Source organism: Trachurus japonicus, chromosome 9, assembly GCF_045865225.1.
Source record: "Trachurus japonicus isolate A0001 chromosome 9, Traja_1.0".
NCBI lineage: Eukaryota > Metazoa > Chordata > Actinopteri > Carangiformes > Carangidae > Trachurus > Trachurus japonicus.
The window spans coordinates 20,213,016-20,357,194 of NC_140915.1; the positions used below are offsets into that span (position 1 = coordinate 20,213,016).

A 144,179-nucleotide genomic window follows, 5' to 3' on the forward strand; every position below is an offset into this window, starting at 1 on the left:
TTCAAAGTCAGAGCCATGAACTCAGCATTTCTGATCCATTAAGAAGTCGAAATTTCTCCTCGGCCTCCTACTTGGATGTGTTCACATGACCAGACTTTAATCTGAGGAGAACCCTAGATCGCAATCATTTTCATAACAGGGTGTTTTGAAGGCACAAATGCCTTTACCTAATATTTGGGGGATTATCTAACTTTTCCACGTTTCTCTGTCCTTGTGGGGACATGTGGCACTTAAAAGATTCAAATGTACACACACACACACACAGAGAGAGAGAGAGAGAGGGAACAAACAAACAACTTTTTCTAATCTTTTTCTCTCGCTCCCATAGAGTAAATGCGTTAATCATCAAAATTTCTCCTCGGCCTCCTGCAGTACTTATACATCTTCCATCTCTCCCTCTCTCTGCCAGTGGTGGTCATGTGTTAGGGACCCACAGAAAGAAACACATGGTAACAATACCAACAGGCCCATCAATGTATTTTCTGTGACACCACCAACATTCCTGTTATACTAATCCGCCCATGGAGATAGTGTTTGAAGAGGAGGGGGAGAAAGGTCAAACTAAAAAACAGAAAGGAGTAGGGGTTGATAATTAGCATCAACTGTAACTAGCTGTTAGCAGCTGCAGCAACACTAGAATCATCACTCCTAACTACTACTTAGGAAGTGAGAAGGGGCCGCAGAGGGAACTTACTCTTTTTGTTTTGTTTTATTTATTTATTTATTTTTAGTGGTGTAGGATTCACATGCAACAAACAATCAATAGTTATTTTAAAACTAAAACTTCTGGAGGAACGATGAGGGTGCTGTGTGTTTGAGGGCTCCTCAGTGGCAAAAACCCTGTAATTAAAACCTGAATGTCTGATTTTGAGTCATTGTCACAAACTCTTTCAAATTGTTTCATTCCAGTGTAAAACTGCACAACAAATGAATTCAAAGCTCATCATGAGAGGCTGTTTATGATGCAAATGATTTGGTTGGAAAGTCGCTGATTGGCACAAAGGCCCCTCAGGCAATGGCATCCATTTGAGAGGAGGGTGAGAGACTGCTCTATCTGATAGATCTCTCTCTCTCTTTCTCTATGCTAAAACATCTCAGTGGAGGCCCGGCCTGCTTGGCCTCTCTGTCAGCAAATGTCACTACTAATTATGACAGGCTCCTTGTTCCCTAACAAGTCGGCGTTGGCGCTGTTAGGGTCTGTTTGACTGGGTCCTAGAGATGAATTGGGCTCCAACGACCCCTGTGCTCCTAGGGGGTGCTGTATGAAGGTAATTGCTCCAATATCCTGAGCTGCGGGGATATATAGTGCTGACAAGTTGGTATTAGTCAAACATGGCGGTTCAGAGGGCAGCACTGTGTTCTGCTGGCCTGCTGGCCAGCAGGTGTGGGAGTCTGGTGTGTGGATGTGTAACATTATCACACGGATAATCAGGTTGTGTAATGTGAGCCTCACTCTCCCTCTGGGGGGCATCATGAGCAAAATTCTCTAACTGTAATATTGGAAATATTTTTTGAAAATGCAAAAAACATTTATAGTCTATAAAGGTTCACTTTTCTCAGATAAAAGCATTCTTCTCAATTACCTCTTATGTCAAGTCATGCAAACATGTTTTGTTTTATTTGCCCAGATTTTGAGAAATCCCTCTCCGAGATACAGTGAACAGAATGCTGTTGTTTACAATGATGAAACAATGCGCTTGTTGCTCTGGATAATCCACAGATTTAACTGCAGGATATGTCAAAACCTGGGCACATAAAATCTAAACTACGGTTCAGTAATCAAATGTTTTTGTGTAGTTTGGATGAACCCTTTTTTATCCTTTACACTTTGCACAGATTTTTTCTGTGGATGCACGAGTTGACTAACTCAGTTTTGCTGCCATGAATCTTGAGGAGAACAAATACGTATGTTCCACTTGTGCTAATCATTGTAATTAAAGTGTCACACTGTAGTAATATAGGGCCTACGCTATGATTAAATCAAAATGCCAGCGACATTTTCCTGATCCATTTGGTCTGGAGATGCTGATCCACTGGGAATTTCACTTTAGTGTTCTGTACGTCATCGTGATTGATGTTACATTTGGGGAAACGGGAGTGACCTCACATTTCCCTGGATCATATCAGTGGACAGGCCTCTGAGTGATGACATCATATTTCATATAAAAACTGAGGGGGTAATTGATGACATCACAACACAGGTGTGATGGGCGTCCCTCCCAAACCGGAAATTCATAAGTCAAAGTGAGAGACCAGAACTGTGTGGGCGTGTGTATACAGTATGCAAGCTGGACAAAGTCATATTATGCTCATAATACTAAATCTTCATTATTCCAAACAGTACGCCAACACTTGTTTTTCAGATTTGATTACACAAAACATTTTCCTTGAAGAAAAAAAAACACCCTGAAGGTTTTCTACCCCGTAATTTCCGGAGGCTGTATTTTCACATCTCTGTGCCTATGATTACACATGTGAGGACGTCAGCCCCGCTACCTCTACACGTGTTCAGATGCGCACAAACATTAAAACATGAATCTGTGCAGCATGTCATCATAATGGGCTTGCGTGTGTGCATATTGCTTGTATGTGTTTCATGTTTCACGTTGCGCGCAAATGCATGCAAACACGACTGACAGGAAATCAGATGCGAGCTCACCCTGAGCTCTTACGTGTCTTTCGTTCACTCCATTAAAGAAAAGACAAATTAAGAACATGAGAAGGAAATGGTCTATCTTGGTGACTGAGTGATATCTGGAGAGGGGATTACTGTGGCGTCAGGGGGCTATGAGACATTCTGACATTCATACAGACAGTCATGAATGTATGATTGACAAAATGGGGCCACGATTCACTAACAAATACACACAAAATGATGTTATTCTGTTGTTCTGTATTTGTAATAACACCTCTGGAAAGAAAACACACTGTATATGAAAATGGATGGCCTGTAGCTGGAAACAATCTTACATATGCAACGTGCATAACAAATACCGTCATAAATACCGCAGGGCAAATCTCTTTGTCAATAGCCCGTCAGTGATACTCTCTGTGGCAAATGTATTTCTCATTATCAGGTATTCCTGTTGGGAGAAAATTATCTTAATTTGATCAGCGTCATAAGCCCTCTTGCAAGCTTGGATCTCAGCTTATCCTTTTATGTGCGGAATTACAAATGACCCGATTAGAAAACTTTCCATAATGGCAGTGAGAATTAGCAGGCTAAGCATACACTAATGCTATTGTACCCTCATCAATGATGTATAGCTGAGCTCTTCAATGGTGGGCTCCTCCGCAGAGCAACACCCGCCAGAGAATGAGGGAGACAGAGGGGAAGACAGAAGCAGAGAAAGTACAGTTTGAAAAGAGAATCAACTGGTATTAATAAGAGATTAATGTTCTTTGGCTTGGACTGACACGCAGCACTATTATTCTGCTCCTTTGCTTTGAACAAGTCTGGCTATTAGCTTTGTCCTGGGCCTATGAATCTATATTTTCTTTCGACAGAAGAGTCATAAAGGGACAGTGGAACATCAATTTCTTCCTGGGACTTCAAAGAAAGACGTGAGGCCCCATAGAGCCGAATGGCTGCAGCGTTGCACACTGTAGCCAGGCATATCAAAGGCTTTTTTTTTTTTACATTCATAGCTATAATGAAAGAGCACAGAGAGTACAAAAGAGGACTTGATAGTTGCCCACCCTCTCCCCTCCCAGCTTTTTTTGGTCATGATTGTATGTAAGTATTACTCAGAGTTGAGGATAGCCTCTCCAAATTGCGGCCCTTATTGCAGAAGCCAGCTGAAGCACCATTCACATTAGGGAAGGGACAATGTGCTCATAATATCTATATCAGCGGTGTCCTGTCTTAATTCACTTTTATTACATCCATTCATAATGCTCTCATAATGATGAGATGGATCCCAGCCAAGGGATTTTCACAGTGTCACCTTTATTATCGCATACTGTGATTTGTCATTTGCTCCTCTACAGGTCCCTGTAATGAGGATAAGTTAGACTTCTCTGAATTAGATCTAAGGATAAAATGCTACAATACTTTGTATTCTTGATCATTAACCCTCTATTTGCCCACTGGAAGTAATACACTTCAGGATAATAAATGAGTTTGGTCTAAAAACGGCAACAAGAAAAAGCAGCTCAATACAGTTGCAGCTAATATAACCCTTGGAATTTAAACACACACACACACAGAAAGGAATGCACACAAGCACACAGAGGCAGTGTGTATGCTTCATGCATGTGGACACACACAGAGTTATATACTTTGTTTGAAAGTGAAGCTAGGAACACACACAGCTGGAGCTGATGTCATTAGTGTGCAGTGTGATAAAGTATCGCACAACATAATGCATCAAACATAGACATAGAGAAACAAACTGCTTTATTGCAGGCCAAATAAACATTTATAGTACTGGGGCAGCAGGCTTTTTGTGGTCTTCGCCTGTGACTGTGAGCATGTCTTCCTTCATTTAACTGTGGACAGAATGGGAGGGGAGGAAAAAAAACAGACAGCATTATTGTAACGCTGTTGAAAAACTGGGTGCAGGTCAGACATAAAACAGCTGTTTTCACACCAGTGTTGGCTGATAATGTCCAGCTGAAGCATGAAGAATGTTCTTATTAATTCTTTATCAGATGATGGTATGTCCCAAACCCCTGGAGACACAAGCCTGTGTGGATATTCTCATTCATCCAAGAAAGTAAAACTGCTCTGTGGAATATTTACTTTGTGATAAAAGATAAGACTAGCAAAAACTGTCTGAATCACATATGAGATTGATTCTAAATACAGTATGTACTGCATGCACATACAGTAGAGGCGCCTACATGCATTACACTTGTGCACTTTTGCTCTTTATACTTCCGTGGACCTCTAATGGAATTTTTCTTAGTGAAGGGAAAGATCATCTGTACAATAATTTGGGGGAATTGAGAGAGAATTCATCACAGAGATAGTTAGACATTTTCGAGGGGGAAATTCACTTATTCACTTTCTTGATGAGAATTAGATTAGATTAGGAGATCGATACCACTCTGATGCCTGAACAGTAAATATGCCAGGAGATGCTCGTCTTAGCTTAGCACAAAAACTAGAGACAGTGGAAAAGCATCTAACTCAGTTCGTCCAAAGAAGTGCCAACTGTCTGACTTTGACACCAGACTTTGAAGTTTGCATCCTGCTTCTTATCAGCATTTTAAATATTTTTTTTTCAGTAATAGCCACAGTCTTTCCCACACTTTACCCAAATGGGCCTTTAAACCTAGTCGTTCCCTAACTTTATCCAAGCTGAAGCTCCTTGGATGTGTTTACATGACCCAACTTTAACCTGAGGAGAGCCCTAGATCGCAATCATTTTCATAACAGGGTGTTTTGAAGGCACAAATGCCTTTACCTAATATTTAGGGGATTATCTAACTTTTCCAAGATTCTCTGTCCTTGTGGGGACATGTGGCACTTACAAGATTCAAATGTACACAGTACACACACGACAAAACAAACAAACAACTTTTTCTCATCTTTTTCTCTTGCATCCATGCAAACACAGGCACTATCACCACTGTCAGTTCTCTCTTTCCCTCCGTGAATAGAGGGACCTTGGCTGTCCCTATTGAAAACCTGATTCCTCATTGAATAGGAAGCCCTTGTCCTTACATCGCTCTGTCTACTGCACTGATGGTGTACTAATGGCAACATCAGTCCCCATCTGGTGTCCATCATTTGGATTCAGGGCAGGTCCCGTCCCAGCAGATACATCCGATTAGTCCCTCTCATCGATTTGTGCTGGCTCGTCATGACTTAGTCAACCCAAGGTGTCTCTTCTATGACATGCTGTCTCCCTGTGATTTAGTTTGCCAATGCTCTAAGTGCATTGAGTGTGACAATAAAATCTTTAATCTAATATGCATCCTAAAGAGGGAGGCGGTGGAGAATGAAGAGGGAGCAAGGCGGAGAAGAGAGGTAATGTTCTCAATGAGCTCAGATGTAATGAGAAAGGTTTACGTCAAGTTTATGAAGATACAGGATACAGATATTAAAGTTTTGAACACAGCACTTGTTTTTAATCCTGACAGATATATATGGCACTTAATCCATAAGGTGTGGTGTTAAATGATTTGTCATGCAGTCTTCTCAGTTATCAAATGAATATACACAAGTGCGTTGCTTATTTTTAACTCCTGGTGGAAGCGGTTCCCTTGTGCATAAAGCCGAATTGTGATCATTATCTTCTGAAATAGCCATGAAAATTCTTTGCCTGTGCTCCAAAGAGGTGAAATTCCATTTTCTCCTCATATGTAACCCAGCCTAATCTGCATTTGCAGTTTGGAGCATGTGATATGATAGGATGTGTGAATGGGGTTATGGGGCACAACACATGCACAGTGCTATCGGTAATTCTAACTGACAAGGATCCTGGGATTGTGAGAGAGCATCATATTTATGGATGTGTGAGCTGTATATCAATGAGATTTGGAGCTACACTGCCTGAATAGATCATTACACTGGTCTCCTGTACATTGCTTGATGTACTGTATCCTACCACTGCTCTGTATCTCTGTAAGCAGACATAACATTAGTGGATTGCAATGCATAGTAATGCACTGCAAGAGGTATACTACATAGAAATTTGATAATGAGGATGATTTTAAGGGTGCCTTGAGAACGGATTTAATGTTTCCTTTTTATGGTTTATGGTATTAAAAGCAAGCCATAATACCTGTAAGGTGCCACTTTGTCCATGGTTTAGTTTTATATCTTTTTTGATGTAAGGGCATCTCATCACTGATTAATGAAAGTCACATCTAATGGATGCAATAGATCCCAACTGAGAAAAGGTGATTACATTGTGCAGATAGTTTTAATGAACGCTTTGCCAAACAGTGTGACATGTTCTTTTTGTGTTTCTTTTTTTTTTTTGCAGCTGTCACACACCTCTAATTGACAGATATTTTCAAGAGAACTCGTTCAAAGGATCCTTTTCGTTTTTCATGTCCGTAATTGCCTGTTGGCATGCCTGACCTGCCATGTTGACACCAGACATACCGAGCTGTATTCTCACATCTTTTTAATGAGTCTGTGTTATGATGCAGTCTCTAATTGTCCCATTGGCAAAAGAACAATAACATTAAAAAAAGGAGAATGAACCACCAAGTCGGCCCTTCCATCTAACCCTGCTGTGACCCTGACTGTGTGGTTGTACAGAGCAGTGTGTATGTATGTGAGTGAGAGGAGGAAAATCTCAGGGCTTGGAGCCAGACACTTGTCATTTTTGGCCAAAATGAGTTCTATATATATCAAATTGAAGCCCTTGATGAAACCACTTACCCTTCATCAAAGAGGCATTACCAGAATCATGACACAAAATTGAATTGGACCATAAATCCTCAAAGTTAAATAGTTTTTTAGAGGAAAATAAAAAGGCTCTGCAGTAATGTGAATGTAAACAATTTATGAGGGAGAATAACAAAAGGAGCTGCAATGTTCAATCCCTCTCCAACACCACATCACCTGATCACTTAGAGTGTGTGAAACATTGTTTTATTTCTCACTAATAAATCAAAAAGCAGAATAAACCCAGCTTGAAAAGTTCAAGCCATCTTTGCACGGCTCTGCTGGAACATGTGGATGAAGGTGAAGGAGAAAATAGTCCTGCATGAGAAGTAATCAACGCAGCCCACTATGATAGTGACAGCAGGTTAAGGAGGGGATGGAGGGGGAGAGCTCTGTCCCTATGCCAGAGAAAATGAAAGCAGTTGGGGGTATACGCTGTGCGCACTAGTCAGTCAAATATGCTCCTTATAAAGTGTGAGAGTGTGTATGAGGAAGAAGAGAGGGGGAGAGAGAGAGAGAGAGAGAGATGGGACACAGCAGGAGAGGAATGCAGTCATGGCTGTAAAGTGGGTGTGAAAACAGCCATGTTCACTGACCTTAAGCCTGACCTCCCCACCCATCCTCCCCTGGTAGTTGATAGTGTCCTCTCTGAGTGTGGGTGTGTGTGTGTGTGTGTGTGTGTGTGTGCATGTCTGTCTCTTTCTGTGTGTGTGCATGAAAAAATATATATATATTTAAGAAAATATGTGATAAAAATTGCTTGAGTTTGTATGATGGTATGGTGATGATGGTGTATGTGTGCAGTTGCAGCATTTCTCTCGCTCAGTGTGTGTGTGTGTGTGCGCGTGTGCGATGATGATAGCTGTAAGTGAATGACCCTGAGTTTATACAAGTCCAAGGGAAGAGGTCAAGAGGATTATCTTAAAATATTAGCTGCCCTCTCACCCTTTGCTCCCTCCTTTCTTCTCTCTCTCCTTTTCCTCCTGTATCCTTGAAGCAAATAGCACCTGTTGCACACACACACACACACACACACACACACGCCAACACATAAACAGTAGGCGTTTAGAACTAATTGCATTTGATTTTCTCGACTTTGCATAAATTGATTGAGTGAAAGTTTTTCCTGCCTGATATTACTATTCTTATTCATTTTCTATTGTTTATATAACCTATTACTTAGTGGCTGACAGACACATCATGAGAAAAAAGATGAAGTATATATTTGAACAATCCTCACTTACCATTTTAAAATAATCAACTTTTAGGTTTTAATTACCATTGGCCTATATATTAATTTTACTGCTTGTACAATATTCATTTTGCATAATAACTTTAAATTGATTTTTTATTTTTTTATTTTCACATTACCTGATGCCACTTCTCTCCTGTCTTTTATTTTATTCAATGTAACTATACATTTTTCCATTTGTGGTTTTGCTACATGACATCTGAATAGAAACTTAAATAGCTTAATAAGTTCACATCCCCTTTGAAAAACAATTTGTCATATTTAATCCATCACTTTTAACACACACAGGCGCGCGCACTAAAAAAAAAGCGCATGTGGGTTTTTCAACCAGTCCTAAATCTGGAGAAATAGACCCACTTTTGCCACAGGGCCAGGTCTCCATAAATCCAGTCCAGACGCCCTGTACATTGGATCCCAATGAATTCATGTTACAGTTATTTTGGTTAGTGATTTCCCACCTGAATTTTGGCCTGCTGCTCATTTTCTAAAGTGTCATAAATCCTCCTTGTGAGCACTTGTCTGACTTAAGGCGACGACAGACGCGGTTCCTCTGGCGCGCTCGGACTTGGATTTGTCCTGGGCTGAGTCAGCTATCCCGCCTGTTTGCCACTGCGGGGCGTCTGGGCGCTGGAGCGGCGCCTTGAACCCCCTTCACTGGGCTCCCCGCGACTGACTGGCCCGTTACACCTCCCGAGGAGCCTGCGTGGCCACCATCTCTCCACATTACGCTGTCGCAGAGGCTGAGAGGCATCACATACCTTCTGCTTCTCTTTCCCCTAAACCTGTGGGATAGATGTGACCTTTCTGGAGGATTCCCAATATGATTTTTTTTATTACTAATACTGGAAATTAAAAAAAAAAAAAAATCAATCAACTCATTAACAATTGGAAAAAAGCCCAATATATATTTTTTTAATCATAAATAAATACTATTTGAAATTAATTATCATATACGTCCAGTCTGTATTACCTAAATACAGGCCTCTTTCTTGTTATTAGAAGAAGAAAAAAAGCAGTGGAATTGAGTCGAACTGGATTGAGACAGAGAGAAACCCGAGCCCACGGTCTTCTTTGGTCCGCTGCGTCCGTTTGCATGTAATTAAATAGCGCCGTGCGCAGTTATCGGACGGATCTGACAGTAGAGTATCTAAAAGCGGTCCCTGTCCTGTGCACCTCTCCCCCCGTCCCCTTCCAGCTCTACCTCTCGGTAATTGAATTAGCTGGGTTTTAGGCGGAGGAGGGGCTTAGCTTTGTTCGAGAGACGCCCATTCAAATAATTTCAAACCAATGGGACTATCCCCCGCTCCTCCGTAACCAAACCCACTCTCTCAGTCGGCGTCTGGAGCTGCCTGCCTTTGCCCTCACCTTCCTGCGTGTCCCGGCGTTTTAAACCCAAAACACAAGAATAGAGGCAGACTACACGGCACGCACATGGAAGAACGCGTGGTTTTTTTCATGCCCGCACGTCGCACGATGGCTTATATATGAGGAGGACACTTTGGGATGTGGACATAAACAAGCGTCTCCACGGAGAGAGAAGCGCATGAGAAAACACAACGCTGTCCGTAGTCCCTCCGACACCGAGAAGGACTCCTCCCCACCTCGGCCGTGACACCTCCCGGTAAATCGCTGAGAAAGGATAACAGGCTGTTCTCTTTTCTTTCTTTTTTTTTTACGCTGGAGACGAAACGCCGGGTCTAACCGTGCCATTCAAATGCCAGTGAGTGACTGTATGGCTTTAAAAAGTTGCCTGGAGAACATGGACATCTGACGTGCGCCACACGGCGTCATTGGACACACCGAGCCTCTCTCTCTCTCTCTCTCTTTTCCCCATCACACCGGACTGAATAACCTCCTGCGCTTTGGGTTTGCAGTAAAGAAGAAGTGTTGAGCAGTTGTCATTTGTCCTGACACTGACACACGGGCTACATCCAGTAGCTCCCTGCAGAAGGGGAACATTACCACACCACAGACGACACTGCCTGTTGTGCTGCGCATTTGTGTGTGCGTGTGCTGATCTCACTGTTTGCGCGTTAGAGGGAGAGATATTTTGTCAGCGCACCACGGATTTGTCAGTGCTGACATCCCACATGAAATAAAGCGTATGATTCAACTGGACCCTCGCCCTGCATCGGGAGAAAACACACTGACGCGCTGGTTTTTGTAACTTTACGTTACCGTCAGCCTGAACAAGTGTCATCTCAAGTGCCCCCCCCCCCCAAAATCCACAATTGAATGGTCACAATTTTGCCTTCTCTGTGCTGTGCGCATTTGTATTTGTATAGCATTCACAAACTGCGCCAGAAACGCACGGCCACAGGTGAATGAGACTCGTCACCTGTCCCGGTTGAAGCGCTCGCTACAACTCGACTGACTGACCCCACACACTTCAAGAGGAATAACGTGCCGAAGTTTCGCTGTAGTGATGCTGCAAGTGGAAATGGTCCTCTTTGTCTGCCTGGTGCTGTTGATGTGTGTTTTTAGCCAGGAGCCCAGCTCTAAAGTGGTGGCCGACCGCTACGCCGTCTTCTGGAACCGGACCAACACCAAGTAAGTGGCCTCACACCGGGCAGGTTTACCGCGGAGAGTCGGCGATGTTCAGTCTCCTCTCCTCGCATCTGCATGAACCACGGGGTTCGCAGGTTTGCTGGACCACATCGGTGTTTATTCTCCGCAGTGAGGGCATAATGCCAGTAGCTGTAGGTACAGGCTATAGCCGAGGACAGGAGCGTAAAGAAAAAGCTGCTGTCTTTTTTTTCCTTTTTTTTTTGTAATACGTGGCTGCTCACAAAGAACAAACAGCGCGTCCGAGGAAAGTATAGATAAAAAAACCCGTGCGTAATAAGGCCTGAACATAACATTCACCATCTGCTGTTAGATCGCTGTCAATATACACAGTGAATCCTCCAGCGGTAGGTAGGTACAGGAGCGGAGCTGGAAAACCTGGAGCAGTAGCTCTGTGTTGTTTCTCTGTCCGCCGGACTCAGGCTGTGTATTTACACAACCCCACTGGAAACATTCACACCAGTATCTGACCAGTCTCATCTGAGCTGAGAACCTGACAGATCCACATGAGCACAAACCCTGGGTTCGAGTCCAATTTACCTACCAAATGTGTCCGCTCACCTCCTCTCTACAGCCTGCGTGAAGGCTCCGTGCCTTGATTTTGAAAAACTTCAACTGTAGGCGAAACGGGCCAAACGTCTGGACCTGAGCAGTGAGGGGGAAAAGCTTTTGTTCAAGGGGTTTAAATTTTGCGGGTTCACCTCTAGAAAACATTAACTGTAGCCGTTGAGAGCGTCATGTATCAGTCTAACAGCTCCATCAGGAAATTCACTGCTGTTCACATAATGTCATTTACTGGGCAAAGAGCAGTCTCAGCACTTCTCAAAGTGTCTACATGAATATCACAGAGGCACCATGGCAGTAGAATCAAATCAAATGGCAAAACGGACTAAGCTGAGGCCCAAGTGGAATTTTATGATGATTTCACGGTTGAACTTGTTCAAGTTCATGGATCCCAAGAGCTTGACTTTCTTTTCTTTTTTTTTTTTTACTTTTAACATTTAATCGTTAACAGCCACTGAATTACTTTTTATTTGAAGACACCCTTCCATGAGAAGTTGAACAAAATATAATGTAATTCATTTTGGTTAAATTTAAATATTTAAATATGTCACAACCAAAATAATACATTTTTCCTTTCTTTCTTTTTTTAAAAAAAAAAACAACAAAACAAAAACATGCAGTGTAGCATTATAATGTCCTGTATTTGAACACATGGCATTTGAAGCTAATTATTGTAAAGTTAAAAAAAAAATATCCAATGAAACTTGCTTAATAATAGATTTATTTGCTAAAATGAAACCTAAAAAATGCAAATACAGTCTGGGAAATAAAACCCAGTGCAGTGACTGTATAAAAAGGCTTTCATTAAAGTAGTAGTGGAAACCAGGGACTTACCCTTTTAAAAACTTTCAAAAACTTTCTATCAGTTAAACAGTGAACAGCTTCCTTATTCTAAAATGATATTTAACATATTGTTTTCCCTATATTTTACATGTTGGTGAGGATGAGTGAGTAGAGTAACACGTTCAGAAGTCTGAAGGCACATTGTCCTGAAACTATTTCACAAGTGTACATGAGTATATATTTATAAATATATTTAAAGCTAAATTAAATATTGCCACAACTTGTAGGAATTAAATGTATATTCGTTTAACTTTTTTATATTAATAAAGGGCAAGTGTTCAATGTTATAAAGATTCAGCAAAAAAAATGTCTGTGCTGTTGACTCTAACGGGCCACACTGGAGGACTTCAGCAAAGTTCAAATAAAAGTTTCTCAGTTGTGTCTCAGCCCTCGAGTCAAACCTCTCTCTGCTCGGACAGTCCTGAGACAGTCTCGGTGTTCAGTGTATGTGTTTGTCCAGACAACATTTCCCCTGCTAAAAGTCCCTGATGGAGTTAGACTGTACAGCCTTGTCCCAGGCTTATTAAGTCTAAACACTGCTGGTGGAGTTTACATAGATCTTTCACTCAACTGCCAACGGCACTTAGTATTTGTTGAATAAAATCCTCAGCTTAGCCTCCAAGTGCGTACAAAGCCATTAATAGCACACGGTGAATTTGTTGCACAACTATTTATATTCAGTTTGAAGTTTGGGAAAACATGATTTATTGCTTGAAGCAATTAGTGGTCAGGGGTACAAACGGAGGGCTGACTGTAAGCGCTCTCCTAAAGTCAGGGCCAGTCTAGCAGGGTGCGTAAGATCCTCGGCCTGATATACCGTAGACCATGACTGTTGTGGTCTTGGTCTGTGCTCCGACTTACCCTAGCTGTTTATTTGTGGAGCGCTTTCTTCAATGGAGGCAAACACAATTTTCAGTTAAATCTTGATCCCTGCTGTTGATAGACCTACTTTAATTAGACTGTAGATTTTTTTTCACGAAAAAAAAAAAGTTTTGACTTGACTGGCTGCTCAGTTAACTTGATATCTTCCAGATGTGCTGACAAGTTTTCTCAGTTTCAGTGAAAGAAAAAAAAAGTGTAGTCAGAAAAAAGGGAAATTTAAGTCAATCCTGTTAATCTCACATCTGACACACTAACACCAAAGGAGAGAGAGAAAGAGAGAAGGGAAGAAAAACTTGGTGATCCACTAGTCAGCATGTATGTTCTGCCTTTTTTCTTTTACTATCCTTTGTGTCCGCAGTCAGGGCTCGAGGAAGAGATAGCTTCCTGAGCCTCATCTGTTTCTGAAGCCTCTGACTTGCCTGAGGAATGGAAACAGGTTTTCACAGAGGCTGTAATGCAGCTAACACCACTCACTCCGTTCTACTTACTCTAAATAGAGTTTGTTTGACTCTCACCCCTACAGGGCTGAGGCAGGAAGCCAGAGAGGTAACGTAACAGCAGAGAGGAGAGAGGGAGAGAGAGATAGCAAACTGGTCTTATTGATGACTCAGTTAATAAATATCGAGTCCCTTTCCACATGCATTACTGTACGAGGCCGGTGTGGCACTGAAACGTTGCTTGCTCGCGTCTGCCTTTGTTCTGAGGCTGCAACAGTCTCACCCAAAGTACGGCTGCTTCCAAGAATTTCCACTGTGAACGCCCTTGTGCGCACAGTCACATTTGAGTCAAAGTTGCATGTGACGCGACGGCAGTAACGTAATTTGTCAGAAATAATGTCAGCAGGTAATTTAAAGGATGATTTCACAGTTTTTCTTTTCCTCCAGGTTTGACTCTCCCGTAACATTCTTTCTTGTCGGTGTCTGAGCGAGATCGTTCAGGTCTTGTTTTACTACCCCCCAGAAGAAGCCATTTATCGCCATTCTTTTTCTTCTTCTTTTTTTTTTTTTTGCTCTGTGTGAAATTGCAGCTTCCACAGACTTGAAAATTGCCCAAGCTAGATAATCCATCACAATGAGGCTGTAGTTTGAGTTTGACACAGAATCTGTTTAGCTTTCAATTCATTGTGCCCAAGTTGGATATCCCATCAGTGTTTGCAATACATCACCTGAAAGGCACAGGCAGAAATGGGAGATTGTTCATGGGGACACAGACTCTAAACCTTAACTAAAAACTTTGCCTCATCTCTTTCACGCTTCAGGGGGTGGACAACGAAAAAAAAAAAGCTGTTAAAAATGAGCAAAATACTATAGGACATGTGTAATGTGCAATAATGTGGGAAAGTGAAGTAAAATACATGACTTTTGTTGTTGTTGTCTGAGTAACTGGTAGACAAAACACTCTTGACTTTTCTAGCTCAGACGGTCCAGTATATCGAATGAGGAGATCTCGGATAAGGAGTTTTTTTTTGTGTATGTGTTTGAAATGGAAGCTTTTGTTGGCAAAAAATGTTTTAACTAGTCAGAATGTCGTGCTTTTGGTTTTCCAGTGGTCTGAATTACAAGCAATTGGTAGATTAGAGTGGAATTTTATCGGTTTGGAGTCTCATAATTTGTGTTAGCTGTGGCACGGTTGTGTCTGTTGAGTGTTTGTGTTGTTGGTTGAGTTGGGTAGGAACTGAAGGGGATTTCCTCGCTGTTTTGCTGGCTCCACTCCACCGTTGTGTTTCACAGCTCCAGCTTGAGACCAGTAAGTTGCGAACTTCTTTATTTTTCTGAATAACACCTTTATATCCCTCTCTCTCTCTCGTTCAGCACACTCACATTTTCTCTTTTAGCTTTCTGCCCTTGGCTCAGTTTCTCTCATAGTTTACACTTTGAGAATTTTTTTGGTTGTTTTTTTTTGGAGCAAGTTTAGAGCAGTGTAAGAAATCTTCAAGTTTTTATCTGTAAAGAGATCCTTCAACTTGAACTTACTAAAAATAAGGGGGCATTTCTCCCCGTGGATTCTGCCCTCTGCTATCTCTGACTCTCTTTGCTTGTGAGTATTTATTCTAATGAGGGGACAGACTGTTGCCCTAATGATGTCTCAGCTGTAACGCCGAAGAGATGGCCCTTTCCTTCCTTTCTCCCCCCTGCCCTTTTTTCTTCCCCTTATCCCTCCCTGCCTCTCAGTGCTGCCTCTCCACGTCTCTTTCTCTCCCTCCCTCTCTCCCTCTCTGTCTCTGTCCCTCCTTGGCGGGTAGAGAAAATGAATGAATACAATTAGATATTTCGGGAGTCCCTCCACGGTTTATGGTAGAGAAAGACGCACAGAGGTCAGGCACACTCTGAGAGGAGCTCAAGGGGGGAGAGGTCACACATAAATGGTGAGGAATAACGCAGCAAAAAAAAGAAAGTTGGCCTGTGAATGACAAACTAGAAACGACTGTAGACCCGTCCTTGAAGAGGAAGTTGTTATTAACATAAACAGTTAGATGAGGTGGTGATCATGCAAATCTCTCAAGGTGATCTGTATTTTCCTGCATAACTTGTAGTGCAACAAGCATTTTTTCTAAAATGCTGCTTTGTGTGTAGTTTTCACATTTTCATTCTTACACTGTGCTGCATTGTGGAGGCCTACATATTGTAGTTTTGTCGGTGGTACCAAAGACAACTTTCTTTTGTTGCAGTTGTGTCTTTGTCTTTGTCTGTGCATGTTTTTGTGTTTGAGCATGCGCCAGTGTGTGAGCCATGAGGTCATATAGGGCTTGTGTTCTCTCCTTCAGACTCATATAATACCAGAATAATTCCCTCTTATTCATTTGGACTCACCATTACCTGTTACAGACCAGTGGGACATGAATAAATGTCTTGTGTATCTGTCCGTGTGTTTGTGTGTGTGTGTGCAAATGCTGGCTGTACACTTAACAAAGGCGTGTATGCACGGAGGTGGAAAGTTCGTCCATACACCCATCTGACCAACACGTGAAAATTGTATATTGCAGCACTTGCTTTTATTTCTAATTAAATTTCTGAAAAACTCTTATTTTTGAGAGGAAAAAAAAAACAATTGTGTTGCCTGTGATTGCTGAAGTGGGTAGTTTTTGACCCCATGCGAGACTTTCATGTCTACCTTATCATTTTTATACTTAACTTGCTTGGAGCTGTTTTACTCCACTGCTCGGGCTCTTGTCACCCCCTCCTTTGCTCTCTGTCTGCAGAGTGATTAGTTCTCGTTAATGACCCCTTGCTCTGCCATTCTTTTATGCCTGTGGCTCTGGCAAGAACAAGCACCAACCGAGCAGCGGGGACAAGCGAGTTTAGGGGACACAGAGACCGCGAGGCAGAGGATATTGAAAAATAAACACACGACCTGACGGAAAACCACCAAACTGTAAAGATGGTGTTGTGCGATGTAATACTTTTATTAGGTTTAAATGGCACTCTGTGTTTTCTCACCAGACCTGTAAATGCACTTTCCATTTAAATTAGATTTTTTTTTCTATTAACTAGAAAATGAGCCCAGCAGGCAGTAGTCAATGCTTAGTCAATGTGCTTGGCAGAGCAGCTGTTCTTCAGCGTGCGGTGGAAGAGGGGGAGGACTCTTGGCCGTGACCCTTGCGGAGGTGCTATGCGGCGGACAGAAGCAGCCCTGTCGCCGGGGGTGCCTGGTGGGCAGGCTGTAGCCTTGGATATGCTAATTCTACTGAAAGGCAGCTTACTTATTTATTTCTTACTACCGTATCTATTTATCTATCTATTAGGTAGAGGTAAGATGCGACAAAAGTAAAAATGCGTCTGTGCCATTGTGATTGAGTTATGGCCTACAAAATCATATTCCTTATACAACAAAGACCCATGGTTGGTTGATACAAGCTTAAACAAAAATTCAGCTAAATCAGCTAAATTTCAGTAAAAATGAAATGTAAATGACAATTCCAACTTGAACTGTGACTTGTACTGCATCGTACAGTATCTCCTGAAAATAACCGCGATATATATTTTTTGCATATTGTTCAGCCCTAATATAATTATATGTTTTTTATGTATTATACAGGGCTGAACAATATGCAGAAAATCATATTGCGATTATATTAGCAGATATTGCAGTTGAGTCTTCATATCTTTTTGCATGTTGTTCAAATAATAAATGATAAAAACATGATGTTCATGTTGGCTGTTCCATAACATGGCGAGGATATGATTTGTGGGCTGTGGCATATCTGGCAAAGGAAATTGCAGCTCATGTAGTGTATAAATAATTGTTCAGCCCAAGGATTTTAGCTATACATGAACATTATTTTAAAAATCATTATTTACTATTATTTAACTGGGTAGTTGGTTGTAAATAGCTACCCTGATGTGTTTTGAAAATCTGTCCTGCGCTTTGTGCTTTTACTCTTGAGAATTGTTACAGCTCTTTGACCTTCACTGTGGTGATTCATTTACCTTAACACAACATCGGAAACCCTATGTTTGCTCACGATTTGATATATACCACTCAGCCTGACCAAGGTTAAATGTGTTGAATTGGTATTAAGAGCCTTAAAAATACAATCATCAATTTAAACATTAGGTTATCCACCAACGAGCAGACTGGGTCCCACATTGTTACGACAGAAACGGACAGTATTGAATGGCAGTTTCATTTCAGTTGCACATGTTTCCCTCCTTTGCCTAGGGAACCAGATTTTAATGTCCAGGTTTTTGTTTTCAGAGTAATCACTCCAAGGTCAGATGGAGTGCTGAAACACTGTTATCAACTGAGCGATCTGTCTTTTAGCCCTCATTCAACCATTGGCTTTCAGGGGAACAGTCCGTATAGCACTACTTGGAAACAATAAAGTATTAACCAGCTTATGCAACAGCCGCATATGCCCAGCTCGATGCAAGACTTATATCCTGCCATGAGAGCGATAAAAATAATTTCCCACTTTCTTGCTAGTTGGTTGCCTTTCTACTAGATGCATGCATTTATTCAGGGGGTAATGTTTTTTTTTCTATCCCCGCTCTTGCTGTCTCAGTTTCACTCTAAATTTCAAAGTTGGGGAAAGTTTTTTTTTCCCCTAACTGTTTCTTTATTTTTCCTAAAGTTACTTTGTGCCACCACAGAGCAGCTGTGGGACCTTGCAGTCAGTCCAAAGTTGTATTTTTACTGTGATCACTCAAGTAGATTTGCAGCTAATATGAATACAGCAGACAGAGAAAGAGAAAAAAAACTATAGTGCTGTCAGGTTCATTTCACTCCCATCATTAGAAAAGCACGTTTCGTTTTCAGAGTCCTAAAAAGGAGTGATTAACAGGAATATGGGATCGCTGCAGGTCCGAAAAGGCTCCAGACACGAGTCCCGGAATCTCGCTATCGTGTATTATAGGGACTCGTTCATGGCTGAAAATGGCGCTACCATATCCGTCTTCAGCTCCTCTGCTCTCCTCTGTAAGATGGAGGCTTAGAAGCAGCTGTTACTGTAGTAACGCTTGGTTGATCTATCACCCCTGACCAGAAAGGGGCGCTACTGAGAGGGGTCTGATAGCCTCTTGTGCCCTCTCCTCTCAGTCAAAAAGCATTTCAAGTGTACAGTTGGGGAGAAAAAGCCACATACATGTGCTTGATTTTAAAGTCAGCTCTTTCTGTTTTGGTTGATTTGACCTCGTTAAACTCATTTACTGTCAAAGTCATACTGTATTTACAGGACCTACACTACAGCATGTGTAGGCCAAAACGACTGATGGGTTTCAATTTTCTTTTCTGTTTCTGTCAGTGTTCACAATTCAACTGGAAAATGTGACGGGAACGATTGAGACTGTTCACTTTTTTTTTTTTTGCCAGACACATTTTCCACAGATAATTCCTTTCATGGTAGGCTGGCTTCGGACCTTACACTGCCGTTTTCCTTATTTAACTTGGGGGGCTGCGGGGGAGTGACTGGATGTTTTTCTAGCTGGGCAGCAGTGTGGAGAATAGATCCCATAAGAGAACACATCTCCAACTTGTGAATAAAGACCTAATTGACGGGTTGTAAGCTGTTGTAAATGACTCATGAGGTAATTCGTCTTCACAGACAGACTGAGAAACACACAGGGACTGTACGATTGTGTGGTCTCGCTTTCCCTTTGGAATTTAAACTGTCTGCTTTTTTCATTTTCAAACTTTCATATCTGCAAATAGAAATTGTAGAGGTCATAAAATGCTGCTTTTAGCCTGTGATTGTGTTATCACGTCCTCACCTGTTAGTATCCTTGGATAGTGTTCCCAGCTTGTCATGGTTTTCGTTTGCTGTTTTTTTGTTTGCGTCAGCACAGGCATGAATTAAATTGGTGAAGTGAATTCACGTGAAAAGACTAATTGATTCCCTGGCCTTGTTTTTTTTACTATCAACACCTTCTTTATAAAGTTCCCACTGCTGCAACTGCCATAAATATAAATAAACAAACAATCAAACAATGTCACTTTCACTTTGTTCAGTCTACCGTTGTGGTGAGACGTGCCAATAATAAGCTAGCGGCATTAGCCCGGTTGAATTGACAGTAGAGAAAAAAATACTAGCAGCCAATACACCCCCTCTCCCACCCTCCAATGCCAGGCCATGAGACTGAAAGGCGGCCATTGTTCTGCTCTCTCTGTCCACTCCACATATCCACGGCTGAAAGTAATGCATGCGCTTTAAACGGAGGGAGGAAAAAAAATAGGGAGGGCAAAAAGAGAAAAGAGCGAGTGAGAATGGTGTAAATGGCGAGGGGAGAGAGGGAGAGAGCACAGCTGAAGTTGTAGTACGCTTTCAGACAGAAAAAGGGAGGAGAGGAGGAGTATAATGGGAGCGCCAGACACGAGGAGAGAGGCATGTAGTCGCCAGGGGTGACACAGTTGTGTGGAAAGGAAGAGGTGGCAGTTTCCCCTCATTTCCAACTAGCCTCATCCATCCTCTCTCATCTACTTCTTTCCACACCATCCAGCTCATCTGCCCCCACACCACCACCACCACCACCCACCCTCCATCAACTTCTTCTCTGTCCTTGCCAAGGTTTAAAGATGAATGTGGCTTGATGTCTGCCTCTGTCTCCCTGGCGGGGGGACCGTGGCTGGGCGGTGGTGGTTCTCCAGGGGACAGACTCTGGGTCTTCACCCTGAGGAGGTGTTGTCTTTGCGGTCTGGGGTTCGGTGACACCGGGGCTATTTTCTACAGAGATAGGATTAAACCTGCTCAGGTTCAGACCCCTGCTTTGTCTCCCCTGACACTGAAGACGTCCCACACACAGGGCTGTGTTTACTTGGGAGCTCTCGCTCTGGTTCCAAGTTGCATCTTGGACTTTACGTCAGTGAGCCATTACACATGGTGCCCTTGAAAGTGAGTTTTTCACTGAAATGCATGTATCACAGCTGGAATACTAGGGTGTAATGTAGCGGCTTAAAACAGGGAGTTCATTCCAAAACGCTATATATCTGCCGTGGTGACAAATTGGCACAATAAGAATGAGCTACTTTTGTCCTCAGAAGTAGATCTACTCTGCAAGCACTGGTCATAAAATGATGTGTTTCCTTTCACTGTGATGAATAATTCGGATAATTAAGCACAATTGTAATTCAAATGGTGGATAGCTCATTTTGAAACAAATCTTTGTCTTCAACTCAGCTTGGGGTCTAATAAGGCTAAGTGGAATTTTGACCAGAAATTAAATGCTGAATTGACTCAAGACTAAATTTTAGAAAACGACTAACGTGAACTTCCAACGGCAACTTTTTTGGGGGGTTGAAAAGCTCTTTTTCAGATCTGGTCTCCTGGCTCCGAGCCTTTTATTAGGCAACAGATGCTTGTCTGATGTGAGCTCTAAGAAGAATCTGGAATCAAGCAGATAATAAATCATGTTTAAAAATGTAGAACACAGAACAGAGTTTGACGTCTTCAGTTGAATCTGGGTTTGATGTTCAGACAGGCGAGTCTTCAGTGTTTTGTGTGTACCGATGTTCGTGTGCCCTACGTTGTCCATGTCCGTGTGCTCGCTGGCAACCCCTGCACATGCACATCTGTATAGTTACTTAGTGCGCATGTGTAAGTGTGTATTTGTAAGTGTGTATGTGTGTGTGTGTGTCTGTATGCGTGCGTGCAGTTATCCTGAGCCGACCTCTGCTTTGAGGCCTGCTTTAATGAAGCAGCAGAAACACACACCCTTTACTATAGCAGAGCACAGCACTATTCTTGACCCAATTCTCCGAGCCTGCTCCTCTGAGAGCTGCTTGATAGTTTTCCCATTTTGTGAAGTTACATTGTGTGTGTGTGCACATGTCAGTCTTTGTTTATGTGTGGTGGTTGGTATTCCGGTGTGAAACTGTACTGAGTGTGTGTGTGTGTGTGTGTGTTTTTTCCCCTGAAGGGAAAACGATTGATCCCCAGAATGTGTGATAAATCCCATCTTCACCCTCTCCTCTCATCTGAGTGCAGCTTTGACTGGTCTGGCTTACTCCGAACATTATCCCACATAACCAAATATGACACCCCAAAGAACATGGGCCGACAAACTCACACATACACACGTACACACAGACACCAGTCTCGTTTGGAAGGGCAGTTCATTATTTCTTTAGTGAGGTTCAAGTTGCAGGAGATGTGGTATTTATTCTGGTTGTTTATTTTCTTCCTCTAAATCAGCGAGCAGTGAGCCTTGGAGTGCAGCAGCCTTTGAACCGCGGCCTATCCCATGACTGCAGCCCTGGGTATTAACCCAGAGCCACTGAGAGGCTTAAAAAGCCATCAGCTCATTGTCCGGAGACACAAAAACCCCCTTCCTCCAAAATCCCCCCCTCCATCCTTCTCTTCTCTTTCCCTCCTTCCCTCCTTTCTTAAGAATGCCTTGAGCTGGCCTCTGCTGGCATTCATATTAATCAGTTTTAAGGGTCTAATGAGATAAGTGAGACTTAAGGGGAGTCCCCAAAGTGGCCTAAGCCCTCCGGATAAACAGAGGTGATGAGCGCTGCCTATGGCTACATCCTCAAGAGTGTGTGTTTTTTTTGCCAGCATTGTCATGCATACTAAAGTTTTTTAATGTCCTTAATCTCACTGTTGAGCTTTGCAAACCAAGGCACCACTGAACTAGATTTATTGAAGAGACAGTCAGCACTTTGCCTCCTGAATGGTGAGGCGACGATGGAGTGGTTTCATGATTTAGGTTTGTTAAGGGGCTGAGAAGTGAGTGCATCTGTGAAGTTGACCACCATCTGATCTTTTCCGTGATAGCCCCCCCCCCTTTCCTAACTACCCCACACTCCCCACCCCACTCACCCAGCAAGCTAATGCCCCCCGTTCCTTATCCCGCCAAGTATCCCTGGAATATAGGGCAGTCTGGTTCTTCCCGCTCTTTTGCTGCCTGTGCCATATTGTCCTCTTTTTCTCTTTCTTCCTCTCTCCTATCTCTGGGATTACCAGATCTGTAACTGTAGCATCCTTGCTCATGGCTCTAGGGGTCCTGCTGAGGTGACCCAGCATGCCCACTGTCAGCATTAGGCTCAATGTTGTGGCTGCAGTTCTTGACTGACAGTTGCCCACGCTCTCTTTCTCTTCCCCCCCCTTGTTTTTCAGTTTGTTTTTCTTCTCTTTTAATCTTTTTTGATACCATGCGCCACCCTAACCTCTGTCCCATTTCTACTAAAGCCCTCATCTCCTCGACAGACAGACAGCTACAGTGTGTGTGTGTGTGTGTGTGTGTGTGTGTGTGTGTGTGGCACTTGTCAGACACAAAGAAGTAAATATGGCTGCCATGTCTGCATCAGTTTTTTTTAATGTTCAGAAGAGACATTTGAAAATTGCATCAATTAGACAACTGTGATTAAAGCTACTCAGCACAGATAACAAGCTCATCTGTAATAATCTGCTCACACTAAACCAGGTGTAGAAGTCAGAGGATGAGAACAATGAGCACAGAGATTAAAGACCTTTAAAAAAAAAAAAAGAAAGAAAGAAAGAAATTTCCAGAAAAAATGCATGATTTTTATTCAATTTATAATTTTTTTTTTTTGGTCCAATGAAAGACTCATTACTGGCTCTGTGAAAATAATAAAAGAATAGCATTTTCCGGACATTTGGGCTCTGGTTTGACAGAGGGTCTGACTAAACTGAATTGGTAGAAGTAACTACTGGAGTAGCTGTGAGGCGGGACAAGTCCTCAGAGAGTTCAGTTTCACCTGCTGTTCTGTTCCTCTGGGCCGCAGGACTCCACGACCGGAGACATTCCAGCCAGGATTAGAGCGTGCATGGCAAACGGAAGCACAAATAAGAGGGAGCGAAGAACCTTTTCTTTTCTTTTTTTTTCTTTCTTTCTTTCTTTCTTTTTTTACCAGACATAAAATAGTGTTTGGCCTGGCTGCTTTGTGGCGAATAGGCTTTTGACATTGGTAGAGAACCAAAGCAGAACCAACATGTTTTGAATTTTGGAATTAAAAACACAATTCAAAAAGTTAAATTATGAGCACATTTAGGGTAAAACGTTGCAATGATTAACAATGAAAACCAATTATTAAAAAAGTAATTTTCAACTAATAAAAATCAGAATAAATAGCAGCTGCTCTTCTAAAAACTGTATAATTAGGTTTTGAAAAATTGTTTTAAAATTTATTCTCATTATTTTTTAGGGATTTTCTTACAATATGTACATATTCTATAAAATATACAATGGAATTCAATCCAATACGTAAAAAAAAGAAAAAAAAGAAAAAAGTTTTTGTCCACCCTGTATATTTTACATTGTTTGGCCATTTTTTACTCCATTATTTCTGGTTTATTTTATTCTTGTAATAGATGTTCATTATTATATATTTTTGCTCAGACTTAATGAATTTGAAAGTTTCCACCAAGTTTCCGTACAAAATGCAAACTTGTATTCCATTACTTACCTTTTTATAGAAGAGCCTGACAATTTGCACATGTTTGAGTATTATTTTTTATGAGGTACAGATTTGAAGTCAATTATGAGCCTGTGGGAAAACAGATGCATCATATTTCTCACTTTGCCTCAAAGCGTGTGCTTGGGTTTGGGGTGGAGTGATGAAATATTCATTGCTGTTTGTGATCTCTAAGAAGAGTAGCACTTGCAAACCTTCGCACGCAATTCATGAAAAATGAAGTCAAGGTAGACGATGTTTTGAGCATGAAGGTGATGGAAGGTTGTCTGCTTGTCTGGTTTCTATGACCTTAACCATAAACAGTCATGGTGGCTGCTAACTGTCTACCTTTCCTCTATGGGAGTTTTATCTGCTTTATCGCATAATTATTTTTTATTTCTGATTTGTTTTTTTAAATTTCTTGTTTAAAGTTGTTTAAACATAAATATCAATATCACATGTTTGAAGAAGAAGAAATAGTTGTTTTTCTTGTTAACAGATTGACAGGTGTCATGCCAAGTCTGTGACAGTGACTCGTCAATGTGTGAATGACATCAGATCCACAGCTGCTTTAATAATGCAGGCCAGCCACACTTTTTATATCATCTTCTGCTCTCCATCCTCTCCTTTCTCTGGGATGTAGAGAGCCGTCCTTACATTAAGGCCAGGTCAGATTGTGTCTGCTGTTGTACATTAGCAGCACAGCCTTCCTGCCTGTATCAGTGGTAAGAGGAACATGGCACGAAGATGGCTGAATTATTCACACTCATAATCGGCCTTTATGTCCTCCTGCCAAGCCTGGCCCCACTGTTATTCTAGTGCATAATTGATAGTGCTCAGAAGTGGAAAACTTAGAATAGCAGAAGTAATGCGAAGCGAAAGTGTAGTCAGGCAGCACAAGAAGGGAAAGGGGGGGGGGTAGTAAGGGGGAATGGAGGGGATGGAGGTGGGCCCCTATAGGAGTTTTTACACTGAGGCTGTGTTAGCCTTTACGGGGCTTAGGCCCAGCTAGTGTGAGGATCGCGTGTGTAGGCCAGCCAGACTAGTCTAGAGGGGGGTGGGGGGGGATAAGAGGGGGATAAGAGAGGGATGAAAGAAGGAGGGAGGGAGAGGAGATTGGGAACCAGAGTAACAAGGCCTGACGCTGAGCCGGCCCAGAATGTGGTCTACAAGCCCCCCCACCCCCCTCACCCCATCCGCCATGCGCCCCCCTCAAAGTTACTCTGGGACTTCACAGTGGTCGAATATACGAATATATTTTCAAAATCAGATTTAATTTTATTATGGAGTGAAAAAGTTTATTTTTATCCTTTCTATCTATGGAGAAGAGTAATCACAAGTGTTCTGTTATCTGAGCATCCTCTCAGTAGATCTCATGGGTTTGTTTTCATTTGGACCTAATCCAGCAGGTTTGCTCACCACCTGCTTGCTCGGGTAGATAATAGCAGCACTAACATTATATTCCATTACAACTATCTGAAACAATGATCAATGAACAGCAGCGTCCAGAGATGTGCACTGATTGACTTTGTTCCAATAGAATTCAATTATTGGTTTTTATTTTTATTGCATAAGTTTCTACAGCCAGATATTTATATAGCTCTGTTTTTGTCAGTTTTTAAAATAAGTTTTTAATTTATTTTTGGTCTCCTCGTAACTTCCGTACACTTTTCTCCGTGAGTTTCTCCAACTGAATGGAGCACGCCTTCGAATGGCTCAGGTGAAGGTGTTAACACAGCCCCAGGTGTAGTCTATTTAACACCTCTCTGACCCTTAACAAAGCCTCACTAACTGCTGCCTGGCTCTGCCTTTTGTGTTTCATAACAAAGCCCTTTAGCTTCTAATAACACCACAGCACCGCCAGTGTCAAGAGAAACCTGAGATAAGGTCCACATCAGAGGGTTGGTGGGAACTGTTTAATCCGCTTCTCGAAACCAAACCAATACACAACAGGCAGGGATCATGTTTGGCAAAGTGGCCTGCTTTGATGGAAGGATCGGATGGTGTGAGCAGGAGAAACAGGGATGACGAAAAATAGAAAGGCGGCTGAATGCCGGTAGCCTTTTACTGAGCTGTGAAAGAAAACATCTGGGGAATAATAGTATTGCACTAATGACACACACACACACACACACACACACACACACACACACACACACACACACACACACACTCGAGTATCACAGTAGTGTTCGATGCTGTTTTTTTTATGATCATTTCTTAATATAATTTTAATTCAGTATTTCCAACTCTAATTGCAAGAAAAGTAAACTATTTGTTACATGATTTTTTGGGATGAATGCAAAAACACTTAGCCATAGCCTTGACCACAAGTAAATGATTACAGTTGCCTATGAGCTTTCACTTCTATTCAAAGTGTTATTTCCTCCTCACTGTCTGTGATTCTCCTTTATATTCTACAAGGACTGTTACATCTTTCGTTGCAGTGCCAAACACACTGTTATCATTTAAATGAAAGCTGTATATCTAAGCCATATTTTTTTTGTCAACATCACTTTTACAATATATTAGAAAGTATCTTTCACCAGAGTCACTACAATGTGGCCATAAAGCCGTCGAGTGGAAACATTAGCAGCGATATGTCTCAGAAACTCATAAAGCCAATTTACGAGTGCACTTAAGGCCCATACACCTACTGGAGCCTTTCTATAAAGATGCAGACAGAGATTGCACCAAACCCTCCCCAATTACCCACATTTAAAAGTAATAAATGTGGATCGATAAGTGATAGAGGGCCTGTTAATGTTAGTTAGTTAGTTCCTTTTCAACCTAAAATTGCGGCATTTACAAGCTTACCATCGATCTGTTTTATTGTTCTTTTCCTACTTGGGGCTAAATGCTGCATTGAGCTGTTTTCGCAGTGGTCCTCACGGATGTTTTTATCTTTTGTAGTGTTTAAATTCTTGAGAGACTCACCTTTATCTTATTAGGGGAGAAATTGTGGAGAGCAGAATGCTTTTTATTGCTATTAGTCTTTTTTTTATTAGTTTCATTTTTGATATCCCAAATAAGAAAAAAAAATAAAGGAAACATCAATAATCAACAGTTCGATATCATGTAAACAACACTGCTGCCCTGGTGCATGGGGAACAATAATGGCAGCCCCCAAGTGAAATACACTCTTGGTCATCCAGCAGTAGGATATGCGATGAAGCCAGGATGTCTAGTTGAGCTCATATGCTTATTTATTTACAGCTTGGCTCAGCGTGCCAGTGCTGGAAAGCTATCAGCAGTAGCAGGTATGGATTAGACCCCTTTCTGTCTCACTGTGAAGTTAATTGAGGGAATCCTCCTCCCACAGTGGACTGAGACCGTCTCAGATCTTGCATGCCGACTCAGCTCACAAAGCACTACAGTTTCACTTTTAATTTGAGCGAGAGACGATTTCTGACTCCAATCTGATGAGACTGCATTCGATAAATCATCTCTCTGTGACCTTTTACACGCCTCATCTGAAACAAGTCCTCCTGATCACACCCCACCCCCTCTCTCTCTCCCAGCCCCCCATCGCCTCTAATGTAATGTCATTAATATGATATAATGGCTTATTATGGTGTCACTAATTAGATTGTACAACAGTTAGATGTGTTATCATCCTAGTCCCCTGTTAATTGCTTGACTTAATGGTTTACTTTTACATACTTAACGTGTAACTGTGCAGTTACTCCACATGTCTTTAGGTGTTTGTGTCTAGCAGTAAAGCTACAGAAATATTTCCTCCCTGTTTATGATGTGGTGAACACCCAAATTTCTACAACTAATTAGTGCACTATCAAGGAAAAAGTCTCATTATGAAATGTCACTGCTAATGCCCATGGATGGCATTTATTTAAATACTCACATGGCTGATGGAGGATGAGCTACTGTCTTTTTGATACATTTGTCTGAACATGTGTTATTTATGTGTGGTTTTTTATGTAAATAATAGCTAATTAAGTAAATGTCACAGCAAAGCTCAGAACAGCCATGTGTTTATTTGCTCACAGTGCATATTGGAATGTGTGTGAATCTGAGCCAGTTGATTCCTGATTGATGACAGTGTTATTTACTTGTCATGGCTTATCATATGGATTAATATATAACCACTTGCATTGTTGTAGTATGAGTTATTTCTATCTCTGCTGTTATATCAATTTTTTCTTCCATTTCCCGTCCTTGAAACCAAGAGAGAAACATTACTGCCTGCCACGTGATCTCCCCTCGGAACTTCATGTTATTGTGTCTGTTGCACAAATGTTTTACTTTCACATATCTGGACACACAATAATTCCTCTCCTTCTGGCTTTGTTTTCTCTGTGTCTCCGTTGGTCTTTTAATTGTGAAATTTTCCAGTGTTTTACAGCCTAGTAATGATTTTATAGCAGGCTGTTTTATGCCGGTGTCCAAACCTGCAGCCTGGGGAAGATTTAGTGTGTTGCTGCTGTTGGGTACTGAGCTCTAATTGGAAGGTCAGGGGGACGTGTTTGAGAGTAGCAGGAGATCACCCGCGCACTGCAGATTTAAAGGTTATCCAAACCCCCCCCCCTAACTGCAGACATAAAGATGCAATTTTTCTCTTATTATGCTATTATTATAAAAGTGTGACAAAACTTTGTAGCAGCATCTAAATGAGACCAAATAAAATAATTTGTCTTTTCAAAAATAAGTTCCAGACAATAAAGCTGCAAATATGCTCCTTTTATGCCATGATTTGCATTGAGTAAAATAACCCTATATTAATCTCCATTTGAAAGATACACACATGTACTATTTTAAAAGATTTAGATGTAAGCAATAAAATATAGGGTTTTTGGTTGCTCTGACCCCACCGGTCATGGTGTCTCTCCTAAGAACAGCTGCCTCTGGTCCTGCATGGCATGCCAGGAGTTAACCACACTGTAGGCTTGGCTGGAAGGCTGAGATGTCTGTGCTTGACTCTATGTGTGTCTGAGGGGGCTCCGTTTCTGCATTTCGTGCCACATTTCGTGTCCATTGCCAGCCCTTCTCTCACGCTTGCCTTGTCCCGTGTCGTTGATGGAGTTTGGGTGGAGGGAGGAGTGAGGAGGATGTGGGGGAGAGGAGGAGAAGGAGGAGAAGGAGGAGGAGGAGGAGGGTGGCAGCCGGTAGATAAGTGGTCGATGTCTGGCTTATGCTGTCAATGTAGGCTGGGGTAGGCGGGGTCACGTGGTGCACCCATAAAAAAAAATTTCCCTTGGTGATTCTTGGCACGCAATGTTTTGAACTCTACACACACACACACACAGAGCTCATGTTGTACATTCACATTCACAGACACAGAAAACCGTTACGTTACTGGTTTCCAACACTGATTAGAGTGGGCATGTGTGAACTGTGTTTGTGCGCTGTGTGCACCTGTCTGTATCCACATGTATGAGCCCGCATTCGAGTGTGGCTCAGTGCTTTTTCCGCCCACTCTTGGTCGCAATACAGGTATTGACAACAGAAGGAAAGGTGAAGGTTCTGCAGACAAAGAGGCAGAATTTGCTGACCAGAGCATCCAGCGACAAAAGCAGTGAGGAGTGTGGGCTGAGGCAAGGGTGCAGGGAAAAGCAGATATACCATAAACAGCCTGGCCCAAATGAACTGGCTTGGCTTGCTGACCAAGACTCCTCTATTTTATTTCTTCCCTTCCTCTTCTTCTATCTCTCCTCCCCCTGTTTCTCTTTCTCTTCTCTTTTTCAAAGGACTGTCTGCCATTAAAGCAGGGGGAATTGATTTTCTCATTCTTTCTTTTCCCCCCTCTTTCTTTTATTTAATACCCCTCTGCCATCGCCTACCCCTCACAGCCAAAATCAATACAGTATCTGCATGTACACTGGTATAAAATACAAGCACACACTATAAAAGTGTCACAGCAGGTTGGGGGTGGGGTCAGCTATTCCTAAGGCGGTGTCCTCTTATTTGTTCATCCTTTTGCTGTTTTTTTCTCCTTTTGTCTTGTCCCTTTCCCCTATACTCCGTCAGTCTCCACTCACCTTCTTGATTATTTGATTCAGTTTACGTTGCCTCCTCGCCTCCCCTGCTACCTCCCTCTTATCGCAGCGAGGATGTAATGCAAAAAGGTGAGAAAGTTAAGAGATTGAGAATGCATTTACAGTGCCCCTCTTCTCCCCGTGCGCCTCCCCCTCCACCTCCTCCCTTTGGGATGGCTTGTAATGCGAGTCTGAATGTGTGTATGTGGGTGTGTTACGTGTGAGTAAGTAATGAGAGTCATATCGGTTCTTATGGGGTCAGTGAGAGTGAACACGCACAACAGAGCACAACACTTGCCATAACAACCCCTCACCCTGTGTGGATATTGAGTGTGAGTCTATGTGCATACGCATCTGTGTGTGTGTGTAGGTTACACTATATATATGCAGAGCTGACTATCTGCAGTCCTCTCCGCTTTAACCTTCTCCCTGTCCCCAGCCAAGCTTTGTCCTGAGAGAAAACAGAAACAGGCGAGCGCAGCGCATGCAGGCCCAAACACACACACACACACACTTTGCAGAAAAGCAATCAGAGAGGTGGACTGACACACAGCTGCAAACACACTGACACGGCTTCTTCATCCCTGTCTCTCTTCCTCTCTTTCTCTGCAACTGCTACTTGACTACTTGACTATATTCAGCAATTCTGTGGAGCAGCATTGAGAGCTGTCAGCCCCAGTGTGGAGCTCCCATGCTGGGCTTGCTGTTTCCTCCAGCTCCCCTCTCTGATGACAAATGACCTGTGTCTCTAGATCAGACACTGCGAGCTGCTGTTGGGGGGCGGGGTGAGGGAGGGTTTAATAGTGTAAAGTGCCCGGTTATATGGACTGAATTTTAAAAAGGTACTAGTAGAAGGCAGTAAAGGAAAAAAAAAGAAAAGAAAAGAAAACAGCACATGGAGAGAGAATGACCCATATCGGTGAGAAATGAACCTTTTAGAACAACGCAGACCTCATTCACCTTTCCCTTCACTGACTCACCTTTCCCACTATGTGTGTGTGCATGTGGTTGTTTTGTCATGTATTATGTGGTTAAAACATCAACTACACTGCCAGTTAAGAAACCATTTATCAACAATAAGCAACACAATTAAATACCCACACCTTATTGAACACAATGAAGATATTCGCAGTTTCCAAAGCCCCCTTTGGATGTTCTCACCAAAGAATAATACAATAGCCTTCCCGTCAGACATTCAGCTCAAGGAAAAATAACTTCAAAATTGACAAGGTGGTATTGCAGAGTAATTTAGGCCTATTAGAATAGCTGCTGATTGGAGACGCTATTATTTCTGTGTATTACAGAGTAAATGGCCTCTGATTCACTGCTTGTCACAGGACGGGGGAGCCCAAGGGGGGCTGGTGTGACTAACAGTTCCTCTTTGTTCGTGCCAAGGTTTTCATCAGGCCTTCAGGACCTCAATTTTTAAACAGAAATGCCTAATTCATCCCACATGGTTCCCAATTCCTTCCCTCATTTTCTTCACTTTCTTTTTGTCATTCATTTTCTCACACACACACACACACACACACACGGGAGATTATACCTGCACACATGCAGAGCCTGAGCAGCCATGTTCATGTACAAATTCAGAAGCAGACAACCAAATTACATGCACACACATGCACACACAGACACACACACACACACACACACACACACACACACACACGAGCGTACACCTTCAGCCCCTCTCTTCCTGCTTGGCTGTACCTTTTCTCAGTCAAGTGAGTTCAGTCAGTCAATGCTGGATCTTGCTGATTCAGACAGCTGTCACAGCAGCATCAGCACTGGAGGCTACGCCAGACAGACACCATGCAAAGCCACGCAGACATTTGGGTGTGTGTGCGTATGTGTGTGTGTGTTTGAGGGGGAAGGGGACTGGAGTGGGTGGGGTGCATATGATCTGCCTCACAGCATACATCAGTGGTTTAGTTTAATTCACTCACCGCTGCATTCAAAAGAAAATGTATGCATTCTCTGTGTTATTTCATAAGGGCAGACGTATGGTATGGCCCTGTGGTCGGAGAGACGGTGCCATAAAGCGATGCTGATCTGACAGCCAGAATGAAGTGTTGAGAGCTCTTGACGCCGGAGCCTCACCTGCTCATTCTGTGTAATTTACTCAGGATGAAAGCGTCATCTGAAACACCTAATTTTGTGACAGATTGGACATGACAGCAGTTTCAGGACAAAAAATGCCTCACGGAGATCTGATTCGGAAGAAAAATACACTGGCGTTAACATTAAAGGGCCAGTTCACCCAAATCTGAAATCACGCCAATACAAAGGAGGCGAATGAATTTTCTGGGGGCTATGTTGCTTACAGCAATGAAAAATGACCTTAAAGAAGCAAGATCTTTTTTTAAAAAAGCAGCGCTCCTGGATAATCCATTAATCCGCCCAATAGCCCTCAGAGGCAGTATTTCTGTGGTTAAAGAAAAAGTTTCAATAAGAAACATTTGCATGGTATGCTGTGGATTATCCAGAGTAACTGGGACACGTATTTGTAGAAAGAAATGTTGCTTCTAAATTTTTCATTGTTATGAGCACAACATTCAATTAATTTGCCATTGTATTTGGTCTGAGACAGCGATCACATGTATCTGAAAACATGGGTAAATAAAACCAAAACTTCTACATGGCTTCATAAGAAAACATGATTTTGGGTGAACAGATCTTTTAATTTATATGTCTTCACAATAACACTCTACATTTCTGGGTGAATGTACAGACATTTTGTGTTGTTCTTTTTGGAGAGCAGGTCCACTGGTGGATACGTGTATGAGCACCACTCGGGGTCCTTATCTCCTGCTGTGCTCTAAACCAGGGGTGGGGGGGTGGGGGGTGCCCTTCATAGATTACACACCATCTGTTGGCTGGCACTTGACAAACACACATCGCTCTTGTAGACACACACACACAAAACACAAACTTACACATCTGTTGCACTTTTCACCCTTTTCTACATGATTTATTCCTTTATCTTTCTCCAGAACTTTTTCCATATTCACTTTTGTTTTTTCTTCTGACCTTCTCTGTCTTCCATCTTTCCAGACTTTGTCTCAGGTCTTCTTGCTTTCACCTCGTCCTTTTTTTAAATTTCTTTCCTATAGCCACTGTTTATCTGTGCCTTGCCTCTGCTGTTTTTTTCCATATTTCATTTGCCCCCTCTCTTTTTTTTCCCTTCTGTCTTTTTATCCTTCACCCTCACTGCCTCATGTTGTCCCGCTCTCCATGTGTCCTTTATCCTCGACTCTTTGCTTTACTTCCTCCTTAAATATCGCCCTCCTTCCCTCCCTTTCTGTCCAGTGGGAGTGTTTGGGTGTGAAAGACTGTCATTAAAGAGATGCCCCCTCTCCTGCTGGGAGTAATCATCTATGAAAGAGGACACATTAATGTTACCACAGCTAACACTGTTGGCTCTGTGCATGAGCGGGTGTGTGTCGCTGTCTGAGTGGCCCATGATGCCAACATGGCCCACTTTGTTTTACCCAACACTCCCTCCGCACACACTCACCAAATCCTCCCTCAAGGACACAGCCACTCGGACCAGACTCTCTCTCTGCCTGCTTGTGTGTGTGTGTGTGTGTGTGTGTGTGTGTGTGCGTCTCAGTCTGTTGCTGATCCCATGACTCTTGCTTTCTTGTACCTTTATGAATAGGGCTCATTCTCCCCGCTGAATCACAGACGTATTTTTTAAATCCTATTTTTGAAATTGGCATATAATCCGCAGACCAATTTCACAGGAATTGATGCTGAACTTAAATAAATGAGCGCATACTTGTGTGTGAGGGAGTGTGCCTGCATCAGCAGTGTGTGTGCATGTGTATTTTTGTAAGGGAGTCGCTTCACAAGCTCTATTTTTGTGTCAGCATTGTTTGTGTTTTTTTTATGTGTGTGTGTGTGTTTGTAGGTATGTGTGTGGCATCTCTGCGTTTCATCCTGCCTCATGGGGTTCAATGCTCTCTGGCTATTCTGAAGGTCAGAGATGACACCGTGGGAGAGGGGTCAGTCATCACTGTCATCCCTCCATCTCCTTGTCTCTCCATCTTTCCATCTCTCCATCTTTCCTTTCATGTATTCTCATCTCTGTCTTGTGTGGCTCTTGGTATGTGGACTTTATTAAATTTTCCTCCGGGTGGGTGACGGAGAAGACAGGAGGGGATCAGGGAAGTCATCCCCTCTTTGCTGCTTTCATCTGTCTCTCCTCTTTCATTCCTACACGGGGGACTCTGGGACGTAGGGTCCTCATGGTGAAAAGGTAGCCCAGGAACCTATGCCCTCTTTGGGCACAGAGCTTCATGACAGCTCCCTGATTCCATCTGGAGGTCAGCGAGTAGAAAAGAGATAAAAAGAGATGTCTCTCTTCCCTTTCACATACTACACCAAGGCCATCTTGTTCTCTGTCTTTCAGGCCTCCAGGCTGACGGAAAGGTAAAAACTTTGTTGCACTCATCTCATCAATCTGCCTCAATCAATAGAAATTACGAACTGTGCTTTGCAACAGCAAAATAAGACCCAGCTTGGAATTGCTTTGCAAATTCACTTAGGTTGGATCGTGAGCTCCTCCCTTATTGAAAGGGTAAACACATCTTGTTTTGCAAATGCCACATTTCTCAGTAGTTCTTAGTAGGCATTTCAGACAAACATGAGAATGGCAGTACTTGTGTACACACGCATGGATGTGTTTGTTCGAGTATATAATAAGTCTCTTTTTGTTTCTGGGTAGATAAGTTACAGGACAATTACAGCTGCTTATAAGCTAATATGCGTATTTTATTCTCCCCTTAGTGTGATAAAGTGTTCTTTCCCTTGTGGTCAGAACATCAGGTTTGTGTTTTTGTTGAGTGAGTGAGTGTGTGTGTGTGTTTGTACACTCGAGTGAAAGAGCAAGAGACAAGGAGGATTAAAATGAGAAGAAGAAGAATTGAGAAGCTATTTGAACGTTATGTAAGTAAACAGCTGGTGGAGGTGCATGAATTTGGATGTGAGGATGCAACCAGTTTCTGTGCAGTTGCATACATGTTTAATTCATTTCCAGCGTGTACGTGTTGTTATAAACCAAGATGCATACATCTTTCATTCAGTTTTTCAGTAGCTGCTCAGTTGTGGTGTTTCCATGTTTGTTCTTCCTTTTTTTCGTACCATTCTGAATCATATTGTGGTCTGCCCCGGGGCTTCCTGGCTCACACTGTCTCTGCTACAACCGGGGAATCAAATGAGGTAATTGATAGCTTAAAATGATACATTTCCCCCTGTTGTTTACTGCTCAATGTGTCTGGTGTCTGTACACGCTGGAGCTAAAGCTTGTTTATCAGCACTGATTATTTACTCATATTTCCCATGAGGGAAATGGGTAAATAATTAACTTAAGGCCCAATTGCAGGCTTTATGTTTGTTATCAAACAGGGCCAAGTGATATGAAGTAAGTGATGAAACTGTTATAAACGTCCTGCAGCTTTGAAACCTTAGAAACCAAAACATGGTTCTGGGTGGAGGGGTTTTCCTGTAGTAAATGTTTATTTTCTACAACAAAGTAGTTCATCCCCCAGCCTGCCCTAATGATGACATGCATAGGAACTCATTTGAATGGAAAATAAGGAGGTTAGTCAAACACAAAGAGAAGTCTCAGAATGAAGAGATGCTTTGTATAATCTGTTCTTTATGCAACTGAGTATGAGTAAGTCCTGAGCAGGTATTTGCTTGATGCAAACCTCCAGAGGTCACATTCACAAGAACAAACATCAATCTATGTAATGTGGAGAAACTGTGTCAGAACATACAGCGCAGTGTTCAATCTGTTAATAAATTCCCTCAAAGGGGTTCTGACAGATAAATGATTTCCCTCTTGTTTTACTCTAAACTCTGCAGCCAACAGACCGGGATTAATAATTTGCGCTAACAAGAGGGATGCCAGCCTCTCTCCATCCATCCTCAGATTGTGCCCATCTCTGCTTCCACCCCTGTCACCCTGCTGATTATACCTGACAGTTCCTCCTTCTCATCGTCAGAGATGACAAAGTGTTTCTTCTCTGCTCACAGAGTCTCATCCCTCACCCACGGATGGCCCAGATCACAGTAGGAGCAGATATGAGACCAGGGAGGAGATCCGTCACAAGTCCCCTTTGTACCTGCAACTAATTTTTCAGCTCTCGGATAGGCGAGTGTGTGGCATCTCTTAGTGGTAAATGTGATTTATCCACTGAGTTGTTGCCTGGTGGTGTCTAACGTTGCAATAGGAGCGTCCAGAATAAAAATTAACACAGATTTATCTGCTAGCTCAACTGTTAGCCTCTAAATCAGCAGTGGCGATAATGAAAATGCTTCTGGCGGAGTGTTCTAATAACATTAAAAAAGTCCAATTGTGCTGGTGTGAAAAGGACAGGATAGTCAGTCATATTTTGTTTTTGTCCAGAATGTGTAATTTAGAAATACATCACTTGAAATAATAATACATCATCCCAATTTTAGAATTAGTTTTTTTGTTTTGTTTTGACTCATGAAAGAAATAAAAATTCAAATACCAACTTCATACTCTCCAGGACCCTTTTGTGACCATGAACATTACGACCTTATGAATAGTATTAAATATAACCGTGTTCTATTTGTATCGCCATTCCTTTTCTCTGCTGCCACAATGGGAGGAAAAGCTCAGCCACATAATTTAACACAACACTAGGCTAATATAAAGCACTGTAGGCAGCAAAGACAGACATTTAGCAGCAGAGTATTAGATAGGATTAGGATGATTCAGTGTGGAAAGAAGGCGCCAGAGATGACAGCTTTAGCCACACGTTTCACTAGGTGTCATTTAATACAGCTCTACTGCCGAGCCAAAATTAATTCACTCATGATGACTTATGCTCTTTTCATTTTCCTTATTTATATATTTACTTTTGTCACATTTGTTCCCATGTTCCCCCCTCTCCTTTTTTGTGCCCTTTTCCCTCAAAGATTTAATGGATTTATTTAATTCAGTCTTTTTTCTAGTGTGGCAGCAATCAGACTACCACCAATTTGCAAGAAAATTAGTCCATTTTATCTCTGTAATTATTGACATGAGGGGAGGGAGTGGGTGTGTTTGAAACACTCACACATGCCCATTACTGGTTTCTTTGAAGCCTGCTGCAGCCTGCTCTGTCAACAGGTTTGCCAAGAAACTGTGACATGATTTACTATCATCTAGACAGTTGAGTTAATGTCAAATAGTTTATACGCACACGCAGGGAAACAGAGACCACATTTCAAAACTGGTCAGACCATGGGGCGTGCTGAAGAACCCTGCAAACACAGGGAGTGATGAGTTCACAACAGTTTTGCATCATCTCACCCACAATGTTATAGCATGCCATAATTCATCGTGATCCAGCTTTCTCAGCATGACAGAAAACACAGTTTTCCTTACTCCACACTCCTCTCTGTTGACGTTTGGTGAGGAAAAAGTCGTTTTTGCGGTCTGGGACTTGGGGGGAACGGAGGGATAGCAGGACTGAGAGGGGTGAAGGGGTTTAGGCCTTAGCCTGCTCTACCTCAGCGCTGTGTGAAGAAATGCTGAGCGCAGGCAGTGGCTGGAGGTTAGGTCAAGTCCCCAGTGGAAACCCACAACATTCTTCAAGCCCTAATGTGTGTATTACAATCGTGCCTCCCGCAATCTGTGCATATGTGTGTCTGTGCGCATTTTCACACTTCTACCGTATCAACTTATGTTTCCACTGTGTGGTGTGGTATGGAGGGGGGGGGGGGGGGGGCACTGGGGTCTCTGAGGGCTCTGGAGTTTATGCTAAGACCCTCATAAAGGATCGCGATTGCGGACATTTGTGTGAGAATGTGTTTATGTACGTCTGCGGCGGGCGCCGACAGGGCTCTCGCTCTCTCGCTTGAGGAGGGTTTTAATTCCAAATGGACGTGTGAGGACGGGCAGAGTGAAAAGTGTGTGTACGTGGAGTGTGTGTGAGTGAAGGAGGGGGTGGGGTAGAGTGGGAGGTAAAATGGTTATTGTAGCGTAATCAGCGTGGTGACCTCAGCCTGAGTTAATATTGAAGACTTTGACCTTTTCTTTTGGCGGGAGATGAGGGGTGCCCTCTATCCCCTGTGGCTTTATTCTAGGATTCTTTTAACACCATGGTGCTTCACAGACACACACACACACACACACACTTGTTTGCATGCATATGCCCAACTACAGCTAAGTAGTTGACTATTCACATCTACGATAATTATGCTTTTTCTACAATGGTAGATGCAGGAATCCAACCTCAGACACAAAACAGACACTTAGAGATGTCACTTGTGCACCTCTGTTTGCATTCACTGATGCTGCAAATAGTTACAAAAGGGCTGATTTGTTTAGAGGCAGCAGAAATGTGTGGTAGTGAAACGTCTTTTGCTGTAGCTCAAACTAGAAACAGGCTAGACGGCTCTGCAAGCTTCAAAAGTAAGAGAGAAGCAAAGGGGGGGAAACGCACAAACAATTTTGCTGGCTGTTATAAGCAAGTCATTGTTCTGTTTAAGAAAGATACCTTATTCACCTGCTGTCACTTGTTGTTTCATATACATATGAGAAACCTGCCCGGTCATACCTGCCCATACCCATGGGAAACAGCCACGTACTCTGACATCACAGAAAACACTTGTTTGCAAGCGACTGCTTTACTCATCCCTCCACTCATCCCTCGCTTTTCTCCACTTCTCTGACTCAGTTGTTCTATGACTTCATCTGCTTTTATAACCTCCAATGCTATCTCCCGTATCCTCGCCTCTTAAATCCTCCCAGTAGTATTAAATTTGTGTTTATCCCTCCAGCCTGCCTCCCCCCACGTCTCCAGGTCCCTAAGGAAGCATCCAAAGCACAGAACCGCAGGTAGGAAGCCCCGGGCTGGGCTTGTAGCTGCCGTGGGAGCCCTCATAGGGATTTGCAAGCCCTGGAGATCCTGTAGTTGATGCACGAGGTCTTGTGTTTCACTGGAGAGGAATGATTGAAGGAGAGTAGGGAAGAAATAAGAGCGCAAGACAGACAGAGGGCAGAAAAAAAGGAAATCCAGTTAACAAAGTGGTTTTCTTGTGTACATTTAGAAACATAAAGGCTTGTGTTTTGCTGTAGATCTTCAACTCTGGGATGAAAAGGCTGAGGCCTGTGGCATGCATGCCCTAAACCCCTCCCACACATGAACCCCTGCCTCCCATTTGTCTGACAGAGAGAGAACAATTGGTCGCAGTGGTTTCAGGGGCCCTGCCTCAGTCTCTGCTTTGTACAGGGATAAGATGATGTCCCATGCTAAGAACAAAGCTGGATAATTGACCCCCCCCTTCAGTAGCACTGGGCAGCATGGCTCATGTTGGCTTGTTGGAAGGACGCAGCTTCCTGTGTACACATGAACGCACTGACAAGCATAATCACACTCACACACGCACACAACACAAACGGGCAGAAATGCAAACAAAGTGTCTCCCACTGCTCCACGCTTGTTTCACTTTGTAAACTATAAGCTGTGTGCCATCCTCCGTCTCCTCGCCCGCACAGTGCATTTTCACTGATGTGCCGAGTGCCTTCCAGTAGCTGAACATATACACCCTGTAATCTTCTCTGCTTTGTTATACAGCCTAGGTGTAAACTTTCAGCTGTGATGGACAGCCTTACAATAGGCAGGCCTTTCCCATTTCCCTCTGTGTAAATGGAGGACTCTTGATCCTCAATGGCGGCCCACACTTAACCGTGCGAGGACAATGACAAATATTCTACATGCTTGGTTGGAGTTGAAATATACCATGTTACACTTAATCTCCCGATCTTTGTCTTTCACTTCCTGGTCTTTTCTTCATTCACTCCCTCTGTGTACAATATAGTGTAAGTACATAATGAATTGTGAACATTCACTTTCATGCTTGAAATATGAAGCTTTTCCCCTCCAGTAACCATTTGAACCTTTAAAGGGATAGTTCAACATTTTGGCAAATACAGAGACAAAAAACTGCCCCCGATGGGAACGCAGGTTTTGCATGAATTTACCTCGAAAACAACTCTGTCTTGTAACGTTCCGTTATTATTTCATAACGTGGTGAATGTACAGGTCACAACTTGTCCACCAGAACATTTTGGAGTTGTTGGAATATGTATTTGATGAGTTTGATGTGGGAAACCAAGAAATTCCATGAGCCTCCGTAGCGTAGCTCTGAGCAGCTTGCAGCTCTGCTGCACCGTTCTAAAAATAACTTGCAGGGATAGGGATAATGGCAATGGGCCAATTTGCACAAATGTTGAACTATCCCTTTAAGGGAAAAAGAGAGAGAAAGAAAGAAAGAAAGAAAAATACCTATCTGGTGTACTGTGGGATACGGGCTCTTATTTAGTATTCAATGCAGTGTCAAAATTACTCAAGAGAGCTTTCAACCTTTTATCTAACAAATTGAATTGATTGTTTGTGAGAAAAATATAACAGACCAAAAACATTTCCAACAGAATGTGCTTGAATCTGTGGCCCAGGCCTATGAAGTAACGCGCTTTCACTCTCTGAGCACATGTTTGTGTGTGTGTGTGCGTGTGCATGTGCGTGTGCGTACGACTCTCTCTCTCTCACTCCCTCACTCTTGTCTGTGTGTTATTGAGCTCGTGCTGCTTAGCGCGGGTCAGTCACATCAGTCATTCTCAGATGGCCAGAGTAGCAATATACTGTATGCTAATTGTTTGCTTCTTAATATGCTACATCAATCAGGACTAATTATGACATTGTTTAGCACTCGGCGTTGTTTCAGCAAATGAGATCGAGAGAGAGCGAGAGAGAGTGAGTGAGAGTAAGAGAGAGAGAGAGAGAGATGGGAGACAAAGACAGAGGGATGCTTCATAAGTGGAGCAGAACCACGAATACAAATGCAAGTGAAGATGTGCAGCATATCAAAGACAGTGTATATCGACTCTGCAGTTCCTTAAGCCTCAGAGAAATTCTTGTGTTATGATAAGTCTAGTATTATTTTGAACTGAACTCTTTTCTATCTCGGTTCTTTTCTCTCTACGATTAAAATTGGCATTAAATGCACTGCTTTCAACAACGGAGATTATGATCTCCAACTTAGCGGGGGGTCCACAAACATGCAAGCCAACAATATGCACAGCACACATATTAAATATCGGCTTACCAAGTGCTTTCTATGGTTTTTCTGTTAGATGTGGGGGCTAATTTTAATGACTGTCACATTAAATGCCTTTCATGATTGATTACCACAGGAAATCCTTTTAATGGGCTCCCATCACACAGTCGAAGAAGCAACTCTTGTTATGATGAATTGTTGTGCGTGGCTATCCAAAAAAATAAAAATAAATTTCCTGTGAGGAAAAAAACTAACATTGACGTACAACCAGCCTTGCACACACTCACACACACACCTTTAAAAACTTCTTGACTGCAGTGTGTGACCTCCTGGTGGTTGCCAAGTGCCTGGGATGGGGGCCCTCTGGCTTGTGAGGCTTTTTAATGGACTCCTAGACAGTCCATTTCTATTGTGTGTGGAGAACAACCCCAGTGAATGCAGCAAATTAATCACATTTGGACCCGGATTGGTTGCCACCTTTCAGTGCGAGCCCCCTCGCTAAGGTGCAACTAGAAGGACCAGAGGGGTCAGACAAGCACGAAATGGAGGGCCGAGGGAAGAACAGGGGGAACTCTTTAGTTTAACCCTCAGCTGAAAGAGGAACAAGGCTGTCATTTTGTATTCTAGCATAGCCTCGTTCGTGCTCCTGCTGGCATTCCTGCTGCATTCGTAGTAGTGTGTCTTTGTGCGTTTGCGTGAGTGTGTGTGTTTGCATGAGTGTAGGCAGACAGGGAGCATTCTAGCTGTTTGGTTGTGGCAAAGGTCAGCTTGTAGTGCCAGCTGGAGAGAGGCCTGTGAGGCCTACTGGATCGACAGACTCTGAAAGAGGTGGAGACGGTGAATGAAAGGTTGAGGCAGATGGTTGGAGAGGAGTGTATAGGAAATTATTTAGAAGCAGGTATCTGTTTGACTGGGTAATGGTAGCTTCATCTCAACACATAAAACGTAGGCGATGCTTTTTGAAGACAAAAAAACAAACATTTGTTCGTTAGTTTCAGTAACAAGCCGAGGCAGAATGAGGCTAATGTGGGAAGGAGGAGGAGGGGAGTGGGTGGAGAAGATGGAGGGTGGAGAGTTTTAATGGACGAGGGGAGGTGAAAGCATGGAGACGTGGAGAAAATAGGTTAAGCAGCAAGAGGAACCCCTTTGGCTCACTGTGGCCCCTGTTCAGTATGCATTCCCACTACTGGGATGATAGTGGGGGCAGAAGAAGGCCATTGTTCCTCTCGGATCTTCCTCTCCATTGAAAAGGGAGATGGATGGAAGAGAGGAAGAGAAGAAGGCAAGAGACAGAAAGAGGGGGTTAGAGTGTGGGGTTGACCCGTGACCCCACCCCGACCCGCAGACACCCGCTACAACCGGGGCTTTTGTCTGAGGATCGAGCTCTCCGCGACCTCCATGTAAAATCGAATCCTTAGAACCACCGCCCCCCCACCTCCTCTACCCTTCCCCCTCGGACACACTCGAATGTGACAAGGTCAGGGTTCAAACACTGTCGGGGGCCCCGGGGGCAGTCAAATAGAACTGGGAAGAGGCATAGTGCGTGTTCCTGTGTGTGCACCTGGCTACATGGATATGCGTTTATATGCTTGTGTGTGCAATTGTTAAAAATCTGTGGTCATGTAATGTAATAAAGAGGGGTGGGGTTGAAAGGAACAACTCTCCCAGGGTTTTGGAGTGGTTAAACTAATGCCGGCTTTATGTTCATTTCAACACCCTTTCATTTTTTTTTCTACCCGTGTGTGTGTGTGTGTGTGTGTGTGTGTGTGTGTGTGTGGCTCCAGATTGCAGCAGGGACTCATTATCATTTGTCCTTTGGTTTCAGAGTATGGAAACAGCCAAATTAACTTTAAATGCGTTCACCATTCATGAGGAAGAAAAACTTTGGATTGGAGAGAGTCAATCAGATGCTTGGTGATATCAACTGTAACCATATCCAAGACAATCAGACACACACATTCACACGTTTCTCTGTCTTTATTTCTTTATCCCTCTGTACCCCCACTTTATTCTCTATTTAGTCTTTCATCATTGGTGTATCATAGTTTATATTCATTGGAGCCCATATACTACTGCAAAATCACAGGAGCCTGACTGTTTCCATGTGTCGGGTTTTATTGCCGGTTTCCTGCCTTACTAATGTGGATTTTATCAACCCAGCATGTGAACATAGATGTTTGAGAGAAAAGTAACGTTTCCCTTTTTTTGAGCCTTTCCATCTAAACCCTCTATGACACAGTTGGTGCTCGAGCTTTAGGGGCATTCTTGGGCACACATAGACTTAGGTCCTGTATATAAAAAACAGGAAGACTGGCTCTCTCTCTCTCTCGCTTTCTCTCTCTTTCTCTCTCACATTCACACTTCAGAATAGTATGCTTTAGGGACAAAATAAATCACCACAAGATCACACACACCTGCAGTCAACTCCTTGGCAACGCATCCCCCAATATAAATGAATTTCATAGACCTGGCCGGTGACCAGTAGGCCAGGAGAAAACATATATTAACATTTTCCTCTATATTTCAAGCTTGTCACATGAAGGTGGGGGTAGACAGGATGTACAGCTGGTAAAATGTTTTGACTGACGCTTGCTGACTGGAGTGGAGCATTTAAAAGCTATAGCAAGTGGGAGGGAGCGCAGGAAGAAAAGTGAGAAGAGCTAAATGTGGAAAACATGAGGATGCTGGCAGAAAAGCAGCCGTGGAGCAGCGGGGGATCAAGAAAGGGATGGTTTGACATGGCTCTGTCAAACCAGTGTAATTACTAAACACCCGAAATTACATACCCTCATTTAGTTGTACCCTATCATTTACCACTATCCACATAGTGCTCTTTTTACTCCTCTCCGTCCCGCTCGTTTGTGCTCTCTCACTCTTTCTCTTTCTTCCCTTTCCCCCCCCTATTCTCTGTCTGCGTTCTTTCTCGTTTTATGTCCCTTCATTTCTCCACCTGTGGTTCCTCTGAGGCCTTCAATGTTATGTGGCATCTGTATCAGGGTCCCGGATGGTTATAAAAATTTCATTTCTATGTAGGCTTGGCTTTCTCTCATGTGGAAGGTGTGTACGTTGAAAACCCAGAGCTCCGTGTGCATGCAAGCGAACGGACACGCTGGTGTTCATTTCACTGTGCTGAAATGATGAATGATGGTGATCTTTGGCACTAATGGCAGAGTGGACACACGGTTGCCAAGGAATTTGGTAAACAACAATCGGGGCGGTGGCCTTGGATAGAAACCGATATCATTCCTCTATCCAAAATATACCGTGAAGCCAATGTTTCTCAATGTGTTAAACTGGAACTCACTGTGGGTGTGAGGCCTTGTTGTGAGAACATTTATTTACATTAGTCCCCTGACAGTGAGTGAAACATCATTTCCATAAGCTCAGCCTCTCGCCTTTCCACAGCCATAATGGAGACAACCATATGTTTAGAAATTCGGGAGCGAGACTCAGGGTTACAGCACCCACTGTGTACATCTGTGGGTTCTTTTTGTGTGTATGCCCAAGTGTGTATGTGTGTGTGTGCGCACATGCTTTTGTATGCACTTGCATATTTTTAAGTGTCTTAATGTGCATATGTGGTCAAAGGGTGTATGCTAGTATCAATCCCCTGTGATTGTCCCGTGCTGATTACAGCCTCGCTAGTTTGCTTGGATTGGCACCAAAAGTGGCACAGGCAAACACCAGAAAAGTAGCAAAGCCCCTGCCACAGACTAAATACCAGGTTAAAATGCCTGTATCCAATGTCCCTCTGTTTTACCCACAACACACTCGTAGGTTTCCTGTTTGGCTTTCAGTGTGTACCTTTTTGATTCAGTTCAAACCGCTCCCCATGCCACCACTATCTGAAGTGTCTCATTCTGTTCAGGAAAGAATGAAGCTCGTAGGAACATAGCCTGTTCTAACATTTTGTTACTGTTTGCACAACTTGAGAATTGTGGATAGATCAGACTATATCAGGCCTCTCTGTGCCATATCTCTGCTGTGGCAGCATGCTGATGATGTCATAAACCTGCTCCAGCCCCCTCTAGATCATGGCTGACATTTTCACGGCTGACGGGACTTCGAATGAGCCGAGCACCTCACGTCGAGGAAGAGATTCCATTACTGCTCTCGTAACTCATAACTCTCTCACACACACGCGCACGCTTCTGTCTGTCACCTATTCACAAAAGGTAGACTTAAGCTAGAGGACACTTGCCCATTGGATTCCCACTATGCATGTCTCGGGAGGTGTGTATCATTCCCAATGAGGACATTTGGGGTTTTCAGGGTCGAGGAGTGTGTGCTCAGTTGGTCTCGTGGTGATAATCGCCAGGCGCGGCCCCTGATTTATAGTCCCATCAACAGCCACGGAAACCATCAGTGGAGCGATGCAGATGAACGGAGAGGTAACAAGATGAAAAACGACAAGAGCAACCAAGAAGTGAAAGAGAAGGGGCTGTGATCAATAGGAGAGTGGTGTCCATTTGGGTAATGGACAGAGGATCATAAGTGGACAGGGTCAGAAGCAGTTTCATTATCCACTCCATCCTGATCCCTGCCTTGTGGCCATGTGCATGCAGGTATATGCATGAGTGCATGGGTATGCTAGTGTGTGTGGTGTGTGTGTGTGTGTGTGTGTGTGTGTGTGTTGGCCTCACACACTGGTATATAGACAGGTTGCGAGTCAGCTCCATTATCTCGTCCATCAGCTCTTTTTTCTCATCTAGGCCATGTTAAGTGAATTAGAACCGAAAGAGAAGAGGCTGATGAGACAGCCAGTGTGAGAAGCTGACACAACTTTAAAGAGAGCATTAAGATGATGTTTATCGAACGTCCACAGTATAATAAACAATAATACACTTGATCCATGTGTCCAATTTGATTACCTTCCTTGAACTCTCACGTCATCATACACTCGCGTACACACTCGACGCTTGTTTTGAATTTCTGATTTCTCCTTCTTTTCATTTCCCGTGTGCTTGTGGCTCACTCAGGTGCACACCAGCATTTGTGTGGGTTTTGAAGATGCAGGTTAAGTTTTCACGGTCACCTCCTACAACCCCATCTCTCTGCTGCATACACTATTTGATCCCACCTTTTGCAGCAATGCTTTGAAGCGTATTTGCATTGTGACTGGCTGCCAGGTGCTCTCCATTTCCCTCTCAGCATCTCCCCCCTTCTTCTCCTCTTCAATCTCTCTCCCCTTTGTTCCCCTCTGCACTCTTTCTGATTCCTCCTCCTTGTGTTTCTCTGCCTCTCCTTACCTTTTCTACCTCCTTATTTCTCTTCCTCCCCTTTCCTTCGTTTTTTTTCAGTTCCTCCATTCACCCCCTTCCTTTCTTTCCTTTTCTGCCTCTGAGCTGAAAATGGACTTAAATGGATGAGGTCATGCAGGCCTGTCAACACTGTGATCATATGGCTGCTACCGACTCTGCTAACAGCTGAGGATGTGCTCCCAATGGCAACTCTTGTGTTTTGTAATCTCAAGAGAATCTTAGTCTCAGGAGAAGATATAAACTGACTGGAAACAAGGACATGGTGATAGGCAGGCATAAAGACTGACAGGTGAGGCAAACAGGTTTTTTTTTCTTTTAGTTTTTTTCTTTTTTTTTTTTACTTTTCTGTACCAGGATTGAACATGAACATAAAAGTTACCGGTCTCAGGTAACTTGTCTGTCTGGTTATGTGTGTGGTCACAGTGTCGTATGACTGGGGTGGCGTCGCTTTTCAGCAGATGCTGAGACATCAGAGAGAGCGTGTGAGAAGGTGTTGATTTGATCCCACATCCACACCCTAAATACACACACACACGCGCACGCACACACACACCTAAATACATACTCTTCATCTGCCGAGGGAATTCCCTCTCAGGACCAAAGTGAATGTGGTTAATGATTTTTCGGCACGGATATGATCTTGTCTCTCTCTCACGCTCTCTCTCTCTCTCACACACACACACACACACACTATATTATATACAGTATAGCTCCTCATGCATCCCTCCAGTTCTGATTTAAGATACTCTACTGTTGTTTCCAATACTGTTTCCACCACCCAAGCCCCCACACTGGTCCTTTTTCTAATGAAACACCATGCTCGCTATGGGAAGGCTTGTCTCTGTAAGTTATGTAATCCATATGTCAATAATAAGTGTTTGCTGTCTTGTCTTCTCTTAGCCCTGGGCAGTGAGTTAAATCTCCGGCTTGCTGCTGGATTAGAGTCTGTACCATCAAATATAACTATAAACAGTCTTCTTGACTAAACTGTGAATACAACTTTTGCACAAAGAGAGGAAAAGTGGAAGCTGTTTCTCACTCTTTTTGTTTTAATACACTGCTTTCTTAGTCACAGGTCAATATTTACTTTAACAATCAGCCGTGAAAAATCTGACAGTTTGGTGCCAAGTTGTTGGTTTGTTTGCACCTCTGTGTGATTTGTGTGGAGAAAGACTGAGAGTTAGAGCTAGACTGTGAATTGCATGTAAAAAAAAAAGAATAAATAAAATAGCCGGCAGGTATTTAGGCAAACTAGCCTCCACTGATGGCTTTCTCACTACATGTGGCTAGAACGATTCTTAAGACTTTAAAACTCTTTGTCACCTCCAGGTTCATGTAGAGCTGCCTGGGGCTACTGTTGTTTACTCAGGGATAGCGTAGGATGATGGCTAACAGCATGTGTGTGTTTGTGCACCCAATGTGGATGAGGTGCATCTGCTTTTTTATGTCCCCCATCTTCTAAGCACTCCGCGCGCACACATACACGCACACGCACACAAACACACACCCAGTCTCTCTTTCTAGATGGTTATAAATGGCTGGGTGTGTGGTGCCTGCAAGCTGTCATTAGGAAGCCATTAGTAGCATGCAGGGGAAGGACAAAATGAAACGGAACAGAACAGGGGAGGAAACATGCAACTGAGATCATCTTGGATCTGCCACTCTACGTCCTCCTCCTCTTCCTCATTTCCTCCTTCATCCTCCCACCCTGCAGCAGACTCAAGGTGTTCGGCTAATGGCTACCACGCCTCCTTTCAACTGCCCCAGGCCGCCGGGCACTGCTGTCAGACAGAAAAATATACAGGGAGGAGGGGCTGTGGGTGACTGGAGGGGAGGGGAGGGGAGACAGATGAGGATAGAAATCTGGCTCAGCAAAGGGATGTTGATAGCGAATAGTGAGGAGAAAGAAAAAAAAAACAGGTGAAAAGAACAAGACAAGATGAGGGAAAGAGTAAGGGAGCAAAGGTGGAAAATGAGAAAGAAAAAGAGAAATTGTATGGGGGTTTTGATTTCTTAACTGTACCCTTGTGTGACACAAAGGAGGAGATGGGAGGAGAAGAGAGAAAAATCAATAGTTTCACTTTCTTGTCCTCCTCTTCAAGTTTCCCTTCATCTCTCTGCAACAGACAGCTCTCTCTTTCTATCTAAGTTCATCACTCTTCTTTTTGGCCCTCGCTCGTCTTAAGTTTGCCAGATAGTGAGAGATATAGTAATAGGACAATAACCAGATACAGTGAGTCTGAGTGAAATCGAATGAGGAAGAAAAGAGAGAGAGAGAGGGAGAGAGAGGGAAAGGGAGGAGTAAATAAAAGCTTGTGAATAGCTGCTTGAAGCGTGGACACAGGGTCTCCTAGCAACGGGGACCAGCTATGCATTTCTTCTCTTCTTTGTTTGATTTCCTTTAAAAGAATGAAAGGGGAAACACACTTTGATTAGGAGAGGAGTACTGTGGTTTTGTTCTCTATGGACCAGCAAAGGGACAACATCAGGGATTTACTATATCTCTCAGAAGGCTGCGATTTAGGGAGAATGGGATGAGGGGACATTAGAGAGAAGACTGGAAATAGATAGTGTTCAGAAAAGTGGCTAATAGGAATAAAATATAAGAAAGCAGAAGAAAGGGTTGGCCCAAAACCAGGGCTCAAGGACACACCCTGTTATGAGAGTGGAGTTGGACCTGTCTTGGGATGATGTTAGGGCTGAGGCAGAGCAAAGGAATGTAGGCCAGACAGTTAACCAGAACAGACATTTTGTAACGGAGCAGCGATGAGAGGAGGGCGGAGGTGAGGGTGGTGGGAAACGGAGAGCGAGAATTTATTAGATGATGATCTTTGTGTGATCCAAATGGGCCTGAAGTTCCTCAAACGATGTCAGGACTCCGGCAGAAGGCAAATGCAAGCAAGGGGAGAAGAGCTGGAGGGATCGGAAAGTTGCAGAGCAGGTGGAAGCAAAAGTGGGTGAGGGATGAGCTGCAGGCAGGAAGGGAAGGATCTGGAAGAAGAGGGAGGGTGCAGAAATCATGGCTGCTGTGACGTTTCTTTTGTCTTTGTTTTTTTTTTTCATGTTGACATAACCACAACATGTCCAGCAAGGGAAAAGGATGAATGGCCATGTGTGCATGTGCATACAGTTTGTCTGCGCTTTTGTTTTAACTGTATGCCTTTGTATTTGCACTATATGCAATGTGTACATGCAGACGTGCTAAGTTTAGGCTTTTGTTACAGTCGCTATAAAACAAACTGGGAGCGAAGGAACTCATCTGGGATGCCACAAGCTCAGAGATCAGAGAAAAACCATCTGTATATATGAGTAAGCTTATGTGTAATCGCTTTGTGTGTTTAAGTATTCGTCTCATATGGCAAGAGGGAACGGTGCTGATAAATAGAAGACCTGTTTCCAGGAGGAACAATAGATAATAGGATCAGAAATATACAGTAAACAGCAGTTAAAAAACACAGAATGTGCTTTTTCACACTAATTACAGAGTCAAAAATTACATGGCGAGTACAAGTCACTATAAATAATACTTTATATTAATGACGCCCCAAGTGATTGTTTAACAGCAGTATGTCATATGTTGATGAGGATGGTGAGCACAGTTGGGATGGAACAGAAGTAGACAGGAAGCGAAGGAAGGTGGAGATCAAAGAAGGGGAGATTAGATCATATCTCAAAATTGACTTGGTGGTGCCTCCCTTGACTTAAGATAATTAACATCCCTACCTACAGAGAGATAGAGAGGGGAAAAAAAGTAACTTGGCAGACAGATCTGTGGAAGACGAATGAAAGAGTCAGTCGGTGTGTGCCCACGAACATGCACCCATATATAAATGTGTTTGCGAATTTGTTTGATTGAGAGCTGCTTGTCAAACCGGAGGAGATAATGATTACAAATGGGAGCGGCACCGCCTGTTTGTCAGCTGTAGAAAAAATACAAGCTATATCAGTGGGATATTTATTAGTTATAGTCATGCACAGTATATTTTCTTAAGGAGGAGTTCTTCTCAACTTCTCAAGATTTTTATTCACACCTTAATTAAGAACATTTGACCTTACATATAGAAATTCTTTCAAGTCACTGTGGAGAAATATCTATTTTTCTTGTAGATAGACAAATACAGATAGACAGTTAGTCATTACTTTGTTAACTCCTCTCTGTTTTCAATTCAACACGCAACCACATACTGTTGAGGTCGGCCTTGTTATGCGTTGGCACCAAGTAGATAACTCACACACGCTCTGTGTCAGAGTGACAAAATGCCGCTGTGTTGGTGGATAAAACCAGCCAAAGACACAAAAAACAAAAAAAAGAAAAAGAGGAAGAATGAAGGTGAGAGCAGGGTGCATTCCTGTGTAATAGCCAGCCGGCCTGCCATCCCTTGTTCTTGTTTACTGTAAACAACCTCCATGCCAATCATTCTATCTCTCTTTCCCTCTCAGTGCTATGTGACTCCGAGCTAGTGTGTTGCCGCGGGCAAGTTTCAAGCTGAAAGCTTGCGCTCACATGCAGGAAGCATTTGTTGATACACGCAGGCCTGTCTCACTTGCATTTTCACAAACAACACTACATTTACACCCAAATAGACTTAACAGCAATTTTCTTTCCCCACCTCGCACGCAAACGTCCTATTTCTTGTACTCCAAGTCATGATGGGGATGTTTCTGAGGCCCAGGCAGAAACAAGGGAGGACTTGATCTGAAGAGTGCCACTGATACCAATATGCCGGAACTCATGCCAGCAGTAAGCCACCTAATCAGGGGGCCTGAGGACATAACCGTCTATATACTCTTCCTGCCGTGTAGCAAAGTATCAACCTGTCTACCGGCAGGCCTACCAGCTCCATTGTGTGGATCTGGGTATTTTAAGGGCGTTGGTGGGTGTGCTCTGTGCTGTCTTGGAGTAGGGAGACAGGCAGACTCCTGACAGGCACTCTAAGCACGCTGGAGGGCACGGCAAAGAAGTGATGCATTGTTTGACCAGCTGTATAAAAGTATCTAGGTATAGGTGTGTGTGAGAATGAGAATGAGAGAGAGCGAGAGAGAGAGCGAGAGAGAGAGAGAGAGGGGGGGGGGGAGCAAGATGGGGAAAAGAGAGTGCAGAGGACTGTGGGAGTTAGGAGTGGAAGGACGAGTGTGACAGATTCCTCAGTGACACGTGCTGCTCTTCAGGCCTCAGGATGGTGGTTGATCCAGCATAATGATGAACCATGATGGATCAACATAGGTCCCAGTAGCCGCTCGGGGCTGCTCTCACTAGAGCTGAATGAAGGGAGGGGAAACAGTCCCCGGCAGCGAGCCGACACAGAGCCAAGATGGAGAGAGGACACTTGGGGCATTTGTTTATTTATTTCCTCCCATATGCCGTATCCTCTGCAATGCTACAGTGAGTCAGCTCAATGAGGCATAAGGTGAATGCTCCATCAACCCTCTGAGGATGGGCGGGCATTTCTGCCTCAAGAGCAGCTTACTCAAACTTCCAGCATAGAAAAGTGGGAGCTTTTGGGGTGGCAACAAAGCAATTTTTGGCATTTCACTGTAGGCCAGTGGACTTTTGTTGCTCTTTTACTCACTGTCAACACACATACACATGAACCAAACTGTGTGTGTGTGCATTTTCATTATTTTTTCTGAGGCTGCCTCTGTGACAATTTTCTTCCCGTCCCTGCACGTTCACACGTTAGTCATAATCTCCTATGCCCACAACCTGAGACTGTAACAATGCCATCTCATTACCAAATGTCCTTTGTGTTTGTTTACACCATATGGAGCGTTTGGAGCCAGAAGGGTAAAAAGAAGGTTTTTGACTCATTTTACATCTCAAATAGTTTTGACCTTCACTTTGAAAATTCTTTTTAAATCTTACCATATCTGTGCTCAGAGTTTCACCAAGAAAAACATTAGTATATCAAAGACCAGGGAAAGGATTCAATGGGGAAAAGGACTGAATACATACACTCACACCAGGAGGTTGCCCATTACTGGTATTTGCTTGAGCTTCATGCTCATGGAATAACAACAGACGCCTCTCAGTCCATCTGTGTACAGGTTTTTGTTGTAAAGTATTTTGCATTCTGTTCATCTACTCTAATGTCATGAATTGCCCACAGCTTTGATCACTTAAAAGGAATGTACTGTTTATATTTGACATGTTTTAGATTATTCAAATCAGTCATTGCTCACGTCAATGAATGATTATCCAGTGCGTACAGCTACAAGTTTTTCGACTGATAACTATTTTTGTGAAAACCTATAGGATGTCTTTTGGGTTTGCTCAGTTGGAAGCTGACAACTAAGACTTAAGATTTTACCGTTAAACTGCGATCTCTTCTGTGCAAACAAATGACCAAATTCTTATTATTATTCTTCACATCATCCATGTATGTTTTTTTTCTCCTCCATGTTGAAGTGCTTTGTTTTAGATGACCCCCACTCTCTCTGATAATGAAAAAAAAGAGAAAACACTCAATTGTTTCAGCTCAAACTTTGTGCTTCTTGAGGAGTTAGTAGATTTCATTCACATCTAGTAAGAGGTTACCCACTCCTGCCACTGTCTTAAACATGGGACACAGGTATAGTATAAACTCTTAATACTACACACCAAATCCAGTCAGGATTAACAATTTAACTATCAACCGTGACAGCTAGGTTTCATATGTTGCCTAGTGCACTGTGTTATCCACATTAGCTCCATCCCATCCATCATTTCATACTGAATTTAAGGCAATAACGCCCATCTTCCTTTCCTCAAAAAGACCCATGTGTCACCCCCCTTTAGAGATATTAAATTCTAGCAATGGATAAGTCCCTGCTTGTAATGACAAAACATTCACATAGGTATTGCTGAGGCAAAAGGTTTTATGAGGCTTTGAGCTGCAAATAGCATCAAACTTCTACAGGAACACTTCTAAGAGGTAAGACAAAATGAATTCCTGATGTCTAAATCGAATTAGTCTGTGTCCAATCTCAATCTGACATGGAAATAAGAGACAAATTTAAAGAGAAAACCATATGTAGGCTACAGCGAAAGAAAAAAAAAATAGAATGAAAGAGGCATCACCTCTTGAGTGTTGCACAGCAGCAGAGACCGGGGGTGTAACTGCATCGTGATGGGAAACAATTACATGTTTACACAACGCTCCGGAACGTTCATCTGCATACATGCGGTATGTACAGTGTGTGTGCGTAAGAGTGCGAGCCTCTGCCTATGTGTATCTAATGAACAGTAATTTCATTTAGAAAGCAGTTAGATGGGGGCACAATCGGGCATCCCATTTCAAAACTCCTACCACCCCCAGGTCACTCAGACACACATGCACAGTCTCTCTCTCTCTCTCTCTCTCACACACACACACACACACACACCATGACTCTGAATGCGTACTGAATAAATGTCTCCTGGCTGCTATCTAGCTATCTAATTATTCCTTTTTTCATTAAATGGGTAAATCAGATTCTAATTAGCTAGGCTGTCATTCAGTGGCCAGGGAGCTAGGAATGGTGAACACGTATTGGACAGTATTAATCTGTGTGTGTGTGTGTGTGTGTGTGTGTCTGTCTGTCTGTCTGATAGCATATGCTCTCCTCTGTGTCCCTAGGGCGAGGTAGAGGTCTCTGGTAATTACTTTTGTTGCACCAGGAAAGAATGCCGGTGGAGAGGAGGAAGGAAGCCGGCGAGAACCAATCAGGTGTTAGACCTCTGATTAAAGCTTCTTCAGACGTATCAATACTCACACTTCAGAGGGCAGACACAACTATCCTCTCAGTACATGATAAGTAATTTAAGTAGCACCTTCATTCCAAGGAATAATCTTCATTCGTGCAACATCCAGAAGGTAACTCATCCAGGTCACGTTTCGGACAATGTGATGTCTCACGTCTTCAATGTGTCTGTGAAATCCTTACATTTGCCAATTTCTGAATGACTGTCTACCCCAATTTGCTGTACTTTGTTATACATGTTTTAGTATTTTAGTAGTGGGTAAAGGAGCCATCAAAGGAAATAAGGCAGAGTAGGGGGTTGTGTTACATTAACCATGGCTCCTCTGACTAATTGGCCCTCAAGAGACTCACAGCTGAAGGAGGACACTTTCCTCTCATTCCTGTCCTGCAGCAGGACCACCATTACCGCTCTGCTGCATCTCACTAGGAGTGGGAAAGCAGTTTACCAAGCCTTGACCATTAAGGGCATGTGTTTACGTGCACATGAGTGTGTTCCTAAGGCTGCCTTTTTTGGGGAAGAGGGGGCCATTATGTGTAACAGCCAGCATTTCTGATTGGATGCAGCACCGCTGTTTGTCCAAGTCCCATTTGAATTAGCTGAATTGATGTAAAACACTTCAGAAATTACTATCTCTGCCCGATAAGATAGACATCACCTCATCAGGAATTCCAGGCTTGCACTACCGAACAAGCCTGCCAAAGTTTCCCATCAACAAACCTTGTGTAGAATGTCAATGTCCCTTACTACTGATTCTGATTCTAATCCTGACCCAGGCCCCCTTCCCTCTGGGGACCTACTGAAGATTTGTTTGGGAGGGCTTTTGAAATTTGCAGGACCTTTGCATTTGGCTCCTTGTTTTCTGCCTGTCTGGTTGTTCTAAGTTTTAATTACGACAGGGAAAGAAAGAGAGTGGACCTGCGCTCGTTTCAGTGTGCGCGCTTGCATGTGTCCCGCAGGTTTTAACATGTGCGTGTACGACTGTGATAGTAAGTGGTGGTGGGAATTTGGATTTGTTCAAACGGAGAACAAAAACATTCCTGCATTAATGTTTACTTCTAAACATCACCACTCGACACCCTCTCCCCCTCACACACTTCAGGCGGCATGAGGTGGGAGAAAGTTTGTTCGGCCCCTCCTCACATGTTTGACATGAGAATGAGATGAGCAGACAACTTACCACTTTATTGTTAAGCACTGACCTCTCTGGCAAAGCAAAAGCATTGGTCATGGCCTCAAACTCTAAAAACGACCCATGTTCGGGTTTTTCCTGACAAGCAGCCCCTTGTGGTTGTGAATGATGAATGCTCTAGGCCCGGAAAGAAGCGTGACATTGTTACAGCATTGCGAAAAGCTGTAGGGACTAGGTCGGTGGATGGATGGATGCCCAGAATATTGGACGTTGACATCTACTTTGTCTCCACCCGACAGATAACCTTGGTTTCTTTTAGCGATGATCGTTCCCTAACAGTAAGTTACCTAAACATGTCTGAAGCATTACTATAGAGGGTGCAGCTCAGCAAACAGTCATATGAATCACTTTTGTAAATGTCATTCAGCTTGTTTTAGGAAAAGACACATCACCTCTTTTGTCATTAACCTCTGAGGATTTGTTGGTTTCCTTTCATGCAACATCTGTTCCATTGCAAAAAAAAAAGAGCAAATTAAAACATCATGTGACGGCTCTTGGCTCTATGGTTTGTGCTTCTTGTAAAAGGATGTTCATACTTTTCACAATAAAGTTCATAAACTCTGAATAACCTAGAGTAAAGACCACCTGCACTGCTCTCCTCTCCGATATACCTGCTATAGCAACTGCCAGTGTGTGTGCTTGCATGTGTACTGTACAGAGCACTTAATCCCTGTTTGACCTACACAGATTGAGTTCAGATAGCAACACCTACACCGCGCACACTGCTGTATATATTGTGGCCGCGTGCGTGTGTGTGTGTGTAAATAGAGGACACTGTATCAGTGCAGTACGATGGTTGACCGCGGTCCAGCACCAAGTCTGGTTATGATTCAAAGCCTCCAGGGAAAAGAGGAATTAACAAGAAATACGGAGTGTTGCAGAAGACTGCACTGGCGATTCTGAAGTGTTCTTTAGAAAAATGTAGAATGAGTCATTATGTAAATAGTTAAATGCTTAAAGATATTTCTTCACTTAGTCAAGCTTCTTTTCGCTTCAAAGCAAAGACCTTTGGCATATTTAAAGATGATCTTTTCCTTTGTAAACACTCTGTGATTGAGAGCTACCCTGATGAATCATTTGTAAACAAAGAAAAACAAGAAACTTCTGTCCGCACCCCTTGTTGCTCACTTCTCACGCCGATGACATCACTGTTTAGGAGGGCCTTTTTTGCCCGGGTATGTGAGAGCACATGACAGAAGAGGGAAGAGATGAGAATGGTGTGGCTGTATTTCCCCCTTTTTCTTTCCTAAACTTCTTAATTCATTTTCACCTATTGTTTTCTGAAAAATGATCTTCTGACACACAGAAAAGGAAGAAAACTCACTTTCTGTTCCTCCTCCTATTTGTATTTCGCACCCTTCCAGTTCTGTGTGGGTGTTCTGTAAGTCGAGCCAGCTCGCCACATCTGGGTGCTGTTTGAAACTACACTGTTATTTCGGCAATTAGGCTTAAAAACAAATAGAATAGCCTCAGTTTACGCTTTCAAATCTCCACACATATACGTATATATTTCTATAAATTCAGATGCACACAATCTCGCTCACACTACACAAGCACATGCAGGTCATGCACACACATAATGACAGTTGTTTATGTTTGTCATACATTTTTCATGGCCAATTAGGTGAAATGGAGAGCATGTCTCACCAAAAAAAAAAAGAAAAAAAAAACACAGCTATGGCAGAAAATCTCTGGCTTTAGAGGATGCAGACAGCAGCTTAGAGATGAGCTGTGAGTGGTAGTAGATCAGGATGCACGTGCTATTATCGTGTGTGTGCATCCCAACCCCCCAGGAACAGTCTTTTACTGTTGTTGTGTAGTGTTCAAACTAGTGTGTGTGTGTGTGTGTGTGTGTGTGTGTGTGTGTATGTGTGTGTGTGTGTGTGTGTGTGTCTGTGCGTGATGCTATGTAGACCTTTACAGTGTACCTTAAAGTTTCATCAGTTTTGGACTTACACATCAATCATGGCAGATTAGCTGACACCTCTCCTACCCACACTGCTCTGCTCCCTGCCTGCAGGCCTTGACTGATAGGTGGGTGCTCGAAAAACAACACACACACTCAGCCGATAGCAAACAGGAATACAAGGTTTCTCCCCCTTGCACACACACACATCCGTCCCCCTCCCTTGCTTATTTTCTTTTTCTCTGTCTTTGTTTTTCTCTCACTAACTCAATATTTTTTCAGCCCACTCACTGGATCAGTCCATCTTCATGTATACGATTTCTTGTGGCCTGCATATTCGTGTGTGTGTGTGTGTGTAAACCTGTATGTATGCGCTCTGGTCTTGTTGTGTATATATTTCCCTGATTGTCGTGTCTCTCCGCGGTGGCTCAACGCCCACTGGGCTCGGTATCAGTGCTGATCAAATGCTCAGCACTCTGTCTGTCTGATCACACAGGCAGACGAGCGAATCCCCGATGATAGGAGCTCCAGATTACAGTCTGCTCTGGACCACCAACCAATTCAGCCCTGAGGTTATACCCAGCTGGGACTGACAGACTGATGGATAGACGGATAGGCAGTAGATGGTTAAGAGTGTAGGCGGGTATCACTGCCTCGAAAAATACTCAAGTATATATTTGCACTATGATTTACATGTAGATGTTTAGCCTCATCATTCACTTGACCTACTAACAGCAATGCTGTCCCAGTTGTCACTGGTGAAGGATTAGTCATCACTGGCACTCGCAGTAGAGAATCATGTTGTTTGTTTTTTTTTAGACATGTAGGAGGAGAAATAGAAAAGTTCTGCAAAAAGGAAGAGGAATCAGTGATGGTACAGTACCACAGTATAATCTAACAGCTTTTCCTTTAGCTTCAAAACCAGAGTGCTGTTGTTTTAGCAGAAATGCATGCACAAGCTTGAGCTATCGCAGCATTTAACCACAGCACAGGGAGTTATGTGTATGACAGCGACTATGAGGGAACTGCCACCACGGACGTGACCCGCATCGGCCATGTGGCTCGAGTGGCTGGCGCTGTGTTTACCGGATGTTTACAGCGCGTGATCAAAAGTCAAATTTCTTCATTAGAGGCTGAAGTGTGAGCTGACTAATCATCTCTGCAGGAAATGAGGTGGGGGAAAAGAGAACAGAAACAGAAATGTTGAGAGATATTGAATATTACAATAATGAGAACCACCTGCTAAGCTCTGCAAGGCCCTGCAGTGGAAACGAGGCCAGTGATTTTGTAATATCCTCACACAGTATGTTGTCTTCAGTAGCTTGAGTCATAGTCTTTAAAGAAGAAAAGATACGGGCTTACAAACACACCTACGTACACACCTGTAGATTGTGTATGCTCGTGTGGATTCCTTTGTGTCTGACTTGGTTCACCAGACCAGTAATATCAGCCCACGGGACCAGCTAAAATTGGTAGGCCACACAGGTTGAGAATATGTGTCAGCACTGTATTTTCTGTGTCTGTGTGTGTGTGTTTGTGCATTTTTGTGAGACTACAGCCTGCCTTTTCTTGATTAATGGAGTGTGAAGGGATTATGCTGATTCAGTTCATAACTCGTCCCCTTGGAATTATAAGGTTCTATCTGCACTCTGACCAGATTTGAGATATAGAGGTTTAAAGTTTTTGCATACTAAATAGCAAAACTGATATGTGGAACAAGTTTGTTTTATATACTGGAATTATAGACACCTGAAGTGTATTCTAAATGTAAAATATTAAAATCCTAGAAAATTTGGAAATGGTGTTTTTTCAAACAGGTTAAATGCAGATAGAACCTTATAACTCTAAAGAAGTCAAAATCGGCTTGGAATTATAAGGTTCTATCTTACAAAACATGAAAGGAAACAATGATTTCTAGAGAATACTAACAGATTACTAATAATTTACTTGTAGACAACACTTGTGTAGTGTAGATAAATTGTCTGGTGCAGTAAAATTGTGTCTGTTATTATTATTTTCCCCCATTTCCCTTATTTGATAGCGTGGACATAAAATGCAGTAGGCTAGGCTAATCTCTCTCTGTAGCTCATGTTACATTAATGTTTAGTTTCTCTCTTGTTTTTAACTTCTGTCCTCTGTCATAATGTTTCTTTCTGTAACCCTAGCTCTACTATCAACTTGCCTCTGTCGCTTTGCCTGGTGCTGTGTGTTTTTCTCCTCTTTTAGCTTAGTTTTTGCCTCTCTAGCATTTCAGGAAAAAAACAACAACAACACAGCATTAAAGAGACAGTAGTAAATCAAACAATATCACTGGTGTAGACACATTATGCACAGGCTATTTTTAAAATTACTAACATTAAACATCATCCTGTAGGCCTATTATTTTTAGTTTACTGACAGTCTCATCAGCTAGCTAGCTAGCTCGATGACTGTGTCCTACTATACCCTTCTAGCTACTGTAGCTAGCTAGCTAGCTAGCTTGTTGAAAATCATAACCCTTTCATACAGTGTTTACCTGGGAATGTTTACAAAAGACTAAAGTAATGATAGCAAGCTAGTGCTAGCTAGCAAGGTAAATTAGCTAACAATGATTCAATGATTACCAGTAGGCTTCTCTTTGGCAAAATCTACAAAGACAGAGAGGGTAAAGAAAAACATAAACTTATTTTTTAGTTTTTATTCATTGTTATGTACAGTAGGCAGTACAGTTATGTACAGTACTGTTCTATGCTTCCCTGCCTTTACTGGGCAGCATTGGCATAATAAAGAATTAGAACATGATTGGTCCTTGTGTTTGTATTCCGAGTGTTGATTGGTTCACGCAGATAGAACCTTATAAGACCAAGATAGAGTTTGAGTTTGCAGATAGAACCTTTTTGTTTTCCAGATTAAATGACCAAAAATGCATGAAACTTGAAAAAACACCTCATAGTATGTTAATAAGTAGTACCAGAACTGGAATATGTCAATAACTCAATTTTGACAAAAATGTCAGATAGAACCTTATAATTCCAAGGGGACGAACTGGGGCACGGTGACACAGTCATTACACAGGTGAGAGTGTGTGTGTGTGTGTGTGTGTGTGTCAGACTGTGAGTGTGTGTGTGGGTGTCCTTGCATGGCTGTTTTCCACACACAGGCAGGTGAATGGAGATGGTGGAGCAGTGTAAACGTCCCAGTCCCTTTGTCCTCTGTGCCAAAGGCAAACATGGCAGAGAGCTCTCACTAATCCCCTCCTCTAGCCTTATCTAAACTTCACCTGAGAGGATGGAGGAGGGGAGAGAAGAAAGGGCAGGTTGGGGGGGATGAGGTGTGGACAGAGAGAGAAAAAGAAGAGTGATGAGGAAAGTAAGATGGTAAGATGAGGAACGTGTGCAGGAGAGAGGATGCAAGACAGAGTGGAGTTACATGCGGATGGGCCAGGATTAGAGACATGAGAGGTGTGAAGATGAGACGTAGACAAAGCAAGAGAGGTAGACAGAGAAATAAACTGTGAGGCTGTAATAACAGTCATGGTGTAACAAAAACAACTGAAAGCTTAGTAATAGTTGTGCTGTGTGTCCTCAGGTTTTAGAGCCAGTGAGTAATGTGATTCCTGCAAAGATATTTTCTGGCTGTCATGAATATAGCCATAACGTCTACCTTTGAGACAATCAAAGCTTTGCAGTTTCACCAGACAAAACTACCTCTTACTAACATCTGTATGTGGGCCATCAAAAACCATGTCACCCACAGATACTCTTATATCGATGTATTCAGCTTGATCTATAGGAGTAATGAGTTTTGTGTTGTATTTTTTTCCATTTAAAGTGCAAACCTGCTCTTCTCTGTCACAGACACAACAAGCTAATAGATTATCACAACAGCCTCTTACACAATGGGGTGGGCATGTCTGTGTAAAAGGGTGAGCCGGCATGGTGAGGACAGATGCTGACGCTGTTTTACACGTCAAGCCACTGATTGTGGAAATGCCAGCCTGCTATCTAAAAATCACGCACTGGGGTGGCAATATGCCGGCTTTGTGTGGTTCGGTGTAAACAGGCAAAAGGCTGCACAATGAAGGGTCTTCGTAACAGTAATATAGCAGGATCCCAGTGTAATAGGAGGCGGCTGAAAGCTAAAAAGGAGCAGAGGATGGACAGAATAGACAGAAAAGCAAAAATAGATTAGATAGATGATGCAGATGGTTGTGTTTGGAGAACACAAAGGATATCTGTCTCCATCTCCCTTCACTGCTTTCTGTTACTCTCATGTTCTTCTACTTATCCCTGTTCATGTGCGTGCACGCGCCCTTGTTCTCTCACTCAGAGCTGAATGCCAGTCTCGAGTGAGGAAAACAGGAGCTGCGTCATGAGCATTTTACACAGATCAACACCTGCACTCACCCTACAAACCAGGCCTGTGGAAGACAGACAGACAGACAGACAGACAGACAGACACCCACGCTCACAAACACTCTGAGTGTTTATGTGGAATCCAATAAAGATAGTCCCAGCTGTCTGTCTGTCCTCCACACCAATAATCTCACAACTCTTCTTTTCTGCTTCCACAGAGTCTTACATTATGAAAACATGCTTGTATGAGTAATGTGCGTGTCTGTCGGCTATAAAATGTCTCTTATTCTCTTGGCCATTTGACCATATTCCTCCAGGGTACGGTTCTCTTTTTCAAAACAGTGATCCCATCGCCAGCTTCAGCTGGTTAGCAAACTGGCAGACGCTTGATTTATGGGCGAGGGTGGAAATATGGCAAGATCATGTTTAGACTGGGAAAAAAAGTTGCTCTTTGGACAAGCATGTGAACCCACAAACCGTGTGTTTTCATGTGCCAGTCTATGTCTTCAACTCCTCTTGCAGTATGTCCACTGCACTGATGTACGTCATAGTGAGTGTTCAGCCAAAGGCATATCTTGATATCTTGTCATCTGTGTGTGACTGTGCATGCATTTAGGGATTTTCTTTTATCTTGTTCGTTTTGTGTGTGTGTCTTTTTGTGTGTGTGCATGCACATGAGTGTGTGCGTGCATGATAGAGTGCCAGGCAATGAGTTGATTGGCCATATGTCTGCACAAATGAGCTCTTTATTTAATAAGGCCGGTGATCTAAATTGTCATTACTGTCAACATTTAACTGTGGTCCTCCCTGCCAGATGGTATTTTGTAATATATCACAGCGATGAGCTCTTTCAGATTACTCTTTCCTCATTACACGATGAATCCATCCCAGATTAGAAAATGCTCCAGCTTTCAGTCAGATTATCTTGAAGCACTCCTCAGATTTCTTAGATTACACTCAGTTTTCCCCTCAAATGACTCTCAAGTTCCTGTTTAACTGTTTTGCGTCATACAACAAGGTGGCTGGCTACTGAGCCGACCCTCAATGATTTTGTGTGGGGTGCACAAAGCAGAGCAGAACGCGAAGCAATCCAACAGCACCACAAAATGATCATATAACTGAATCAATACCTATTGAACCGTTTCAACAAGTGCACCTAATAAACCACTGAATGCAGTTAGTTGTGTCCCTCTGAAACTAATATAAAATAAGATTAAAGCTCAACACAAAATACTTAATTAATAAAATAAAAAATGAACTTGGCATCTGAAGGTGTGCCAATATTTCTGATCCGGGCATCCACCCCATTGTTCCATCTCAGCAACCATAATTTCCATCTTGATGTTTGGCTGAGCTCATAACGGAGCTTGCTCTGCTGCTGACAATACAAGACAACTGATGAAAATGTCAGCCATGTTTGTTAATGATTGTGATGTCCCAGACGAGGTCAGGCGCACAGGAAGGCAATTAAACTTGGCCGAGTCCGTCCCATCGCAGGAGTGTCTCGCAGGCACTTAAACAAGGAGACAGACATTTTAGTAGACACAGAGACTAAATTAAAGTCTCTTTGTGCTTTTGGGCTAAATTGTGCAATTATGAGTAATAGTACTTTAACAAATTGTTTTCGGTGATACTGTCCTTTGTCATTTTCTCCTGCAAAATGTCTGGGAGACCATAACTAGAAAGCATTGTGTGTGTGTATGTGTGTATGCATTAGCAGGAGGATGTCAGTGGAAGTGCAATATAACGATAGAGTGGCAAAGCACAGCATGAAGTGGAGATACATGTTGAGACAGGGTTTGTGCAGAGACAGGGGAAAGATGTGCAGATGGACAGTCTAAAGGAGGCAGAATGTGTGTGTGAAGTGTGTGTGTGGTGAGCTGCCGGTCCTGTGACTGTTGCAGTCTGAGTATGTATGCATGGGTGAACGTGTGCCTGTCATATGCAGTGCACAAGCACAGCACTGTATTACAGTGCCTGTCTCCCGAGTTGTTGTCTCTTTTGCAGATCTCCTGACATCAAGCACCACGCTCACACGCCTGCATATTGTTTGTCTTTCTTTTGGACATCTTTGTCCTGTCGCTACTCCCCTGTGCCATGCATCTTGGCAGCAGTTTTAATCAACGGTCATGCCATTAAAAAGCTTCACTCCATGGAACAGAACCGAGTGCGGGAAAACAAAAGGAGAGACTCCAACTCGGCTTCCTTTCTTGCTGTCAGGGCAATACTTCAGCTGCTTATCACCCTGCCAGAGAAATTTATTCTCAGAGTTTTGGCTTGGATCAATGTGGGGATTTAAAAAGATATCACAAAAAAAAGTAACAAATCCTCTCTGCGAAAGACAAAAAGTGAAAGGGAGACATCTAATAAACCACGTCAGAGTCATAACAAATTCAACCACAGAGTAGAAACGGTTGTGTGTGTGAAGTGGAGGCATGCTGTGGGCTTGGCAGGTTGGTAGAGTGCTTTTAATACAGGATAATACGGCATATGTTGAGAAGCACACTCATGAGACGAGGCAAAAGTGCTCACTCGCTTTGGATGTAGTTTGTGTAATTTTTTGCCGTTCGGTTCATTCATTAGAAATCTCCCTTTCATCTGATGGCCCATCTTTCTTTGATGGAGTCACAAGGGGTGAGTCTGGAGAGTGTTCACATTCATTCTGTGCTGTCTGAGAAAACGGGGAACTTTTTTCCATCTTTAACTTCTTTTCTCAGTTTTGACTGTCTTCCTCCCTCTCTGCCTCCATCTCCCTCTCTCTGTCTCTCTCTGATGGGGGTTAAGTGTTCAGGTTAATTGCAGCCCTAAGTGGAGCCCCCACTGCAGCTAAAGAGGGAATTTTCACACTATTCGTAATGTCCTTTTTTTCTCTTCTTTCTCTTACACCATCATCTGTCCTCCATTGTTTCCTCATAACCCAGTGGGAAATACAGTGGGCCACTTCACGTCTCAGTCTGTCCCCTTTCCCTCTCTTTTTTTTGCATGAGGCACATATGCTGGTTCTCTAATAGCTGTTACATGTTTGGGAAAATCTTCGGAACTGCATCCAGAGATGTTTCATTACTGTTATTTACAGTATGTTTGCTGTGAGCGTGGGAGATGAATATTCATCGCCTCACCGTAAAAGATGTTCAGCCCAATTCTTTCTCTCCTTGATGTCCCCGTCTCTTGTTTCTTCCCGCTCATCTGTCATCCCTCTCATGCTGCCAAGAGACAGCCAGGAGGCAGGGAGCAGGAGCTGGGTAATAACAGGGAGGGAAAGCAGGTAAGGAAGGGAAGGAAAGGAAAGAGGGAGGGAGGATGGAGAAGGAGAGATAGCGAGAGGGAAGGGGAAGCACTGTGTAATAATTGTGTAACAGAGGGGAGTTGAGAAAAGTACAGAGCGATGGTTTTCACCTGCTGCACTGGGACCGGTCAGGGAGCTCAGGTGTGGCTTCACACATGTTGTTACATTTTGAATCATGGTGGGAAAAGAACATCATAGATAATTAATGCGAGGTATTTCATTTTATGTTGATCGAATTTTGGTCCGACCCAGTTTTATAGCTCCCCTACTATAAATTAAAGCACAGCATGTGCTCTTATGCTTATGAAATATTTAGTTATATTTAATTAAACAAATGCTGTAAGAAGGAAAGATTAGAAGCTGTATATGCTGCTTTTGAAGGTTGAAATTGGAAATGTAATCACAGTTGCCGAAGCTGACTCAACGCTCTTTAGGTTGCCAGTCAGATCTAAAGTGATAATGCTTCTGCATGAGGGAACACAGTTGTGCCAATATAAGCAGGCAGGAGGTCTGATCGTGTCTGATTCACTCTACTGTTTTCTTTTTGTCTTTTTGTTTTTATTCTCTTATTTTTGCTCTGAGGTGTGTTACTGTGCTTCTGAAAAGATTTACTGTAGATTTATTGGAAGGCTGCACTGCTCTTCTTCTCTTTGTGTGTGTGTGTGTGTGTTTCTCTGTCACACGGTGCTTAGTGTCATTCTACTTCACTTTCTGTTGGTCTTTATTCGCCTTTGTTTTTTACTCCATCTCCGCGCTGACTTCCTCTCCCTCTTTCTCCTCTCTAATTCTATTCATGAGAGGCGCACACTCCATCATTCTGTCTCCCTATATCTCTGTCTGCCCTTCATTTTCTCCACACCTTTCTGCTCCGGAGCGAGATGGAGGGAAAGGCAGGAGGGGGGTAGAAAGAAACAGAGAAAGGGGGAGGGGTAGGAGAGATGGACAGATTAGGTGACAGTGATAAGCGATCGATCTCAAGGCCAAACAGCCCAGGGAGGATCTCCCTCCCTCCTTCCCTCCCCTCTACTCTTTTCTTCTTTTTTTCCACTGTCCACTCATCCCCTCCTCTTCCCTCTCTTTTTTTCTGTCTAACCTTTGTTCCCTTCAAACTGACAAGGGTTCATTAAGGATCCACTTTGTGCGTATAAGTGCGTGTAGGTGTGTGTGTGCGTATACGTGTATGCACACTTTTGCCTGTCTGCCTAGTTGATAAGTCATGAAGGATAGCTCCCTAAGGTGCCCCTAAAGAGCTTTTAGTGGCTTTCGATCACACACACACACACACACACACACACAAGCCTCATTAGAGTTTTTCCACAAAGCACTTGGTTAGCGATTGTTGTACAGTCGTTCTTGTGTCTGTACTGTATATTAACTTTGTGCACTGTTGCTTTTCTGCTCAAACCCACGTGAAGAGTGAAACACTGCAGGGACCATCTTCCATATCCACCCCTGCCCTGTCACACCCACCTCCCATCATCCCCCTTGTGTTTCAGAATGTGCCCGCCACAGCATATTGCCCTAACGAGGCTGTCTATTGATCAAGTGATGCTCTTTGTTCTGGATGCCTAAATGGACCTTCAGCCACTCTCACCAGCCCTTTTATGGGAGCTGTTATGGCTTTGGCCTGATTACAATAGAAGCACTTAAAATGCTCAACGGCTGATGTTTTATGCAAGAGCATGCTCAGCTTCAGAAGTGTACGCCCGCTATATTACAGCATTCCCTGAGTGTATGCATTTGAGTGTTTTTTTTTTTTTTTTTTTTTACCTCATGATGCTCATCGGTGGTTGGCCATCGGTTTGTTTTTAATGTGAGAGGCTATTTGCTTTGTATAGATGCTCATAATGAAAACCTGAGCAGCTCAATTGGATGTAGGTATATAAACTATTTATTTATTTAAATAGTTGATGTACTCGATCCCTTGCGAGTCTGTGCATGGTTGAAATAAGTCTGTGTAGTACATGCATGTTATTTTTTGCACTTGTGTGTGTTTGTGTGTGTACTGTATGTCTTTGTGCGCTTGCGTACATGTTCAAAAGTATTGCCGTTCCCCCCTTGTGCCAGTTTAATTTAAGGCCAACCAACTGTGACAAGGAAGCATGTGGAAATATTACCCACAACCCACTTCACTAAATCCCAGGTTTCCCTCCCTTTGCTGCCCACATCTCCTCCCCGCCCTTTGCCGCATCCTCCCGATAAATAAATAAGCTTTTCCAACCAATCATTCCCTCAGCTGTTTGCTCATGATTTATCTCCTTGAAATGTTTCACCATTCATTCATTTGAGGAAATATGCAGAGTCCGGGCTTATGAAATATGAAAAGTGTCTGTGACGTTGAGCCGAGTATGTGTGTGTATGTGTGTGTGTATGTGTGTGTGTGTGTATGTGTGCGTGTGTGTCAGTCTTAAATACCATCTGTAAGTCAGTGAGTTAAACGGCAGCCTCCACTTTTGTTGCATTTTGTAAAACACTGATTGTCTCTGGTATTACTTTGATCCATTGTCATCTGTCAAATTTGCTCAAATGAGATGTGCGAGTGCTCTCTGTAGTTTAACAGATGTCTCTTCTCTCTCTCTCTCTGTCCATAAGTTAGTGTTTCTCATGAGCCTATTTCAGTAAAACAGCATGAAACCAGGGTCTGATATTAAACCAACCCCTGTGAATGCCTCACGCAGCGCGCTGATGTGCTCAACTGCAGAGATGGTCAATTAGATACCAACACATGATTTTCATTTTAATACTTTCATAATCTCCTTCCCTTTTCTTCTTTTGTCTGTAACCTTATGACATTCACATGCTTTCAAAATCAATGATTTTCTAGCACACACCCCTGATATTCTTTGAAGTGTTAAGTTTTTTTCCCATGACATATAAGTATATAAAAAAAGAAAAAAAGAAGTTTTTCTTGGATCATTTTGGTCTTTTTGGTCTTTTCCTTATCTTGATCCGTCTTTTTGCTCACTCTCCAAATATCTGATGTTTATTTTTTTCCTCCTCGTGATAAAAAGAAAGGTCAATAGAATTTATGGGAATTTATGTTTTTATCTCACTGCTTGAAAAAGGCCGACTTCTCTGTGGAAAAACAAAGAGGAGATATGGCTGTGTCTGTTAACAGCTGTGTAATGTCAGAAACTGTAAAACATGCAGGTGAGGGCCAGAGCAGGGATTAGTGTGCGAAATGATTTGTGTTTGAACTGAACCCTAACACCTGTGGGAGGACTCAGCCAAACCTACGCCGCTGTCTTGATATGGACCATCTCTCTTGGTACATACACACACACACACTTGACTAATGCGTCAACTGGGACATCTCACCCAAGCATCTGTGCATCTGCATGTGTGTCTGCATGTGTGTCCGTGATGAAGGGGCCCCCGCTGTGCCCTGATGGGGACATCAATACCAGGCGGTTTAGGCTTTCGACACGCCGGCATCAGAGTGCGGAGAGAGACCAGCAGGTGGAGTGAGACAGGGACAAAATGGAGGACGGGCAGAGGGGATAATACCGGCCACAATCGTCATTGTGTTGTTAATGTAACCACAAACAAAATTAAATTGCTGCAGTTAACATGTGAGAATGCTGAGAGAACTCATTTAAACAGACCGTTTACATTATCTTAATGTAGCAAGCAAAACAATATGAAATCAATTCAGCCCTTAACTATTAAAGATTATCGTAATAATACACCATATGTACCATATGCAGTACGACATATGGCCCTAGTTTGAGTCGTTAAGTGACAATTGGAACCACTTTTACAATACAGATTGATAGTCATTTCATTTTATGAGGTCTTGCTGTACCCAGCAGTGGTATGTGGTGAATGTGCAGTATGCTGTGTTGGAGCAGGAGGCCCTGACAGCCCGCTCAGGTCAGGGGATGAGATGAAGGAGACAGCTGGGGAGGAGTGAACGTTTAGGGATGGATAGACGCAAGGATGGAAGGCATTCTCTCCCAACTGCGCTAACTTTAGACCACACATGTCGGTAAACCTCCTAAAACCTGTCCACAGTGTGTCACCACTTGCTTCCATAAAACCCCCTTTGTGAATATTATGCGTGTGTGCATGCGTGCGTGTGTGTGTGTGTGTGTGGGTGGATGTGTGCGTGTCGATTGGGGAACATATCTCTCTTTGCCCAAACTAACTACAGTGAATAAATAAACATCACAGAGGGGCCAAATCATTTGCTAGTATAACGAATCCTGTCTCTGTGTTGAAATTTCATTTTCTTTCCAGAAGCTTATTGTTTCAATTTCCTGCTTTGCGCGGGTAAGTTCAAAAGTTCATGAACTCACAGTTGGAAGTGTGAACAGAATGTAGCTTGTGCCCACCAAGACGTGACCCAGAGACCTTGTTTTAGTGCCAAAAAACCTCCTGTCTGCCTCCACAGGGGGAAACTCAACTAGGCCAATTAGTTTGAATGCAGAGCTAGTTTTGGTTCAACAAGAAATCAATCAGAATCTTTATTATCAGAGGGATAACTTGAGGAGGGATTTGTGGGTGTGCACACATACTTGGACAAGTGGAATGATGAGGTTTTGGCTTGTGTGCGTACATGGATCATCAGCAACGCTTGGCTTTTCTTTTCTCCTCTGAATTGACTGTTTATCCCCATTCTGAGGTTCATACAAATAGAGAGAGTTATTACACACCCATGCAGATACAGTAAGGTCACCCCTCACCTCTCACACGCAGGCAGTGTGTTTGCAACACTAATCGCCCGTGGGCCTTCTCTCTAGGACAGCAGAACAAAGGCACGCTGAGCATCTTTTAGCTTGTTTGACGTGACACAAAGCTCCATGAACTTGACAGAGTTCCTGCTCCGTCAAACTGGGCCTTTTAAACAGGGCTGAGTCAGGATCAAAGGCAAGGACAGGACTGACTGCTCCCACTTTATGCGTTTTGATCCTGTTTGCTGCTCTTTCCCAAACAGAAACACATTTAGTCTCTTCAGAGGGAAACAGAAAAAAGAAGGAAAGTTTCCACAATCCGTGCAAAGTATCAATAATGCCATAACCAGCACCAGCAGCAGCAGCAGCAGAAAGAAACCTTTTCAATACAAAATCTTCATCTCTAGGAGGTTACTCAGGCTTTTAAAAATACAAAAGTGCCTGCTGCTGCATTGTGACAAATTTCAGCAGTTAACATGTAACTCCTTAATAAATTTTTTTTCTGTTGAATGGAGTCGTCTGACAGATATGCAGGCCCTCTGTATACTGAACAAGGTTCTGTCCGCAATAAATACAAAAAATAGGGACCACACCAAGGTCTCAGTAATGTAAGCCATTTATAATAAGGGCAATACAAGGCTAACTGCAAACTGGCCCTGAACTATACACTTTAACTTTTGAGGGATTTATGTGTGTGCATGCATGCCATGTGAATGTATGCATTCAGTTTTGTGTGTATGTGTATGTGGCAGGCAATGCGTGTGAGTGTGAGCATGCATATGTCTATATTATATAGTGACCTTTTGTGCCCTATATAAGACAGGCATTGCCCACAATAAGACACACAGCCCCAAGTACCCGACACACCACTTAACCCCCTGCCTGGGACCTTGACAGCTTCTCCATGGGAGGCTGACCCTGAAGGTCCCGGAAAAGGCTTTGTTCATACCAAACACGCACACACACAGACAGACACACACACAAACTCGCTGCTTTAATACAGACTTTACGCTCCACACATGCGTATACAGTGTTCAAGCTAAAGGACCATATAGCTTTTAAACAGGCATGAGGAATTAGCAGAGAGGTCCATATGTCAGCCCCCCCACTGACAAAAGTGCTGTTGATCCCCCACCGGAGGCACAGCTACTGCTCTGTCCTCCTGACCACCGCGCCACATCTCTCTTCCTCCATATATCTCCCTCTGACACGCACACACATGTGCACTAACACATGCGGAAATATATGTAAACACATACTGTATATGTAGAAGTATGTTTTTACTTTTAACAAGCAAGAATTTCAAACATTTGCTCACACCAGTTTCTCAAGCATGGAGATGTGCTACATCTGTTTTCTATCATTGTGAACAGAATAGGTGGAAGGTTTGAAACACTGTTTTTAAACAAAACAAGCAATCTGAAGATGTCACTTTGGGTCATTTTTCTTGGATGTTCATTGGATTAATGACCATTCAATTTGTTGTAGAAATAATCAAAGTGTGCACTTACACAACTACATACACGACAACTAAGCATGACTGTGTGCAATGTTGTTTTGCATCTGAAATGATTAGAAAAAGAAAAAAACATCTTTGTGACACCCAGAAGCAACAGTCCCTTTACAGAGAGCGCCACTGTTGTTGCTTTGTGCCGGGGCTGGTTATGAAGGACTTCCATCATCTCCCCAGAACCATCTGCTCTTTAAAACACTCTGCCTTTTACAATCAGCAGATGCTCTGGAAATTACCTCCTCTTCCCCTCTGCCGCCACATCAACCACATCTCCTGTCTGCCAGATCTTCAGCTCAATAACAAAGTCATAACACCCGAGGATGCTGGTGAATTTCGATTGTTGTTAAAAGTTACAAGTGAACTTGACGGTTGTTATCTGATTGGGGAAAAACCAAGTCTATCCAGTTCTTTTTAATCTACTCTGTGATAGGTTTTCACTGTTGAGTTAAATGTAATAGATCTTAATAAACCCTTGTTACAAATGTGGAAACTTTAATTTGGATAGCTGCCAGGGTGATAGCTATAGGGGAATATTGCTGTTATCTGATGGCTGTGCCAGCACTGTCTCCCGACGTTGTGTTGTGTAGACTACATCATGACTAAGACAGGTGAACGCTGTCTAGACTGATGGAGATAACAGTAGCGGCAAAAAAATGACATGATGTGACAAAACATGTCATCACACAAGCTGTAAGCACGTAAACTGCTGGTGCAAGTAAGAATCCTTCAGTACAGTGAGGGATTAGCCTAGATATACAGTATTTATCATAGGGGACCCTGGGAAACAAAAATATAAACCAAAAACTGTCTGCTGGGCAACATGAAGGTAGAGCGAGTGAGTTAGACTGTTCTTAAATTAGCTGAGTAGAGTTTAGATCAATGAGCTGGTTTCCTTTAATCTAAGATGCCAGTGTTGTACTGCATTTCACTTCACAGCCCACTTATATTTCCCCAAGACAGTAATTAGTGTAAAAATGAATGGTTGACATATCATCTCATTATGTGAACAAGCTAAATCCATTAAATGAAATACTTGGGAAGTAACACTTTGTAGCGGTGCAAAGATATAGATTGCAGTGGAAAGAGTTAGAAAATCAGCCTGGAGCAAACACACTTGCGATAAGAATCCCAACAAGCTTTGTCAAGTAGTTTTAACTCAGCAGGGTGGGTGCTTGATACCCAACAAAACATTTCCAAACATGATTTTATCTACAGCAGGCAGGTGAAGGTTGTGTAATATGAAACTATCCAGGAGTCATGAAGACTGAAATCTAGGAATGACCCTGGAAAATGTGAGAGGTAAGCTGAGGGAGGAGTTTTAACCAATTCCCAACAGCACTTGCTCACCTCTTTATAAGCAGCATACTAGAAAATGCGCTCAATAGAGTGGATACCTCCGCCAAGGCTGATGGAAAACAACATACACCAGACTTCAGAGGGAAAAAAACCAACAAAAAACATTCAAATCCATAGTAAATGATCCAAATCTGCCTGGAAAATGTAATGGGTTGTTCCCTGGCCCATGACCCAATCCCTCCCCCAAGTTCAGTTCAGTATGTTCTGTATTGCGCTGCTTACAAACAAATATCAAACAAACAGACACAGGTGAAAATGTAAGCTCCTTGGTGGAGATTGAAAATGCAGCAAGCATGCTGGGATATTTCCATGTGCACACACAATTTCAAGGGTCAGTAAAAGGAATTATATTCACTGTTATATTTAGAATATTGTCATGCACAGTAATGACACGCAAACACTTCCAAATAAAAGCTGAATCATTTATGTAAAGCAAAAAAAAATAAATGCATGGAAAATGTATTGAGCATCTCATAACCAGAACTACAGCAGACACACACCGAGTCTCATCTTAATCTGGGTAAATTTAGATAAATTAAACATCCACTGATGCAATACATTCTCATTGTTATCTGAAGGGATTTACAAAGGGGGTTATACAGTATTAACTGTAGAATTTTCCCACTTGATAAGTGGGATCCCCAGAGGAATGAGGGTTTTCACATGACAACAGTGATGTAGAGACAAGGCACAACTATAGCTACACTCTGTCAGCAGAGCAATTGCATCCCACAGATAACGCGTAACTGTTACCATCTGGCTTCCCATGGCTCCCTCTTTAAGTTTTGCATACCTAACTCAGCCTAGATCACAGCAAGCTCGACACACACACATTTTGCACGCATGCACACACACAGCGTAACACATATCAGTGGTTTGTGAACTGTGAAAGGGGCAAGGGTTTTATGAAAGTGGTGACATTATAACACCCTGACACAGCTCCATGGCAACCTACCTTGAAGGTCGGCGCGTTTGGCTGCGTGTATTTGGTGTGTATACAGTATAGGGGGGATTTCAGCGTGGGTCATGATGTGTATGTGCAGGGATGGGATGTGAGACTTCATGGTCAATGCTTTGGATGAAAATACAGGCAGGCTGAGAGGAAACAAACAGGACACTGACATGTTTGTGAGTCCTCTTTTTCCCCCCACTGCTTTTTCTCCTTTTCTCCTCGCTTCTATGTAATCTTTTCCCCACGTATATCCTCCTCACTCACGCTTCCCTCCATATTTTGCAGCTTTAAAAACTTTCATACACGCTTTTCATCTTTTCCCTCCTCCTCCCACTCTGCATCTCTCTCTCAGTGTCTCCCACATGGTGCGTTTCTTTTATTTTGTTGTCCGTCTCTGCCCTTTTTTTTGCCAGTTTTCCTACTCATTCCACTCCTCCATCCATCTGCTGATCATTTGTCCTGAAAGGCAAAGTGAAGCCGGGAGTGAGTGGGGCTTACATAGGAACAACAGAAGAAAAGTGGGCTGACATTTTTCTCTGTAGTGCGCTGTGCACAGGTGGGTCGCAGGGGGTGGATGAAGTGAAAAAGGTAGACGAGAGAGAAGAGTGTGTAATAGCCCTCTCAAACAGGAGATGTGACATAGGTCAAAACATGCATGTCTACATATCCTTTTCAGAGAGAAGTGGTTATATGTCTTTAAAAGTCTATTAAATTAAAAGGCAATAAAATGCTCTTCCCAAACACAGAAGAATGCCCACTCTCTGTTCCATCTAGATCAGGAAGAACATGTCAAAGACATGTTAGATGATGCACTGTGCTAGTCCGAGAGTGTGGGTGTGCAGTAGTAGTTCAGTTCTCAGCAGGTCATCTTCAATGTTCAAAATGTACTTATTGTGCTATTACGCATGTTTGCCCTTGTGGGATGAAACACTAGCATTGGATTGAAGTGAGCTGAGCTTTCTGTTCTCCATATAAGTTTTTGGCCTGCCTGAACTTGAACATTATCTCCTGAGTGCAGTGGGTTTCTCAAAAGTGAGAGAGAATCTCATAGAAATACACATTTTATATATAAAAACATTTTTCAAACTGGTTATTTAAAGAGGCTGAAACCTTATGCAATACACCAAAGCATTGTGTATGATGGTCTTCTGAATAGTATGAGAAGAAGAAAGTGATGGAACATTGTACCCATTTGAATTTGAACCACCAAGATTTTTTTTCAATCTACTGACTGCTTCATCTACTTTGAAGAGATCCTTTTAGCTCCATTTAAGGTTTTCATCCAGGGACATTATGCAACGCCGGCTACCGTTTACAAATTCAAACACGCACCTGGAGATCCGTTCTCGTATCCGTGTTTACATACGGATGTTTTCCCCCACCCATCAAAGTATGTTGTTATGTCATGTACGCTTATGTAAGAATTAATTTCTGCGTACACATGGGAACTCCTAGCAGCAATGTGTAGTGTTTGTGTTTCTCTAACCGTTAGGAACTTATCCACTGTTAGGCCACAGGTAAACAGCAGACCAAAGGTTCATCTTCATCACCATCTATATCGGAAGTGCTTATCTCACTTGTCTCTCACATTAGGAAGACATGTTACGCGGCTCAGAGCCATTTCATTGCTGCTGTTCCTCCTTAGCTGCCAAATACCTTGTCACTATAAAACAATGACTTATGATTAATAGCTAAACACGTTTCCCCACTCAGTGATGTATAGCGATTAATTGACACTAACTGCCCACGTGTGACTGTGCATAAACTCGCATGCAATCGACGGCCATGCACACACCCACTGTGGTCCCGGTAAACATGTCAGAGCATACAGTATTTACAAAGGGACTGAAGTACTGTAGGTTTGGGGCAGCAGTGATTCAGGAGAATGGCCCCAGGGTCTGACAGGATGTTGGGAGGGGATGTGTCATTCCTCCCGGACTCCCTTGGTGACGAGCGAAGACATAAAGAAACCCTTTTACACACATGGAGATAAACACATACATACACTCAGTCATTCACTCACATATATAGCCTACACACATCAGTGTTATACGTCCATAAAAATGGTTGTTTGACAGAGGAGTGAGTAGATGAGCTCAGAGGAAGTATCTGTCCTTCTTTTTTTCTTTTTTCCTTTCTTCTTTTCCTCTGTTTTGGATCCGAGCTGCAGCATGTTGATGCAGACGGCATCAAGCACTCACTGGAGCCCCACATCTCCACACCAAGAGCAGAACAAGAACTTGTCTGTCAGTGCTCTTAATTCATTGTCTCCCCGGGGGCAAAAATGAGCGCTGACAGACATAAATGGCAGAAATGAATATCGTAAGATTACAGTAAAGGGTGGGTAGTGGTGTCGAGGGGGGCGGGGGAGGGAGGGAGGGAAGGAAGGAAGGAGGGCGGGAGGTGGTTGGGGTGGTGGTGAGAGGAACCGAGGAGCAGTGTGTGGTGGGGTTGGGGGGGGTGAGGGATGGAGAGATATGGAGGAGGAACAGAAAGAGTGTGGAGAAGTGTAGAAGGGGATGAGATGGGAGGATGATGTGAGAAAGAGAGATGGAGGAATGCATGGGTACTTCTCTGTGTCCCTCACTGATGACAGTCAGTATATTATAGTGGGCTGACCACCTGCTCTGAGCTTTGAGAACACCCTTCATAAAGCTACAGCAGATGGACACAGGAAAATGCACCATGACCGGCAGCTATGTGCTTGTGTGTGTGTGTGTGTGTGTGTGTGTGTGTGTGTGTCTGTGTCTCTGTGTGTGTTCATGACAGCAGATATCATGTATAAGTATATTAAAATATTGCTACATTCACACACACACCCTCAGCCTCCCACCATGTCCCAGAGGCCATGTGAGTAATACGTGATACTCTATAGGTCTGATCTCCCTATGTCCTTTCCCCGAACCCCTCCCAGCGCTGTAAGCCTATCAGCCAGTTAGCCAGACGGGAATGCGGCTGTCAACTCGTACAGTGGGGTCCCAAAAGTCTTGAGACCACAAGTGGTCTCAGATCTTTTATAGGGCTCCACTGTATATCAGCAAGTGACACTCGCAACATATTCCTCCTCTGACTTCACAGCTCCTCTGCCTCTCCTGAGACACCTCTCCACTTCAGTAGCAGCATTTTGGCGGTTGCGTCATGCGCCCTCTCTCAGAAGGTGTTACGACCAAATCAGAGCCGAGGACAAAACGCGATACAAGATCTTAAGAGTTGAAAAGGTCTGATGGCGCAAGAAACACAAGCAGTGAGGCAATGTAGGTTTTTAACAAACCTCCCGACCACCACTCTTGGAAGAAACACTGTGCAAACTGTCAAAATAATTGCCTGACTGTTCGTACAGATCGACTCCTATAACCCAGTATGGTGCGAAACCACAGTTTTACTGTTGCAAAGAGGGAACATTACCAACATTTCAGATGGTGTAGATAATCTGGCTGCACCAGCGGATTGTTTACACCCTGTCTGAACACTTGTGTTTCTTGAAACTATGAGACTTTGACATTTGACATTTAATCTTTCTGAGCAGTGTTCAAGCCGAGTAACAGTTCAGGTCGGGTGTGATTGTTGGAGTGGTTTGCGAAATAGCCTGTTGTGTGTTACGAGCTGTAATATGAATATCCCAGAAGGTGGTATTGTCATTTCTTGCCAGTCCATCAGACTAAACGAAAAGAATGTTTTCCCATCAACAGGTCCCAAAGAAAAAATGACTGTTGAAATGGTTGGCTGGTGAGGAATTTAATTTTACAGTCAAGATGATTGTGGAGTGTAAAAATTGGATGCAGTTATCTGTTCCTCACCCATCTCTCTGTTCTCCATTACACTCCCTTCGCCTTTGGTAACAACATAGACAATAGGTCTCTGGGTAGAAGGCCAAGTCCTTTCTGACTCAAGTCTCAGGGAATGATCAGTTGCAACAGTCTCTCTCTCTCTCTCTTCATTCCCTCTGCCTCTCTTTGTCTTTCAATTCTTTCACTCCACTCTCTTTGCCTTTCATCTCTGGTTCCCAAACCAATTATCCGTAATTAGACAACTGCACAAACTATATCAAGAAGTGTTTGTGATTTGCATTTGAGCCGTACGTGTTGAAAGGTCCCGAAAAGGCCTATGCATGTGTACTCTACTGAGGGTTCAGTCAGAGTTCGCCTCCTCCTTGGCTAAACATATTTTCCCTCCGGACAAAAATCAACAAATGATCTTTCACTTCAGGAACATGCACCCATATACACACACATCCACATAAGTGTACACACACTCAACAGGATACAGACAAGAAAAAGTTGGGAACAAACAGTCCCAGATTAGCCTTAGGATCCGGTACGTTTCTAGTTTCTGACTTACTGCGATTTGATTTATCAAGCAACTGTTCCATTGCCTGAGGATATTGAAATGAAAATATATCAGATGTATGAATTTCAACATGGTGAGGTGAAATAATGTAAATAGCACTGATTCGGGGCCACAAGCGGGATTGGGCTGAGAGAGAAAGTCAGTCAGGTGCTCAGTCAAGAAAGAGAAGGGGTAGAAAAACAAGAAAGCAAGAAAACAGAAAAGAGGGAAGTAAGGCAAACAAAAGATGCTCTTTAATACCGAGGTAGACGGGGATTTGACTTTGTGATGTGTGCTGCTGTCAGAAGTAGGGAAGTGCCACAGTCTTTACAGCTCGTGAAGCAGAATTGTTTCATTTCTTTTCACATAAAACATTCACCATCTTTTCAGTCTTGTGTCGTTGCCTATCCATCAACGGTCCACCCATAAAGTCAAAATGCTGTAGCTAGTTTCAAAGTGCCGTTTTCTCCTTTAGCCTGGAAAATAAACTTTTTTGGTTGGCGTGGATTATACCGAGTTGCACCTGCACACAGAAAAAAAAACAACATGCATGAGGAAAATATTAAATACAGGATCATTCTAGTCTCCTGACATCCTGTGTTTGTAATCACTCTCAGCCTCTCCTTTGCGGTTATACCTTGGAGCATATTTAGAGCAGTGCATTGCTACGGCAGCTCATTCAAAAGCTCCTCTTTCTATTGAATCTCACTTATTCAACTGGTTAGATGACTCGGATTGCACTCTGCCTCTACCTGCCACTGAGCTCTTTCTCTCCTCCTTTTCTCTGTCTTTCTCTTTCACTCAGGTTAGCTATCTCTCCCTGTCCTCCTTACTTTCTGTCTGCAGCCACCGGTGCACAGCTCAGAGAAGTGGCTGATGGGAGTTCACTGGGTACACTGTGTGTGTGCGTGCGTGCATGTGTGTGTTTGTGCACGCAGGGCCTTTGCGTGTGTGTGTTTGTCTCTCTCAGTGAGGGTGTGTGTGTGTGTGCGCGAGAGTGCCCGAGTGTATGCACAGCAGTGTCACTGGGCTGTGTAATTGAAATGGAAATGAGCCAATCAGCAACTGCAGTGGTGTGCCACCTTACCCTGCATTCACTTCACTGTTCAAGCTCTCTCAAAGTCTTTCTCTCTCTCTCTCTCTGTTTGTGACTCTATGTTTATGTGTCTCTATGTATCTGCGTGTGCGTGTGTGTTCGCACTGACAATACTTGGCCCTTCAGTTTCAGCCCTGAGGGCGCGGTGTGAAAATGTAATCAGTTGGTAATAAAGATTATCTCCCTCCCTCACACTCACACTCTCTTACTCACACACATATGCGCTCACCCTCTGCGTCCAGCTGATTTCCCTGGCTTTGTGTTGTGATCCACAGATCACTGGGACAGCTGTGTCATAACAAAGACATGTAATTATCACCATCTGACAATTAGCCTGCCACCCAACTTTGCTCCTTAATTATCTATTTTACTGCTAGAAGGCCTCCGCTGCCACGCTGCGCCACAACTCATTTCTCACAAGAATGGAAAAAAGGCTGCTCGTCAAGTTTCCCAGAAGCATGTTGTAAAATACAGGGAGGTGACTGTGGCTGCTCGGGTGGAGCGTGTGTGCATGTGTGTGGCACTGGGAGTGGAGTACGGGGGGCTACACTGTGCCAGCTCCATCTGGACTATTTCTGATGGGATTTGCACCAGCTTTTATCTTTCATCTCAGAAAACGTCACATGGGCGCCATCAGTGTATGGACTCTGAGATGTGCCACTGAAATACAGCCACAGCACCTCTGACAGGCTTGTTGTGACACGTCTCATTACATTGCTGCAACCTTCTTTTACACACAGTAACAGGTGGAGGGAGCCACCTCCCTAGAGTCACATCTCGATTGGTTTCATATTTATATCAACATATAAAAGACAGAATAAGGAAATTCAATATTTGACCGCCAGTCTAATTATATTTTATTTCATTGTTTTAACACATAACTGCTCATTGAAAGTGATAAATTCATTAATTAAGAGAATCTATATTTATTCTAGTTGCACACTGCAGACACTATATTGCTGATGTACGCACATAAAACAGCCCATTCTGATGGAGCCTTAATTTACATTTTCCTTTGTGTCCACTGGATTAGTTGATCCTGCAGTATCTTTGCAATTACTCTCTTCTATTGACTCCAGTGTTACTGTACTGTCACTCCTGCCTATATTTCACTCTTTGGGATTCTAACTGTAGAGCACAGCCTTGATTTACATTCCACTGGTGCAACCTCTTGGTGCCCGTGTGTCCTGCACAGAGGCTGATGTATGTTTGAACAACACATGTCCATTTTGTGGAGGAGAACGCTTTCCTCTTTCTGCTGCAGCAGCAGCACTAGCAGCAGCCAACCGAGGCTGTCGTCACTATAAACAAGACACCAGGCACATCTAAAGCTCACACATTAGTCCCCCTATAACAGGTTTTTTTTTTTTTTTTTTACAAGGACAATAAACACCGCTTTCTACAAAATCCAAGAAGTTTCTGGGACACATCTTGATGACAATCCAGTACTGAATAGATCTGGAGAAAATTTTACAGTCAATCTTTTTTTAATGATAAATGCATGGTTGAATAACTCCAGCAAAGACTTGGATTCACTGGGAGCCTGGCAATATTATCAGCAGCATTCAGTCTTGCTGCCTCGTTTTTGTATTCCCTCACTCTCTTTTTGGAACCAGGTCCTTTCTCTCTCTCTCCCTCCCTGTCTGTTTCTCACCCTCACTCTCTTTCTCACTCGGTGCCATTAGCAGCTTCTGGCTGTCTCACTTCTGTTCCTTTGCCAGTGTGCCAGGGAGCTCGCTGAACTGATAACACAAACCTAATGTATGTGCGTGGGCGTGTACGCGCACGGAGGTGTGTATTGGTTGTGTATTGTGTTGCATATACATGTGTGTGTGTGTGTGTGAGAGAAAGAGAGAGTCAGTGTGTGTGTTACGTGTTACAAATGCCTGTCCTGTCCCTTTTTATGTGCTCACTCACCCAAACATCCTCAGCTTCATTTGCAGTCAGGGCCACGAGCCACTATTCTGACTGCTGAGGCAGGGAGAGAAGGGCAGCTGAAACATCACACACACACACACACACACACACGCACACGCGCGCGCACACTCATTCTCTTTCGTTCTACCTCTCTCTCATACACACACACATAGATGCTGTGGCAAGCGGATGGGAGGATGTGACCATTAAGTCAGTGACATTTTAAAGCAGTGAGGGAGATGCATGGCTCCTCTTGGACCTCTATAGACATGTTTTAAATGAGATGTTACAGATGAGCTACTCCATGCCTTGGTTGTAAACACCCTCACATTGGTATTTACCCTACATGGGTAAACACAGAAAAAAAGAAAAGAAAAACGGATCATGCTAGCTGTGTGCTCACACACACCAACACACATGCACATACACATCAACAGACATACAGAGCAGAGCCAGAGGACACATTAACAGTAATGAGAAATGACAGTGGTTTGATTTGTCGCTTGATTGTTACATTAATCATCCGATTACCAACATGAATTAAGTGACAAGGGAAGGCGCCAAAACCAGACTTTGCTCAAATTGCTGTTTGATCTTCAAAACAAGCGGTGTGGTTTAAATTGTGATTGCAATTCTGCATACTTTGCCTCAACATACTGCAGATTGAAGTAAACGCAGCCATGCATGAGAAGTGTTTTCTGTGCACATACAGCGATTTGATCTTAGAAAATCCATTCTTTAGAGTTAGAACTCAGATGTCACATTGAAAACAGTGAGAGCAGCAGAGTCGTTTTGAATAGCAAAGCCAAATAAGTGGGTGGAAAGAGAGACACGGGGAAAAAACAGGAGGAGAGACGTTTTTCTTATACCATTGTGCAGCAATGTACTTTCATCAGCATCTGAAGGTGTCTGAGATCAATGCAAATTACGTTTATTTTTTCCCTACACTCATATTTTTTAGACCAGAAACGTTTTAGAAAATAGTCCCCCTTCTTGATAACCCTTATCCGAAGGAGACAGAAAATCTTTATAGGACGTAATGGACATTTTGGACATGAGAGCCTCAGAAAAGACTGCAATGGCGAGAGAAAGAGGTCACCATGCTGCAAGAGTGCTGCTTCAGTATGTTAATCCTGAGGCTCCAGAGTCCTCAGGATAAAATTATTTTAGCCTGTTATACGCCCTGCCCCTTGTGTGTTCTGGGGCTCGAGGAGCTCTTCTTATAGGCAGCAGTGGCAATTTTCAATTAAAAGTTTTGTCAAAACTCTTGTCAGGTTGTGCTCTTACAACATTAAAGACTGGGTCTCAATTATAAACTCACACCACCTGGCCTCTGGGTGAAATGAGTCAGTGGCACCAGCTGTGTGTGTGTGTGCGTGCATGCGTCTGAAATTGGTGCAACTTTGTGGTTGGCATCAGTTGGAGCACTTGGAGTGTGTGTGTGCCAAATTGAGGGCTTTTCCTAGTAAGTTCACAGGTGTTCAATATTTTCTCTGTGAAGTCCCCTGTGGCCGCAGAGTGAGGGTCACGTCACCCTAGACCAAACGAGAAACTCACAGATGCAGGGAACTCTCTCTCTAATTTCGATAGCTGTGAAAATCGCACAGACAGGGAGAACTATTTTGTGTGCAGTAGAGATGAAATTTGTGTTTGTGTGTATAGGGTTGGGGTTTGTAAGCTTGGGGACAGTGCGTGGCCTTTTGATGAATCTGCCTGTATGTATTCGAGCCCTCTGACCCTGCGTGGCCTGTTCTAGATCATTGCAGCTGTAAAGATGCCTCGCTGCACAGCCCTCAGAGACAGCCGGGCTGTGTATTTTTCCGATCATGACATTTACTGTCTGGACCATCCTACATCCCCGTGATCATTTCTACTTTGCACTCAGCCTGAGGTTGTCTGTCTGTGGTTGTTTTTGTTTTTTTCGTGTTTTTTCCCCTCCTATTTTAAGTCTTTTTTTTTTTTTTTTAAGAGACCCCATGTTTTCTTGAAAGCATATTTTCTCTGAGTTGGACACTTCACTTTGCTATCATTCAGAAGGCAGATGTGTGTATGTGTGTGTAAATATCTGCTGCAGTGATAGATTTATAGATAAACCAACCCACCCAGATTTATTGAAGCCAGAGGATGAGAGCCCTGGTGCTTGTAAATTTCCACGCCACTGAAAAAATACTGAGAGATCGAGCCTTGTTTCTCGACAAATACAGTGAATCCAAACCAATTCTTAACCATAATAACTGGGGCAGTGTTTATACTGAGATATATTAAGATTATTAAGTATGTTTTGCAGTGCAGAATCCTCAAGTACTGTGCTTATAGTTTCTAGTGATTTCAAAAAGGATTAACCTCTTCCTGTTGCTCTTCTCTTCTAGGTTCCACCGTGGGGACTACCACATCGACGTGTGCATAAACGACTACCTGGATGTCTACTGTCCTCACTATGAAGACGCAGTGCCTGAGGAGCGGACGGAGCGCTACGTCCTCTACATGGTCAACTACGATGGCTACAGCACATGCGACCACACCGCCAAGGGCTTCAAGCGCTGGGAGTGCAACAGGCCGCACTCCCCGAACGGGCCGCTTAAGTTTTCAGAGAAGTTCCAGCTCTTCACTCCCTTCTCCTTGGGCTTTGAGTTCAGACCGGGCAGAGAATACTACTACATCTGTGAGTCCTCGTCATGATTGCATTGCACTAAGTGTACACGCAGATGGGTGACAAATTAAAGGGAAAAACCAGACACGAACAGAACAAAACATCTCCAGGTCTCATTGGCATCAGATTTTCACAGCTTTATGGCACGACTTGAGATCTGGTGACTGTAAAGCTAATAGCATTTGATTCATGCCGGTTTCACACTCATCTTTCCAAAAGCTGCACAAAAACCCACATTCATTCATCATAAACAGACAAAACCACATAACTTAACTTGATGTCAACTAAACATCTTAGACCAATTCCTGACGTAATGATGTTTTTTTTTTTTTTATACAACATGGGGGGGGGGGCATGTTTTCACAAGTCCACTACAAAGCTTTGAGAGTGGCGTGACAGTGATCCGAGTAGGTGCTTTCATGCTCTGCTTTCAGCCGAGCTTTTCACACTGCTCTCATCACTGGGAAAGGGAAATACTCTTCCCTAAAATGGCAATGGAATTCACGGGGGAGTTAAATTGAGACAGTTTGAAAGTTATAGTTCACTCGCCCTGCTACACAATACCGCATCCTTCAAACAGGAGTGCCCTCCTCTCTGCATTGTATTATGGCCCCCATTCAGCTCGCGTTGGATGTTAAGTTGTCTGCTTCTCGGCATAGGAACCGAGCCTAACTGAGTTCACCTGAACTTGAAACCCCCTGGGAAATTAGATTGTTTTTTTGTTTTTTTTTATCAAAGCAAGGTGATAGAGTGGAAGCGAGTTGAGTTTGTCCTCCCACCACCAGACTGTATGCACACAGGAGACGAAGGAGTCACCGTCAGTGGGCGCAGTCACTGTCACTCGCTCAAAACACATTTGTCATCGGGATCCGCTGATATTACAAGACAGGAAGCGCAGTTATGTTCTTATATGGGTGGCATTAATGTAGCATCACACTGTGTGATGCTATTGAGTTAGAGGTTTGCTCATTTTGCGGAGGTGTGTGGGGTTTACAAAGTTAACATTCTCGTGTTAAATGCTGCTGGCTATACCGCACCCGCATCTACTTATCTGCAAAGTTTGATCTGTTATGTTAACTCAGCTCAAGGTGCCTGTCAAAGCCTTGTGTCTTTGCATTTTCCACCTCTCTCTGAGACAGCACTGAAAGAGTCGGGACCGCCGAACTGGGCTGAAATCTGTTTTCTAAATTGGCACTTTTTTATGAGGCAGTTAAGCTGACAGCCCGCCAAGACCTCTGTCTCTTTATTCACTTCACGTGTTTTTCGCTCTCACTCTCTTCTATGTTATACTTTAAGAATTAGGGACCAGAGTGGGGGGGGGGGGTGCATGCCGCGTTTCCATGGTGAATAGCTGTTTTCTCTCTCATGCTTGTCCAGGAAACAAATAGCCTAAGTTCCTTTTCTGCGGGCCTTTCAACAACCAGGTGTTTGCCCATTTGTCTGTTCAAAAGTAACCAGATTTTCCTTTGCTTTTATAGCCAATCTGCATCGACAGTCATACTAAATAAGACAAGGGAAAAATGGAAGTCTCTGAAGTTGGGAGCGTTGATGGGGGTTAGCGAAGGGTTATACAATTCATCCACTCCCTCAAGTCTCTATTTCTAACAATTTTTTTTCCCCCATTTCTGTTGAGAGATGCTTGTCCTGAGGGTTGGATTAAATTACACTGCAACCGACAGGGCTTCCATGGAACACATCCATTCTGCTGTAGCACGCCATATTGGCTTAGTGGCCCGCGGCTTCATTGGCTATTGAACGATTCTAGCGTATAGCTTCTCTGGCTACTGCGCCGGATATTAAAGTCATCTACCATGAAGTCATCTGACATGTGATTTCCCAGCGCCATTGTGTCCAACCTAAATGTCCATAAGAAGCAAGCAGAGACGGTGATGGTCTCTTTTAGTGGACAGAATGTAAAGCTGGGGGAGAGCGATTAGGATAGTTACATTACTACACCTGTCAATTCATTGGCGGCATAGGTGTCCATCACTACCACCACCAAAAGAAAGTTGTTCTCAGGCTCTAGAAATATTAAGGGTGCGTCATTCTTTATTCTCCTTTAATCTTCAGATTTCAGTTTTGTCTACAGCTTTCTAACTGTGGAATGAATAAACAGGCTGGAAAATGAAACCACAAAAGGGGATTTTTCAGTACAACCTAATTACTTTCATTTTCTCATGGATTACATTTTGGCTTAACATATTATTATTATAAATATTTCGGAGTTAAGATCATGAAAAAACAAATTAAAAACACTGGTTCAGACTTGATTATCTTAAATCTCTTTAAAACAGAAAAAGTGAACCCAACAGCAATTGGAAATCTTTCCTGATCTTGTTGGTACACCAGAAGCAGGCACCAGTTTGGCATCAACTGCAACAACCCCATGGTCATTTGAGTAAACTTTTCCCATGTCCATTTTCCTCCTGTGCACCATACGCTCACATGCACAGTCCATTTGGGTCTATTTAACAACACCCAACAAAGTCAAGCTGCTGGTCAACTTTTGCCTGTCCTTTCTGTTTTATAAGCTTTCCTCCACTTTCACAACAACTCCATTAAATGAGACGGTGAAAATATTCCTTTTGCGATCTTTCAGGCATTTATATTGATCAGCTTATTAAGTGCTTTTGACTGATGCGGCCATAAAACATTTCATAACTTCGCTTGCACAGTCCAATAGAAACAAACAGGTCTGTCAGCTGCTTGGCACAACATCCACCGAGCGCACATTAAAAATATTTACAAACTGAAACACAAAGAGTATTATCTTTGGAGTTTGCATGAGTCCCTACAAAAAAAAAATAAGGCAATGGGGGTGGTCTAATAAGAAGGAAAAACAGCTCCCTCTGTGAATGCACATGTCAAACATCTTGTCCGACTGAAGTGAGCTTGAGCAAGAATATTTCAGAATTTTAAATGTTCCTGTCATTGCACTGTAAAGTATAGCGTGCTGATAAACTCCAGTGTGAGGATAAATAACTTCTCAGTGTTAGAGAGATTGGGTAACCTCAGTCGAGTTTATAGAGTTACAGCCAGGAAAAACAGCGTCCGTGTCCAGGAACAATAAGCCTGACAGGACTGCACGCATGTTATCTCTGCTGCAGAGATTTGTGTGGAGGAGGTAAGTTGTTCCAGCCCCTTGTTGTCATAAACGAGACCAAAGCCTTTTAATGAAACACTCTCCAGTCTTGTAGCGTCAGTAGTTTGTCATAGCTGCTTAATGAAGTAAAGGCAGAGCTTAGCGCTTTTTAATCTCACGCGCTCAGGTTGATTTCTGAGACGTCGGATGCCTATTGAACTATGAAGCAGCCTTGCTGATATTGAACTTAAGACTATTATTACGACGGCAGTTTGCCAGCTATCTTGTGATGATATCCAGTCTCATCATTGTTACTAATGAGTATAAAGACTGTGTTGTCAAATTTCAAGTTATCAATGTGTACCGCTGTGCAGCCATGAGTAAACATTGATTACACTCTAGCTCACAGCTCTAGGATCTTTTTTTCTCCAGAGCTCTTTAGTTCTGCATGTACCACTACTTGGACACACAGAGGCCAATCTAGGGTAAATGTCAGTTCTCAGACTTTGGTGATCAGTGGTGGTTGCGATGTGACTCGAACGAGCAACACACTAAATCTATTACAGAAACGAAATGAATAAAGTGAAATGAGAATATTTTACTAATATTATCATCAGTTACAACTGAGGAATGTGGGTGAGCCAGAAGTCATGAATGGCCTCACCTGCTGTGGTGAATTTAACCAATTTTGCCACGAGGATCATTAAATGTTCATCTTATCACCTCTCACTGTGCACACAGATGAAATGTTGAATCGCCCCGGGCCGAATGTCTAAATAATGAACCTCAAACAGTAATTAGTGACCGATTGCTTTCATATTTGAAATATTCAGTAACTTATTCTTTTTCATTAACATCAGGTCCATAATAAGTCACATTTGCAAATGCACTTGCAGACCGGTGCTGACAATACATCACAAACAGTTTGCTTTAACATAGCAAAGACAAGCCTACTGTACTGTGAGGTATGATGATTTTTTCGGGTCAGCACAAAGTCAGTGGTCAGACTTTGCCCTTGTAGCCCATCTGCCTACAGTCTGTGGATGCATAGTGTAGCGTGGCTAACAGAGAAAATCCCATGCATCATTACACACTGAAGCTGGCTATATAGCGCACCTGCAGTAGGCTGGAATGTCAATATGTCCTGAGGCAGAGGTCACTGTACCTGAGTAGTTGAGCCAGAGGTTAGCATCACTTACTGAGAAATGTCCCTGAGACATAACAGTATATCATCCCGGCGGGAGAGGGGGTGGGTCATGAAATACGTCATTGTAGTATTCCTGTGTCTGTACTGTCTTAATGAAGATAGAAAATGTCTTCCCAATCAATACCTCACTGATTAACTCGCTAAGAGTAACCCGTGTTTAACTACATGCAGAGACCTTCCCGTGTATATAAAGATATACAGTATCAGAATATTCATTCACTTTTCCTCATCTCTAATAACTTTCTGTAGCCAAATGACCTGAGGGAAGCAGGGGATGAAAAATCTGCCCTCAGTAACGTGATTGATTAGCTTTCTTGTTTGTAGACGAAAATTAAGATGTCAAATCATATTCCTGCAGAGAAAATGGCTGTTAATGGTGTTTTCGCCCTATGAGTTTGATGCGGGTCGAAGGTTGATTTGTTGCGTCTCTGATAAAATTAGATAAAGGAGACAGGGTTCTGCTGTCATCTGCTTCCAACAACAGAAACAGCTTAATCAATGCTAGCAGTACAGAGGGAATTCACTCCAATGGAGGTCATAATTCTTCATTTTTGTTAGCGTCAGCCTGTTCTTTCTGTCGGGAGGCAGGTAATTGAAGACAAGAGGAAAACTACAGCCGGTCAGGAGCCTTTGTAGACAACTGCCTGCTGTGTTTTCTCGACAGATCAACCCAAGACAAACTGACAGAGGAAAAAAGAGAAAGAGAGAACTGACAGAGGAATACATTAAAGATGTGCAACTGACCATTTTCAGGGAATTGCAAGGACTTGTCTAACGCTGGAAACATATGCAAGCAATCCTGCAAAATGCAGTATTAGCAGCGAGTGAGTTGCAGCTCGCCTCTCTGAGAGACTGTCAGGATAAGCGAGGACACTGGGAGCTCTCCTCAGGGTCGCAGTTCACAGTGCACTCATGGTTTAAGTGAAACCCATCTCACAGAATGCTGATGCGAGCACATTTCTTCTAATATGGACACAATCCACAATCTTGTATTTGAGTGATTTTAATCTGAGGAGGGCAGAAATCCAATATCGGTGGCAGCTCGCCGCGAGAGATGAGTGAGCAGCGTTATGGTGTTTTTAGGCGTGAAAGATGTGTGGTAAATGGGAAACCACTTGGTGTGATCATGCAGTGGCAGATTGGCGGCAGAAAAGATTTTCGTTTTCTTGAGATCTGACTCGCTCACCTGCGCAGACTGGAACTGCTCTTCACGGAAAACAATCAATAACACCTTTGTGTCTCACTTGCGGCTGGAGTTATTTTATAGATATTCCTGGGTTTGACACTGTAAGAAAGAAGAAGGACGTTACAGTGGAGTCTGCAAGCTGATTTCAAATGAACACTTGCTGCACGGCCAACTCTGCCCAGGTTATATTGCGAAATGAAAAACATCCTGCAAGGCTTCAATCACTCTGTGGATGCCTGTGGGCCAATATGCAAAATGCAACACTAGACTAAGATTGATCATAAATACCAAGCTAACAGGCGAGAAAACCCTCTGATATTTAAATAGCTCTTTTTTCCCCACATGATCTTATTCTGCTTTGCTGGGCTGCTCCATGTACACAAAGCTCAAAGAGATTCTCTGAAACATGGACTATAGCTGTCTTATGATGGATCATAAATCCTGTGATGCGCCGTACACCTTCAAGCCGCTCTTGAGAGGAGAAAGGAGTTGAGATAGTGGAGGAGGCGGGGGCAGCAGGAGCAGTAACAGGAAAATGGTATTAATGGACGAATGAAACAGAGGCAAGGGACAGTGTGTGTAGTCTGTATTTTGTTGGGAGCTATGGGAGGGTTGCTAATAATGATAAAGAGCCAGCGCCGTTCCATTTGCGGTACAAGGAGGGGAACCTGCATATGGACACCATCATAACTCAGCCCTTTCATCCATTCCCATGAAAAATCAACCCCTGTCATCAGCATTCAGAAATGATCCGGCAACATGGAGTAATGTGACAGAGAGAGCTGCACACACACACACACACACATAGATACACATGCACTCATCTACAATATGCATACAGAGGCATGAGCAGAAAAACCACACAGATGCACACTGTCTGGAATGCATTATTATAATCCTGATAGATGGATAGACGTGCCACCACCTCCATCTCCCCTGGATACTACATAATTTCTTGTCTCCCCTTTTCATCCTCATCTCTCATTTTGGATTTTAGGCCAGAGCTCCCTATAACTACTCCCTCCCCGTGTCACTTCTACACCAGACACCTGTCAGATATTTGGTTTTTGCCCTGCAGATTGAATTTGTCGGTGCTGAATTTATGAATGGGAAAACTTCACAAATGCAGATATTTCCATACAGAGCATGGGAGGGTGACTAAGTGGGTTGTAGAGTGTGGAAATTCTGTGAGTCATTTGCAGTTGCCTCAGCACACAATGGACACCTATGAGATATTTTTAGCTCATGTGTGATGTTGCATCATCAAAACAACAAATGAGGGAACATCTTCTGTTGCTTGTTTTTTTTTTTTCTTCACGCATAAAGCTTCCTCAAAATCTACGGCTAAGTTATTCTAGTGGATCCGGTCCCTCACATCTTCTCACCATAAGACAAGTTTCTTCAATTTGTCTCTCATCTGCATTTTAGCATAAAAATACATAATAGGAAAAAAAAGTAACAAATCAGTCAGTTTGGCCTACTGGCTTCTGAGAAAATCCAATAAAACAAGAAAAAACCTGTTAAGCTTTGGCCATGACATTCTCATTTGTGTTCTCAGAGTCAGCTTTTCAAAAAATAAATTGAAAACAGTCAAACACCGAGATACCCCACCGGCCACACTTGGCTAATAATAGACCATGAGCTAGGTCATGGCACGCTTGGTGACAGCCAAGACAAGGCGAGAGAGAGAAAAGTCTCTAATCAAGTTATTTCGGTTTGACCAGCAATAAAGTAGTCATCGCTTTGTCTGCCGAAAAACAGAAAAAAGCTGCGAAAAGCCAAGAGATGAAGGGGAAAAGTAGGGCAGGAGAGGGCTGCAATTCAAAAGGGCAAGAGGTTCCTCTCGGCCCATTATGATTCATGCATCTAACAGCCGTCTTCAGGAGCTGATTAGGATTCATCATCGCAAAGACAAGGACATTTTATCCTTGGCCATTAAACCATTAACACATATATTATTAACCCAGTGCATTAGTCATTATGTTTAATTGGTTATTCTTTTTTATTTGTTCTATTTCATTCCTCCTCTATTACAATACATGCATTTGCACGCCAGACACACACTCTTTTATTCAGAGGGTGGACACTTTGGCCAATGACAATAATATTATGATTCTATGTGATACACTAAGTGCAGTAATGAAAGATTATTATGTACAGTGATTTATTATTCTGTGGCTGCTTTAAAAAAAGATGAACTTACGCCTTGGATTAATAAATCACCAACTTTATTGTAATTTGAGTATAAAGACATGAATGAAATGATGAAATTCTCTCCATCCCTTGCTTTTCATTTTCAAGAATACAGAGTAATTTGTTAGAGCGTCATTATGTCGTCTTTCACAAAATGATGATGCTTGATGTACGCTGACACAATAACAGAGGGAGATGATGGTTGAGAAACTAGCAGATTGTGTAATTAGGCAACTCACTGTCCCCACCCCTCAATTTATTCATACTCTCATTCTTATCCTCATTGCTTGCGACCTTGATACCCCGGTGCAAGAGGCACGATGGGATGACTTTGGTTCACTTTTGGAGGAAAGCTGAAAAGATACGAGAGGAGAGCAAAAGGCCAGCCATCACCGGGGAGAGAGTTTATGTTCCCTCTGCTGCCTGAGTCCAAGGCCTCGTCTTTCACTATTTCTCCCAGCTCCCTCATTCCCTCCCTATTGTGAGTGCGCTGTTGTAACATCTGCTTAATGGGCCTCTTCAGTGGATAACCTCCTCCATCTTCTTACACATGCACTCACATTTTGTAGACAAGCAAACATACATGCACATACACATTCTCTGGTCTGGTTGGTTTGTGGTTTTATCATGTTTTTTCCCCTCTACTTCGAGTTTTCTCTATAGAAAATACTTTAAGTGGCTGAATGTTGGAAAGGACATTTCATAAAGGACATTTCATAAAGGACATTTAGTAGGCTAATTATATTAGCATGTGTGTACATTTTCTAAGAGTTCATACTGTGTGTGCTATTTCAGGCATTAAAGAGTTGGACTGTAGAGAAGTTGATATTACCTATTGAGGAGTCGTGTAAATATTCTCTCTCTTCTTTTCTCTGTCTAAAACGTTGTGAATTCAAGGTTTTTCCTCCACATGTTTAGGGTGAAAATTGGCCTCTTTTGACTGATTCCACACCCTGAAACCAATGTTAATGAATCCCAGCAGTGATTTCTGCACATGGAAAAGAAGAAATCTCTTCTGGCTGCAAACTGTCTAATTAGCTAGATGGAAACGCAGAAAGAAGATGGCTAGAGGTTCTAGAAAGTAATGCTGTGTGTGTGTATAATGTGTGTTTTTGTCCATGTTCTCTGCCTTAGAATCAGGTATTCAAAATCCTGAACTTCTGGATCTAAACTCTGGCCAGGATTGTGCATTGTGTGCAAGACAAGGCCAGTGGTCTTTTCAGTGAGTAAGCAGAATTAGCTAGCTAGGAGCACTCAATGCTGAACATAGCATCACAGGGCATTCTGTTTAACTCGGACCATCCCAACAAATAAGCAAGGATCAAAGGATTAGACCACCGTTATTAAAACCACAGGGACGTGAGGCAGACTGGAGGCACGCTAACATGATGCTATTTGTGTTACGCCCTCACATAATAGCATGGAAGGCCTAGCTTTTGAAAGTGAATTTTGAACAGAACAGTATTGTTTCATGTAAACTGTTGACAAATCGATGTTTAGATTTTTGGACATTTGGGATGAGTATTCTCAGTGAACTGCTTCCATGGTTGTCTTTAATACTGCAGACCAAATCTTGGCAAAGGTTCACTGACTATGAGAAGATCCCATATGACACTGGGATTCAGTGTGAAAAAAATCATAACAAACAAATCCTCCTGTGGCAGTTGGACTGACTCACCCTACAGTATTCTTTTACAGTTCCATTACGCCAAATCAATATCCCGCTGTGATATTATGTGCTGCATACAGCCAACCTAAACTTTGCTTTTAGCGTCCAATCATGCCAGACACGTGGTTCCATGTCCTTGTGTCTGGACTGCGCTGTTGAATCTTCCATTGAAAGGCGAAGGAAATGTGTTTTCCAGATAACATTACAGTTGCAATAAAGCTTGGCTTGGCCTGTGATTGAAACAATACCGCGCCTAAGCCGCAGTGAGCCCACCTGTTTGTTCTTCCGTAATTGGATTCTGCTTCATTCCATTTGCCTTAATGCTGATGCATAATGCAGTGTACTGAGGGGACCAGCCATTACCAGCCAAGGGACAAGGCTTGGAGGAGTAACCTGACCTCGCTCTCGCCATCCACCACCCCACTCCCCCCCGCTGCTCCCTCTCTGTCCCTGGGACTTCTTTTCAGGGTCCTTGTCCTTCAAAGCGGCCACTTGCTCAGGCTGGATGGATTGATGGTTGAGGCTGTTGGGCCTGATGGGAACCAGAATAGCAGGTGTTGATGTTACGGCCTACAAGAACAATAAACTGGCCCTCTGCAGCATGTTAATCCAAAATAAACAGGAGCTGGCGCGGGCGGCTCGGGTCTGGGTGGAGGGATCCTCATCAAACACAAAATGAGAAGTTGCTACCAAGAAAGGAATGTAAAGCCAAAGCTTAATCTTCCCTTTGTAGTCAAGAATGCACAGCAACACACCTCAGTCATCTGCAGCGTGTCAACACACTGGCCACATCCTGGCTTAGTCAAACTTTACTTTATAGTCACATCCTGTATTTGTACTGTACAACGGCTCAGCTTCATATTCAGTGCAAACAGCTAAAGATAAACAGATAGATCCTGAATTCTAGAAGTACAAAGTAATGTTTTATTGATGGCGACACAATCGTGATTTGTGATCGCTCGTGCCTCATGTTCGTGGTTGTCTCTTGTGTAGGTGGTCGATGGCATGTTATGGTCAAACCTACAAACATCACAACAGCCTCACAACCTGTCATCATGACACCGTCCCCCACATGCTCTTTGCCATTTTCATCAGGGCCATACTTCTCTCATGATCAGCTGCCTCTGCTAAGTGGCTGGTGTCGATGGCTGTGACTCAGCTCTGCCCACAACAATGATGAAGATAAGACATCTGGAGATGATGATGATGATGATGATGATATGTGTGTGTGTGTGTGTGTGTGTGTGTGTGTGTGTGTGTGTGTGTGTGTGTGTGTGTCTGTGTCTGTGTTGAAAATGGGAGCATAAAGTAGCAGTGGAAAAGAGTGGAGCAATAAGTGGAGTGACATAAATTGTGTGGGTACTGGTGTGTATATGTGACTGAGTGGGTGAGCGATGGTGGCCGAGGTTCATTAGCGTGTCATCAGCAGCCTCCACACTGAAATAATAAGGGCCCCCACTCTCTGTCTCTCCTCCACTTTTTTTTTCCTCCTCCTGCATCTGGCGAATGTGAACCGAGTGGTGAAAAGGAGCATCTGATCTCAAGTCACCTCACTCGCACACTGACACATGACTAAGAAACAGATAACAGCTGATGAAGCGACAACATTAAAACGGTAGAAGCAAGGTCATGAGGTGAGAGGGATAGACAGAGAGTGAAAGACGGAGAGAAAGAAAGAGAGAGAGAGAAAGAGAGAACTTGATGAGCTGTGGAGAAGGCCCGCAAAATGAAAATGATTGAAAGAGGATGCAGCTTGCATTTAATAAGAAACTGTCATCTGGATCTCAGGAGTAGAGAGCATGCAAGATGAAATAGAATGAATAGATTTCCATTTCATGTTTTGACCTCTTTCTGCAGTTATTACTCAGTAATTAATCTTAATAAACACATCTTCTGATGACAGATACAGCTACTACAGCCTACTGCTTTAATGTGAAGTATGGGCCATTGATTGCAGCGACATATGCAGACACATCTTTGAATCTAAAACATAAAACATTCTGCACGCAGGTGATTAGATGACTAAGATTAGATAACTGTTAAAAAATCTGTTTTTTTTTGTTTGTTTATTTGAAAGGGGACAGTGTACATTAATAAAACATCGTAAAAAACTGTAAATGTACCCAGGTTAACTGAGAGGCTAATTTTCATCGGTAGTCCCTCTGCTCTGATGTTAAAGGACATCATAAAATAAATAAGAATCACAACAATAAAATATCACATTTCAGACACAGAAAAGGTAACACATACACATTATTATATACATACACAGTTAAAAGACGATAAAGACACATCCACTATATATCATGTGCACGTTTACGAATTGGCGAGCCCGTGTGCAGTAAATATGATGAGGCCGAGTCGGTCCGGCTTTGATGAGTGGATATGACCATGCTGACAGATGAGAAGAGTGGGTGACACAGCTGGGAAAGATGGAAGGGAGGGGAGGGGAGGGGTGAGGTAAAGGTTCACTAGAGAGGAGTTGACAGATATAAAATGGTGGTCTTTGGAAAAGATGGTTTCATTGCATCAGCTGTGGAATGATCCACAGAAGACATAAAATGATGCCCAAAAGACACTATAGAGGACAATATGGTCTCCGGACTAGTAATAGCAAAATAGCATTAACATGTCATCAGAGTTAGGGGAAAACCCTGCACTATTCTCCATTTGGTCTGAGGTCCTGACAGAAGAAAACAACACACAGTATATTTTTTTTAACCCATAGTATATTTTTCTGCCATGATGGATGCATGCAGTACGCACCCACCATGTGTTTGACCCCTATCCTGGTCGACAGGGGACAGCACCTGGTGCCTCACCACAGCACCATTAGTGGTCAACCACACACACACACACACACACACGCACACACACGTTCTCCACATGATATTTTTAGGGTATGTGATACAACCACTACGGTAGCTAACTCTCAGAGATTCTCACCCCATGGGCTTGACAGGAAAGGATCCATTTCCTGACAGCAACCGCAAACCATCCGTACATGCACCGCACACGTCCCCCAACAGTGTGTGTGTGTGTGTGTGTGTGTGTAAACTTTGTGTCCATTGAAAAGTGTTGAAGTCTTTATGGTTGAAAAATACATAGATGTGTAAATACATAATAGGTATTGGCACAATGTGGTATCTTTTTCTTAAACAAGTCAAACTAATGCAATATTCCTTGATCCTTCCTAAGCCACTGCCAGTTTTTTAAAAAACTTAAAGTGCTACAATTAAACTGTGAGCAAAGCACTTCACTTTCCCCAGAGAGAGTTCTCTAGCACATCTGTAAATACTTTCTACCTATTATTCCACAAGAACCATGACTAACCCTGTAAAATCCACTTAAGAGACTACATTAACTATCTGAAAGCTTATTTTCTTCCTGAATAAACTACCTCTGTTTTAACTGTTGTCTACAAGAGAGAAAATATATTCATTACTAGAAAACGTATTCATGCAGAAAGTGGAAATGAAAAGCAAGATTTTTTTTTATTGTTTGCTGCATACGTGATAGAATTTGAGGTATTTTAGCAACACTTTCTTAACCTGTGTTTATTGCTTCTTTTTTTGTACAGCCTCCACCATCGCTGAGAACGGGAGGAAAACATGCCTGAAGCTCAAAGTTTTCGTCCGACCATCAAGTAAGTGTTTGCATGCAACACAAGGCTTTGTAATAGAGCTTACTGAAGTATACATTTTGGATTGAAAATCAAAACAATTTATGTCTGCCTCTCCTGTTACCTTGCTGCCTCCTCAATTACGTTTTTGCTCACTGTCCAACATACCCCACTTTTTCATTTATCACAGAGCTCTACTTCTAAGATTTTATTTTTTCTATGAAAAGGATGATAAATGATCAGATCACTTCATACCTCATCTGAATGTTGCCATGAGCTTTGTTGCTTGGGATGTTTGATTTCAGGGCTGAGAGGGTGGGGGTGGCTTCAAATGTCACTAACCTATTTGGCATAAACCTCTAATGATCTCTCATTCTCCCTATTTTCTGTTATAGACAGCTGTGTGAAAACTATAGGCGTACATGACCGCGTTTTTGATGTAAACGACAAAGTAGACAATACATTAGAACCACGAGGTTAGTATGGCTTCCTGCTTTTTTGATTCTCTTCAGTGTGACCTCCATACATCCGTACATGTGTCTCTTGTTCTGTGCTTCTCTCCTTTCGTGCTTTTTGTCTTGAAGTTGAACTGTTGTCACTTTACTTCCCTCTGCCTGATGCTTCTCCTACACTGAATGTTTGCCAGATTTTCAAAACGGTGTCACTTCACTGTTGCTGCTATCGTTGTTATGACTGGCTGTACTGTATGTGTACTTGTACTGTATTACTTATACCGCATGCTGATGTCTCAGTTTACAGCATGAATGATTTCCCCATAGATGTGCATGCTCCACACTGTTGTCACTTCCAGCTGCATGTTGTGCCCCACACTCCAGCCTTGATCTGAACCACTTACTTGAGTATTTTAATGAACACAACCACTGTAAAAAAAAAATAAAAAAATAAAAAAAGGAAAAGAAAAGAAATCATTAAAAAAAAATGACACATGCAATACATTCACAGGGCAATGATACATTTGACAAACTTTAATTTTCTGTTTTACTCTTCACTGACTTGCGGTCCGGCTCTGTAGCGCAGCATTGATTATTGTCTGTGCTCACAACGCACAGCACTTTAATGTCTTCATATGTGTCTCACCCAGTCACTGGAGTGAAAACACTCCACATCACCCACATGCTGCCGTTTCATTCCCAGCACCAGCTCACCCCATTGACTCAAACAACACAAATGTCCCCCTCACTGGGAATACACAGCAGAAATCAAACTACCACAACCAGGACAAGAGTCATTTACAATGTATTTTAAACTGTTATTATTAATGAAAAATGTTACACTACCGGTATTTTAAGCTGTGCTATGCTCATTTAATATTGGGGGACACATACACACAAAGCCAGATATACAAGGCCATAGCATAAGATGTTTGTGTAGCCCGCCTGCCTCTCCTCCTGCCTGATTTTCTACCTGTGTATTTTTGCTATCCTGCCTGCATCTTCAGTGGCTGCTGCTCACCTTGCATGCTGCATTTGGCTCATTCTCCTATTATGCTCTCCAAAGGAGGGAAATTAAAACATTCATCCGTCATCCCGCTGTTGCCCTGTCCCTCCACCCATTACCAAACATACACACACACACACACACACACGTACACACATGCACGCACACACTTGTATAGTTATGTAACTGTCCAGTCCTCTGTTGTGTCTGTCCTTTGCGCATGGTTCAGCTCCTTTCCCATGATGCAGCGGGCACATGGCTGCTCACACATACTGTTGCCATTGCCAGGCAGACACAGGAGGCACCTCACCTGAGAGATGAACTCAAAACATTTCTATGGAAAAGAGTAAAAAATATTTAGCAACTGAGGTTCATATGGCAACTCAGTCGCTACTTTCACAGATTTGAGCTCAAGCATCGCAGTCAAGCATGGCTGTGTAGATCACAACAAAAATATGAGATTATATTAAAGACATGATGTTATTTTGTATGTAATATATTCTAAAGTTTTTACCCCTAAATAACAATCCACCTCCTTTCTTCTTCTACCCTTCAGATGACACCAGTCATGAACCAGCTGAGCCTTCCCGAAGTGAAACGAATGCTGCGCCACACCTGCAGAACACAAGTCCGCTGCAGGCTTTGTTGCTGGTCTGCCTAGCAGCACTCTTCACTTTATAGCGCCTCCCTCTGTCCCGGAGGGCATTTACACCTAGTGTGGCCTGAATCTGCCCGAGGCTGCAGGGAAACACCGGGGTGGGGTGGGTGGGTGTTGTGGGTGGGATGGGGCGGGGAAGGGTTTTGGGTGCGGCGTGTGTTTGCTTGATTGGGCATCAGAGCAGGCTTCTCAAGGAACCCTCTATTTTTTTCAGAAAAATATTTAAGTGGTCTTTCTCCGTCTGTGAGTGAAAAAAGTTGATGTTGGAAGGGGGAGAGACAGCTCCTCCCCCTCTTAAACCTTCAACTAAGATGCCAAATCTTGTTTTTTGACACTTAGTGATTCTTATTTTCCCGTGACTTGACATCTCTTTACATCACATTTATGTCATTGCAGCACTGATGTTTACCCACACATCCATACACACACACACACACATTTACACACACCGCTTACAGAGTCAAAAGCAGAAATGCCTCTATACTAACAGTCAATAGCAGTAGGTTTTTTTTTTTTTTACAAAGTTGTATACAGTAGCAGCATTACACAGTAGGGACGTGAAGATTCTAGGTCTTAGAAACGATATACATACACAAATAAATAGGTACCCCGAGACCTCTCAAGAAGCCTTTCAGAAAATATGTGAACAAGTTCTGCTGGGATCGTTTGCAACCCCCCCCCCCCCTCCATTTTACTGGGAAATGGGGTGCAAAGCTGACAGAGGAAGATGTAAGGGGGAAAAAAGAGTAATGGTTTTAGGCAGAGGTCAGACGAGAAAGCACAGCACTGAGAAATACATGGCATGCACCTTAGTCTGCTGATCTTCAGACTGTCCTGGTTTAACATAAAATGTGTGAATAGGTGGGTAAGCTCCTCAGATATTGAGTGAGCGAGAGCAAAACCTTTTCTTGTCCTCCCTTGCGTCCGCGTGTTCGCAGTAACACTCCGCCCAAAGCGTTTGCTTTCAATCTGACTCGCAAAAAACTGCCAAATTGAAACTTTCTCACCACATACTTTGTGGGCTGTTATTAAGATCAGGGATCAATACCTTTTGAAAGCTGATCACACAATTTCACGGCAGCAGTCACAGTCGTTTTATTCTGTGTTTACTGGGCTGAGCAGCAATTGTTGTCTGTTCCATTTGAGTATTAGTCAATATTAACACTCCCATAACATTTGCATCTGCCGCTTTTTTTTTTCTTTTTTTTGTTATTGATTGTTAAAGCCATTGTTTAAAAATGATTCACAGCTAAATTGCACACTTTTTTCTAAACCATTAAGTTATTCTCCTTTGCCAATGGTGACTCCAAACATTGACTTTCACATTGCAGACATGACAAATATCTTGTATTTTCCTACAGGCTGAGGTCCATTGAAATGAGACAATAACAGGGGTCAAGGAAAGGTGTTTAAACAAACAACCTTCTCCTCTCACTTTATTTTGCTTTGAATTGTGCTCATCAAATAGTAGTTAGCTGGTTTGCCACCTTCAGTTCAAGGCAGCAGTTAGTGCAGTATTTACAGGGCTGATGCATAGCGCCAATTAGTTGAAAACACACTGCATGAGGACAGAAATATCCGTTTAGTTCAAGGCAAAGCACAGCTCTGTTTAGTGTAGCCAGGTTTATGTTAGCACTTACTGTATATTCAATGGAATTCACTGTGTTATAATGATATTCGGCTTCCCTCAGCTCCCACAGATGCACATGGTGAGTTAGCATAATGAAAGCTATTATGTCTTTTTTTTTTCAAACGGAGGGGCTTGTTTCTTGACTTTCAAAGAAGTATGGGCAGAACGAGAAATGAACTGTGCTGAAACCTGCTTCCTTTGAGGGTGAGGTTTTGTATGAGAAACAGGGTACCAATTGGTCTGGGACAAGATAGGAGAAGAGAGAAATAGAGCAAGAAAAAGAAGGAGCGCAGGCGCAATCCCATGTCCACCCTCAGCTCCTAGTGTTACTGGTTTAAGTGACTCTTTAATGAGGTTCAAAATGACAGGCATGTGGACCCCATGTTGTGGCAAGGGGAGTTATTTCTGGTATTAAAAATAGATGGTGGAAGGCCTGGGGGGTCTCGGGAGGTGGGTGTAGATTTCCACCACGGGGGGTTTTAAAGCACCAATGACCTTGCAGTTTGAGAGAATTGGTGAGTGAAGGAGACGGAAAGAATTAAACAGAGGGACGCACACACAGAGATAGACATGGGAGGTAGCCCAAGGTAGTGTGACTAGAGTGCCTAACAAAAACAAAACAAGTAAAAAAAAATCCATGCAGCACTACTCGAAAGAAAAAACACCACCACCTGATTCAATGACAAACACACTGTTCAGTACCATTCAGTCTTAAAAGGCATGTACTGTTTTGTTTTTGCTTTGTTTTCATTTTTGTGGCTGCCTTTTTTTTTTTTTTCCCCCTCAGAAAGACTGCCTTTGCCTTTTGCCATTTGTTTTTTGTGCTACGGTAACAATGCTATTACAGTGGAATAGCAGCTCAGCTATGGGAGGTAATAGGAGACAAGGCCATTTAATGAGGTACTAATTTTCAGGCTAACACCACAGGGAATGAGACCGCATACAGTAAGATTCAAAATGGACGCTTGTCAGCAGATTAACACTAGACTTTTATCAGAAACCAGCTTCAATTGTACTCTCTATAGTTACCAATACTACTATTTGTCATTATTGCTATTATTACCATGGTTTATTCTGTACACACCTTAACTTGGGAAATGAGGATCAACTTATAAACTGGATACTGTGTATCCTGAGGTAGTCAACCATAAAACATGTAGTGTTAGGTTAGTATCTGTTTTGTACCTTTCTGGAGGACAAAAGAAAAAAAGAGATACATCATTGTTAAAACTGTATAATTATTATTATTGTTATGATGATGATGATTATGACTATTATTATTAGGAAAACTTCTTGATGTAAATAGTGTTTGATATTAAAGTATTAATTTGGTTCTTATGTCTTTTCTAAAAAATGAATACGGTATTATCTCTGGGTTTTGCGGAGTGTGTACTGTCCTCAAAAAATGCATTGTGTGCTTTGATCCTCAATGCCTAATGAAACTTTGAGCTTATACGAAGGGGAAACCTGTGGGAATTGTACACTTACCAGTGTACCGAAGGCTGGACATTAGCCAACAAGTGGCTCACCTGTTACATGTTTCCAAAACCAGTCACCAACCCTCACCATCTCTTCACATAAGGATCCTGCCTTGAAAAGAAACACTTGGGACTTAATGGACGGCCTCTTTGTACTGTTTTTTTTTTTTTTTTTTGCCTTCAATGTTTGAAAGCATGTTTGGTCAGCTAAAAGCTCTGCCATGAGTGGACTGTTGGCTTTTTAATGGAAGGATCTCGCCAGTTTCATTATGTGGCATGCGCATGAACTTGATGACATGTTTAAAAAAAACAGGAAAAAAAGAAAAAAAAAGTCAAAAAAAGTTGGAAAAAAAAGTCTAAAAAGATCGTTTTCTTTTGCTCTTATTTTCTTTTTCTTTAAGATGTACTAGAATTTTCTGATCACTGTCATGCTGTGTGTTTTTTGCATCCCCCCCATCTGAGTGATGTCATTAAGCTGTTGTAGTTACAGATGACAAAATGTACATAACACAAACCATTGTTGTGAAGTCGCAGTGGGGGGGGCGGGTCATTTTTGTAGTTCAAAAACAACTTTGAGTTTTTCGTTATCTATGAATGACTCTTTCTGTCCCCATCTACTGAATTCATCCCATGTAGTTGCAGACTGTCTCCTCTGACTATTCATCCTCTCTCATCCGCTCTCCCAAGAGGAGGCGTTTGGGAGTGTATACATCAATGTGTGGACGTTTTTCAGTGTGGAAAAAAAAAGAAAAGTGTGAGACCTTTGAGTTTGTGTGTGTGCGTGTCTCATTTGCTGTTGCCGCAGTGAATGGGAAGCGGCAACCCTCTTTGGCAAAGAAGAGTGTTTCCCATGCCTTAGCCCTTCAGCCTCTGCCCTGGCAGCGCCGTCTGTGTACAAGACGCTTTCTGCCATTGTGCTTTTACATGGAATGGCTGCTGGCGTCGAAGAGACTACAACAGGGCCCTTCACTTTCTCTCCCTTTTTAACAACCCTGAATCATTTGTCCCTATGGTATACATTGGTCCTGGGTACAGTTCAAGGATTAGTGCACCCCTCCTCCTCCTCCTCCTCCTCCTCCTCCTCCTCCTCCTCCTCCTCCTCTCCCCGCCAAATCCTAAACGGGATTGTGAGCAGTATAAGGCCTATCATCGATCCAGGTTCTGTACATCCAGGGCAAAGCCTCTCTTCGTCAGCTTCCCCTCTTTTCTGATGAGCCACTTGTTCATTTTGTGCATCTCTCCTGTCCCATTCTTATTGTGCTTGTATATCCTCCACCACACCACCTGCTGCCCTTCTTCCCTCACCTTTGAACCCCGCTCCCACTTTGACATCAGTGGGGACTATTTCCAACCTGCTCTTTTACAGTATATAAACAATAAAAAAATTTGACAAAAAATTATCTGTATTTGTATATACACGTGTCTGAGCAACTATGAGTAATACAATAAAATGGAAATACATTGCTTTGATGATTGTGCTTCTGTTTTTCCCTATTCCTTAAGTAATTTACAAAGTACTTCCAGTGCAACTTAAATGAACTGCAATCATTTACTGCACTAAACACTGTAACCGATACAGAAAATGAACATACTCCTCTGATAGTCAAGCAGGATCATGCCTCATCATGTGCCAAATTGGATGCCATTACCACACACATACACATTCTCTCACCTCTTTATGTTTCCCTCTATCTGTGTCTCTGTCTACACTGTGGAATCACACCGTCTAAAGACAGACTGAGAGCTACACCATCCATCAGGATCAGAATAAGACCTTAAACCTCCTTTCACTTCACTCGGGCACTAATGAGGACACCTAATAACCTTCTGCTGGACCCCATCAGCGCCATTTAGCTTCACCCTCCATTATCTCTGGTAATTAGACTGAGAGCCAGCAAGCCCTGAGGACCAAAGGGGGTGGGAATACCCCTGATAAGCCAATTGGATCGTAGTGATGTTATGAAGATCAGTCAAATTTGACTTGACAGAATATGAATGTTGCTCTTTAAATGGGATGGATATGTAAACAGTTGGATTCGATAAAGAAAATAAAGGAACTCAGATTCTTGAATCGCTGTGCTGCGAGTACGTCTTGGTCGGTATTAAAGGCTTTTTCAGTGACACTGTGGTCACAGTGAAGATTAAGTAGACATCGCTCTGTGGGACTGGAATAAAACGTGTTGACGCAAAAGACATGAAATCTCTTCCAGGATGCAATCCTTTCCAATCTCATCCTTTTCCAAGGCTGGTACTTTTTTTAAGCATCAGAAGAAGAAATGCTTTATGCATGAACACACTTGACATGATGAGCCAATTAGTGTCAAGTTGTTCTTCGTGGTGATATTACCAAAAGGAAGGCTGAGAAGATGCAGGTGTGTGTGTGTGTGTGTGTGTGTGTACGTACGTGTGTGTATATGTGTACGTGTGTGTGTGTGTGTGTGTGTATGTGTACGTGTGTGTATAGGTCTGTGAAGACCAATAAAGACAAATCACAGCGCCTGATCATTAAATCTGGGGTAATGATAGCTTTATGTGAAGATGTGTCCCAGATGTGCTATTAAGCTATGAGCATAGTCAAGGTCTGTGACCAGCAGAGAGGAGGGCATAAGGATGTGATAGTGTTCAGCCGAAACCATGTCACCCTTGAGGTGGTAACATGAATGTATGCATGTGCACAGATTTACCTGCGCCTTTGATCCTAATTTCCTCTCTGCCAGTGCAGCATTCGGATAGGAGAAGTTTCATCTTACAACGTAATAACAACGCGAGTGACACTCTTGAAAAGGCCACTTTAGTGAAAGGCTTTTGAAGACATCGTTCTCAAGTCAGTCGGCTGCCTTATTGGCTGCATGGTGTTTCGTTTCCATGCGAACAATCAGTTTGATTGACAGCTCTGAATGATGTCTTCAGTTAATCGCTCCAGTGGTGTGAAAAGGTCATAAATCACCCAATTACGTTGCCCCGCTTTATGAATAGATATTTTTTGGGGGAATATTTAAAATGCCTCCGAGGCATATCAACTTAGTCAACCCCATATTTATTGAGAGGGAGTTGGGGGGTGGCTGCTTGTGCCAGAAATAACTGATAAGCTGAATAAATTTCAGAGTCTTAGTCACAGTGTGGAATGTCACAGTGTTACTAGGGTAGAAAGTTGGAATTGAATTCAAGGTCAGGATTTATGATTTATGACAGCTTTGACACGTTTTAAGAACAAGTTCAGAAAGAAGGGTAGAAATAATTACAGAGAGAGAAAGTGAAAATAAAATGGAAAACATTAGATAGAGAAAGAAAAGAAAAGATTCTTAATCAAAGCCATCAGTACGTACCTGCAGTTTGACACAAGATTCATCAGAAAAGCACCAAACATTTATTTCAAATACATCCTCTCTGTCAAATCTGATACAGTGTCTCTTTCCACTCAGCTGTGTTTGATCAAAATAAACCTTCTTAGTTACTTTCATTATATTTCCAGAGTCAGCACCTTGAGGAAAACAGAAACAACTCACAGATCCTGATATTTCAGAATACGTGACTGGGTTGCAGATTGCACTTTCCTTCCTTGAAAGAGTCTGAGGCTCTAAATACTCAAAAGTATCATCCAACTGAAAGGCCTCCGTTGTAAAAATATTTAGGGAAATGGTTTGTGGTGGTTATTGAGATGTTTCGCTTTCATCACTTGTCAGATGACCAAAGCTTTATTCCCTCCCTCTCTTTCTCTCTATCTCTCTCTCCCTCATCCAAGATAGGTTCCCCTCCCCTAACTGCAATGTGTTTCACGTGGGGTCATTTTCTTTTACTGATGCCTCTCACATGTTGACCTTCAGGGCTGAGAGATGAGGGTCTGCAGCCAATCCAGAGGAGGATTACTGGAAGATGTGATGCCACTACAAAATATCAACTTCAAGGCAGGTGAGAGGCAGAAAGCAGTGGTGGTGTAAGGTGTAAGGTTTGACACATCTCAAGTTTTTATGTCTTATATTGTATTCTCATTTTGAAAAATCTTGACTGAAAAGTAAAACAACAGTAATTCATTCAGTGAAATGTGAACTGGATAGATGATAGATGTCTCCTCTGCTGCGTGTAGGCAGTGGGATGCTACCAAGAACTATGAAAACAGCAGGTTTTCGCATAGTGTTTCACACCATGTCTGATGTGTTACGCTAAGTATTCACACATGGTGAAATGAAGATATCCTCATTTGAAGTGACAGCTAATTTTCACAGGGAGCTGTGAGAGGGGAGGAAAAAAAAGTTACACTGTGAAACCACTGGTTGGAGTATGAACAAATCAACACACAAACACTGCTTATAATTAAACAAATTAAGTCTATGAAATGGTTGGAAACCTTTTTTTTTTTTTCTTGGCAAATTTTCCATGATAAAGTGTTGATTTTTTCAATAACATCCATTTAAAGTGTTGATCAGAATTATTTTTCACACTGGAGCTGCTACCGTTTGCTGTTGTTGAAGTTTAGTGGTGTTTATTTTTACAGTTGCAGAATTTAATTATCACCGACAATGTTAGAAATTAGAGTCAGAATTACATCCCATCAACAAAGGAGTGATATGTGACCAATTTACCAGCTTTTTCCCAGAGGGGAGTGAAGGCTGGACATCTCCCGGGCAGTTCATTTCAATCACAGTGAGTGTGCCATTGAAATGAGGATTTTTCCTGCCTGTGCCCATTGAATGAATGAGGCAAAAGCGATGACAGGGATATTACACTGACATGCCAACACTAGATCATAGAAAGTCTTTGCCCCGGGGTCATAAATTAGATTCTAATGATTTTGTCATCCTGTTAAAACAATAACTTTCAAACCCAGTCTCCTTTTTTTTGGCTCTATAACCTTTGATTTATGCTTTTAATTTTTTGATGGCAAGAAATAGTCTGACACTTAGGCCATTATGATGTTGATGGGATGAAATATAGTCACAATCCATTTTCCTTTTCAGGTTTAATTAGTTTACTTTAAAATACCATCCATCATTACTGGTGTGGATGAAATGTAGAGAGTACTGAGAGCAGGGAGACTTGGCGAGGGGACTGTGTTTTACAGTTGACTTCCTGAGAAATAAACGTTGGCTGCATTATTCATGAAGCTCGCCACAACTTTAATCTGATTCTTAATTCAAGACTTTCCTCCTCTGACTGTAGATCACGTCACTCGCTCACCCTTTCCATGAAGCCTCCATCTCTGCAAATGTGTCTTCAGGTGGATTATCACGCCTGCTGTTGATAGCATCATATTGTATTTCAAATGAGAACGCAGTATGTCTGAGATCAGATTAGCAGATTAGCACAGCGTGATTTAGTGTTCCAGCTTTTCATTAATCTAGGTTCAGTTGGAAACAAGACATCAAGATGATAGAGAACCTGACAGCTACATTATGATTGCCTGCGTGAATATACATGACATTCTGGTCTGCATCTTAAGTAACCTGCATTCATTTGGTACATATCTTGTGCTGTATTTTAAACAAAGGCTAACTGGCAATCTTGACTATACTGTAACTGATAAAGATTTAGAATAATGAGCATTCATAGGCCGGGTCACTGCATGGATGGACCTTGAACCGGTCAGTCTGAATTAGGGATGTCACAATTACTTGTTTTCACAATTAATCGCGGTATTAAACGCCACAATTAATTAATTACTCGTAAAGATTCCTAAATACTGTCACTTTCCAAAAAGATTTTGTTGGAACCATATTGGCAGATGCGCACCAAAGTAAAGGTAAATGCACAGATACTGGTCCATTTATGTAACACTGAATTGGTAGGAATTTAAATGGCCATGGAATCAAGGGGCCTCTGCATGGGTTTGATTCCCTTGTTGACAGAGATCACACCATCGGCAGCGGCCCCAGTGGCGAGGACATCTGCGAGGACATTTTCTAGTTATTAAATAGCTACTATCTTCATGTATTTTTGCTTCTCCTCTTACAGTGGTCTCTCGTAGCTCTAGCTACAAGTTGACACAATAGAAATATAAAGGATTTGAGGTAAATAGTCAGAGAAACCAAATGTAAAGTTGGAGGGTGGGTCTGGATAAACTTGTCTTGGGATGTTGCCAAAAGCACTGACAGCTTTGTTGTGACATCACAAAGTTATAGGAATCCTGACAGCTTGTTTTAAGACATGGTTTCTGAATACAGGTTTTTCACATTCCTCTGTGGACTGTGGCTTTGATATTCTCACAGTATTAATACAGAACCTAGACCTGCTTTATGATAGAAATCTCATTTTATACAACGGGGAATCTCAATGGACATGGATATCAATACAAACTGCACATTCGTTCAGCTAACCTACAAGTACAAGTTCAGATTTTACAGACATGGCGAGTACGAGGCTGATGGGCTCCCTTCGCAGGAAATAAACTTCATAGCCCATATAAGAAGAGGCTGCATACATGGAAAAACAAGCAGATTGGAAAACATAAATCAAGAGTTCATCCCTATCTTTGTCATTTGACCTGACTACAAAATGGTTGGCTGGTGAAAGTTTTACACACAATGCTTCTAAATGAATGAATGAATGAAATTAAGCAATTGGATTAGCAATTAAGTTGAGTTAATGGGAACTTTATAGACAGACATATTTCACGCTTATACAGCGCATTGGATAAACAAACAATTACCAATCCACTATAGCACTGCAAAATACATATACATATTTATTAATATTCAAATGTAAGTTCTTACATAACCCACTCATAATTTAAACACAATTAAAAAAAATGCTGTATTAACATAAGTCCCCACAGAAGGGAATGTAGGCCTATTATAAAGACCTAAATGAATATTATGGTAATACTGTCCAAATTATGCATTAGGAATCATATTCTCCACTACTGGATTTTATTAAATGTCATTATTCTGAAGTGTTACTGAATATCATTAATTAAGGGGAAAGGGAAAGCTAATTGTGAGAGCACTACTTGATATGGTTGTTTTAATGCACCATGGAAGTGAATTTATTTATCTTGACTTGGCAGAATGAACACAGTATGGGAAATAACTCAGTTCGTTCTGAGCTCAGTATTCTTAGCAGATGCCCGAGGCTATGGCGATATTTCCAAACATCATGCAAATGACCCCTCTAACGTCCGCCTCTCTACGTTCCCTCCCTGCTGTCCTCGCTCACTCCTTCTCACCTACACACACAGACTTACACACACATGCATATTCTCATTCCCCACGCACTAAAAGTACACTCACACTGGATAGCTGGTGGTGAATTCTCTAATATTAGTCTCTCATTTTCATTAAAAGATAATTTATCAGACAGGCCGTAGGGGAGCATGGTCAAATTCACATTATACTAAATTCCACATGGTGTCACAACTAAATGTATCCTCAGCTTTGTGGACACTCACAACTGCATGTCTTCATTGAAGTTAGATCCTTAACATGACTGGCACCAGTGTTGACCCCTGACTTTTTTAGTCTGGTTGCTAAGCGCTACTGTATTACCCCCCCTCTGGGCCAGTCCTAAATGTCAGGGGTGATAAGGTCAACATTCAAGTAAAGGGGCATGAGCTGTCACACTCACTAGGTCACCATACTCTTTGCATAATGAGCACACAAGTTATTCATGTGATCACCTTTTAAGTATAAATACAAAAGAAATCTCTATTGGAAATGGATGGTAAACTGAATACACTGTCCTTCTAGCCATAGGTATCACAGAATATCGGTGAAAGAGAAGTTGTGGAGTCATGCAGTGGATGCATGTGGTATAAAAGCTTAATATATACATCCATATATATATATATTATTACCGAATGCTGGACATGTCTCATCCTACTGGGCTGTTTAAATGTTGTGCAGTATAGACGAAGCACACTTGCAAATATTTTCAGCCATTTGACTGTATTGCTGCTTATTTCTCATGCACTGTTGAAAATCTTTCTCTGTGAAGCCAAGGCTGATGAAACCAAAGGCAAGGGCAAGGCTGGAGTACTCACATCCTTCTGGTACCACAGAGACTTCACAAAAGTTCAAGAGTCTTTACTGTAAGTATAGCTCTAAAATGGTCCTTTAGATTAACTTTAATAAAATATATGACATAATTACGTGTGATACAGAAAAAGCACTACCTAATGAGTAAAATTATATATATATCCATAGTACTCTGCATGAAATGAGAGCAATTTCAGCTAAAACTCTTGTAAAGCAACTGTTGTTTTCATGGGGTCCTGTCCTGCTGTTGTGGGGATTTAATTATCAGCGTTTTACGTCTGGACGCTCTTGCAAGCCTCCACGCAGGTTGTTGAAGCAGAGCAATTATCATATCACATCACGCTGCATTATTTAGTTTACTGAAAGCCCTACTCATGTCGAGTGGTGTGTGTACAGGGAAAAGCAAACAGCTTCACAAATATTTTAATAGCCTGGATCGTGTTTCGTACATTGGTGTATCAAACAGTGTGAAAGTTATACACTTTCCTTGAACTTGTACAGTTCTAGCGTTGAAAACTGAATCCAGATATATAATGTAAAGAGAGTTAAGTGTATGTGTGAGAGAGAGGGAGAGGGAGAGAGCACAGAAAGACAGAGGACAGATGAACAGATGTTATCTGACAGGTGCAGTAGGCCCAGCTTGGTGTGTGGGCAGCAAGATATGACAGGGAGTTTGCATACACTGTGTGAGCAAATGCTATGCACTTCACTACCTGTCATGGCTGTAACCTTATGGTCAGATACAAAAGTTTGGGATGGGGTGTAGGAGGATTAGTCATGTCGATGTCTCACTGTCTTGATGTAACATGATCACATCAACAAGAACGCATGAGCCTGAACAACTTGGACTGACCTGGTTAGCGGCATAAAAATAATAACAACGCATTAACAGGACGTTGTGTAGTATTTTCCATACTTGCTTTCATGGTTATGTGTGCTCTTTTACAGAGTGGGGAGGCTCATGTCATGTGATGACACATAAGCTTTTAGCCCTTTATTTTAAGACATGACTCATCTGGGTAAAATCAGTATATGATGAGTTGATAGGTTTGGATGTGTCAACATAACAAACCTCTCTTTTCATCTGAAACTGCATTTTATCCTGTTTAACCTCCAGCACTCCTCCTCCATTAGAGTGGCTGCTTCTATGTGTTGATTTGGTGTAATTACTGAAAATGGAGCGATGATTGGCAGCTTTGGAATTTGTGTTGATTTAGCACTTGGTGTGAGTGTTGTTGTCCCTGTACTGCCCAGTTATAAATATGCCAGACAGGCTGGCCCCCTGGTGAGGGGGGGTAATGACCAGCAGCAACGGGGTCAAGGACAAAGGACACCCAACCCACTAGATGCAGAAAATTAAATTAGGTAACCCACCTGGAATGTAGCTGTTGAGTGAAGTGTGTGCGTGCGCGTTTGTGTGCGTACTGTATGTGTATGTGTATTAGGTTTTGAGCATTGGAAGCCCGTCCATGTTTAAGCTTTTGAGTGAGTGGTTGAGAATGTGTAGGGATGGTTGTGGGTTAGGGTAGGTAGGTGGATGATGACAGAGCAAAGGTGTGCAGTGTGATACGCTTTAAGCAGGCGGGTGGGCACCTCTTAGGTAGGCTTAGCTTCTAATTCCAGATAAATGTACAGTGAACTGTGGTAATGTGAGGCTAAAACTACAAACCCATGTGCAGTACAGTATGCACGGATCAGACACACAGATATTTCAAGGATAAATCCTGAAAGACTCTTCCCAGAAACTTGCACCTTGAAAGACAAAAACAATTTAATAGTATCCTTATTGAAACAATATATGAAAGACTGTATGCAGAGAAATGTTAAGAAAAACACAACACTGAACTGGTTATAAAAATGAACCCAGTGGGCCACAACAGTATGTACAATTGTATCAACAATCATTATAGCACCTTCCTCAGGCCAAAGTGTGTAAAGCCTATTAAAATGAAACACAACAATGAACTTTGGTAAGAAGAGGAAAAAGGAAGTTGGAATTTAGTCGGTTATGTTGAGTTTATGAGCAGATGTTGATTTCCAGAGGAATAACTGCTCCAATTAATCCCCATTTATTTGTGGAAACTTTATTCTTCACATATGTGGAATCGTATGCTTTCCTGTAGACAAATTCCACACACTTATTCATCTGACCTGCTATGCACCAAAAAAAAACAGGGGACTGCATAGCATGAACTTGAAATTAACTGGAATTAATTAATTGGAAGAGTACAAATTACAGTAAATAGTGACTTTCCAGAAGAATTCTTAGGAAATGACAGATTTGTAAAATAAAGTGCTACAATCTGGTGAGACGGAGCAAAGTTCAGGTGGTGGTCTCGGTATGAAGGACAGACGAATGACTAAGTAGAAACAGAAATTGTGCTACAAGTGCGCAACAGACTTTTCCTTTTTGCCCCGCGGCATTCATTACAGACTTCATATCACTAGACAACAGCTGCACAGGGCTGTGTATAGTGTATCATCAGTTTTTCTGAACCATACCGTAGCAGAAGTAACAGTTTTTGTTTTTTCTACATCACTCTCTGTCCTAACCTGAATTATGAAGTGGTAATATGAGAAAAGAAGTATTAATCAAAATCGTGGCACCAAATGTCAAGGCCTGCTTTACACACACAATCATTTTTCAGTCACATCTATCACCGAAACCAGATGGCAAACAATCCAATAACCACTTTTCTGTGTTCCTGCCCCCTCAGACTGGCCACCACGTAGCCTTGTAGTTAAATTGAGTCAGTATGACCCTCCATGTTCGGTGAAATTGAACAAGCTTATTGTCATTGTATGTGAGCTTATGTGTTCTGCTGAGCACTGTGATACTGTGGATTATGTAAGGGACTAAAACATCACAGATTTGGCTTTACTTGACCATGCTGAGGTTTAGCTCTGTGCTTCTAAAGGCAACAATTCAGGAATTACATTTAGTCAGCAGCAGGTGGTTCTGCTACAGCAGGTGTAATGAAAATAATGATAGTCATCAGACAAATCAGATAAAAAAAGATAATTAAATTATATGTCAGCAAGTTCACTCCCTGATTTGCGGCGTGTAAACAGAAATACACTCATGAATTCAGTTGCAGCTCATGCTACTTATCCTGCATTTATATTTTTGTAGCTGATGTTTGACGTCAGCCGGCTCAATGATATCATCTGGCTTTGGTCCCATAGGGTGGATGACTTATATTCATTTCTTCCTCTAAATAATACTCGCTCCCTGAATTATATTAGTCTTATTGATTTTTCCTTATTTCACCTCTGCACAACGATGCTCATTTACCCTATTATTTATCTCAGATGTGACAACAGGAAAAAATATATATTTGTTATATATTTATATATGCTGTCACTGTGGCAAAGTCCTGACGTCTATTTAGCTATGACTGTGAGAGAGCGAGAGAGAGAGCGAGGGAGAGAATCCCAATGGCAAATATAAGCCTGTGTGTTTCTAAAACGTTTATTCAGTGGATGCAAAATAATTTGATGACACAATGTAATAATAATATACAAGTGCTCTTAAATGTTATTTCTCCCAAAACACCACTAAAACTGGTTGGTTTTTTAGGGTTGTCTGTGATCCTACTGTCTCGACAGTATTGATCAGACTTACATCACCGGACTGGTTTTATTAGAGGGCTTTGACTTTTCTATTACAGACATCATGTTAATATTGCCAAATCAATAAACATGAATATGGTGATTCAGGGAACGTGGGAACAAGAAGACTGTAATAAATAGATAAATAAATAAAAGGAGAGAATTGCGTGTGTGGCCCCTTATACTGGGGCGCAGGCGTTCTTTCCCTTGGTGTGCATGCAGAAAATTCTGGGTCACCTGGGGAAGGACTGAAAAGATTCCACCAAAGCGCTGTGGCACACACACAAGCATATGAGATAAATGGACTACTGTGAATTTTTATTGGGGGACATTAAAAAAGGAAAAGAAAAAGAAAAAAGCCAGAATCGCAGTTCATCTTGGAAGCCAGAGCGACCATGGAAACTCACAATGAAGTGTTTAAACACATGTTCTGGGCTGAGCCAGGCAGAGCTGCCTGCGTGGGGTATAACCATAAACAGTCGTGTCTTAAAAGAGCCCTAATCCTGAAAGGATTACAGAGAAATAATCAGTTTATGTGCACCATTACTAAATGCATACGGAAAGAAATAAAGTCACATAAAGTGTGTGTTTTTTCCTGCTTTATTTTAGGTCCAACAGCCAATAGGCATTTTAATCTCTTCTTCTTAGATAATGGTGTTTTTAGTTCATTTATTTCTATCTTGGCCACTTAGAGCAATGTAACCCTTAGTCTTAAAATAATGTCCATTAAGTATGCAGTATCTCCAGTGATACAAGTACAGAGGCTCTCCTGATGGAGATTGATGGCCCAACTAAACTGAACAGACCGGAGACAGCTAAAGACAAAAAAAAAAAAAAAACCAGGATGCAGTGAAGGTTTCTTTTAAGCAACAACAAAAAAGCCAATAATACATCCCCAAATTGTATTCACTAAAGAAGCTTGTTAATCAGGGGAGTGCAGAGAAAATTAATTGTTCATTCATCCGTTTTCTATATCCGCTTATACTGAGGTTCACAAGTGGCATGGAGCGGATCAAGCATTGCACTGGGCTGAAGGCTGCAAAATGCTGTGTACACATTGTCAGTCTAGTGCCTCGGGGAAAAAACAACCACATAAAGACAAGGAGAAGATGCAAACTACAAAAGCAGTTAAGTGTGCAGTGTCCATGTGTCTGACCAATGTTTCTAATATCTGTGACATTTGGTTAACATTACTCTCAGGATGTCACTTAAATGGAAAAACACCATGAACAAGGCAACTTAGCTTAATTATTTATAGTGCCAAACAATGCATGTGAACCTTAACCTTTTCCAACACCTGCCGGCCAAAATATCATACAGTTTATTGAACCAAACTGTAACCAGGCTGTAGTGTTTGGATTCAGACATTAATATTAATCGCTATTCTGCAGCCTCATGTCTGCACAGTACATAGAGTGCACAGCGCACACAATAAAGCAATGTAGGTACGGAGGAAATAACAACCGCCACTAGATCACATTAATCCTGCTCACTTGTATAGAACAGCGTCAAAATGAGCTTGCAAGATCAGATTTCACACACAACACAGATTTGCTTTGCCTTAGATGATTACATGCTGATGTGAAAGCTGATTGTGATTTAATGGGAATAAAGATGTTCTTCAATTTCCTACACATGCTTGCTCCACCGTGGGGAGATCTCAGTTCAGGATGGTGGAAGCAATGATAGGGTGACGTTCACATGTGCAGGGTAATTTAGCATGGCAAATTTGTTGGTCATGGTCTGGGTAAGGACTTCTTCAAATTATATTTTTTGTTTACTTGCAAATATATCACTAGCATGATTCCAGCTGTTATGAGTGAACCCTATGCGAGTCAAATTCTGTACCACATATGAGAAAAAGAAAAAAAACTAGGGCTGCAATTAATGGTTATTTTAATAATCAATTAATTGGTCGCTTTTTTTTTTTTTGATTAATCAATGAATCAGACTTTTAAAAAGAGCATTTTTCATTTCCATCTCTTCAACTTTACAGGTTTTATCTGGGCTCTAAACTGACCTTTCCACTGGTTTCCCTGCTGCACCAGCACATGATTTGCTAATACTTTTTATAAACAGACTCTGAGGCTTCCTCCTCTTTAATTATTGTATGCGAATCAAAAAAAATTAAATGATAAAAGTATGTCCCTAGGTTTTGATACAAGATACAACCACATTCATGACGGTTGTAAAAACTGATTGATGTTAAAAAAATAAACAAAAAAAAACTGTTCTCTGAATCATAACAAAGTTACAAAGAGAAACACACACAGAGCATCACTGTAAGCATAGCAACTCACACACACGCAGCAGAATGGGAATACGTGACAATATAGATCTATGGATATTTTTCATTTTGCCTCGATGTTCTGTTGAACCCACAGTTTCTCTGTGAGTCTCATAAGGCAGTGACCTTAAACTCACCACAGACAGATCTACTACAGTACACTCATCACGGAGTATGTTCCGATGGTCAACGTTGCTGATGGTGCCGTTAGAGACGCGTTTAACGCTCATACGCAATTACATTTATTGTGGCATTTGTCAGTACTGTTGACAGTATGATGAGCTCAGCCCTGGTGGGTCCGATATGGCTGGTGTTTGGTGTGGGATCTTGCTGCTAAGTCCCTACAAGCATCACATCATACTATTATTTAAATCATATAACGTCATGTTGTATGCCGCAACGCCGAGCTGCTACAGTAGTGGAGGTGATTCATGGAACAGCGGCAGCAGTATAGGTGATGTTTCCACTCAGTGCCATGTCAAAGAAAATAAAAAGTGAACACCGGCACTCGCGGCCCAAATGTCAGGCCGGGAATTTTCTCCTGATTAGCCACTCCACTCTTCTAGCATTATGTAGCGTGAAATACTCCCACACTTTAGAAGATTTGGGTAGAAATGTTTTCTGCGCCTCGGCCATGTTTCAAAATACGGGCGGGCGCTCTACCGGCACACTCCGCTCTTACGGCACTTTTGCATCCGTCAAGTTGTATTTCTGCTTTGTGCTGGTACTACTCGTACTCGGCCCCATCGTCCCTACACTCGTAACGCTTCGGTCAGCGTGAAGTAAACAGCTCCGCAACATAGTGAGTGACATATTAATCATGCAACACATCAAATCAATAATGAAATTTGTTGCCAATGCTTTTCATATCGATTAGTTGTTGCAGCCCTAAAAAAAACACTATTGGAATCCAACAGTAGCCCAAATACAGCAAATACACAGTGGGTAGCGACACAGAGGGGAAAGTAGTTGTTGATCCCTTTACCACCGGAGGCTGGACTTAAGGTCATGCTTTTCAAACAGCTGTTCCCGTAGACGCAGTAAAACTCTGAATCCAACAAAAGCAGTTTGAGGTCCATTTAAAACCCTGTCACTAAATCTCCAAAACAGAATAAAAACACACCCAAACCAACCTCGCTTGGCAAGCACATCTTTACAGTGAGGAAACAAGCAAGATTCAAATAGATTAAGAAACTCACATACACACACACACACACACACATGCAGACGGTATATGTCTGCATATACAGTACACACCCAAAAATACAGACACACGCATACTGTACTTGCACATCTGTGCATTTCAAACAGCAGAGCGCCGCTGACACTTCATCATCTTAGATTAGCAGGGTGGTCAAACATGGTGATAATTCTCTATAGTGTGTCTGCTTTGAAACCAGTCTTCATGTGTACATGTGTGTGTGTATATGTGTGTGTGTATGACCTTCTGTAGCTCGCCCCAATCTTCTATGTCATTCAGAAGGAAAGCGATGTGTCTATATGTGGATAATAAGCTCCTTTGGGGGAAAACTCTCTCCCACTGCAGACCACAAACTAGTCTTTTACTTCAGATGATACACTTCATCCCAGGAACCTTTTTTTTCTCCTTCTCATGATCTCAATTATATTCCTCTCGTATTGTTTTGTGACTTTATATTTGGTGTCTCCTGTTGCCATGGCAGTAATATGGGTCCTATTAGAACATATTCGTACGATAGAGTCTACTTTCCATGTCACTGTAAAAAGCTTTCAGAGCTCCTATCAAGCTTTACTCCAAGCATTACACCACCCTCCAGCTTACTAAAAATCTAGGTCTGGCAATAAAAGCATACATGGGTGTTCTGCCGCTTAATATGTCTTTGATTTTCCTCTAGTTCCTGCTCGCTCTAAACACTTGAATTGCTTTCAGCCCAGATCTCTCAGAGCCCTGCTAAGCACCACTAATTGAGGTGTGTCGTTTTTTGTTTTTTCTTTTCCTTTTTTTCCCCCTTTCCATTTAGACCCTGTCTCTCTCCTGAACATTCTATGTTTTTATTTTCTTTAATTGCAATTATGATGTCTCTGTCTTTCTCCTGCGGTCCTGCTATACACAGTGCCAGCAGCTAAGCTCAAGGTCACACAGCACTGCTTTAGTTGTGGATTCAGTCCCAGTTTTGTCACGCTGTCTCTTTCCCGTCACTCAGTAGTTTCTATGTCTCCTTAAAAAACAAAACAAAAAAAAAAACCATTCCAAACAAAAGTATGGATTAAAACAGTGTAAAATAAAGTTGTCATTTCTCAAAAGACACCCAGACAGGTCAATATTGTAGTATATTATGTTTTCTTTCCAGCTCCTTTTGCCAACTGATTCATCCTTTTTTCTGTGGTATTCCATTGACGAGAATGATTTTTATTTTCTTCCCTTCTCAGAAAGAGGCCACAGAATCCCCCAGTTCAGAGCCAGAAAAATTGTGTTTTCTGGCTTTTCTGGGACATTCACCTGGTGGTGCGCTCAGGGCCACACAGCCACGCATCAGTATTGCCACCGTCATACTCGCTTTTTATAGGGTCGGGAAGACCGAGATGGGATTTTGCAATCACATCACCGTGCTGAATACATCACCACAAAATGAGAGCACCACTAAGCAGGGGAAAAGAGTTTCTTTTTGCTTCTTTTTCACACAGTAGATGTCCTCATTTATGAGCTGCAACTTCTTGTTTCTCTACAGTCTATGTGGCAGTATTGCCAATGTATGGAATTTTTTTGTCTGTTTGTTATTTGGATAGTGGTGTCATCAGCAGATCAATAAAAATATGCCAATACAATTTATTGACAACACATTTACTGTATGGTGTGTATGAGATAAGGTGGTTATCGTGGTTTGTCTGGTCTCTGATGTATAATCCCTGTCTCGTGGTTGGTAAAAAATCATTAATTGTGCTGTAGGGTAATATAATAGATAAAAACACACAAACACACACACACACGACTCTGGGCGACAACACATTTCACACACACTTCAGTCACAGTCTCACATCCTGATTTCTAATGCTCCAAATTAATCAAATGACACAGAGAAGTTATCATCACTGCAGCTGCACATGATGATTGATTGTTGATTTTTTCTCCCCCCTCCCCGTCTTATCAGTCTTACTTTCACATCACTTCTCCAAATCTTAAAAGTGATCATGTGCTGACTGTAATTTTCCAAATAAACATGTGGTAGAGATGCATTGTGAACCGCAGATCAAACAACATATTTATACATTTGTCTGGGGTACAAAGGCTATCGACCTCAGTTGTTAACTGATGTGGTTGGCCAGGCTAGTTTGGCAAGATCACTTTTCATTATTCCTCCCCAGCTAGATCTGTTACAGATTAGAAATAAATTAACTCCATTCATCATACATCTATGAGGTGCTGTGTGAAATAAATCACGAGCTGCATGTGGTAGATTAGAGTTGGTGTGGTAGAATTACACTTGTGGCTTACGTAAATATTAATTAACATAACCAACAGCTATAAAGGAAAACATATTTTACTGCTTGCCTCCACAGAACTCCCTTCTGTTGTGATGACTTTATACTGGTGATACTAACTTGATGGTTGTGTATTAAATCCTGTGTATTTTTATGTAGTTTCCTGTGCACAGACTAAAAGGCACTATAATAAAAGAGGGCTACAGTCACAAATTAAAGTGCTTCTTTTATTTGATGCTATTGTTATATCCTCAATACCCATTCCTTTTATTCACGAACCTTAATACGGGTGTTTTGGCACAATTTCTGTCCACAGCTGCAGCGCCCTGAGCCAGGTCAGGCTAGCAGACTAACAGGGAGCGGAGCTGGTTTGCACATCATTAGCTCAATGATCACTTATTGTCTGTCCTGCCAACTATAACAAGAGATGCAGTGGTCTGCTCACACTGTTGGCAAGCAGCGTCAATCTGCTTCAACCAGGAAGATTAAAAGTCAAAGAGGTTTATATTCAAGTCAAAATTAAATTATATAAATGCAAATGTGTATGCTAAATAGAGACCGACAGGGAAACTGATAAATAGATAAAGGCATACAGTACCAGTGGGAAATATGATTGGAGTAAAAGAAAACCTTTCATTCCTCTGGACTCTGGTGATGGTCATGCAAAGAATCTAATCTCTATCACGCAAATCAAAACCCAAATGAGGAAAACAAGAGGTCCTGTTGAAGTGCTCACATAAAAAGTTATTGTACTTTTCACAACTGCAGGTCTCTGTCCTCATGTGGAGCAGCACAGAGGTTTTCCTTGAACTGTATCTGGTTACAGACCTTTTAAGTTGTGCACTTAAAATGTCTCCTGTAACTAGGGCCTTGCTTCCATTATGGCGGACCCGGGGCTGTGCGTTTGTGTGAAGCAGGGCACAGGTGAAGCCATTCCACTCCGCATCATGTGTGCGGTTGAAAAGAGCACCCATTAAGTTTAATGGAAGCCATATTTTATCAATTAGACATTCCCTATAGGTGTGTGTTTTAAGAAGCGGAGAAGGTATAGGGAGAAGTTGCTTCACACACCACAGGAAGCAATCATGCTTATGAGTGATGGCCAGGATGTGAAATCCATCACAAGTTGCAGAAAATCTCGTATTTTTACACAAACTGCTGCGGGGGTGGAGGGGTTGACAGTTCTTACAGTTAGGGGCCTTCCTGTCACCTCCTCCTTTGTTGTGTAATTTGTGAGTAAGTGCTCATTAGATAATGCAGTCTAGTGGTTCGGGGGTTGGTGTAATTGGCTGTTAGGCCATCTGCCCCTCCTCTTCCAAGCATTAATTTAATCAGTGGTCTAGTGTAAGCCTACACCAACCTTAATGGTTAAAGTAATTGTGTCAGTGCGCTCTCCCACAGACATTATCTGTCCGAAGTCTGTCCTCAAACTGAAATTCCACCTTGAGATACAGTTAGTCAAGGCCATTGAACTCCAGAAAACACTTGTGGCTAATGGGAAATTATTCGAGCAATTACCACGGAGGTCAGTGGCAAAATGATAATGGGAGGAAAAGGAAGTTAGAGGAAAAAAACAAAAACTTGATAGTTTTATGATTTTTCAGCTAAAGAGAAACTCATCGGACGTATATCAGACCTGACTGAGTGTGTAATGCAATTTAATGCAGCTTTAAGCAGACGAGCAAAAACATGTAAATCTGGTTCATAGTTGAAATGCAGTGCACCAGTTGAATTAAGTTGGACTCTGTGTTGAGCTGCAGCTTTGCACTGTTTATCGCCATGTGTTTAACCCAAGCCCCCCCCCCTCCCTCTGTATGCCCTGCCGTCCTTCATAGCGTCACAGACCACTGGCAAGGAACTAAATAATAACATTTCACAGTTTCACTATGGGACGCCATCTAAGGCCCGTAGCACTGTCACATGATATCACTCTTGCCGAGCAGAGGGCTGGTGTGCGCTGCGAGAGTGCTGTGTGTGAATGTGCGAGGGTGTGTATTTGTGTGTGTGTATGAGAGAGAAAGAGAGAGCGAGAGAGAGAGAGAGAGCCCGTATGAGAGCTTTGTGCATGTGAAATTGCATTCTCGTGTGCTTGAATGTCACAGAGTGCAATATTACGATGACTGAGAGGCTATAACCTTCATCAGGTCTGTAAAGGTAAAACATGTGTTTCCAGGGGGAAGCTAACGTTCCACTCAGATTTACAGAGGGAAATGACATATCCCCTTTCTGACAAGGAGTGTTAAAAAGTAAAAAGGGGATAGATGCTGAGACAAAACATACCTCTGGCTACAACAGCTAGAATCATAAACCTGAGACTAGAGGATGGAGACAGGCATCTAGAGCCATATAACACCAAGCCTAATAAAAAAGAGGGAGGCTGGATTTTAAATAGCATTATATAATACAGTTATACCCAAGCTAGTTCCTCATTAAAATGATGCACAGCTAAATTACTTCTTTTACAAATTAAATATCTTTTTGTATATTTGAAAAAAAAAAACTATCTTAATTTTTTAAATTGTACCCAGCACTACCATAAACTGCAATGACTATGGGAACATTGTGCAAAGTAGTCAGCTGTCACTTATTTGGCCATAAATCTCACATCCAGTCTAATTGCTTCCTAGCTTTTTTACCACTTATTCCACAGTAACATAACAGTACATTGTCTATGGTCCCTAAAACAATACGGCTGTTCGGCGGGTAAACACGACAGTTATTTGGACGGAAAACATGCTGCTTAGCCCTCGTCCAGTTTGTCAAGATAGGCAAAACATGATTCTGTTCAGTTTGACCGCTCAACCCCTGAAATATTGTCTCTAATCCACGCTTACATGTCCTGACTTCTCAAGGCATAAACATATTTCCTTCCCCTGAACCAGTCGGTAGTCATTTTAGCAGCGCCTGAAAAGATTGAGATGCTTGGCGTACTGGGCCAGAATCACATGTCTGTCTGAAATGGCTGCTGAGTGCCAGTGAAGGATGCCTTTCAACAGACAAGGGGATTTCCAGCAGCTCGAGGTGGAATAGTCCCTGGGAGGGGAAGTGAAGGGGATAGGGGAAAGGCAGGAAGAGGGGAGCAGAGAGACCAGAATGGCCCAGTTGCACAAGGACCATGGGGAATCTGGTCTGGGCTGTGGCTCTCAACACATCCATCTTGACCCGAGGCAGGCAAGAGATTGGTTTCCTTTAACAGTGTTCCAATGTCAAAACATCATGAGGCGCTTAACAGGAACACCACCAATGAATATCTCTGATTCCATAAACTAATATTTCAGTAGACAAAATTGATTATCGCATGCTGACAGGCAGACGTTGATATTGATCACTGAAACACTTTCCTTTTCATGTGGGATGGCCGAGCGTGTCCAAAAACAACTGCGCTGATTCATCCTAAGTGTTTTCTGATGACCAGTGGATTTGGGGAAAATATACAGAGAATTGTTGGTACAACTCAAACTGTCCACCATCGCGTCCAGAACCTTCCACAAGAATGCAGACCGCAGCAGTCTGAAGTGAAGCCAAGTTTGGCTGCGAGCTGGGAAACAGGCTGAGACAAGTTCACATTGGTTCAATCCAGCGGATTAGTAATAGCCAACATCTTACAGTGAGAACCGTTGAATTTGTGGTGCCAACATATTGCTTGTATTTCATGTGTGTACTTAAATGTGTGTGCATGTGTGTGTATTTCTAAATGTATATGTGCACTGTTGCACTTGGCAACATCTACAGTCAGACAATAGCCTGTATCATTAGATCTGCTATCTGTATTATTTAGCCCTCCGGTAGAGTTCTAATGTGGTAAATGGAGTACTCAGTCATATGGCTGTCAGTTGCTGTATACACTGTTTAATGTCATGTTTGGGAGTTGTTTAAACAGATTCAAGGGTCTACAGACAGAGGGTGTTGTTTTCTGTATAGACTGTAATGCAGCAGAGGAAACTTTGTGATACTGGGATGTTTAAATAAAAATAACTTGACTCTAGTGTCATTTTTCTTTTTTGAGAAAATATTCTTTCCTGCAATGTTACCGGTTCATTTTATTATTTGCTCTCTACACGGTAAGAATCTATCTTGTGATTTATTACACTTAGAGCTGCATGCTACTGTTTTTCTTTGTGGCAGTTAAATAACATCAGCCCTTGCAAGAAATGAACCCCCACCCCCCTCCTTCCTTTTCTTATATTTTTCCATAAATTGTCAAGGAGACCTGGATGAAAACCAGCTTCAAGGCCTGGAAATGAGTGTATTTTTACTGGCTCTGACACTGTCCAGAAGATATTAGCCGTGTAGGAAATGTGCTGAATATTACTGGCCCCACTATCCGGGGCCAAGAAAGACAGTTGGTGTAAACCCCAGACTGCCATGCGGCTGCTATCTCTCAAAATGTCAGAGCCTGCTCTGTTCTGCTGCAGCTCTGGATTGGGCCAGCCAGCCAGTCAGTCAGTCAGTCAGTCAGTCAGGCAAGCAGGCAGGCAGGCAGGAGAGGTGACTGGCTGGCTGGCTGGCTGTCCGGCTCGCTGAGTCATAGTAGTAATTAAATGTGACCAGGAACTGAAGGGTCAACTCTGATACCCAGCCCAGTCTAAGGGAAGGATTTAGGCCCAGGCTCATTAGAGAGAGGCTGAGTACTTTGCCAGAGCCGCACACCGCTGCTGCTTCCATTTGCACCTTCTTAAAAAGGCCTGGCTACTTTAGTCACTGTCCAAGTTTCCTATTCAAATGTTAAAACAATGGCCATTGTTTGAGTAATACAGTACCAACATATTGTTCCTGTGTGTGTGTGTGTGTGTGTGTACACGCATGCGCACACATCTTTTGCAAACATCTAATTCCAGATGTGAAAAAAAACAACAACAACATTTGCCTGCCACAAACATTTGAAGGCTCTGAGTCGAATAAATTCAGTCAAGATATTTATGATCCTATAAATGGGATTATTTTGAAGTAATCCATTTTCATGAAGAATAAAATGGAGCCAGGCGTTAATCACCAGACTTGCAAGCTCTTAGCGCTACATTCCTCACATGCTGCGCAAATGAGCCCTAAAATGTGCTTGACTGGTATTCCAACGGTTACATGTACTTCCTGATCTGCGGCTTCATGCGGGCCTGCACCTAATGATCCAAAGGGGAGAACACAATGAAAGGCAATTTGTAGCATCTCATTATGCCCCTCATTCATTATTATAGTACAGCTAATTTATACTTTATGATGATTTCTGCTGCTGTGTTTTCAGGTGAGGGGACATTAAGGACGTGGTCCTACAGTCATGCTGACAAGGTCTGTCCAACCACAACAGCTATTATGTGTTAGAGGGGAGGGGAAATATAATATAATTCACATGAACAGCCACATTAAAACGATTCTGCTTGGTCTTGTAAGGTCACAGAGGAGAACATTATAACTCTTAAACTTGTCTCCTTGTAATCCGTGACAGAGGGAAAGAAATAACATTAAGTGCTTTTGGCTAAGCGCACAGTGCTGAAATTCAAACATCTCACTTCCACGCCTCCTGCGATCAGTCCATGAGCGCTCCAACACTCTGGAGACCGTGGCGGGTTCAAAGTTCAGCTTTCACTCATGCCAAGGAAAGTAAACATCAGGCCAAAGGAGTGCGTGGTGAAATCCAAATCCCACACTCCAATTGTGGATACGTGAACTTTACGAGATAGTTTTAATATGATGTGTATGATACAGTAAATGTATAGAATATCTTGTAATATCAACAGTAATCATTTAGGTTTCTCCCTAAAAACAATATATGATTCCTGCATTAATGGGAAAAGAGCTGAACCATGATTACTCAGTGACTCTGAGAGCATTTTAAAGGCTGATAAAAACAGGAAAAAGAGAAAGTGCCAAAAAAAGAATTACAGAAAATGGCTGCCTGTTTTTGTTGTTCCTTTTTGATTTGTTATGCAATATGGTTGCATGTCTCTGAGTTTATACCCTAGCTATAAATGCTAAGTAATAGAGGCCAACTCTTGGCAGGCGGCGATCATGGACTGGCCAAGCCATCTAGCAGAAAGAAGCAGTAACTGTATGTGAATGTGTTGAAGGACCAGATAAAACACACACAAACTCTGCTGTTAGATGCCATTTTGCCACGCACACACACATTCTGATTTAACACTACGGCCTCATCACACTCTTGCTTGGTAACAGCAATAAATACAGCATCTCTTAATCCAAAGACATTTCCGAGGGATCAACACTGATTTCTTAAGGGGATCTGAATGTGTTTCCCTCCACTGTTTGGGACCAGCCTCAGTAACACAGTGGATGATTTATGGGCTGAACATGTAGAAATGAGTGAATGAATAAAGTGCTTTTCCCCATTGTGCAATATCTGACATCTCATGCCAGATCTTCACACAGAATGGCTCAGCAAGTGCCTTTTTCCTACAGAAGGAACATGTTCTTGGCCTCGATCGGAGACGCAGCTCTCCTCTGAATGTTCTCTGCATGCTTCAAAGATATGAGATTAGACAGCTGCATGTCACACTCATTGTCCTTCGTTAACAAGTGTAATTTGTGCCTCATTCTGTCTTCCAGCTCTTCCAAGATCTCAGACAATCACTCTGACCCCCACTGGGGTTGGAAGAATCATCACGCTGGCATCCGTATTTGCACCATCTGTGATGGAAGAGTGCTATGTGGTTACGGATCAATCAGGAACACACACATACACACACATGATATTATCTAAAGATAACATATATACACAAACATACCAAACACTAACATATAAACCTGCAAACTTATAAATAGATAACACTCAATCATACACACACACACACAAACACGCACGCACATATATAGACTTCGATATCCCCATGTTGCAGTCGTTTCAATCCTCATTCTCATCTGATCCCAGAATCCCTTAACTAATTTGAGCTAAAAACCACAACAAATGAGATGATACCATTTTCTGATGGGGCCTAAGTGAGTGATTTGCTGTACCAGCTTTCACTGCTGATTGTGAAACAGGCAGTTGATGCATCGTGATGACTGCGAGCTGCAAGCTGCAAGCACCGCACAGCTGCTCGTCCACCTTTGTAGTTAACTCCTGAGTAAATACCAATGTACAGCTTATATACCACCTTTCTGTTGCAAAGTTGTTGCTCCACACCCCCTCCCCCGCCAAAAAAAGAGGAAAAAAATAATCCTGTAACACCCTTAGTTCACAGATGTCTACAGTTTTTCCTGCTGTATTTACACAGGAAAACCAAGGAATGGATGCTATCAGCTGAAGCTAGAAGAACTCAGTGTTGATCTCCCTCACACTGCAGTCACAATGAGTGAAACTGCCCACTACAGCGCCACATTTAGTGACCATATTTGATTCGAACTGTCGGTATTCCAATGAGACAAATGGAATGCATGACCATTGTTTTGGATGGATGATCCCAGTCACTGGCCATTGGTCATTTGGATGCTTTTCCAACAGACTTCGCTGTCCACTTATTTGCGGAGTTTGCTTCCAAAATAGATTAAAAAGTCATGAATAAAACAGTGCACACTGAGTAAAACCATAATGCAGTGGCAGATTTCTCCGTGTTACAGCTATCTCTAGCTGGACTCTGGAGGACAAGCTGGCAATGAGCTTACTTAGTTTACAGCTGCCTAGATTTTGTTTGTGACCATGTGTGTTTTTGTGCGCTTCCCAGGCTGTTGGATATCGGTCTGCTCTCCTAGCAGGATGCTGACCATTGCTGCCAACCTGTGCGGGTAAATCCCACCACATTTTTTTTTTCTACTTTTGTGCATTATGCCACCACCACCACCACAAACACAACAGCAAACACGCCCTATAGTACCTAACAACAGAACACCATCATGTGGCAACCTCAAACCCAAATCTGTGCATAAGCTGTTCCCAGCTGAATCTGTGAACGCCTCTCAGAGAGTGTCTGTAATCCTGGCAAGCTACGTTCTCTCTCTCTCTATCTCTCTCTCTCTCCCCCTCTCCTTTTCTCTGAGCAATTAACTTCCTCCTTTTTGCATGAATTCGTTTTCCAAGTATGATGTCGTTTCTGTAGTAGTAATTTCTGCACCCCACGCTGAGCAGGCCTCTCCAGCAGCAGCACCGTTCTAGTGCTGCTCTGGGACACTGCAACGTCTATTCTCTGCCTTCTCGTACAGCTGTCAGCGGAGCGCCGTGTCTCGGTAGATGTTTTTGAGATGTGCTCATGAAAGCTAAGACAGATATTAAAGAGGGAATTAAATAACCTCTTCTCTGTGGTTATTCCACTATGAATGACTTGTTTAGATTTGGCTGTCTGCTTACAATGTCACAGAGATAACAACCAACAATGTCTTCATTTCAAGAACACACAAAATCTATGTTGGTGCGTGTGTGTGTGTGTGTGTGTTTGGCATGCGATCGTGGTGTGTACGTGTTGGCTATCTCCATCTGATAGACATCATCCTTAGGGAAACAGTAACAAGTCAGCCACCTGAATATTCGTCCAGGGACACCGCCTGCACGGTGGGTGATAAAGCTGGGGATACGGAGGGCACCACCAAAGACACGGAGATCGCAATCACAGAGAACAAGCAGCGGAGGTGTAGAGAGAAGGGCCTCTCGAGACAAAAGGCGGAGAAGAGCAGACCTGCAGGTTTTTTTATATACAGGGGTGGCAGCAGACAAACTGTGAGCCAGAACACATCAGTGAGCCGGGAGTGCCAGGGTTGTGACTCTGCTCCAACACAGCAGTTTAGACGGTGAGATGAGAGGGGATATGTGATTGTGCAGCAGAGACAAGGCAGTCACCCAAGTGGGATTTTAAACATCACTTAGCAGTGCAGGTCCAAGATGTTCACACCCAGCGAAGGCAAGCAAGAAAATCCCACAGAGGCCTTTCACATAAGGAGAGCCTCTTGAAATTCTGTTGTTTGTTTTTTTTGTCTATGTTTGCCTTGTATGGCCACAAGTAGGGAACACTATATGACTCCACAGGCTCAATGTGTCCGACTTTGTCTTTGATAACATTTCAGCATATTAATATATATTAACATTTTTCCTCTGTCAGTTATGTGGCAACGTGGCTCTTTTCTTTTCTTTCCTTTTATCTCCATCGTGACTTTCTCTGGGCTTTGATTTTACTGATGAGATGTCAGCGCAATTAATGGTCTCAAGACAACCGAGTGGAAACAGCCTTCTACTGGGATCAGTGTGTGGCTTTAGGCTGTGCACAGCTCTCCACCAATCAGGCCTGAGAAAGTGCAGAGGGTCAGTAAATGGAGCCGCATGGGCAAACGAGAGAAAGACGTTCATTCAGTGCCAGAAATAGTCAAGTTCAAAGAGGGAAGACACGAGAATGGGAGACAGAGAGGCCATGATTCATTTTTAAAAATGAGTAGCGGATGTTCTAACTCAAAGTGTCTGTACTCCTTTATTCACATTTTAATTGCAAAGCTATAGTAGTGTGTGAGGTTTTTTTTTTTCTTAAGAAAATATGATTTATGTTCCCATTTATATGCTAGAATGAGCGTACATATTAGCATTCTGACCTTGCCCTCCTCTGTACTCAGAGGGAGCAATCACAGCTCAATTAAACCCCAGCCATGCAGATACAAATTGTCCCAAATAGCTGGCGACCAATGGAGGCTGTCACTTTAATAGGCAGCTTTTTTGAAGGTGTCATGTAAGTTCCTGCATACAACCAAATTGCTTTAATGAAATATGCAAATTCTTATTATAAACCTGATGATGTTGCACCATAATTAACCTTAATATTTCAAAATGTTTAGAGGCTAACACAGTACATCTGTAACATCCTCTTTTCTCCTCTTTCTCCCTTTGTGTGTGTGTGTGTGTGTGTGTCTTTGTATGAAAGTGTGTGTGAGTGTTGTTAAGACCTTTAAGGATCATTGATTCGTTCCTGTCAGAGAGCTCTTGTAAACATAGAACCATTTTTCATGAGGTTGTCAATAAAGTTTCATGTATGAGTGAATGCACCGTGCACAAAAAAACAAATGCATCAACAACAAAAAAAAAAAGAGAAAATGAAATAAACAAGTCTGTTGGCATATGTGAATCCTGTGGAAATATTCAATTTTCACGGTCCATTATTATGAAATGTTTTTGATCACTCCGATTTCACAGTTGGTCAGGCCTGAATTTAACCCATAGGACCTTGGGTTTAAAACAAAATGGTCCGTTTCATGACAGAGCTTTACAAAACATGTATAAAAAATGAGTTCTTCTCATGCATGTAGATTAATACACACTTTTCTGAAGTACTGATGAATGTGTGTAGCCTTTATTTTGAAATGAGCCACAGTGTGATATGTGGGGAAAGTGGTCTGTCGAGTACAGCTGTCCAATGATTTTCAAAATGTCATTGTTTGGGCTGTTATGTAAAAGGTTTTCCTCCAGCTCATTTTTCTATACTTACTTCAAAAACAACTATTTTGAAACAATTTGGACACATCTAATTTGTTTTGGAACTGGAACACATGAATTGCTTATGTTAACCCACTGTAATGTTATTTTTCCTTTTTCTAAGTCTCCCTCTCTGTTTCCCTCCCTCCCACCCTCTCTGTGTACGTAGCAGCCCATCTGCTGGAATTGAAGTTTGTTAGTATGTGATCGTCTGTGTTTTGTGCGCATCCATATGCTCGCGGTTATGACTTGTGTGTTTCCGAATGTTACTCAGACTTTTGCCAGACATTTGAATAAAACACTGCGCTGATGTGGCAGATCGGAGCGGGAGAGGGGCTCACAGGAGGTAACCGCAGCAGAGTCCAAGCCCCTGAAATGAAAAGAGGTGCAAGCACAAAAACTACAGGATGTTAATGCTGAATATTATTCCAGGGACTAGATCGGCGTTCTCACCAGGGTTTTTGTTGTAAACCCTGGTCTTGATACACTAAACCAAACCAAAACACATCCTCAGGTTTAATTACACCTATCTATGTCTATAAAAGCCACTAAAGTTTGGGGTGGCCAGAGGTTATGAGGTAATATGTTGTATTCACTAGTTACCAGACAGGAGCCAGTGGGAAAATCCAGACCTTGCGTCCTCTTCTGTAGCCAGGACTGCATCATTCATCCATCCTAACCCATTTCCCTTTACACTCTTTCTGACTCTCTCTCCCTCTCTCTGTGCTTTTTTCCTCTCCAGCATTTGAGCATTTCAGCTGCCATTTAAGCCACAGAAATATGACGTCTGGTGCTCTAATGATTTGCAGACCGTAAGTGGAAATGCCCACCATGAATCATGAAAATGCATTTTCCCATTTCCATTATGGAGGAGACTACATGCTCACAGAGAGATTTACACCGTCATTGCTTTCTCATTCTGTGCCTCTTTCTCTTTCTTTCTCCCTCTCTTGCATCCTCCCAATGTGCTGTGTTGACCCATTCATCCATCCATTCATTCACTTTCCTCTTCAACTCATTTATATTAGCCATAATTTGGGATTTTATGTTTGCCAGTAAAAGCTGACCTGTCCTGTCATGCGCATGTCATGGACAGGAACGTCTTGACGAGTCCTCTTAAGTTTTTTAAATCTGATTAGTTTACAAATCCATCACAGGATCCCTATTCTTACTCCCTGAGGGACATACAGTACATCCTACATTGAATTAATGTAAGATTACTGTGTGGGCTTAGAATTTGCACAGCTGCATGCTTGACTGTAGTTATGCAGGGCTACAGCAATTATGGCATTGGAGTTTGAAACAAAAGACTACAATTCTTGCAGCGTAACACGAGGTTTCCATTTCAGAGTGTTTAGTTGTCCTGCTACAACTTGAGGGCATTTACATGCTAATCAGCATCAAAAGAATGACGGCTCTGCAACTGATTTTGTATGTGCACAGCCCAGGTTCAAGCACTGTGTCCTTCTGTTGAACAAAACATAGAGGAAAAAGCGACCTTTTTCATTTATGTCAAGTTCCGGACTAGAAATCTGTTCAGATGTAATGCTGTTGACCTTATGATTCCAATAGCTTAAAACCAAGCCTGAAACACTTTTGGAAGTGCTCCTCTCAACAGGGCAAGCACACGCACAGAGCTCTCATGGTGAACAGTGCTAATTGTAATTTAAGATCAGTGGCTGGGTTAGGTTAGGAGCCGCCATTGATCTGACAGTATGAGTAGAATCATAATGTTGGGAGGTTTATCCCGCAGAGAAAACTGGCTGAGCTCCTAAGGATCGCCTGTGGCACATCTGACCAGGAGCCAGACAGTACACAGTGCTTTTCCAAATCCTGATGTCTCTTTATGTTATTAATCTCACATCCTTCTAATCACAATCATTCCCAGGGTATTGCACATGTACAAATTTTAAACAAAATATTTATTACAGTGCATTGCGTCACTCGTTTACAGCATGTGAGTGTGTGAGCAGATTTTTCTAATAACACCACCGCCCTTTCTCTTTCTTTTCCTGTCTTTCCTCTTTGGATCTGTCACTCATTGGCTTTGACTTTCTCTCTTCTGTCTGGTTCTTTTCAGAGGCAACAGAAATACTACAGTATACGCATTCTGTCTGAATGTGAGTAGAGGTGCTTCTTGCATAGCCAGAGTTCAGATTGTTCTCAAGTGGAAGTGTTGGAGATGCCACACTAACATGATGAGTGAATGACCAGTACTACTAATAATTGAGATCATTCTGCAGCGCATTGAGTTTGCCCTGTGCATGAAATGCGCTTTATAAATAAAATTGAATTGAATTGAATTGTTTCTTCAAGGTTACAAACAAAAGTTGATGTTTATCATGCATGTGGAGGAAAGAAAACTCAGCCAAGGATACTATGTTTTGCTGAGACTGAGGACATCATCACGTTCAGATATTTAGAAGCTGCACAAAGGAGGCCATATAGTACACTTGTACATACCAAGAGATCTCCTGGAGGTTTTACATGGTCATCTGTTTCATGACATAACACCAGCACACAGTTAACGTACTATGTGTGTGTACCACCTCAAAACTGTTCACCAAAGGTATACCCATTGCACCCTGGGTAGGGTTTGTGTTGTTAGGCTGTTTGTTATTTGTAAAACTTAAAACTCTCACAAACTGTTTCTGCTCATGGGAACTTATGGTATAGGACATATTTAACAAATTACTTTAATTTCTCAAATGATGACTGTAAAATTAACAGTAATTGAGTAATTAAGTCACAGTTACATATTTGAAATTACATTCATTATATTCTTTTAGGGGTGGGAATCACCAGAGGCCCTGCAATATGATATTATCACAATGCTTGTGTTTTGATACAATATTATTGCAAAATATTACAGTTTATTAGCTTTTTTCAACTGCAAAGGATGTCTCCAAATAGTCTGTTGATATCGATACAGTACAGTATATTGATACAATATTGCATTGCAAAATATTGCAATACTATGCTGTATCGATTTGAAACCTTATTTTCTTTCCAGTCCAGTTTTTAAAATGCCGCATCACTAATATTTACGATGACACAGAAATATAAAATCTAATGCTCCTAAAAATATGATTTCAACACCATTTGACAGAAAGTAAAACTTTTTTTATAATAACACCACAACTACAAAGTAAACTGTGACCAGAGATGGATCGCCCACAGTACATCATGTTTATTGACAGTGTCAGAGTGGAATTCATTTAAACCTGAATTATTTTCTGAGACTATACTGAAGTGTTTTCTTTTCTTTTCTTTTCTTTTCTTTTCAGGGAGCGGAATATTACAAATGCTCATAACAACACAATCACACATAATGCCAAAACAAACAGCACAATTTAATTTTGGAAACAAACCAATACTATTAATCATCTCGGCTTTCAATTGTGAAATATTAGATGCCTTCCCACACTTGCCCATAGGAAAAAAGCTTTAGAATAAATCAGTACACTTGCTGAAAACATCAGGAATATAGTTTGTTAGGTGAAACTGTGCTTCCTCGCCTCATTGCTCCAGTGTCCAGAGTACCTGCAACAAACTTCTCTACCCACTGAACTTTGAATCGAGCATTCCTCGTTCCTCCTGGGTCAGCGTGAACCTTCGACTAGCTGGCTTCCTTCGTCTTTGCCAGGAAATGACTGTAGTTTAAGTGGAAGTGCTTAACAGCTGGTAGCTGCGATCCATAAACAGAAGATGGAGGCCCTGATTGGAGCAGCACACTGTGCAACGTCAAGCTAAAGTTTCAGCCCTCTGCCTCAGAGTGTAAATCACACAGCGCAGGGAAACAGAAGCCAGATGGTTATTCACCTCCCAGCATTGTGTGCGAGTGTGTGTATGCGTGTGTGTGTCCTGGAAGTTCATGTGTATTTGTTCATGTTTGAATGTACTTGGCATTGTGTTACCAAGTACATTCAAACATTATATCCTTTATACATTGTTTATCTTGTCAATGCCTCTAAGTGTTTTTGTTTGTAAAAAAAAGTTTGTAAAGTGCACTTGGGCATCTTTAAAGCCCTTATAAATAAAAATGTATCATTGTTATCATGATTAATTCTAAATCTAGGTATTTCTATACATATGCACAGGTGCTACAAAGTGGATAAATACAGTGTTATTAAAAGCATAAAAAATCGGATATGTTAATCAGGGGTGTCGGACAATGACACGAGTATAAGACTGATTATAAAACTTTATGACTAACGCTACTGTACAAGCTCTCTAATCTCAACGTACAATATCAAATGAATGCTACAGTCCTTGGGAGTGCCCAAGACATTCTGATGAAAAGAAAAAGAAAACTAAAAACACTATGGGGCTGAAAGAGATAAGAGTGTGTTTTTGTACTTTGGTCTTTGTGGGAACCAATTTGAGTTTGACAGCGAGGCAATGTTTTTCTCCTACTTTTCTTTCTTTTCTCTTACTTTTACCTTCAAATTAAATTCAAGGAGAAAATATGACACAATGGGATTTTCTTTTTCTTTTGTATGTTTCAAATTTCAGTTTTTATTCAATATAAAATAAATAAATGAGAAAACTTGGAGGAGGTGCATATATAATTGCTAGACTTGTGGGTGTGTTTTTATACCTGTTTAAAAAATGATGAATAGTTTTTATTCAATGTTCCTTGTGTATTACATTATTACACCACTCATACCACCCTTAATCAACACTATTTGTCAAACAAAAACTGAAGCTAAACAAAAAGGGGAGATCCTCCGCGCTTCAGCTTGACAAACTCTGGACCGCTGCGTCTAGTAACACTGTACTTAACAGGAAAAACACAATTAAGTATTTGTAAAATAAAAACAAATAAAAGATGCAAAAAAAACCAGAAAAGAAAAAGAAAATGGGGCGATGAGAGTACTGCTCATAGTCACCATCTTTCAGCGATTATGTCTGTTCTCAACTGTAAAGTTGCTGTGATTGTCTCCAAGGCATAGACCTTTCTCACCCTGCCTTTCCAATGCACTTTGTTGGGAGATTATAGCATCAGACAAGAGGCAGTTTTCATTTTGTCTGATGTTAAGAGCAAATTCTCAATAAATGAATCATATCTCTATCTGTCATATTATTGGGTAATAAACACAGCAGGAAAGTGTTTGATTTAAACTAAAGTAATACCTGAACATCTTTTTAATCTCCTTTTGAACGCTCTTACAAAAAGTGTTACTGTATGGGGCAATTACCAAAAAAAAAAGCCATCAGCCCATACAACTCCATCAGTAGGACAGTGTCGCACATTATCATGACTATTTGGAGAAGGGTCTTTGTTTCAGGGTTATGGTTACAATGAGGCCTGGGTTAAGGTTAAGATTTCTTCTCACAAGTAGTTGCAAGTGTGTGTGTGTTTAACTGAGGCTTGGGTAAAGGTAAGGTTAAGATTTCTCCTCAAGAGTAGGTGCAAGTACCTGTGACTGTCTGTGTGTGTGCGTGCGTGTGCGTGTGAGAGAGAGAGAGAGAGAGAGAGAGAGAGAGAGAGAGAGAGAGAGAGAGAGAGTGTCCATCTTTGTGCACTCTGAATTCAAGGACCTCACAGGGGATGAAGTGTTTTCCTGTGATGTTAGGGGTCTACTGCTGGGGGAAAGAGTTTCAATATGAGCTGTCAGAGGTGAAATACAAAACTGTCTAATGTGCTTTACTTACGCAGGTTCTTTGACTCATATATTCATGTATCATAGTAAGAAAAAACCCCTGCATATGGAAGCACTCAAAGTGATACCCTCCACTGATTTAAGTTCCTTACTACAGTACAACTCAGACTTAGTGTTACGTTTTCACGTTTTGCAAACAGCCAAACTAGTGACAGAATTATGAGCATTATTAACCAGACAAATGCATTTAACACACACTGCATCCACAGGTGCACAAACTACATTTAGACAGCTACTAACTCTTTTTAAACCAAGATATTACTCCAATTGATATCTTTGATTTGACAAATGCACTCCTCTCCCTGCTCTAACAGGAGCTTTATTGAAGTCTAATTGGCTGAGACAGCCGCTGTATTGGCCGTTCAGCGGAGGGCCCATCCTGTCTGGTATTATGGGGTGTGAAAGGAAGAGATGAATATTGAAGGCGAGAGGCAAAGATAATGCCAGTGATAGAGGCTGGCTAAAAGCTGACAGGACAACCCAATGGAGGGGAAACAGACAACTGACAAGACTCCAGCCATCTGAGCAGACAGTGGGGTATAGACCCGGAGGTGAGATCAATCAGCATTAGGCAAAAAAACGATCAATAGAAAGACTGTTAAGTGGCTGAGGAAGCAAACTTCCTATAGAGGCCCAGTATCTGATATTCCACTGGTTTAATCACATCATTTTCAATTACCTGAAATGAATTAATACTGGAGATTCCTATTGACATTTGGAGAAAAGGGAAATTAATATATAGAATCCAATTAAAACTGTGTGTGTCTATGTGTGTGTGTGTATACAGGAGATGGATGGCTAAAAGGACGAAGGAGGTGCAGGGAACTGAAGCTCATATTAGTACAGTATCAATCCTCATAATTGGGCATGTGTTAAATGAACTTGCACGTGTCTCCTCTGTTTACTCTCTCGACTCCTTGCCAGAAATTCCTCCTAAAGTATCTCTGGACCAGCTGTGTTGTGGTGTGAAGGCAATTGAGCTGTTCTCTCCTGAACCTGTGAGAAATCATCTCCTTCTTTCTACTTATTTATTATATTTGTTTAGATGTGTTTTTAACTGTGTCTTCAATTCTCTAACGGTGCTTTTTAACTGTGTTTCTAATGAAGTGTAGTTTTTTACAGTCAGCCAAAGGCAATTTTCTACCTGGTGGACATTATTGTATTGTATTTTATCTCTGTCTGAGACTCTTCACTCTTCTACCTGCATCTACAGATACATATATATATTTTTTAACACATTTCCAACAAAAAGCTTTGACGCTTTGTCTGGAAGCCTCGGGCTGGTGTCAGTTTGCCCATCGGCAATCCCTTCGCTCTCCCACTGTCTCTCTTTACGTCCTTTAGACTATAGCTGCCTACCCTCCTCCCCTACTCTCTCTCTCTCTCTCTCTCTCTCTTTCATTCCCCCTCCAGCTATTCTATCCCTCTCAGTGGAGACCGTCGAACCAATCTGCTTCAGTGACACTTTTACAGGATGTCCAGCTTGAACTATGACCCATGATCCAGGCTTTGCCCAAAACTGTCACATGATTTAAAGTGGCAAATAAATTTGCCGCAAATTACCTGTCAAACACCTGCTGGTGAAGATGTTGAAAGTCTCCTCTTACCAAGGAACAGCTGGTGAAGGAGACGAAGGAAGAAGGGGGCATTTCCATCTGACCAGAAATCACTACTTAACGACCCCCTGCCTCTCTTCGCCACCCAGAGAATCTGTCAGTATCATAACATATCATCTCTGGTTGGATGTGACGCAAATTGCAAGTGACACGTGAGCTGTCAAAAGCACTGTTCTCTGTGGGACAAATAGTGTTGAGCTGAATTAATCAGTGTTGACAAGAGGAGAACTCCCTTGGCTGTTTCCAGTCACGATGCATTGTTTGCTTCACCTCCTAATTGCTCTTGCTTGTGTAATTAACTAATTGCAGCCCGTTATGATTTTAGAAATGATTGTTTAATTTAGTGCAATGAGAGTGGTGTCATTGGCATCCGTGGCAGAAGTTCAAGAAGACGGTGCAACCCATTGGGACCCATTATCCCAAATAAGTAAGGGTGACAAAAATTATTTAGACATAAGCGTTATATAATCCTTTTAAGACACTATCAGCAGCCATTATCATTGATGAGATCTGTTGCTTGGAGCAGTTCAGAGGAAAACTTGATGATTTCTGAATACAAAGAAAGCTCATCACTTTATGACAGCTTGTAATCACTGATAGTGTTCTCTGTAATTAAAGGAACATTAAGGTGACTACTTAGCCTTCATATCCAAATGTAACACCACTTCCCCTCTTTGTTTTGTATGATATGAGTAAAGACAACTCACCAGCCACTGTACATTGAGATTCTACTGACTCTCTTTATTCAGTTCTGCCTGGGCGGCTCTGAAGAAGCCTGCTGACTTTACATTGTTTGCAACAGATACCACCTGTTTGGAGAAAACACATTAAAGCTCAAAATGAAAGGTAATATCCAGTGACCTTTTCGATGGGACCTATCTGCATTATTCAAGCTGAGCGGAGCCCAGATTTGATGCAGAATCGGCTAAACGATGCATCCGACTCATGTTTTATTCATCCCTCTGCTTCATGAGCTGCAATCGGCCAATGACATATGTTGGGAGGCTTTTATAAAAAAACAGTGAGATCAAACTACAGTTTAAAATGAAATAAGAATAGTGGGGATTTTAAATACACTGTCAGCACTGAATTATTTAACAGTTTTTAGACCACTTGTACCTTAAAATTGCCCATTTTAACAAAGGTCAGTGCTCTATGTGAGGACTGCAGAGACAAGCAAATATTAAAAAGGTGACACACACACACACACGTCCATACATATACATACACATATGACCTGTTCTTCTTTCTTTGTCACTTCCATTTCATATATTACTGTAATAAGGTTGTTCCCCTTGGTTTGAACAGACAGGGGGTATGTAAGTAAGTAAGGTGCCCAAAGGAACTAAGTGCATTAACTTTCAAGGCTTCATTTACTTCGTCCTGCTGCAGGAAAGCTGTAAATTGACCAATTTCTTCATCCATGTGAAATATACACGATTTATGTGGGAATTGGGGAGAAGAGGTGGTTATTTGTTAGAGTGTATAAATCATGCAATTGGTTAAAAGCCATTTTTTCAAGTAGCCTACCACTTGGTTCTTGATTATAAACAACAGTTCTACAAAACACGCCACGTCTCTGGTTCCTCTGGTCCTTGTAGTGCATAATAATAGAAAATGCATTGACTATTGTCCCTGTTTCTGAATCACATTAAATTGCTGTTACAAAAACACATAACAAAGAGTGTTCATATGTAATTTTCTGAATCTCAGAAATCCATAAGAAAAGCAATCAAATCACTTCTTCAATGCCGACAATTACTATCAACTGATTCTGTGTTATTGCTACAAGTTTAATTCCTCCCAGCCGGTAAGTGTTGCACTCGCCTGCCCTCACTCCAACCTTCAATTGTACTGGTTGCCAGGCGTGCCTATACGGTAGGGAGCGGCTAGTACAGTAGCTAAAGCTAAGCTAACGCTAACGAGCAGTAGCTCCAGTGTTGACAGCAGACATAAAACACATAATACAGTACCAGCTGACTGTAGAAAAATGGCATTTTGCTAATGCTAATGACAGAGCCATCATGATCTGGCCCCCTGAGCTCTGCCTCACATGACATCAACGTACTATGCTGTTGGCGCAGAGATCATTTCATGCCGACGTTGCCAACGTAACCAGACCCGTCAAAATTTATAAAACAATTATTTATATAGTATAAAAAAGAAATTCAGTAAAAATTAATATTTTTTTGGACGTTCTGTTAATGTATTGTTTTACAAACATTTATCGTTTTGATGAAAAAGTTGTAGCTATAACCTTTAATGATACCTGTTTATAAAAAGCACAGAACAGACACACCTTTACACTGCTGATCCAAAGGAAAAAAAACAACCTTTTTTTCCCTGACAAATGCTAATCTGACCAGTGAGTGATTGTGCCAACACCAGCCTGACAGAGGCAAGTGTGTTGAGGCAGCAGGTGTTTGCATCTGTTGTCTAACCTGAGCCATCCGCAGAGTTCGCCATACGTACCTCTGACCTCTGATCTTATCTCTCATCACTCCCCGCAGCAACACTCACTAAACCGAGTCCAAGTCTGCTTGTGTCCATGTGTAGAAATCTCATAAAAGGCAAGTTCAAAAGAAAAAGTCAAATTCTTCATGAATTAGTTCTGTGCCTTGATCACAAACGGAGTCATACACATGGACTCCTATTTTTTCTGGGTAATGAAAATATTCTCGTATGATGGCAGAATTACATCATTGTTTCTATGACTAACATAACAAATCTGTGTCATATTCATCATCCAAATACTGTGGGTTGACAAAAAACAATTGTTGGTATCTGAACCTTTAGCTCGGGTACATCAAAGAGGAGGGTGTCAGGGGATGATGATGGCTTTGAAGCCACAATAACAATACATGTTGTATCATAGTTGTATAGCACTGAATGTACTCATACTGTACTGATGTACACCATGCTAGACTTTTCCATGGGAGAGAGAAGAGCTTTGATTAGACAAGGCTCCCACAGAGACTATGTGGGGGCCTTAAATATGCTTTTTGTTTCCATTCATCTTTGATGATTATGTGCAAGTTTAATACTGTCTCGCAGAGTTAAAGGTAGGGAGATTCTGGAAAAACGGTTCTAGCAGGCTACATTTTGAAAATAAAAGTCAAAAGTCCCAGTCCCTTTCATCAGACTTCTCTCTGAAGCCACGCCTTCATCTCTGTCCGCGGACATAGGTGTAGACACCCAACGCGCATTGCCAGAGCTACATTGCCACCCATCAGACTGGAGTGTGGTTTTTCTGCATACGTACAGTAGGTGAAGACTGTGATAGCAGAGCAGCGAGAGAGACGGCAACTTGATTGGACATAGGCAGAACTAGACATGAAGGCATCTGATTGTTTTTCTCCTTTTCGGAGCAAAAGCATGGATTGGTCAGAGTTTTGTCAGTCCTGCAGCTGCCACAGAGGTCTGATTATTTTTGTTCCTTTTTCTGAATACATAATGTATTGACTAGTCTCAGGATAGAAGGACCATTTCACCCAGAAACGTGTTTCTGAACATGATTACCAACCATAACTTTAAGGCTAAAAAGAGAAACGATTCTGTCTTTTTCTGGTAGAAACTAAATTTCCAACAACACAAAGATGCAAGGAGCTTGTCCTGAGTTTGCATTATTATATAGAGCACTCTGTCATATAGAGACAAGCTGTTATCTCCATCAGCAAATCACTCAGAGGAACAGATATGCATTCTACTGTGACTAGCTGCTTATTGTTCTACGATCAAACTCCCTCCGGGGACCCACGTGCTCTCTGTCTGCTCCATGTCATCCCCGACAGTCTGCAGAACATCTAATGATTTTCATCTCAGTTTGTCTGGTTCTGTGCGTCTTTAAGCCGGTCCCCCAAGGGGCCTAGCAGTGTAACCTTACCCTGTATCCCTCCTGTCATTCACTGCCTATGACCCATCCATCATCCGCTGTATAATTACTCTGTACAGCTACCTCGCCGCTTGTCACTGCAACTTTCGCAGGCATGCGCTCGGAGAAGGGCAAGCCCTGCAAACGTCTGTTCACAGACTATCTGCAGAAGTGATTAGAGCTGGAGACACGCAGGCCGGCCTCATCAGTGACAGAATTAAGACCTCTGAGACAGTTTGAGGTGTATCAGCTCCACGCAACACGGGGGCAGTTGTGCGAAGATTTTTACCATGTGTTTCCTCCGGCTTCACGGCCGTGTTGTTGCTGTATAATCCTGTTATTTCTGTGTAGGTTATTCACACCAATATATCACAGGGACATTATTTTCATGGGGATGGGGGAGAGAAAGTGAGATATCAATAGAAAGGTAGAGAAATTGAGAGAGGGAAGGAGGGGGTGAGAGAGGGAGGAAAAGACAGTTTTGGCTGAGCAGTTTTCTCACATGAAGACCGGCATGCTGTGACCATATGCTACTCCAGGTGGACTTGGTATCCAGGCAACTGTATCAAAGCAGCGGGGGCATTTGCGATTGAATCCAGAGGACTTTTCAAACAGAAGAGTCAGAGAGAACAATGCAGCTATCATCTGTCGGCAGGTAAGATCACCTGGCCTTGCTGAGCCGGACTCTCCTTCTGGCAACTCCACAGGGAGTTCATTCAGACTCTGTCCTGCCTCAGAGAGACACTCGCACAAGGTGTCTCGAAGGAAACACTGGCACGCTTGTTTCATTTTGATCATCGGCAACAAGAGAGTGTCAGCACATTCAGGGTACTGGCCAGGTGCTTAATTCAAATGAGGAGAAATTACAACAGAAAGAAAGATGCATGCACACTGGACGCTCTCTTGGTTGTTTCATTCCCCCCCCTTTTTTTTTTTTTTTACATTAACAGCATTTTGTCTAGTTGCAAAGTTAATATCCATGTCTGAAAGAGCCTAATTTAAATTACATCGCCAATTAAACCACCACAGAAGCATCGGTCTAATCCGCAAGGATCCTTTTTTGCATAAATTTGACACCGAACATCACAAATAAGTCCCTCACAACTTCGCTCTCCAATTACTGCATTTAAGTTGCTCTGCAGAACTTTATAAAAGCAAGGAAAAATGTAAAGACAAATACATGATGTTGTATCAACACATTAAGCACTGATAACCATTATTTTCTTTCTCAGTGCGTGTCCTGTACATGATTGGGTCAAGTATGAGTCATCTCACAGAGGGCTGCTGTATGCTGCAGGGGTGGTGCCAACAGGGAAATGAGCCCAAGGTCAAAAAGACACATGGAAACCTTGCTGTATGTAACCATAGTCCTGCCTCCAAACACCTGCCATCATTACTGCCCAAGCAGTATAAATGTATTAATGTCTTTCACTCTTCAACCATAAATCAACTACTATAATTGATCATAAGTAAACTAGGCAATTGTCACTGAAGACACTTTTTCCTCAGGAAAGATACACAAAATACACATTGTTGAGCAAACAGCTGTTAATTATATGTTAAGATGAATGTTTTTATAGTTACTAATAGGCCTGTCACAATCATTACATAATTGCCTGATCACAATTATTTGAGCTGACCGCAATTATTTTGTATAATCGTTTAAATCATTTGCATTCATTAACAGCTGGATGACAGAAATGTCATATTTCAATCACAATTTCCTTGTCATTTTCCACCCTTTGAGGTTTGAATTTTACTTTAATGATATCATCATAATTTATAATATTTGACGACCGTATTTAGCAATAGCATCATGGATTTAGTTGCAAAGCCTAAAGGCAAACAGTAATGCAGTTTTTATTTATATGTTCCAACAATGAATGCAAATGTCTCTTCTTCTTCATAAGGTGTGTATATTATTAAACTATGTTTCAGATTATACTATAATAGTGGCATAAAATGAAAAAGGAAAAGACAATTAAATCATTAATTGCAATTAATCGTCAACTAAACTTGACTTTGCAGTGTGTCCGTGCCACAGGCTCAGCTTGCAAGACTGTAGTTCTGAGTTCACCAATGAAAAGTTATTGTTTAGTTGTCTGTTAAGACATATTATAATTTAAAATGCTCCTCCTGCAAGTCTTCACTTTCCAAAAACATTAGAGTTTCCTGTTCAATTTAGCAAAAAGACAGGTTTAATGTTTGTTTTTTCCTTAAGATGCTGCAGTGAACCTCACAACAGAGCCCTTGCCATTAAACTTCATTATTATTTATTCTATTCTTAAATGCTGCTTCACTGTTTTAAGATTAAGTGGACAAGCTTCTTTGCTAAAATATATTGTGTTATGGGTTAATGCTATATATAAATAAATGTTTGTCTACCCCGCTAACATGTGCTGCCCCACTCTAGGCCAGCATTGTTTTCCCAGCTGTTGTGCACTGACCTTCCCCCGCAATAAAGGAATTCTATTATTAAATTGGTTTGGACTCTGCTTATTTATTAAACCGGATAAAATGGCATACTCACATAGAGATACAATTGGCTCTCTATAGGAAAGCTGCTGCTTAGCACAAGATGGAAGAAATAAATGGGCCTAATTGTGCTGATGAGGGAAACAAAAATACCCAACAAGCACCGTTTTAGAGGCAAATTGCTACTTTGTAAGCCAGTTGTTGCGGAGAACACATTTTCCATGTAGACACAAAGGCAATTTGGCTTTACAGCAAGGGATATGCTAAATGCTAAACATACCTTCCTCAACTAGAATCCTGTGCGCCATGTGCATTCAGCAAAACAGTATCAGCAACCCCCGTTAAATTCTTTATGTAATAATCATATTAGTATGGCTCATTTTGTTTAACTCAATCCATCTGACTCTGCGGCAAGCAGCTCGCTTGTTAATGTTGTGTCTAAACTAGAGAATGAAGGATCGACATTGAAAATTTTGGAGCATTTTTGGGCTTCCTGGAATGCAGCCCAGACAGCAGCAATGCCAAGATCTGAGCATTATAGCTCTCAGACAGGGAGAGCAAAACCTGAAACCCCTGCCGTGGGGGCTCTATACATTCATAAAATGGCAACCACAGTGATTTAGTAAGTATGCTGGAAAAACATCAAATGATAATTAAAGAGGATACTTGATCTTTAGGTTTGCTCGTTGGCTGCTTATCTTGATCAGATTGCACAGTCTGCAACACAAAAAAGGTGTTTTAAAAGCAGCTTTTATAATTAGTTTAAATCTTGTAGATGATCTCATTAAGTATATATTTGTCTGTGTATATATTTCTACACTACACTGAACAGAATAGCAATAACACTGCATTCCAGAGGTACAAGAAGTTTGTTTTAAATTATCACAATTTCTATACAAGCACCTGCAGCCAAATGCAAATATCCTGTCCTGCTGAGGAATGCAAATCATCAAATACCAAGCTGTTGCCGTTTCATGGTTTCCATGCTTTGCTTTAGAAAAGGTAAAATAAACACTAAATCAGTACAAAATCTGCAGGCTAGTAATAGTGAACGTTCCTTGTCATTTTCCCAACACAGCGAGGCCAAAGTC

At 42.2% G+C, this 144,179-nt stretch overlaps 1 protein-coding gene across 2 annotated transcripts; it reads left to right on the top strand.

Moving 5' to 3' along the window:
- The first annotated feature begins 9,693 nt into the window (after positions 1-9,693).
- efna5b (ephrin-A5b) lies at positions 9,694-102,494 on the top strand. 2 transcript variants are annotated; one of them, XM_085786478.1, is made up of 6 exons: positions 9,703-11,150; positions 83,279-83,571; positions 96,477-96,542; positions 96,914-96,994; positions 98,533-98,732; positions 98,774-102,494. In XM_085786478.1, exons 1-5 carry the CDS (start codon positions 11,026-11,028, stop codon positions 98,655-98,657), a joined length of 690 nt encoding a protein of 229 aa, XP_085642604.1. In that variant the 5' UTR covers positions 9,703-11,025; the 3' UTR covers positions 98,658-98,732; positions 98,774-102,494. The 2 variants fall into 2 exon arrangements, with proteins under 2 accessions (XP_085642605.1, XP_085642604.1); XM_085786479.1 differs by lacking the exon at positions 96,914-96,994 and having other exon boundaries at positions 9,694-11,150.
- The last annotated feature ends 41,685 nt before the right edge of the window (positions 102,495-144,179 follow it).

Excerpts from the sequence above, each read along its gene's own strand:
- efna5b (XM_085786478.1), top strand. The coding sequence starts at position 11,026 with ATGCTGCAAGTGGAAATGGTCCTCTTTGTCTGCCTGGTGCTGTTGATG. Across the intron at positions 11,151-83,278 it reads TGGAACCGGACCAACACCAA|GTTCCACCGTGGGGACTACC; the intron begins GTAAGTGGCCTC and ends CTTCTCTTCTAG. Across the intron at positions 96,995-98,532 it reads CAATACATTAGAACCACGAG|ATGACACCAGTCATGAACCA; the intron begins GTTAGTATGGCT and ends TCTACCCTTCAG.